Source organism: Parambassis ranga, chromosome 22, assembly GCF_900634625.1.
Source record: "Parambassis ranga chromosome 22, fParRan2.1, whole genome shotgun sequence".
Lineage (NCBI taxonomy): Eukaryota > Metazoa > Chordata > Actinopteri > Ambassidae > Parambassis > Parambassis ranga.
This window is the reverse complement of record NC_041042.1, coordinates 19093292-19237470: the sequence shown is the minus strand read 5'-3', so window position 1 is coordinate 19237470 and position 144179 is coordinate 19093292. Positions and strand designations below refer to the sequence as shown.

At 41.1% G+C, this 144179-nt stretch overlaps 4 protein-coding genes across 5 annotated transcripts; 3 read left to right on the top strand and 1 right to left on the bottom strand.

The window, feature by feature from the left end:
- Nucleotides 1-895: 895 nt before the first annotated feature.
- galcb (galactosylceramidase b) lies at nt 896-10516 on the top strand. 2 transcript variants are annotated; one of them, XM_028394713.1, is made up of 17 exons: nt 896-1081; nt 1221-1289; nt 1368-1431; nt 2888-3001; nt 3664-3803; nt 4521-4559; nt 5901-6031; nt 6301-6456; nt 6574-6698; nt 7728-7855; nt 7952-8041; nt 8117-8206; nt 8289-8433; nt 8522-8702; nt 8771-8934; nt 9014-9090; nt 10136-10516. In XM_028394713.1, exons 1-17 carry the CDS (start codon nt 941-943, stop codon nt 10277-10279), a joined length of 1998 nt encoding a protein of 665 aa, XP_028250514.1. In that variant the 5' UTR covers nt 896-940; the 3' UTR covers nt 10280-10516. The 2 variants fall into 2 exon arrangements, with proteins under 2 accessions (XP_028250514.1, XP_028250515.1); XM_028394714.1 differs by lacking the exon at nt 5901-6031 and adding an exon at nt 4716-4843.
- Nucleotides 10517-11124: 608 nt separating this feature from the next.
- On the top strand, nt 11125-19468 carry ak7b (adenylate kinase 7b). The gene is made up of 18 exons (XM_028394710.1): nt 11125-11233; nt 11350-11514; nt 11591-11699; nt 12980-13074; nt 13442-13552; nt 13640-13723; nt 14347-14435; nt 14582-14672; nt 14753-14830; nt 15136-15285; nt 15383-15511; nt 15590-15698; nt 15945-16067; nt 16144-16200; nt 16286-16465; nt 16546-16766; nt 18109-18267; nt 18351-19468. The coding sequence occupies exons 1-18, from the start codon at nt 11144-11146 to the stop codon at nt 18393-18395; spliced, it is 2085 nt and encodes a 694-aa protein (XP_028250511.1). The 5' UTR covers nt 11125-11143; the 3' UTR covers nt 18396-19468.
- A 9425-nt stretch (nt 19469-28893) lies between these two features.
- On the bottom strand, nt 28894-94045 carry LOC114427863 (protein phosphatase 1 regulatory subunit 37). The gene is made up of 11 exons (XM_028396072.1): nt 93886-94045; nt 92750-92850; nt 78964-79009; nt 74697-74797; nt 74369-74488; nt 72984-73131; nt 69822-69977; nt 68856-68968; nt 64922-65063; nt 64536-64702; nt 28894-29046 (listed from the first exon to the last, which is right to left on the bottom strand). Exons 1-11 carry the CDS (start codon nt 94043-94045, stop codon nt 28894-28896), a joined length of 1407 nt encoding a protein of 468 aa, XP_028251873.1.
- Nucleotides 94046-95801: 1756 nt separating this feature from the next.
- Nucleotides 95802-107341, top strand: vrk1 (VRK serine/threonine kinase 1). Its single transcript, XM_028396482.1, has 13 exons — nt 95802-95887; nt 96413-96572; nt 96686-96741; nt 98550-98619; nt 99141-99228; nt 100253-100361; nt 100686-100778; nt 101419-101551; nt 102463-102583; nt 102699-102757; nt 103481-103650; nt 106823-106916; nt 106995-107341. The coding sequence occupies exons 2-13, from the start codon at nt 96413-96415 to the stop codon at nt 107153-107155; spliced, it is 1314 nt and encodes a 437-aa protein (XP_028252283.1). The 5' UTR covers nt 95802-95887; the 3' UTR covers nt 107156-107341.
- The last annotated feature ends 36838 nt before the right edge of the window (nt 107342-144179 follow it).

The following is a 144179-nucleotide window of genomic DNA, read 5'->3' as shown; positions in this document are numbered from 1 at the left end:
GGTTTACTGAGGTTGTTGAACACACTGTACCACATCGCTGTAGGTTAAAGATCTCCAGAAGATGGCAGTAGTGTAACGTTATTGAAGATATACGTATAAAATATACGTATTTTTGGTTGAATTTGAATAATTGTGCGATAAGAGCGATGGCGGGCAGGCTTAACTATGCCGTGAATGGGCCTGAGTGGGGAGATTCTGATTTATATGAAAGTGATGACCTTATGGAAATAAATCGAGGTAATGGTAATCTAAGGAGCTCCTCTGATCAAACTTTCAACAGTAGGTGGTAATTTGTTGATTGTAAGGATGAGGAGCAGAGGGAAAGAGCAGGTACGCTGAAAGAAATTGGTAAGTGTCTGTCCCTAATCAATCAATGTTCCCTGTTTCCAGACTAACAGTCCCAAACTTCCATTTATCAAATAATTGTTGCTGTTTTAATGTGTGCAATGATTTACACTATAACTTGTTGTGTTTGTCAGCTTCCTGTTTCAACATGGTGTAAATGGATAAAACCTTAAAGAATTGTATTATATGTTCTCTGCATGCTTTCAACACTAGTACACAGTCAGTCAGGAGGTACACGTTATGGGGCGCTATGGAGCCACTTTTGAATGTGCGTTTCAAAAGTCAGCAAAATACAGGTTTTTTTCGGGCAAACAGAAATGCATAAGTTTGGTGAGTTTTTGAGCATGATAGGCCTCCAAAAATGCGATCATTTCGGATGAAAAGGAAGTGAAAAAAAGGCTTTAATTTTTTAAACATTGAATTTCAAGGTTTTCAAACATTTTTTTCGGTTTCAGATTATGGCAGGATTATAATCCATATATAGGTTCCAATAGGTTTTTTTTCAGGACTGAGAACACGTGACTGCTCAGCAGCTGTCATGTGACTCTCGGGGCGTGAGCGCGCACACGGCGGTGGCAGTCACTGTGCGAGCAGGATGGACTGGAAGCTGTCCGTGGTTTTCCTAACCGCTTTCTTGTTTTCTCTGGACTGCTGCTTCTGCCAAACGTATGTCCTGGACGACACAAAGGGACTGGGAAGAGTTTTCGACGGAATTGGAGGTTTGAGCGGCGGAGGGGTGAGTTCTCCCATTCAAGTATTTACTTCCTGGTGCGATGCGACAGGACCACGGGGACGCAGGTCGCCTGTTTATTTTTGTTTCCTCCAAAGTTCTGCTTTTGTTCATATGACGTTTTTTTATCCCCTGCTTTGTCTAGGCGACGTCACGGTTGCTTGTAAATTATGCTGAACCGTACCGAAGCCAGATTTTAGACTATCTGTTTAAGGTAGGACACGAAGCAGCACATCCTTTGGTGTAGCTTGAAGTACCTGTAAACTCACTGTTGACCATTTGCTGTTCACAGCCGAACTTTGGAGCCTCTCTGCACATACTGAAGGTGGAAATCGGAGGAGACGCTCAGACTACTGGCAAGTCATATTATAAGACTACAACTTCCTTAGTTGAAATAGAAAGGGTCAGAAAATGCTTAGACTGTAGGAGATAATAAGAATTACAGGTCTAATCTTAAAAATAAGATAAAACTTTATCAATCCCAAAGGAAATTCCTGAAAATCTTAGACAAAAATACAGCAGCAGAAATGTTCAGGAGTAATTTCTCATTGCTTGATAAATCATAAATCTCTTTGGGTACTGTATATTCCCATCAACGTGCACATCTGGGTGTTCTGTACCTGCTTTGGATCACATCCAGGATATTGTGATTAGGCTACATGGAAATGATGATGAATAGGCTGCTTATTTATGTCACCATATACACGATGGTAACGGATCACTCACAAGTCGTGTGAGTCATCAGGAGGTGGTTGAATGCACCACTATCCTTGTTTATATTAGAGTACTCCAGGTGGTAGGTTACTAAAACTAAGATAAGTTGTTTACATGTGCAGAAGCATATCCAGTGTAGTTGGTGACTTAGGCTGCGGCGTAAGTTGATAAACAAAGTAATGCTAATAATAATGATGATGCTAATAATAATAAAATACCACAAAGATATAGAAAAGCACAGAATTAGCTCAGGAATGCAAGCAATAAATGACATTAGTCTAACGTTATGCGATATAACTGAATACCAATGTCAGTTAATGTAAATGTGTGTTTAACATGCTGCAGTTTGCAAGTTGAGTCCTCACTATTTCCATATTGAAGGTGTGCACAGACCAGGTTCTATGCCCAAACACTGCAGCCTCACTCGGATCGAGAGGCAAAACCACCGTCAACATTGTTCTATTTAGTATGGGAAACTGTGAAAATGGAGTAAAACCGACAGTTTAAGGTTTCAGGATACACATTACATCATTACTTAGAACATACCATGTCTCTGTGCATCATTAGTGCCTCTAACGATAATAACGGATAACATTAAGTCGAAACAAAAACTGATCTAAATTGTCTTTTTGTAGCTGATCCCTTTGTTTGATGGAACAAAAGGCTCATTATCATGGCTGTTTTTTAGAAAATCCTTCCAAAAAAATAAATGAAAGATGCCAAATATTTACTAGACAAGTCATCAAAACAGCATTTGACCAAACTTTTAACCAAAGTCATCTCAGGTATGTTGGACTAATGTGGGACTATTGTGGCAGGAATCCATTTTCTGATTAGATTTCAGCCGTAGGTAAAACAATACTTCAGATGTTTCTTTGAAATTTTTATGGACCATGGTTTTTAACAGCGCTGTCAGTTCAGTAGGTGTAACTGTAGTGACTTCATGTGATATCCTGTGCATACCGTCTATTTATTTGTTTACCCACTGCATCAAAATAGTTTTCTATCATTGTCCTTGATAGAAATGTTTAATCTAATGTCATTGCATTTTGTGTTTTGTCAGTTTTGTCATTGACACTGAACTGTTATCTTTGTCAGATGGAACTGAGCCGTCCCACATGCACTATGAGAATGATGAGAATTACTTCCGAGGCTATGAGTGGTGGTTAATGAAAGAAGCTAAGAAGAGGAACCCCAATATTACACTCATAGGTAGGAAGTGGCTTTGAATGGCACAGTATGTACACTCCTGCAACAGCAGACAAACAGGTATTGAAGTAGGCGTGATAGTGAAAGTATGTTGCATGTGATTGAAACTGAGATCAGGTAACACATGACTTCTGAATTGAGCCTTAGTTCGCTGCCATTACATGCACATACACTCTGAGTAATTAGTATGATAGTTTGTACTGTTTGGTCCTGTGATCAGCCGTAGTTGAGTAGTTATTCCTCTGATTACACATAAAGCACAATTCAACTGTGTTTATAAGTGCGTATAGTTCCTTAACTGGAGCACAGTGCCAGTGTTTTAGGCACTAAAGGTAGATACAGATGATGTTAGGTGACTAGTCTGAGATCCTATAAGCTCTGCTGCAAAATGTTTTGTTTGCAGGAGATAGCTTTATGACTCCCTTTATGACTGTTCTGCTGAATTTGAGTATCAGATGATGTAAAACGTAAGAAATCCTTTTTCATGTAAATGCCTTATGCAGTTATCAGTCTGAAGCCTGCACTTTACAAAAATGATCAAGGGGCCATTAGAAATATGCTACTAGCAGGCTATCAGACTAAAACTAGTCTATCACCTTTTTATCACATTAGGTCTATAACATACAAAGCAACCTCGTTGGTGCTGGTTTATGTGTCTCTTACAGGTTTGCCCTGGGCATTTCCTGGGTGGGTCGGCCATGGCAAGAACTGGCCCTATGACTTTCCAGACATCACTGCATCATATGTGGTTAACTGGATCCTTGGAGCCAAGCAGTACCATGATCTGGACATTCAATATGTTGGGGTGTGTTCTTCTCCGCTTAAGACATGCTACATACTAAGGGACAAATCAGAGTAACATGGGGCACAAGCACAGCGTACAGTATTGGCAGATCAGTTGTAATCAGAATGTAAATATATGAATGAACAGACTTTAACCTTTGAGTGCCTGGAAACCAGGTGTGTGTTGCTCTTCCTCCTCCAGATGGCTATGACGTAATTCCATATTTATGTAGCACTTTTCTACCCACTACTAGTGAGCAACTTGGTGGTTAAGAGTCTTAAGATAAGAGAACTAGCTCAAAGCCTAAGCTCACGATCAGAAATATTTGCTGTCATGAACTTACTGTTACTGCTGGCTCTTACTGGACATTAATGTGACCCAGGCCTCCCGCGTTGCAGGCATTTGCTCTACCGACATATTTTAACATCCATGTCACGGTACTCTAAAGTGAAGTACTGAAGTCCAGTACATGCGTAGCGGGAATGTGTCTATATGCTCATGTAGCACATGCTAAAACACACTTCATTCATAATGGACTTTTCTTAAACATTGCATGCAGAGTCTTGGCTGTTTGGGCCCTCCTCCATGTGGCTAACATTTGGTCAGTACATAGTGTATAGACACATCTGTGCAGAGTGTGGCCTGGTAGTCCCCAGTAGATCATACTGGATGGTTTTTAGTAGAAAAAGTATATAGGAAATTACAAATGAACAAATCTATTCCATTTTATCTACTTAGATTTGGAATGAGCGCAACTACGACGCCAAATACATCAAGGTAACCTCTAACTCTCACTGTATCTTTCGATGTCTTTCATACTGTAACATAGTGGGTAAAGCCTTAGCCTAAACTGTGAACTGAAGAAGAAGAACAGCCACCAACATGATCCTCAGCAGTTCAAAGGTCTTCTGAGAGCATGTCTTTGTTGTCAAGGTGCTCCGGGCCATGCTGGATAAAGTTGGTCTAACTGGTGTGGGCATCATTGCAGCAGACGGTGATTGGAGCATCGCTAACTCTATGCTCATTGACCCTAATCTTAATGAGTCTGTTGAGGTAATTGGGTAAGTACAGCTGACCTACTGTGAAGTAGCACTAAATTACTAGCCTAAACTCATTTGATCTACAGCAATCAATGTAAAATAATACACATCACCACATTCTGCACAGTCACAGAAGAACTGTTGACAACTGATTGACCAAACACGTGATGCACAAAGGGTGAAGTGTCTGCTGCGTTGGGGTGTGGCTTTGCTTGGTGACAAGTCTTTCTTCCTCTGTAAATCTGCTGAGCTAAATATTTGTGGCTGTTGTTCTGCTAGACTTGAAGAGTAGAATTAGACTGTTGAGGTGCATGGAAAGGAGTTGAGGACGACTACCACTATGCATTTCATGTAATAAACTAGCTGCTAGCGTGTAAACATAAACAAAAGACACTTTTTGCTAAACGCTGAAAGGCTGTGATTAATTTTTAATAATTAGTTGTATAAGTCAAAATATAGTGCATAAACTTGGAAATAAACTCTGGTATGAATAGATCCATTACAATGTTCTACATGTGAACACAATATATAAAAGGACTGTTGTCTGATACTGACATCTAGCAATTGCCTTTAATCTCCTCTAAAACCCATCACCAGGTTTGAAAAATTGCCAAATGTACACAGTTCAGCTCAGAAAGAAGCCGTAAATATAGTGTCATACAAGCATAAATCAACATAAATACACAAAAGCTTAAAACTGTTTTATTCTACATATTTTAATTTAAAAATATTGAAAAAAACAAGTGTATTCTAAGTCTTTTCAACATTTGAGTGCTCTCACGTGTGCCGTTTCAGTTCAGATTTCAGATGTGCAGAAATGTGACATTTTCTTCCTCTGATAAACGTACGTTAACTCTAAAAAAATGACAGTATATCAGCGTTTTTGTGAATGAACAGAATTGTGATCATGTGCTCCTTTAAATATCACTCAGCTTTTGCAGTTCCTTTCTTTTACACCCAGGTTTGGTTATGTTGAAAGATTAGTTTTTAAGTTTCAGATTTACATGGTGGCAGCAAATTGTCCGAGCTATGAATCCTTGTCTCCTTTGCTCTCTATCTTCCTGTGTGGCTGTACCAGCTGCTGCGGTACACTCTGGATAAGAGCGGCCTGGAGAGGGTCAGGATTATAGCCAGTGACAACCTGTGGGAGCCCATTGCCCTTTCTCTGCTGCTCGATTCGGAGCTCAGCAGAGCTGTAGACGTGATAGGGTAGGACCCTGCTTAACGCATGATGTTTGCACAGCCTCTGTCACCAGTCAGCCGTTTTCTTTGCTAAGCTGTTCTCTTATATCATCTCAGAAGGCTCTGAGAGAGCTGTCATAGCAGCATATGAACATGCTGCATGTATGTGCGAGCTTTGTTCTTGTATTCCATGTGATTTTATGTGTTAACCTACTATGGCAACAAGTAGCAAATTGACACAGAACGTACAGTTGTAGCTCTGATCTGTTAACTTGACCTCTGTGTGTGGTGATCAGGGCTCACTACCCAGGCACCATCACGGTGCAAAATGCACTGAAGACACAGAAGCAGCTGTGGTCATCAGAGGACTACAGCACCTTCAACGATGAGGTGGGAGGAGGCTGCTGGGCTCGCATCCTCAACCAGAACTACGTCAATGGAAAGATGACTGCGTAAGTAAATACAGAGGGAATGCTGTCATTCATAGTTGTATGTAAAGCATTTTCTACTAACCACACAGTGTTCAGAAGAATGAAACTCAGGGTTGATGACTGTGGCTCTTCCTCCAGCACCATCTCCTGGAACCTGGTGGCCAGTTATTATCAGGAGCTGCCATTCGGCAGAGATGGGCTGATGACTGCTCAGGAACCCTGGAGCGGCAACTATGTGGTGGACTCTCCTATCTGGATCACAGGTCTGTTAAAGCAATTTAGAATAGGAAAATTGCTCTCTTACTCCCCCTACAGTTGAATACACAACCCCACTATTGTAAATACGTGATATGGTAGGAGCCTCCCCCACGAATGTGCACCATTCATGGAAAAGAAACTGGCATATCTTGGAAATAAGAACATCCACAGATAAACCACTCTCTAACTTGAATACCTTGACTTACGAACAGAACTTTACGAACACATCTTTTGACTGGACTTATGAGAACAAGCGTACCACTTACACACATTTGGCGCGCTGCTCTACAGTTGCTTCCACACACATTCATATCTAACACTCCCTCACTTGTTTCATCTATGAGCATTACTGCCCAACGCTCATTCCCTCACTTACTCGTTCACGCTGTGCACACACACATCTATCATACATCCACCCGCTATCATGCCTGTGTCCTATACTGAAAGTCCAACTACTGTCCACATCAGTTGTTTGTGTAGAGTGCTAAAGGTGTTTCTTAATTGTGTGGTGCTCGCCCTCAGATTCAGATAGAGGTTACAGCCAATGAACTGCAGCTGAACAGGATGTCTTAAGCAACGACACGGAAGCCAATTTATCATGTACTGATCTTACTAAATGGCAACAAGGACACATCAGTTATTCTTGCATCATTTTCCATGTTTCACTTCTTGCCAATAAGTGTTAGCGGCTCCAACACTCACTCTTATTCTAACTTTTGTTCGGGCACTTCTTGTTTTCTTCTCTGTTTCTTCAGAAAAGGTCTTCTGTGTTTTCTTCACTAGCTCTGGCATACTGTCTGCTCAGAGAATAACAACCTACAGTTATAGCTGAGAGCACAGCTATAGATCAGCTACAGTGACATAGGCCTGACCTACACCTCTGTGTTCTTACCTAAAACACATGTTTAGAGCTTCTTATTTGATTCATGTAATAATTTTTATGCAAACTGTCTTAGTCCTTGATTTGATAAGTAATTGCATTACTTATATGCCTTATAACCTTTGTAATTTTGCACTGTTTTCTTTCTTTGTAGCCCACACTACGCAGTTTACACAGCCAGGATGGACCTACCTACAGACTGTTGGACATCTGGCACAAGGAGGGAGTTATGTGGCCCTGACCAATGGGAAAGGAAGCCTCACTGTTGTCATAGAAACCATGGCAAGTTAGGCTTTACTACTTTCACCATATTTTTATCATCATTTTGCACAATAACACAGGCATTATGATAACACATGTACAAAACCTTTCCTTTAGACTCACGATCATTCTGTCTGCATAAGACCTCCACTGCCTCACTTCAACGTGACATCCCAGAATGCAACTTTCCAGCTGAAGGGATCCTTTGTAAGTTTATATGACATTGTGATCAATCTGCTTAAAGTTGTCGGGTGAAACTTTTAACTTGCCCCCCCCACTCAGGCCTCCATCAAGGAGCTCAAAGTGTGGCGGTCACAGTTTAATTTCAAGACAAAGAAGCCCTCCTTTTTCGAGAAGTTGACACCATTGACGGTAAATGGACATTTTAGAGATTAATACCCTGACACCTTTCAACAACTTTAACAATGCTGTCATCTGTTCCCAATGACTCCAGATTAAAGATGGATCATTCACACTAAATCTGGCTGAAGATGAGGTTTACACACTCACCACAGTTACTACAGGAAGCAAAGGCAGCTACCCTGACCCACCTCCCTCTGCTCGCTTCCCCAAAGTCTACAAGGATGACTTTGATGTTCGTAAGTACTGCAGTTCGTAAGACTCACTCCCAACAGTTAGACTTTAGACAAGTATGTGTTTCATTAAATCTCTTTTCACACCCCACAGGAAACCCTCCCTTCTCTGAGGCTCCAAACTTCGCTGACCAGACAGGCGTGTTCGAGTACCACGTCAACCTCACCGACTCTGGACCTCACGTCTTCACCTTACGGCAGGCCCTGACTGAGAGGCCCGTCACATGGGCCGCAGACGCCGACCAGACCATTAGCGTCATCGGAGACTATCAGTGGTAAGATGACGTTTCAGTGATGGTAGCAGAACTGTACCAGTTTTATCTGATTGCCTGTTGCTTTGCAGGCAGAACCTAGAGGTTACCTGTGATGTCTTCATGGAGAATGTTAAGAGCAGCGGTGTCTTTATAGCAGCCAGGGTGGACAAAGGAGGCCAGTCAATCCGCAGTGCTAAAGGAGTCTTCTTCTGGGTGTTTGCTGATGGTACATACAAAGTGACTAATGATCTCGGTCAGTATGATCACTCAAAATCAAACAAAAAACTATATTTTTGTTTCTGTACTTCTGATTACTCTTCTTGGGTCAACAGCTGGACAGACCGTGCTTGCAGAGGGACAGTCTGGTACCCGAGCATATGGTTGGTACAACTTATCACTCACTGTAAAGGTAGGTGGGGGCCTATTCACTGCTTGCTATTTAGTAAGTAATCTATCAGTTAATTGAATAAATAATAAGTACAGTTAGTTTGTAGATTTGTTTGATGTCACTATTACAAATGTACTACTGTCAGAGATGGCAAGGAAGCTCACTCTATGGCTGCTTCCATTATCACTTCCAGAAACATGTTTAGCTCAGCTTTACACTTACACTACTGTGTACACAGCAAAAAAGTCTGACAGTGTAATGTTTTGCAAAATATCTGCCTTGGATCCAACTAGTAATAATGGACAGCTCTTTTATAATTGTGTATGAAGCATTTGAATGCATCACATGAAAGAGCAAAGCGAGTTCAAGGAGAGGAATAATGACCAACTGGAGCTGCAATGTATACATCGCACTTCAAAGATGCAGAAAAGTCCTCAGTTTTAGTTCTGAATTACTGTGACAACAATACAACGTTGTCTTTTATTTCAATAACAATGGTGAGGCAGACATCACCATACTCCAGGTGCCTTCAAAATAAAAAGCATTTAGCAATAATGCGACGATAAAAAGTCACATAAAGACATACAGCGACATACCTTCATATCTGAATCTTAACACTGAAAAACTAGATCATTAAAGAGAACTATGAGTATTTAACTGATTAATCCAGATTTCAGTCATTACACTTTATTGCAATATATGTCATTTTAAGATATAGTCAGTAGTTATAAATATGGGCCTTGAGTGCCCTCTTTAGGCTGAGACCCAGTTACTGCACCTGAATGTTCCTATGCTGGTTCTCAGATCTAAAGATCTGGGTACTTTTATGCAACACCAGCTACTGCCACCATAACCCCCCCCCCCCCCCCCCCCCCTCTTCAGCCAACATGAGCACTGATGATCACAGGTCGACAGAGGCTCACTACTTAGCTGTGTGCAAACTGCATCTCTACTTTGGGTGGATCTGAACTCTTACACCTGCTACAGCTCACTCGCTGGGTGCCAGCACACAGCCTGTGAAGACTCATAATGTAAGGCTTTTCACAGTGACCCCTCTCTCCTGCAGGGCCAGTATGCAGCCGGGATGCTGAATGGATACCCACTTTGGAAGCAGGCTGTGGTGCTGACACCAAAGAACGGCTGGGCTGCTATCGGAACACGCTCATTCGAACTGGCCCAGTTCGATAACTTTGCTGTGGTGGCAGAGTGATGATTAAAATGTGAAACACTGCAAAATAATTTGATAAACTTTACACATGCTATGGGAACAAGGGAGCACATGAAACATGTAACATAATGACTGCACTCCTGATCTGTGCTGTTTAGAATTGAACATTTTGCACTACAAAGTTTTTTTTACGATTAATTTTAATGATTTGAATGTATGTGCTGTGAGTGACCAAATGTGAGCTTCTCAAAGAAATGAATAAATGATTATAAAATAAAATGTAATTTATTTTACCTCCTTAGACCACTAACATGTCAACATTTTTGAGATGACATCACAGTGTCGGGGTCAAAATTGACCAAATCCTTCTTTTGTTCCTTTGTTTTTTCCCCCTCTGCATTAGCATCAACATTGAGGACAAAAGATGCGTAATATATTCGACCTTCTGACAGGTGCCACTGTAAGCAAAACAATCAGTGTCATTCACTTCCACTGTCAATGGCAGTTAAATTACAGCTGATTGGTGTACAGACCCTGGTATGAGCTGGTGGACCGGGACCATGACAGGTGAAGTGAATTATTAACACATCGTTTGTTGAGCATGGGGCTGCACTGCAGTGGTGGCCTTGCCAGTTCATAATATTATGACTGATTGTGCATTCTGTTTGCTTGGTAGATACAGTACCAGGGTAAATATTGAGCCCTGCTTACTTTGGGCACATACGTGGAATTTGTGTCGATTTCATTATCTACTCTTTTCTGTCAAACATGCTTTTTAAGTGTCAGGTACAGGGTGATCGAGGATGTGTGTGTCGTCACCCCCTCCTCCCTTTTTATGTCCCGAGACAGGGTGTCTCCATGGCAACGGAGCACCAACACTACGCTGACGTCTGTTAGCAGGTAAACATGGCGGAAGCACGCAGAAAGGTCAACCAGTCGCCTAAAAGAGTTTTTATAAACGACGTGAACTTATACGCCTCCAAATACATCGCCAAGGTAATGTAGAAAGTAGTATAGTGTTAGTCTGCTAGTTTGTTTACATGCACTAGTAAAGTTCATACTGCTCTCCTGTTAGTGGTTATGCTCAGCGGCAGTTCATGTGTTGTTTGCAGCTGCTGTCTGAATGTGTGCTTGGAGCACTTGGTGATGATGAAGAGGAGGAGGAGGAGGAGGAGGAGGTGATGTCCGAGCAAAGCAGAGCAGCAGCTTTTCAGGTAGTTGGAACCGTTTCTGAGCAGCTAAATGAAGACCGGAAGTACGTGCTGGAAGACTACTTTGTAAGTATGCTAAGTAAACAAATGTGAAATGAATAGCTTTGCTGTACGTGTATGACACATTATGTTGTGTCTGCAGCACCCAGACAGGGAGCAGCTTCTCGGTAAACTGATGGAATGTGACGTCGTTATCTACAACATCAGCCAGCACGCTGAGCAGGTGGAGGAAGCCTTCTGGGCTGTTACAGGTAAGCTGTCTCTGATCCTCTTTTCCTGATAGGGTTAAACCAGACATACATATATCATATATATCATAGCAGATTTCCTTTTTTTGTGCTTAAAAGCTTTTTACTGTGGGGCATGAAGGTAATAATAATTACTTCCAGTGTCCATATGATCATTTCTACAGTTGCAATATGCATTTACAGTCCGAGCACTGTATTTACTTATCAGTTATAAGTAATGACCCAAATCCTAACCCTATCACCACTGACCTCATTAACCATCAATTACCTACACAATTAAGGGGGTTTCTTGATTGTAACTTGATACCTCTGGCACAAGAATTTCCTTCGGGATTAATAAAGTTTTATCTTATCTTATCTTATCTTATCTTATCTTATCTTATCTTATCTTATCTTATCTTATCTTATCTTCTTTTCGTTTACTGAAGACATCAAAAATAACAATTTGTAGTAACCATAACTGCATTCTTTCTGGTCACAACCTCTTCTCAGTCTCTCAAGTTTAAAAGGTAAAAAGTAAAGACATTAAATAATAATGAAAAGTATGGGGAAAATCTGAAAAAATGTCTAAATCAATCAACTGTACATTAATTAGACCAGATAGTAAAGAGTGACATTAATTTAGTGTTGCCATTTCATCAGCATTTTTAGTTTGGTTATAATTGAATTTTATTTTTCATCTGCTTCAGGTGCTGTGTGTTTGTGTGTATGTGTAGTTTGTTACTATGTATCAGTTATTTTCATATTTTTAAAGCACACTTTTGATCATGATCAGATTAAAGAGGTATTGCTCCAGGTCAAATGTAGAAATGTTTGGAATGACTGCCATCTGCAGGTGGAAATCTGATACTGCAACTAAATTTTCCCATTTGCTGTTTTCTGTTCTGAAAAACAGAGGGGGTTTAGTAGCACATTAAATGTTAAATGGATGTGAAAATTATATATATTCTAGACCATAAACATTCATAGAAAAGTCAAACTGTGTATCCTCTTTTGTGGACTGACTGATCTTATAATAATAGTGATGTTCTGGTGGGGCTCTCTGGTCCAGTTATTTCTTTCTTTGTCAGTTGAGTGGTTCTTGTAATATTTAACATGATAACATGATAATGCCTACATGTACTAGTACCTACCAAGGTAAGGGGCCAAGCTAAAATATGAATGCTACTTGTTTGCACTTTTATCCCCACTATACTGTAAAAAAACATGCCCAGTCACTAAAATGTATGAAACTAGTTAGACAGTACTCAGCACTGATTGCTTTTGTTCTGCTTTATTCACAGCTCTACACAAAGAAATAGACAATTTTTCTGGACCAAAGATGTTCATCCTTGTCTCCACGGTGATGACCTGGGCCTGCAGCAAACCTGTTGATCCTGTAAGTGGATACCGCTGGAGTCCTCTTTAGATATTGTAATATTCATATGTTAATGCCTCTAGTTTTATTTTGAAAGTCTCCTTTCATATCGTGCTACATAGTCAATAATATAACTAAACAAGATAATAACACAACATTTTGAGCAGACAGGTGAAGTTAATAACACTGATTATCTGGTTACCATGGCACCTGTCAATGGGTGGGATTTATTTTATTTAAGTGAGCATCTTGTCCTTTTAGTTGGTATTAGAAGCAACTAGAAGCAAGAAACTATGATGTTTAAACTGGAACAAAGCACTTCTGAAGCCTTCAACACCTCTGTCCAACCAGCAGCATACTCTATATATTTTTGTTACTGTTGTAACAGGACAATCTGGAGTTTCCTTTCACTGATGAGATGTTCTGGAGTAGAAGAGCACATCCCAACTTTAGGAAGCACATAGACCTAGAGAAGAAGGTAGTCAAAATGGGAAAAACCGTAAGTGTGACTTCAGATTGTTACAGTTTATGTAGGAAATGCCGACAACTGAGAGGTATGATGCTGTTACACGGTCCTTACTTTCAGGACAGAGCAAAGTTCTGCACGTATGTGGTGGCATCAGGACTGCAGTATGGAATGGGAGAACAGGTCTTCCACTACTTTTACAAGGTAAGTGTTAAAGACCGCTATAGAGGAACCAAAGTGTACTCAGGGTGTGCTCACTGCTAACCCCTGGTTTGGTTTCATTAAAACAAACTCATGATGCAAAATGCTGCCACAGGACCCTTTGAGTGGACTCAAATAAGATACAAACCAAACAAACCAAAGACATGACGTGATTTTACAAAAATGTCTATAGAAATCACACAATAGGCTGTATGCTAACAAAACAGAATGGGCAGAACACAGACCCATGTGAAGGTAAAATATGATTTTTTTTCTATAAGCCTGGCAAACCAATGAGCACACATAAGAGCTGTTTAATCAAGGTGTGGACTTCACTTTTAGGTCCCCTGGTCTGGACCAAAACTGATAAAGGATGTTTGTTTTTTGGGTTCAAAATATTAGAAGGTGCCAGCTTGCCAGTCAAGCTTCGTGGAATGTGTGAGAGTTAAACACAGAGGGAATGTACCATACTAAAGGACAATATAATGTGGGGTTATGGAGAATGTTTGTCGTCTTGTTTGTGTCTTATGACAGAACAAAAGAGATTAATTCAGTTTTTATCATTTTATTCAGTGTGACAGTGGTAATTATCTTCATATTTGGAAAGAATTAATGTGTCTTTGTAGAAATCCTGGCTGGGACAAGATGATGAAATTCCTGTCTTTGGAGAGGGCAAGAACATCATTCCCACAATCCACATCAATGACTTGGCAAGGTAGGACACACTGGATTGAGTTTAAGCAGCCGCGTTGATACGAGAACAAATCAGATCCCTGCAATCCTACTGATCTGCAGACGAGGGTCTGGCCACATTAGTGAAGGTTTAAGCCATTTACTAGTGGATGGCACTCTATGTTCCAGAGTGGTTCAGAATGTGATCCGACATCAGCCCAGGCCATACTACCTCCTGGCCGTGGACTCTTCTAATAACACCATGGAGGAAATTGTGAAGGTGTGTAATAGGCATACAGATGATAATAACTCTGCTTTTATAAGAATACTTGAAAAAAGGCATGTTTTTCTGTCTACCAGAGTGTCTCCTCTACACTTGGTCCAGGGCAGATCCAGAACAAACCATTTGAGGAAGCCTTCCTCATAAAGGACTCAAGTGTATGTGAGCTTTGTTTAATTACACTAATGTTTATTTTTACACCTCAGCACTGAATGATGTATTTTTCCCCAAGCTCATAAGATAAGGTCTTTGTGAGAGCTAATTGTAATTAAATGATCTAATTGTCTCTGTGAAGCATGGTAGCGGTAGTATCATGGTTTAGGCCTGTTTGGCTTCATTTGGTCTAGCTCGGCTTGCCATCGTTATGGTAACAAGTAATGAAACAATTGTGAAATAAAACAGTAATGACTGGACTCTCAAAGTGGATGTGGGTCTTTGACTTGTTCTTTGTACTTTGTGACAGGTCATGGAAATTGATTCTTGGGGGGTCAACCTTTGTATGGAGGCTGTGTTCATCAGGAATCTGTTCTCTATCAATTGGTTGTGTGAGTCTGGACTTGTGACCAACATAGAACTGGTAGTGGAAGAGTACAGGCAGACCCGTGGACTCCTGGTAGGCACTAAAGCAGACAGAAGCCTGTCCCTTTGTAATGAATACACTAAGGCTGGAAGCTGTAGATGATATAGTCTGTGCGGGGTGTTCTTTGCAGCCCATCCGTCTGTGTGTGCTGGGGCCTCCTGCTGTGGGAAAAAGCACTATCTCCAAACAACTCTGTGAGCACTACAAGCTTCATCACATCACTCTGAAGGACACCATCTCTGAGACTATTGGCCTGTTGGTGGGTTCTCCCAGTACATGCATGGTTTATTAAATGCAGCTCTACATTTTTTTCATCCTCTTTTTGTACTACATTTAGGAAAACGTAGTGAAGATTGCAGATATCTCTGCTGATGCTGATGCTGACTCTATAGCAGAGGCCCAGGAGCTGCTCAACAGCCTGAAGAGCAGCACGGCAGAGAATGAAGGTACAGATCACCTTCATAACAAAGGGAACAACATTCCTTCCCAATGATCTAGTTGACCTTTACATGTAAACAGCAGTTTCTCAGTTTCTCAGTGCAGTTATATAGGTAGCTGAGGATCTTTTTCAAGTCTTGTTTTGAGGAGTTGTGAAGTCTTACATCTGTCTTTATTATATCATTAGGTGCATTATAGAAAATGGTGGACTGACTTCATTGCTCTCTTAAACTTTCTCACCTTTGTTTTGACAGATCTTTCAGAAAACCACCTAAAAGTGATGAAGAACAAGCTAAAGTCCAACCCATGCAGAAACCAGGGATTTGTTCTGGATGACTTTCCTGAGTCGTATGAACAAGCTAAAGAGCTTTTTGGTGGTAAGACACTGGCCTATGGCATATAATGCATACATACAGTACATTCATACATGTGTGCGTTTCTTGTCTTCCTCAGATGAAGAGCATGATGGAGCATCCCACAATTCTTCATACAACATGAGCCTTAACCCAGGTATCTGCTGTGTATTGTCATTGTAATTTATTAAAGCAACCACAGCCCATGTCCTCCATAGTGTTTTTTCCTGTATGGGCCACAGAGTTTGTGCTGTGCCTGGATGCATCGGACTCCTTCCTGACAGAGCGAGCGATCAACCTGCCCGAGGGACAGGCACCTGAGAACTTCTCAGAGAGGCTGGCCAGATACAGAAAGAGCAAAAGGGAGGAGGAAGTGGTGGTCCACTACTTTGTGGAGCAGGACATCATGCCTCTGTGCTTAGGTAACAGGTGGATCATAGCTACAGCCTGAATGAGGGAGAAGTAGAGATGAATACTTATACTGTCAGTGTTGCCTGTTCAGAGATCACCAGCAGCGATGAACCTGACAGCTCGCTGCTGATGCGGAAGGTTTTAAACATTGTGGGCCAGCCCAGGAACTATGGTCCCAGCATCCAGGAGGTGGAGGAGGAGGAGAGGAGGAAGACTGAGGAACGGATGAGGAGAGAGGCCCAGGAGAGGGCAGAGGAGGAGCAGAGGGAGGCAGAGGAGGCCAGGTTCAGAGCTGCTCGTTGGGAGGAGTGGGTAGGTGGAGAATTTGTTGCAACCCACAAATCTGTTAGGACTTCAGCAATTCTGGTTCCCTCATCTGGGGTGTTTTACTGTGGTAAATACAAGTTTACATTATTTTATTTTATTTTTTTACCATGATGCAAAGATGCCAGTTAAGTTTTTGTGTTTTAAAAACAGCTGTAGTAGATAGAGTGGCTAAATAATAACAAAGACACTATTTGGTTTTGTCACTATTACTCATGCACATTTTTGGTATCATAGTTTGGTAATATTACTCTTTAAGGACAGAAACAGACATTTCCACTGATGACTCCCACCCTTTGTCTTGTGAATTTCAGCCCCTTCTATTATTAAAGTCTCAATGCAAAGCTGATCCCGTAGCGCAGTTGTTGTTCCTTAATAAGACCTAGCCCATGGAAATCCTTTTCCCCTCTTTGCTGAGTCCTGCTCTTAGCGTCCTGTGCTCTCGTCTGACATGTCTCTAATGTGCCTGTTTTGGTGTAAATATCTCTCTGTGTAATTGATTATTATTGAGGAAGCTGATGGAGAGATGGTTCACACCTTAGCTACTTCCATCATCCTGTGCAAAACAAACATTAAGTTCAGCTCCATGGGTTAAATAAACATGAGTCCTTAAAACCTGAAATTCACATTGGTGAAGAAGGCTTGAAATAAGGGCTGTGGTTAACACAGGTTTACTAGATGTATGTTTTACTCTACAACACAAAACGCAGCAGTAAAATCTCCACTGATGGGTTAGAGTTGCTTGCTAACAAATGTTTTGTATAATAATATAATTATCTATATTCTGCTGAGCAAAAATATAGAAAAGCTTTATACATTTTGGTCATCATAGCTGTGAAATATATAGCTGATAAAACTGTGGCCTTAGTCATAAATTAGAAAGACTGCCGCAGGAGTTCAGTTAACAATCAAATCAAATCAAAAATAATACGAAGAGATTTAAAAAACATAGATTTGAGATCAGAACTATCATGACAGGAATACTGACTGAATAAACTGTACAGATGGACAAAATAACAGTTTGATAATCCCAGCTAAATGGCACACCTGTGCTTGGTAGCAGGACTATTTGCACAATGGAGCTTTATAATCCACAAAGAAAATCCCTTTGGCATTTTGTTAAGGGAACCCATGATGGAGCATCTGTGTGATGTTCAGTGGTGGATTTTCTATTGTGTTGAATAAAATATGAAAATGTATTAGCCACCGTCAGACATCTAATGTAAAACACAGAAAAAAGTCCAAATGTGATTCAGTCAGCTACATTTACAGTAGACCTAACCTCCAGATATAATAAATGGCTTTTTAACGTCATTGTTTGTGTTTGCAGACTGAGAGATTGGAGAAGGAGAGAAAGCGTGAGGAAGAGGAGCTGGAGGCACAGTCAGCACCTATGAGGGCTTACCTCATGGAACACTTCATGCCCACACTGGTCCAGGGTCTGACTGAGTGCTGCAGAGCTAAACCCCAGGACCCTGTTGACTTCCTGGTACTGCACCACAGTTCACAGGTTATCTTCTAATCTGGATTTGCTAGATTTTAACCATGATGGTGTCCCTTTTTATTTTTCAGGCGGAGTACCTAATTAAGAACAGCCCCCTTGACTACTCAGATTAGGAATTATTTCTGGTGGACACACTCACAGACACGATGTACAGTTGTGGTTAAAATAATAGCAGCAAATGTTTTTTAAAACCTGAGTAAAGCTCGAAATCCTTATAATACTTTGATTTCCATTCATTGGGAACACTGCACATTATATTTTACATCAAAACATAAAGAAAAAAGTTTCAATATTTTAATTACTAAAATGAAAGAAAAAATGACATGGGCTGTTCAAAAAATTGATGTCACCTCTGTTAAGGCCCGGGGATTGAGTTGGCCACTCCATAACCTTAATTTTGCTGGTCTGGAACCAAGATGCTGCTCTGGTGTGTTTGGGGTCATCGTCTTGTTGAAACACCCACCAAGGGCATTTCTTCAGCATAAGGCAGCATGACCTCTTCAAGTATGCGATAAATAGGCCCAACACCATAGTAAGAGAAACATCCCCATACCATGATGCTTGCACCGCCATGCTTCACGGTCTTCAGAGTGCACTGTGGCCTGACTTCAGTGTTTGGGGGTCGTCTGACTAATTGTCTGCTGCCCTTGGACCCAAAAAGAACAATCTTACTGTCATCAGTCCAGAAATGTTTCTCCATTTGTCTTTAGGCCAGTCGATATGTTCTTTGACAAATTGCATCCTCTTCAGCACATGTCTTTTTTTAACAGTGGGACTTTGCAGAGGCTTCTTGCCAATAGATTAACCTCACACAAGCGTCTTCTAACTGTCACAGTACTCACAGGTAACTTCAGATCTCCGATCTCCCTGGAGCTGATCATTGGCTGAGTCTTTGCCATTCTGGCTATTGCTCGATCTATTCGAATGGTAGTCCTCCATTTTCTTACACGTCTCTCTTGTTTGGCTTTCCATTTTCAAGCATTGGAGGTAATTTTAGCGGAGCAGCCTAGCATTTTCTGCACTTCTTTATACGTTTTCCTCTCTCCAATCAATGTTTTGATTGAAGCACGCTGTTCTTCTGAACAATGTCTGGCACAACCCACCTTTCTCAGGTTTTAAGAGAGAATTCCATGTACAGCATGTGCTGGCTTCATCCTTAAAGGTAGGGTAGGAGATTTCATTCTGATGCACTTTTTGTTAAATTAGTGTAACTTCTCTTTACAATCCGATAGCAACCGATTAGTTCGGCAGTTTCGCTTTAAAACGAAGAATATGAATCATCTGAAGCTATAAAACACTAAAAACATCAGCCAATCCTCTGGGTGGACCCTGCAGTATTGGCTGGTTGTCACTCTCTTCCTGCTCTGTGCACCAGAGAGGTACGTGCATGATGGCCGAAGTCACAGACTGGTTGGGAGGCGTGGCTTCGGGGTGAGCTCCGAGAGAACGGGCCGTGTGTTTACTTTCTAAATCTCCTACCCTACCTTTAAATAAGGGCCATCTGAATGAGTGACTTCACTAATTATTTGCCATCTAATAATATGATTTATACAACAGTGTTTAATCTGGTTAGTTATGTTGGACTGCTATTATTTTGAACACAACTGTACATGTGGTGTCTTTTTTTTTAGGATATTAAACTGAAGTCAATTACCAGCAGCTTTTCTGGAATCAGAGACTTCAGTGTCCCTAAGTTCATGCTGGGATTTTGATTAGGTCTGATTTGTAAGTGGCCCATTTTGCTGCCCCTGTTGTATTTACACACAGCTTTGTTTGGGCTCTTGTGTGCTGGTCATTACTTAAAAGCACCCCAAAAAGCGCGTATGTAGCCAAAAGCTAATTAGGAAGTTAATTTGCTTAATGAACTTGGTACACTCCAAAGTAGACACGCTCGGGTCATAATTGCTTTGATTTGGCTTCATATCCAGGAAGGATAAATGTTACCGATGGCAGCTAATTTGTGGCTCTCTCATGTTGCCACTCGCAACTCCAAAGTGTGCATAATTGGTTGTGACAGAACACCAAATTATTTCATTGTACATACTTAATCACCACATGGGGAAATTAGTTGAGTTTATTTGGGAAACATTGTGACGCAAACGGCTGCAAGACAATTTAACTGCGACCATCTGCGAGTCCCAGGTACACGCAGTGTTTCCTGAAACACAGATTCTGACAATAAATATGCTAATACAATGTCTGCACACTCTCATGTGGTTTTCTCTTTTAGTGGATTTTTGCAAGAGATCGTGTAAAAGTGACCAGACTACAGGTTTTTATGTACATGCAGGAGTAGGTATAGTAAAGAGCAGCTATTTGTTTGCTTGTGTTCTGCCTGTATGTTAATCTTAGTCTTGATCTTGACAGCCTAGTTACAGTTCCTTTGAGAGTAACTCCACACTTCCTGTTTTTATAGTGTTGTGGAGCTGTACTGCAAAAAATGTAAAATTCATGGGAGGGGAGAAGGGGTGATGGAGATATGAAAAGCCTGAATGAACCAGGAGTTGGTTAGACGAGGGCATGACCAAAACACATGTATGTGGTCAACAGAATCCTGCCGGCCACACCCAGACACACAAACACAGAGGTGTACTGCAGAGTCAGATCAGTGCAGCCCTGTCAGGTCTAAAGTCAGAGTCTGCAGGGCTCTGATGGTTAAACTGGCTGGTTAAATATGCTGTTCTTTGTGACCGCCCACTTTAAAATGTCATCACTTTTTACAGCCACCCCACAGAAGTGACCTGAACTCCAACAGGCTCTCATCAAATTACTTTCAATGGCTATATGTTTTAAATTTGCTAAAATCAAAAATGTGCCACCATGATTTTAACCACAAAAACCACATTTCTGTTCCACCTTATTCCCAAAGAGACCATCAGACTGTCAGATTTTAGAGACAGACTCAAAAAACAGATCAGATTAAACAGATTAGAAACAGATTACTCAAAGGCTCCAAAAAAGCTGCAAAAAACTGCACAACAGGTAACTTAGTTCACATGAATCTGTGCTGATGTGTCTGCTTGTGTTGCACGGTGTGCTTGCAGCTGAATCTCAGACCTCACCTGGCAACAAGAAACTCTATTTTCTGATTGGTTGATAGGTCGCTAATTGCTACAGCTGAGTGCGCAGTGCTGTCTGTTGTCTGGTTAATAGCGGCTGTAACTTGTTAGAGGTGTGTGCAGTCAGACGTCACACTGGACGCTCATGGCTCACTTCACTTCGTCGTCCTGGAAAACTACACCGTGCACAAACATACCGGCGCTACAGAACCTGCTCACCGGACCAGCAGTTTACTCCCTCGGTGTCGCCACCAGCAGTGGCCGACCGTCTCCCAGTTTAGCAGCGCTCAGCTACAGGGCACCACAGGGCAGAGAGGTCACGTCATGGATCATGTGACCGGCCAACGTAGATCTAAGTTATTATTATATACATTATAACAACACTGACTGAGTTCAGCTAGATGCAGCATTTCTGCAGTGAGTTGTAGCAGAGGAACACAGCAGCGAGCACAGCTGTGGAGACAGGGAACTGAGTTCACTTTACCTCCTGTTGCAAATTATAAAGGACGCTAAAGTTACTCAAGTTTTCCTGAATGGGCTTGTGTTCTTCTTTGTGTCCAGCAGGGGGAGCTAAAATTTAAATAAAATTAAAAAATAAAAATTTAATAAAAATAAAAAGCTAAAATAAAAAATTTAGTTGTAAAATAATATGTGTGTATTTTGACTGCATCTAAAACAGTTCCTCTTTCAACACAGTTTTAGACTTTATTATTTCAGAAAAACATTTGATATATATGGAATGTCAACACAAATTTGTACTACAAATCTACTTCCTCCAATATTTATTACATGACAACCCCCGATGCTAACTAGCACTACTGTTAGCAGGTATATGACAAAATGCATTAACAATCCAAAATATGATGATTCCCCATTTACAGCTACTTTAATTAGCATTTTTATAAAAGTATTATCATTTTGTTAATTTGTTTCAATATATTTTTAAGGGGTGGGATTTATTTATTTATTTATTTATTGTACACTATGTGACCAAAAGTCACTGGACACTTTAATTTTATTTATATAGAGCATTTTACAATCAGAAATTGTCTCAAAGCGCTTCACAGAGACCCAGAGCCTGAACCCTCTTAAGAGCAACAGTGGCAAGAAAAAAACTCCCTTTTAACAGGAAGAAACCTTGAGCAGGACCCGACTCAGAAGGAGAACCTTCCTGCTGACAGTCGGCCGGGTAGAGGAGGAGAAGAGGGAGACAGGACAGAGAGGATGAAGGAGAGAGAGGAGAAGAAGAAGAGGGAGACAGGACAGAGAGGATGAAGGAGAGAGAGGAGAAGAAGAGGGAGACAGGACAGAGAGGATGAAGGAGAGAGAGGAGGAGAAGAAGAGGGAGACGGGACAGAGAGGATGAAGGAGAGAGAGAGGAACAAACATGCAGCAAACATCATACATTACAGAGAACAAACATGACAGGTTGTTGATGTTGTCAAGAAGAAACAGTGATTATATTATAGTGGATATCTATAATATAATATATGGAATATTCAGGGGCCAGAGTGCAGGTCTGGAGGCAGAGAGACCTGCAAAGAGAGAGAGAGAGGCACCAAACTACATATTTATCTGACAGACTTCTCTTTGGGGTCAGAGATGAACTTCACACTAGACATTACATTACATTTAATTTCCTACACAGAAACATGCCTTAGTATCCTGGCTGTTTTGCCAGCAGTGTAGCACCACTAGATGTCAGTCTCGGATCATCTATTAGCTGTCAGGACCAAGCCACTCTCCCTGGAAAGGTGATGATGTTGTGATTTCTTTGTGTTAGATATAATAACAAACTACTATTCACAATGAAAGCTTACTTGCTGTAACTAAACAAAGGATAGATGAAGCCAAGTGCGTGTGAATGTTCTGCTCTTTGTCTCCTTTGGCATATCAGACATGGATATTTAACAAAATGGGTTGTGTTCAAGTTCAAGACGAGAGACACAGCACAAGGCAAAGAAAGGGCAGCTGGCACCAGCACATATGCACACACGTTTGTTATTTTCATCAAAATAACAGCCTAAAATGTGAACAAAAACTTTGAGTGACAGCATTACATAATGGATATGAGCAAATCCATATCTCACCCAGCCCTTGTTGAAAATGTGGGAATCAAGAAGCACTTTATGATCCTTAGCTAAAGTGTTTTTATGCCTAAACCAACCATTAGACCTAAAACGACAGAAAACAGTGAAAGTATTTCATGAGTGAGAAAGAAACTTTAGTGCCAAAGGTGGCATGGAGGAGGGGGTGGCATTTATAAATCCAGTCCACCACCCTTCCCAACCTTCCATTGCTGGCTTTGTAGCAGCCTTTATTCAACCTTTCAGAGGTTGGAACATGTGCTACCTCGACCTTTGGCCTCATGTATATAAGAGTGTATATAGTCTGGGTAAAGTAGATCTAGAATACTAGATGTCTGGTACTGTTAGTTATCAATTAGGTGACTTGTTGTCATGACGATAGATCACACGGTAACCTTTAACATGTGCCTCTGGTCGATGGGCGCCATCCCCCGTCTCCATCAGCCGCAGTAAGCCGAGTGTGTGGCAGCATCTGGACTGAATCCACTCTCACTGATGCTGGTCACTGTTCTCTAACACCCCCTTAATCCACAGAGGAATCCCACACAGACAATGAAGCAGACACATGCATGCTCACACAGACAAACATCGACAACCTGGCTGTCAGACACACACACACATGTAAACCGCGCTTTACTGCTAACTCCCTGATAGACAAAGACTTTTGTTAGAGACAGGGAGGGTGACACACACATACACACATGGGTTAAGTTGTCAGGGGAACCCTGCCTGCCACACAAATATACAAACACTGACCAACACACACACACACACACACACCTCCTCAAAAAAACCCTGCCACCAGCTTCGTTGTGAGCATTCGGGAGAGGAAAAATGTGTTTTGTTGCTTAGGAACAGTTTGCCTTGCGTCTCAGCAGGGGGTCTCCTTCTGAATATCATTATGTCCCCTCAATTGGGGAGGACGACACATTTTTCTTTTCTGCCAATATTTATCTTCGGCTCCGCTGGCTCTCTGGAGGCCCACAAAAAAAAGGAAGAAAAAAAAGTTTTCATTGATTAAAGGCAGTGAAAAGCAGACTCTCCCGGCAGATTCCTCACCTTTTTGTTTAGGAAAAAATGTAGCAAAACAATGCTGCGGCAGGTGTCAGGGTTTAGACCTGCAGCATTTTGCAGGGCGGTCATTAGGGTAAGCTGAATGTATGGTTGTTGGAGACTATTCCTGAAAATATACTGCACATGTACAATGATCAGGGCTGGATTAACCAACTCTAAAGGCTCAGGGCAGCTTCCACCAACAATACCACTTCTCTGAGGATTAGATGAAAGTATGTGTCAAATGTTTATTTGCTAAACCATTTGTGGGCTCAGGTGCCACCAGCTGGACGGATCACATCTTGCAGTCAGCTACTACCTCACATTCAAGGGCTCATCAAAGGAGGTCCACTAAAACATAGTGGCAACGTTAAGGGAAGGGTGAGGACAGACAGACGGACAGGCTCTCAAAGGCACCCCCCATTCCGGAAGACTCATCACTTGTACTGCATATGAACAGAAGACCACAAGATCCATGATTTTGACAGACTAAATAATTACCCACTGGTACGATCCCACAGAGCTGGCACATTATAAGCAACTGCAAATGATCAAGGGATCAGCATGTTGCCTTCTGAAACTCTTTGGACCTTGATGAGAAGTCGATCTGGCACAATGTCAAGAGACAGTCTTGCAATTTTTGAGGATGGATCCTAAGAGATTCCAGATATTTTTGACTAACACTTCCAAATCCAAACAGTGGAAAACACACATGGCCATGCAGGGCAAGTGCTTGAATTTAAGAAAAACGGGGCAGGCTATTAGAGGGGCCACTTAACTTTTGACAGCTGCAGGAGGAAATCAAGAAGATCAAGAAGTGGACAAGATACTCTCTACTCTCTCTACGCACTAGGACAATGCCCCCGCTCAGTGATCTCCTGAGAGCTGTTTCTGTGGCATCAAATCATTACATGCTGCTAAGTTAACTCAAAGGAACCAGTGGGTTCTAACTAATGAGACAAGTTTGGTTCCTAGTTAAACATAAACAGACCTGTTACAGTGCACCAGAACAGTCAGCTGATGATATCGATGGTCTACCATATTTGTTTTTCCTCATGCCTCTCTGTAATTGTCACTACCAACTGCAGGTGTGTGGTCCAGGTTCGGAGGATTATGATGTTAACATTGTCTCCCACAAGATCTAAAGATCCTCTGTTGCATAGCAAGGGTTATTCTTGATGGTGATTTTAAGGTCAAGATCACAGCATCCCTGTACCCTGTGGAGATACCCGGGGTATTGTTGTCACCTTGACAAAGTAAAGAGTGAAGGCTGGGGTTAACGTTAAATTGACGTTTTAAGTTTCAGGTTATGATGAGTCAAGTTTGTGTTGAAGTACTGAGCTGTGAGTTTTCAGAGGTCCTCGCTAGTGCCCAAAAACTAATGTGTGTGTGTGTATGCAGTGGCAGGAGGACCATAGGAAAAGCAGAGAGCACCCAGAGGACGCTGCGAGGGGCGGATTGGCCCCTGCCGGGCCTGGGCCTCAGGACGGATGGATGGAGGGATTGTGTTGACAAGGGGGAAAGACAAAGAGGAGGAGGAGGAGGAGAGGCAGCCACACGTTCAGCAGGGAGGCTGAGAGCACCGGCCAGAAACTCATCAAACCGGTGGAAACACCTCCAACATCCCGGCAACAGCAGGACGCACACATGTGTGTGTCTGTGTGTGAGGTGGATGCTTGTGTTTTAGGGAGCCAGCAGTGTTTGTGTGTATGTGTGTGTAGACTTGGAAAAGTCTGGGATGTTTCTGGGTGATGGATGGGAGCATTGAAGGAGGCTTCGTTCAACCATTGTTCATTAGTAAAGTACACAACTGTCCTGCCTAATTGCTCAGCCATAATGTCAGACAGCGATGACTGATTACAAGCAGCACTGACCCATTCTTTACATCAACTCAGGAAAACTTCACCTCCTCATCTCCCAGAGGGACGAAGAAGGAGGTACACTGCATGCATATCAGTAGTATGTAACAGAAGTATGTCTTTTGACTGTACAAGCTGTAAAAACCTTTTTTCTTTTTTTTTGTTTGGACTCTATCACACTGTTCAAACTCCATTTTAGGTCCAATTTGTGATTGGGTCACTTATATGTTAGTGGACTAAGATAAAAGGATACATATATAATAACAATCGATTTAGTATATTAGTAGCCTGAAATGTGTTTTAATCAAAACTTGTCATGAATACAAAAAGAGCTGACATGGAAACATCCTGCTCAGTGATCACCATGTAGTACCATGTGACAGAGCACAGTTCTTACTTAGTCTGGAACCCACCAGTGTGTGGAGTTATTTTCCTAGTTCTGCATTGTGCTCTCTTTGTGTTTTATTTTGGTACTCACCTCTCCTCTGGTTTCACGTGCCTTGACTTCCTCTGCCCGCCTCTCACCTGATGTGTCGCAGCCGTGTCTCGTTGTCCTCCCTCCTCTCTGTGTGAAGAGTGTATCTTCCTCTCACTTTACTTTGCCAGATCTTACTTGTCTTTGTAGGAAATATTCTAGCTTTTATTTAGAAATACTTTATATAATATTCCAATTTGTTTCTTGAGGACTTTTTTCTGCTGGTTTAGTGTTGACCTTGCCTGGTCTTGCAGTGCCGTAGACCTTCACTCATGTGTCCTGGGTTTGAGTCCTCCTAACGTCACAAGCCGTTTTGTTTTCACTCACTACTGGTTCAGGATGAGTGTTTAGGTAAACATCATGGTTTGTCTCTAAACACAGACATTTTACAAGGAAAACCTTTTCTTTTTTTCACAGTTGCCATTTTCGAGTGGCCTGCCCTCATAACAGTGAGTGAAACTCAGTAATGTGATTTCTTATTTTTTCTATTTCTCTCTTTTTGACACAATAAAAGCAACATTTGAGTAAAAACATGATAAAAACACACTTTACACAAACTCACAGTATATTTTTACCTTTTATATTCAATGTCTTCAGCCATCGTCTTCATACACAGACTCTGTATATTATAGCTGTCAAAAGAAGTACTTTGTAATAGTTTGTGCTCAAGTTCAGGTGCAGTTTCCTTTATTCTGTGTGTGTGTATGTGTGTGCACATGCTGATTTTCATGCCTTGCCCTCACTCCTTCCTAACTATGATAAACTAGGTCTGGTCCTATCATGGACGCTGCCCTACTCCCACTGCCCAGGCATCTGCCTCCTCTTCCTCTGCCATCAGGACTGGATCGCGTTCAGATCGCCCAGGCTTCAGGGAAGTGTTGGTGGGAGGGGGAAACACCAGTGAGTGTGGGTTTGGGCTCAAAACCAGTCCTGGGGCCACTTTGGCTAGAGGAATGGGAGGTTTGGGAGGGCGCCATGCTCACATGGGTTGTGATAGAGGTCGAGGAGAGATGGCGGATGAAGACTAGGAGTTGAAACGTCAGACGAAATTGCTGGTGGAAGGGTTGAGACGCTCATCAGTCACACGGGAAAATCACCTCCCACTCTGGTTTGGAGTGTTGTCCGAGAGGGGGTGTATGAAGATGTGCGTACAGGTGTGTGAATCTCAGATCCCACAGAGGGAAGCGCAGATCTCCCCTGCTAAATCCACTCGTCTGAACTCATCTGTCACTCATTGGATCTTGTGATGTGTTGCTGGATACAAGGTGGTGCAGAGTGCACTCAGGCTGTCACATTGAGGACAGCAGATCAGAGCATGTGGGCCTTACTTAACCCTTCACACCCTGGGATATTTTTTAAACCCTAATAATGAAAGTCCAAATCAGATCTGCAGCGGTAAGGCCTAAAGTCAGATCACACTTCCGGTGTGTGTGGGCCTGTGACTTGCAGACACCCCGGCCTGTTTGTTTCGCCTTGTGCTGCAGCCGAACGTCTGCCTCTGCTGATTAATGCAGATGGATCTTGGCTGACTTCATGGCTGCTCCCCCTGTCAGAGTAATGACACTACATCCCTACACACACACACACACACTGAGGAGTGTCCCGCAATGCATCACTGTGAACATTAAGTGATGATGGAACACAAGCAAACTGGGATTTGAGGCACACATGGAGCTCTGGTGTGAGCGTTGCAGGAAGGGGAAGTGGTGGTGGTGGTGGGGGAGTTTGGAAGGGTGGGGTGCGGGGGTGCAGTTCGCTTCATTTCTAGGTGATTCACGTTTGAAGTGGGCTTGCAAAATTGCTTTATGGAAAGTGGCGAGCGGCTCGGCGGGAACATTAGGCTGGGAGCAGCAGGGAGGCCGGCGTTTCATTAGGGAGCTCTACTCTGCTTTTATTACCCGGATTTGGAGTTTTATGGTTATCATTATTTGCGATGGAATTATTATTCGCATATATCTGCTAGTCAGCTGTTTAGATTGGGGACACTGGGACAAGGCATCTGTGACTGAATCCATGCGAGGTGATTTGTACAAGGTTAGCCATTTTTCCCTCTGCGTGCTGTGCGTGTGTGTGTGAGCTCAGACTGTTGTCACGCTGTAAGCTCGTCTGTCAGCCTCTGCGGTTGACGTTTCAGAGGTTTCTGTGGTGGGACTGAAGCGGCTGGCGTTAGCGAGGCAGTGCTGGGTGATCTCTGATTGAAGCCTCGTCTGGGTCTCCATCAGAAACTCATCCTGTAGATCACACACACAAGAACACAAACATAAAGGCCTTTGACAAGGTTCAAGCATCAGCACAATCCATGCTTTCAACAATGGGCCAATTTTACCCCCAGCTTCAGTTTGGGGATTTTATTTGTTTGTTTTTACACTTTTGGTCATTAGTCAAAAATTCCACTCCTAGACAGAACCTGTTGTATAGGTCCTGTAACATCTTATTTTAAAAAGCAAGTTAATAAAAAGCAATACAGCTAATCCAATATAGACTAAGGCCCCGTTCACACTGGAGAAAGTCAATGCAGCTAGAGTAGGATTGAATCCGGATAGCCTTTAAGCTGGATACATTCAGACCTATTTTCAAATCTGACTATCACACACGCATGTCTGCACTCAATCCAGCTTAACCCGGCTTCTATGTTGTCCTCCAAACCACTAGGTGGCACCTCGTAATATACTGAGTAGGACTGCATGTACTTTTTTTGTGTCCTACGTCGCTCATTCTTTTGTTTTTTTAATCCTGATATGCCCAGATTCACGTTGTTCAGACTCAGAAAAAAATCTGTATATATATATATATATATATATATATATATATATATATATATATATGGCCTGAATATATGGCCTGAATCCTGCTCTAGCCTGACATTTCCCCAGTGTGAACAGGGTACAACAGGGCAAACAAATGATGCCTATGTATGCGAAGGAATCCTCTGGATAGCATAAATATGTCCAGTCAAATTTGCTGAACTCTATCATGCAAGTCAAAAGTTAAAGTCAATATATTAATTATCCAGTTCTTCAATTTGAAACCCATCTGAATCCCTAGTTTTTTTATTTATTTATTTTTTTTACAGACAAATCTGATGAGAATTTTCTGATAACGATCTTAATACATAGAAGAAAGGGTGTGAGATGAAAGGACAGAGCAGCAGTCCTGGCTGGATGCTGGTCGTCAGAATCACTTATGCACTTTCCCGCCTCATAAATTATCGCTGTGACGATGGGTGTGATGCTGTCAGGAAAGCCCAGCGTCCCAAAACATAACAGCAGCAGCAGCATGCATAAACATAGAAGCGGATCATGACACCGAGGCTGGATATATTTAAGTGCTGGTTGAGCAGAAAGGGAAAAGCCTGAGTGAACCTAAAGGGTGTTAAACAAGTGTTAACATCACCTGTCAGTCAAAAAAAAAAAACAAATGGCAGCACTGTCCGTAAAGCCTGACAGTAATGTGAGGAAATCTTTAAATTTCCATATATTTAATATAGCAACCTTATCATTGATCACAGTATTTTATTCCCCAAACTTGACATTGTTAGGATTAAAGCTAGGCTGCTTTAAAGCCTGGATTGTCCATGTTAGTGATGATTTCTTCCTTGTAATCCAAGGTTAGTAATGGAGTTTCACAGGGTTCTGTGCTTGGTGTAATTCTATTCATTCTATACATGCTTCCTAGGGATGGGAATCTCAGCTCTTTTAAGAGAGCAGGTTCTTTTGGATCGACTTACTAAAAAGAGACGGCTCTTTCAGCTCCTATGTTGCACCTTCAATTTTGTGTTGCCTAAATTCATTTATTATCAAAAATAATGTACAATTATTTGTGAAAGGAATTAGTAGTGCACTACAAAAACACCTTTTAAAGTACAAAACAATACACAAGTCAATTTGACAAAAGATCCCATGTCTGAGTGTACGTAACCAATAAAAATGTAACCATTTATCAGCCATTAATCACACATGGATGTACAGCTCTAATGTGCCTGTGCAGGTTAATTACCCTGCTTGATGTGAGATGTTTAATATTGCAAACTGCACACTTGCCTTTGCATTAACAATTATTGAACCTGAGCTGAAATGAGACCTTTTTTCTGTGCTTCCTGCAGTCACTCATTTTCACACCTGTCCACAGTGTTGTCTCTGTAGCGGCTCTCTTTCTCGTTCATTTACGTATCCCTCCTTTCAGTTTCTTTCTGTGTATGTGAGTGTGTGTTGTTTCTGCACCCCCGTGCCTCCCCCTCCTGCTCAATTTGGACACACAGACACAACCACATGCAGCTGACCAATCACATTCAGGTTGAAGATTAAAAGCAGAGGGAAAAAAACGGCTCTGGCTCCCAGGTAGGAGTCTGTTTACTGAAACCTACAGTAGCAACAGCACCAAATAGTTAAAAGAATAACACGGGATATCTCTAAATGGGTTAATTTTATGCAGGCCGAGCACATCAAATCTGCTTCTACTTATTTTCCGGGTGTAACTGACTGACGGGTATCATGTTCCACCCTCGCCACTTACTGACTACTTGGGCTAAATTCATTAAGCCCACAGGCCAATCAGTTCTGACCAGAGCAGTGGGTTGGTGCCGTAAATGATTGACAGGTGTTGTTTCACGCCCCTGTGATTTGCTTAACATTTGGGCTGAGTTCATCAGAACACCAGACTTTAATGACATGGTCATCTTTGCTAATAATCAGATACGGTAGGTCCTCAGCTTATAAACTGTTTAAAGGACATAAGCCATCCTGTCTGGCCTCTACACTGTGCGATAAGACCATTGCATGACACAGTATGCGACGTGAATCTGATAAACTTTGGTATGACGTCAAGTTAGATGCGTGCAGATTGTACGATGACCATTTACTAAATTGCAGGTGATCGCAATGTACGTCAACATGTGAGGAGCAGGAGGATGTGGCTGCGGAGTGACAGGTCATAGCAGCTGTCACACTGCGAGAGCGTCATCCTACATTTCTGACACTGCTAGAATTTTATCTCAGCTTGTCTTTGGTCGCAAGACACTGACAGCGGCCATCGTTGAACCTGTGTCACAGTGCTACGTAAGACCACAATTTTAGAGCCACGACCAAAGATATCGCCACGATTCTCCTACGATGCTCGTCTTTCGTCTGGGACAGCCCAACATCACACAGTGATGATATGCTGGATAAGCCACATGATTTCTGCAGGGAACAGGCTATTACTCTGTGGTGCCTGATGTCAGGAGGTGGAGATAGGCTTGCAAGACGGTAGCAGTTTGTGTCGGGAAGTTAAGTTGCTTTCCTAGAGAGGTAGATGTGTGAGTTCAGGATGGTTCTATTTGCTAGACCAGCTGGCCTTGTTCTGAGCAGCTCTGTGCTGATTTTGCAGTTTTTGCATTAACTTTCCAGTTTTCCAGTGGAGTGGTGGATTGACTCTATTGTAATGTTTCTTTGTATAATGACATCAGTACCTCAGAGCTAGTAAACATGAACAATAGTGCCACCTTTATACAGAAAATAACTTGACTACAAAAAACAAAGGTTTCCTGCTGAAAACAAGAACACCTAATCCCTTATTTCTGCTATTTGTCAGTATCAAAGTTACAAATTTTAATTACAAAATCATATCTCAACTTTCTAGCCTGCAGCCTGACTCCTGTGCTTCTCTTTTCTCTTCCCTCCCTCCATACCCCCCCCCCTCCAGTGGCGGCGGTCTGCAGCAGAGCAGTTAATAAAGAGATTGATTATCGGCCTGTCAGGAAGTGACAGTTGGACAGGGCTGCTCTGCGTGAATGACAGAGGGCACGCTCACCGCGCAGCAGTCCGCCTGACACACACACACGCACACAGACACACACAGAGATGCCTTTGCCAACACAGAGGGTAGGTGAGGTGGTGGAGGAGGGGTAGGATGTGGGGGGGCTGGATGGATGAGAGGCGGGCATGTGGAGAACAGAAATGCAACCTTCTGCTGATAGACGAAGCCTATGAGTGTGTGTGTGTGTGTGTGTTTCTACATGTTAGTGGTAAAAGAGGTGGGGGGGTCAGAGTTCATAGCCACTGCCTTCTGGTGAGAGAGAAACAGGGATGCCAATGACGCCAGACCCCGGAGCCAAACGGGTCAGAGGAGGCTCAGGAACACACTTTCACCCTTACACACGGCCATGCGGCTGAGCATCTGTGAGCATACTACACAAAGACACACACACGGCGCCAGGATACAGCTGGGTTGGTACACTCACATGGTACCAGCACACACACACACCAGTAAATACCAGTGGGTGACCACAGCACCTCTAACACACACTAAGCTGAATGGAATGTTGGATTTGTGTGTGTCCACATAAAACACTACAAACACACCAAGGAGTGCTCCAAGCAGGCCTTTCAAGTGTTCAAAGTGATACTTTGCTGCTGAATAGATGGACATAGCACTATGTTTTTCTGTAAAATGTTTGTCATCTGAAACTGGCTGCTGCAGTCAGGGACACCACCAACTGTCCCTGCCCAGTACCAGGAAGTCCTGCACTGCTCCCCAAACAGGGGTAAATGTGAAGTAGTGTGAAGCACTTGAGTAGGTAGAAAAGCGCTATAAGTACAGAAACAATGGTACATTTACCATTTACGTGACTCTATGAAATGTTCATTTCAATGGTAAAGAGAAATAATAAGTTATGTGTCAAAACTGCAGTTCCACTTATGGCCTCTAGTGGCTGGCTCTTTAACATTTTCCCAAAAACTGTTTTAGTCTTTATATAACTCTTTCTTTAATTATGTTAAGTTAATTTTTTATAATTAGGCTGGTGTTGATTCAGTGCTGCTTCCATGATACAATATACAGTATATAGAATATCCAGTCAATATATGGTCAATAGTTTTGTAAACAAAAAAAAAGAATGCTCAGATTTTCTGATATTAAAGTTTTTATTATTATATAAATTTTTATTCTCATTCTCAATATTGACAGCTGAGTGAGCGAAGGAGCTAGGATACTTGAGCACAGAAGACACAGGTGGTCTGAGTTCAGTGAAGATGAACCGTGGAACCTTGAAAACCTGTGTGTAGATGAACCCATATGTTGATTTGCTTGCTTGCTTGCTTGTTGTCATTACAAAGACAATTGAGTCACTCTAACAGTGTCGCACTTCCCATGATGCCACAGGAGTGAGTCTGACACAGGTTAGTCCTCATTTTGAAGACAAAAGAAAGACATTTTGGACATTTTGGAGCACAGTGTTAAATGTCACTGTGTCCCTTATCTGTTTCCACAGTCACAAGGGGATTATTTTTTGCTGTGCCCCAGCACAAAGCCACCACACAGTCAACATATAGCGAGCGGCTGTTGTAGCGCTGAGGAGCATATGTTGTGTAATGAGACCGACAAGGTGAACACAAAGGAACAAGCTGCCCTCCTCCCCAGAGGAAGCAGCGGCAGGGTGCTTCAGCTGAAGGAAAACACGTCTGACCTGAGCAGAGGCTCGCGGGGGACAGAGGGATGTATGCTCAGAGAAAGTTTTCAGATCTGATATCAGATGTTTTTAATCACAGTTTTAGGATATGACTGTTGGGTTTTCTATTTTGAAAATGTATATCTGTTGCCTTTCATCTTATTTTGGTTGATTCGATTTGATTTGATGTGTTTTATTTTGAAATATCCGTCCTTTTGTGTTAGTACTGTGTGTTAGTATTTTTCTGTTTACTTTTCTTGTGGTTGTTCTTGATTGGCTGTCACGGCCTCATTGTTTTCACCTGTGTCTCATTAACCTTACCAGGTGTATTCAGTCCATGTGCTGCTGGTTTCAGTTTAGCCATTGACAGTAAAAACTATGGACAGAGCTTCCGTGACGTCACCCGTTTGTTTCTGAAGAGCCGTTTTGAGTCTCAGTGGGAGGTTCCGGGACGTGATGACCGCCGCCATGTTGGCAGCGTCACGTCAACTAAAACTCCGAATATGGACAAAGAGGGGAAGCACGAGCGGGGATTAGGGGGGCAGGCGATCGTGGGAGCAGGAAACTCACGTTGTGATACGTAAACTGTCTGTCACTCAAGCGGCAACGCCCATAATTAGGCGTAATTTTAAGTCCGAATACAATTGAAACGAGTGAGTTGTAAAAAAATTCACCCCCCGTACAACTGACACTAGAAGAGAACCTATCATCTGAGACCAGAGTGGTTTTTTGTACCAGGCTGTAAACATGTTCTTTTCTACTGTGAAATCGGCCATTTTAACATGGGAGTCTATGGGAAATTACTCGCTTTTGGAGCCAACCCCCAGCTGTTGCAGCGTGAATTACAAGTTTTGACACTTCCGCATGGGCTTCCACTTTGAGCCCCGAAGGTTGCCGCTTGAGTTTAGCCCATTTTTGCTTCTCTTATTCTTTTGTTTTGCCTTTTTTAAGTTTTCTATCTGTTTATTAATATTTATTAGTTCCCTGGTCTGTGAATTTAGGTCATCATCATAACAATGTGTAAAGTATTTACTCTTACCACACATCAGCATGTATAAGCATGCCCCCATAAATGTACCACAATGGCAGTTTATTTGATTTACCACAAATGTAGTATTACTTTTAGAGGAATGTTTGATTAACAGCTACAATAACCAGCTGTCTTTCACAATCATATCATATCATGAAAATATAAATATAAACATTTCAAAACGTAGCAAGGTGTCCTATGCTGTACGTTAACAAGGCTGTAGTTGAAAGTTTGTCGGCCATCAAGGGGCCCCTGGCTGACCTGGGGCCCCAAGCAGTTGCTGTCTGACTTCTTTTTGACGTTGCTCTGAGAGCGTTAGACTTGCCCATAAATATAATATTTTGCTATCTGATCACTTCTTGAATATTGTCATGTGTACATTTCCTTTGTTTGGCCTTCATGTCTTTCTTTTTCCAACTACATTGAGAGAAGGTGCCAGACTTTCAGCAAAGCAAATCTAATTTACTGACAAACACACTCGCTTACACACACACACACACACACACACACACACACGCACACCTTCCCCCAGTTCACTACTTTGTTTTTCACTTGATCGGAAAGTGGAACAATCAATACCTCTAGATTGACTAAGCGGACCGCTGAGCCTGGAATCATTTTTTTTTTTTGATGAGGAGAGTGTTTCACACCCACAAAGAAGGAATGAGAGTGAGGGGGAGGAAGAGGAGGAGGAGGAGGAGGAGACGCAGATGGACAAGTGCTTTTACGGCTGAGTCTTCCTCTGGCTCGGTGCCACAGCCACAGACTCTCTTTGTTTGCCCGGCTACTAAACTAATAGAGATAAAGGCAGGTTCCTGCTGGCCCTGAATTAGAAAGTCATTAAGGAATATAAACACACACACACACACACTTGCGTGTGCATAAGTGTACAAATGCAGAGGCACTCGAGCTATGTGTGTGTGACAATTTCATTCTCACAAACACACAGCAAGTCTTTTACATAAAACATCAGTTTAGGTGGATGAGGACATACTGTATGTGTTGCAATAGGTGACAATAAGAAAGGGTACTTCCTTTGGTATTTATGGATCATTAGCAAAGAAAGGGTTAATTATATATTGTCAATATCAATATTTTGTGTCAGATGACACATTTATAAAGGGCTATTTCCATCTAATCCACATTCAGTGGCCTAGTGAATGTTTGTGGGTACACAATAACATCTGTGGGCTCGAGTCAGGTGACTGGTGTGTGTGTGTCTTCATGATGATGATATGACCAAGTGACTCATTGATACGGTGTTACTTTTTGGATGACAATGGACAAGGGGCACGGGTGTATATGCTTTTGACATTGGTGGGGACCTGATTCCAATGGAATTTAACCCTTCCGGCACCCAATGACAATCTGTGTGTTTAGGAGGGGATCAAATTATTCATGGGGACAAGTCTCCTCCGTCCATGCTAAAACTATGCCCCCGCAAGGTTCACCGTGGTCAACAAGCAGAGATCACATGGTGGGATTTGCTTTGCTTCCACCAAATGTTACCGCCCATCCACACCAGGAAAAGAGGTTAATATTTCAGTGGGGCTATAGCACTGGTTCAAACCTCCTGGTCCTTCTGTCTGAAGTAGCAGATTCATTCACTAAGGTTATTTGGGGCTCTAAACTGAGATTGAAGGTAGTTTTTTGTGTCTCTATGTTGGGCAAGACACCTAAACCTAAGTTGCTCCCAATGGTTGCACCATTGGTGAATGAGAGTGTGCTTGTGTGTGCAAAAGTTTAAATGTGAAGTGGTGTGTGAGCTATATAAATAAAGACCATTTATCATATAGGCTTTTAAACCTAACCTCAAGCAAAATGACAACCAGCCCATCATCACAAGGGTTATAATCAAGTTTTTCCTAAACCAGTTTTGTCCCATACCTAAACCAGTTTTTTAATGTCTAACTTTGAGCAGGTGATTTCAAGGCCAAAACATTTTGGAAACGAAAACATCTTCGTCTCCGTGTGGGCGGGGCCTGAAGAACATCAGATCAAACTTGCACAACACAAACCATCCAGCACTTCCATCCAACTTCCAAACATACCCTTTCATAGGTGTACCAGTCTTGTGATCAAAGATCATAGGTCTAAAGAAAAGCTTTGGCAACCATCAATCCTTCTACTTTCTTCTGTGGCACAAGACCAGATCTGTGGTTCTTGCTATCTGGAAGGAAGGGTTGACCAAGGATGGGTTTAAGAAATGATCACTTTCTGGCCACTGGACTGATATACTCAGTTCTCGCCTTAAAGGTCGGGTAGGAGATTTCATTCTGATGCACTTTTTGTTAAATTAGTGTAACTTCTCTTTACAATCCGATAGCAACCGATTAGTTCGGCAGTTTCGCTTTAAAACGAAGAATATGAATCATCTGTGGAAGCTATAAAACATAAAAACATCAGCCAATCCTACGAGGTGCACCTGCACAGAGTATTGGTTGGTTGTCACTCTCTTCCTGCTCTGCACGCAGCAGAGAGGTACGTGCATGATGGCCGAAGTCACAGACTGGTTGGGAGGCGTGGCTTCGGGGTGAGCTCCGAGCGTGTGTTTACTTTAGAAATCTGGCTGACTCTCACTGAGTTTTCAAAATCTCCTACCCTACCTTTAAGACATGTTAGATAGGATAAAGGGTGGCTATAACCCAGAGGTAGACTTTCACATAGTCTGAGGATCAGTGACTAATGCATAGTTTCATTTATGGTTCTGTTTCTTTGATACTTTGACATTACACATGTATGTATGTATACACCTTAGATGTATTCCTAATGTTTCACAAGATTAAGATTAACCAGATTTTACAAGGCAAAGTTTTCCTATCTGCTGCTGCCATTTTTGGCTTTCGAGTGCCCCCTCCAAAAACACATAATAACACGCAGTATTAAGCTACGACCACAAGCGGGCAACAGATATGGAGGTCATTTCCAAAGCCTGGAAATATATGACGCTGTTGACAGACTAACTCATGCTACATAAAGTCCACTAAACTGTATAACGTAGCACCACCCAAAATAATAAATATTATTAAGTAAACAATCACAATGTCTCGGCTGCCAGTAAATATACCACAACATATAGATAGATTCCAGAGGAAAACAAAAGAGGAGAAGGAAGCAAAAAGCTGAGGACTGAGCAAGACAGACAACAGGGTGGCAGCAGAAGACAAGTGCCTCATGTTTGATCACTAATAATGAGGCAGTGCAGAGAGGAGGAAGAGTGCACTGCTTGTGAATTTGATACCTTTGTTTTTTTAGCATTTCAATCTCAGCTTGTGCCTTTAAAGTGACACACAAATGAGATTTTAACAAAACACACCAGTGTGGTCAATATTTTCACAACAGCACATCCCCTCCCTCTCTCTCTGCCTCATCATTAGTTAAGATGGCTGCACAGTGGCTGCCGGGAGCGAGCGTTTTAAAGCTCTCAGAGGTGGCAGGCAGCTTAAACTCGCTCATTTGTTAGCGTTCAAGAAGACAACCTTACAAATGGAGTCAACGTACAGCTATTATCAGCAGACAGTAAAGAGACCAGGCTCAGGATGGACTCCACACACACACACAGTGTGAAGGGGTCAACAGGGTCAGCTGATACACAAGATGGTCAAACGTTCAGATTGATTTTAACATTTACACACACACACATGCAGAGCATAACAATACCTGACTAAACCAGAGCATTAAAATGTGTTCGCAGCACAGACGAAAAAAAGAAAAAAAACAGAAGAAAAGACCATATGGAAGCCCCAGCAGAGAGACATTCTTATTTGGATCTGTGAAAATTCATTACGGATTCTCACAATGAGCGTGTGTGAGAATTCAGCGTTTGTTCCCGTCTGCAGCTAAACAAAGGCACATGTGCTCGTTTTCAGAGCGGGATGCAGCGCGGCCTTATTTCAAAGGCACAACTTGAAAGACGACAGACAGCTATTTACAATATTTATACATTTAGGATGCTGATACTATGCATATTTTTTCTGCCTGCCTTTCAGCGTGTGTGTGTGAGAGAGAGTGAGGGAGGGAGGGAGGAGGTGGGGAAGGGACTTGCTGAAAAAAAAGGTTACTTTGGAAATTCTCTGATAATTGGTGCCTTAAAAGGAGCTCATTTTTAACTATGTCACCACGACTGCTCGATGACAATTAATCTGTTTGCGGCTGCTTCCTTGGCATCTGTGCCAATTACTTTATATGCTAATATATGTAAATGGCATCTCAGATGCCAGTTTCAAGTATTATGCGAGTGGCGTATTGTGTTTTTTTTTCTTTCTTTTATTCTTTCTTTTTTTTTTAAATCATATTGTTAAGGCCGATCAACAATGCATGTGCTTTAAATTTGGAGGTGTGTTAAGTTATGAATTTCCTCTCCGAATCACAAACTGCTGCAGCCAGCATATTAACACACTTACACTCATTGATGTATTGAAAAAAACAGGATTTATATATATATATATATATATATTTCTACTGAAATTTGACTTCTGTCACTACTAGTATTTGCATAAAAGACTTACAGTATCATTAAAAAGAACACATTTTTTAAGCAAAACTTTACAAACTTATTTATAAATATAATCAAATTTGCTTGCCAGTTTTGGAAATTCCAAATAATCATAAACATAAATAATAAAATTATATCTATACGTAGTGATGAAAATGTATTGAATTTCTAATGACGAAATGGTACTAATAATTTCCCATAAATAAAACACACAGATAGCCTCAAGTCAACTTTATCTAATCTATATATATATATATATATATATATATATATATATATATATATATATTGGATTTATGCTTCAGTGGGAACTCTACATGTAATATGATTGTTGATAATTATACACTGTTGTCTCTTAATGGTATCTGTGTGTACGTGTATCTAGCATGTTTTGGTCCACCACAGTCAGACGTATATTTTATCCTTATTGGATTATATAACTGTTGGATCATTGGTTGTTAAATATTACATAGAATATGTAAAATAAAAGTAAATAAATACCAAAAATACTATAAAATAATTAACTGTCTATTGGTCCGAAAGAGTGAACCTGTGACCTTTAAATTAATTTTTAAAATATGAATCCTTATGCTGTTTTTTAGGAAGGAGTGTGTGTGTATTGATGTCTGTATGTTAATGGGTATGAGTCTGGGATGGGAAGTAGGGATGTAACCGAATTTGAATACATTATTTGGATCTGAACAGCTAATACTCTGTCACTATTTCGTCACATGGAAACACCCAGAAAGCATACACAGGGTGGATATTTAACCATATATATATAAAAGATGGAAGATTTGATGTGTGTGATTGATGCGTGTTACCTAGCTGTATAAGCAGCAGATTTTAGATTGTGACCTGGTAAAGTGTTGAGTCCTCCACTCCTCTCAGCCTGTATTAAGTCAATCGTCAAACTTCCACAGCGGTGCAGGCTGAAGCCTCGCTCTGTTATTTAGTGGAGAAATAATGCTGAGTAAATGTTAATGAATGCACTTTGAGCCCTTTTCTGCGTCTATAAATGGCAGTAATTACCACACGGAGCTTTTCCATTGTTCCGTCTCTTCTGTCCCCCCTGCTCTGTCTGCAGCCTTCTATCATTCTGACTGAAGATGTCACTGTTGTATACCAAATAGCCGCTTTCTCCCTCTCTCTCTCTCTTGCTCCCTCTCTGTCTGCGAGTGTGTGTGTGTGCGTGAGATGAGAGAATATGTTTTCATGTTCATCAAGTGAGAAACAAATCTATGTTGTTGTGTTGACGGTGTTTGACTGTGAGGTTTGGACAATGCAGGGGGTACGAAAGACAAAAAAACAAAAAAAAGATATATCTATTATTATTATATATTGTTGAGCTTATTGAAGTGCGATGAATGAATACTTTTACTTTCTTATTTATCCCTTATTATTTACACCCTCTATGAAAAATAATGAGTATTATTATACTAGTGCAGAGTATTCATTACCAGCACTATGAAAACTGTGGTGTTTAAATGGTGTTAAAGGGGCAGGAGGTGGGGCCACGCTCGCCATGTGTTGTGTTGTTGTCCGGCTTCACTGTGTGCGTTCGGTAATTACAACATCAATGTTATGATTTGATGATTGCACTAAGGAGAATGAATACTAGAAAAACACAATGGAAGAGGAAACACAGAAATCGCCCAGCATGCATAAACACAGAGGGTGTGAACTTCATATCATATCACAGATTCATAAACTTTTTAATACATAACAGGTTTTTTTTTAGTTTTTGTGAAAATGTATGTATTACAGCAGGTAAATATTCAAATGACAGTCAGTGTCCCCCGCAGTGACAACAGCTGCTGTATGAAAACACTGTTTCCTGTAGTTTCTGTCTACTCTTGAATGACTGCTAAATATGACATTTCCACGCTATTATTATGATATGGAGGAATGTAAAACAGAAGGGGCGTAATGTTTGATGTAATTAAATAAAAATCTTTTAAGTGGGAAGAAATGTATTTTGTAATGATGAATGCTCACACAAAAATATTTAAAAATGACATAATCTTAATATAGAATTCACAGGAATTTATAAAATATTCCTGTGTAGTAGTAAGTACAGTAGAGGATCAGGGGCATTGTACAAAAAAAGGGCATAGAAAAAGGCAGGAATTCTGAGATTAAAGTCAAAATTACTTTTGTAAAAGTGAAATTCTAAGCAAAATGTCATAACTCACCCCTTTTTCCTATAATTCTTTTGCAGAATTCTGACATAGAACTCAGATTTGTTACTTTTTACAAGCAAAATTTTAAGCAAAAGGTCATAATTCACCTCTTTTTTTCCAGAATTCTGCCTTTTGTCCCATATACCTGCGGATTTTCCTCAGAATTCCAATTTATTCCTCAGATTAAAAAGTAAAAAAAAAAAAAAAAGAGAAAAAAAACAATACAGAATTCTGAGAAACATTTCAAAATTCAGAAAAAAACTTCTAAATTCTGAGTCAAAATTCAGATTTTTTTTTTTTTTTTTTTTTTTACATAGCTTCAACCGTGCCCTGTATGCAAGCACCAGCTGCTAAAATAACTGAGTTATGCAGAATTTCCTCTCATCTGCTGCAGTTAGTTTGATCAAACCTCCCCTCTATATATTTTTTCTATATATATTATATATAACTGGTTCATTTTTAACTCACAAGCAGACAGACAATGACTCCAACAGCATCCAGCACTCTCTACCCCTTTACACTGCCCCACCTACTGGTACACCCACCTGCCTCCACCCCCTCTGCTCCCTCCATCCTACCCTGCATTTATCAGGCTGTGTGACTTTCTAATCCCTCTCTTTAGCAGCGGTGTGTGAAAGCTAACACTCCTCCGTGTGATTATGGAGGGGCCCTGGGCTGCTGATTATCTGAAGAGACCACCGCAGAGACCTCCGGCCATGCTCTCTCCCAAGCCAGCACTGTTTCAACACTGTTTAATTGATCTTCACACTTTTACAACTCCTCACCACCCCAAAGCAGCGCAGGTAAAACTGTCTGCAAGAGATTACAAAGTATCATTTATTTGGATGTTGTTGACAGTGTCACAGTTTCTACCCATAGTGCTGCCTTCATCAACACTGCTCGTCACATACCCTTAGATTATGTCTGATGGTGTGATACAAGAAAGTACACAATCTGTAATTGGTCAGATATGCAGAGGTGAGGAAGTATATAATCAATTACTCAGTTTTTGCTAGTTTCTAAGATAATCTCACTTTTTTTATGGACATAGGAATATATCATTTGAGGGGAAAGTGACCCCTTCCATCTTCTACCCTTCGTTGTCCTGTTATACAGGATCGGGGCATTAATGGTGCGGGGGAAACACCCAGGATAGGTTTCCAGTCTTGTCTATCCTAGGGCTAACATAAAGACAAACATCCAGTTACACTCACACTGAACGGCCAACTTAGAGTCCCAAATTAACCTAACATGCAGGTCTGTGTGAGGTAGGTGGAGAACCTGGAGAAAACCCACACAGGTCCAGGGAGAACATGCAAACTCCGCACAGAGAGGCCCCAGCCAGATTCAAACCAAGGAAACTTCCAGCTGTGAGGCAAAAGTGCTAAACACTGCAGCCTGTGCTTCTCATCCATCTACATTGTTCTAGTGTGAGTGTAAATCTCAGGACAAACAGGACTTGGTTACTCAAAAACATCCACAGGCTGGGTTGTGTGGCATTTCATGTAAGAACTACTTTGTATTAGCATATCTATTAGCCATATTCATTCACTTCAAAACATTTTTCCGTGAAATGGGTTTGGAATCCTTCCCCAGCACAACCAGTTCTACATGGTGCAAACCATGTGGTACCAACTGTTCTTCTGTGTTGACTCGTTCAGAAATTTTAGCTGAGTTACTAATAACACCTTGGAATTTTAGTCCACAGTGTCAGTTAGAGGTTAACCTGTCTCAATTAACTCAAAAGTGAAGGGGAGTGGGGTATAATGACTGTCTAAGTTCACAAGGCGGTGGCAAACACCCCGAATGCCTGTCCACATTAAGTCCACTGATCCAACATCGATCACCTTGCCACCAGGCATAAGGCATAAGCGAACTATGCGGCGGCTTAGGGCCCCCGGTCGCTTATTGGGCCCCAAAGAGCGCCTGTAACCTGGGTAAAAAAATCAGTAATGTCTCTCCTCCACTGTATTTCTCATGAAAAATCGCTCTCGCCATATTAGGTACTCTCGCGAGTATAGTATTGTATGTCATGTGGCTGCGCTGGGCCAATTATAATGTAGTCACGTGACCGCGTCGAGCCAACTGACAAGCAATATTAGTCAAACCTCAAACCACCACCGGTAGGTACGTATGGAAAAGTTTGCTGCAGGTAAAATCAAAAGATTTTGGTTCGCTTAATATTGGGTGACAGCGCTTTTTAATAAATGTACTAAATGTTGACTTGTAGGAGCCTTCACCACGATCGTACTATTGAGAGAAAGGAGCTTTGTGTTCAACCACGGAGCGGAATCGTGAGTGTTTGTTTGTTCGAAGCTAACGTTAGCATTAGTTTGTTTTGCATTGACTTGTTAGCCGCGAGCTATTGTAATGCTACCGCTAGCCTAGCCGTACCTATTGATTTGAATGGGCCGGTTAGCATTGGCTTTTAAGCTTTGTTTCTCAAATAATGCAAACTTAAATGAAGTGTCCATAACTCCAATAATGTCCTGTTACTCTTTGAATGTTTACATACAACTTAACCAAAACTTTGAATTTGTTGTTGTCCTATATTAGCACTGTGCACTAGAGTATTGTTTTAATGCCTTTTGTAAAATAATATAGTTCAATATTACAGAATGTACATATTACATCAATATACATTGATGCATGCTAACAGTTTTGTTAATGTTTAATGATTCATATTGTATGTGATCTATTTTGACATTATATATCATATTTATTGATATTGAATTGGAAAATGTATTTAATGCAGCTAGTAATAATTACAGTTATTTGTGTGCACACTAACTGAAACTAACCTGGCCCTGTGTCTCATCCAGGCCAGGTTTTGATGGCGAGCTACTGATAAGGCCTAGAGGCTGAACTCAATTAATTCATCTCAACTTAAGATGGGAAAAGGCTTTTCCACCTCAACCTGAGGAGTCCCCTTTCCAAGCTAGGCTGGTAGGAGGCTCCTTCAGCCTACAAACTTTTGCCCCCCTGCATTACTTCTGCCACGTCCCTCTCCACACAGACAATTTCCACTCTCCTTTCGTGCCGCTGTGTGGCATATGGACATTGGGAGAGTTTGGGAAGTTGAATGAATAACTTTTAATGCACAATCACATCGATTACAACCATGTAATGTTGAAAGTGATAACTACTTGAAATGGCCATTCGGATTCTTTGTTTCATGTGAAGGATTGCTCTGAATTGCTGGAGAATCAGAGCAATTTAGAGTTTTGTATGCCTCTGTGTGTCAGCCTGTCACCATGGTAACAGCAGAGGAGGCCTCAAAAAGCACTCCAACTTTGAGAGCCTGGCGTGCGGAAATGATTCGGAGTTAGAAAATTCTGAATAGAAGTTTGATAGAGCAGCATCTAATGAGCGTTTTAAGACTAAAATGGAGTCTGTAGCGTGAAATTTGTAGGAGATACATTTGGCAGATGACCCTCGTTGAAGGGGTCTCATAGACTTCAATGTTAAAAATGAAGCAGAAATTGCTTAATATTTGAAAAATTATAATTTTTTTGAAAAAAAAATGAAGTTGACCCAGAATGTCCTCTGTGAGATGATAGTTGAATGGCTGAAATGTCAATGTATGCTGAACATATGCTGCGCCAAAAAACGTACAGAAAGAAAGAGGGTGAAGAACAATAGTTTGATTGCTTGCAGCAATCTAACTAACTAGCATATTTGCTACACACCAAAAGTCCATGATAAAATATATTTTTCTATTTTTAAAAAAATAACATTGATTAATACAAATGAGATGACACATTCACATATTACACACACTGCAGCCTATGGATGATGAAGCATCTGATGCTGAGGTGGCAGTATGAAACTTTGCTTAGGGCCCCATAAAGGCTTGGGCAGGCCCTGTGCCTTACCCTTTAAAAAAGTGCACTGCTTTATGTGTTGTGTAGGCCTACAACAGGAGCCTTGAGAGGTGGAGTTAACATGATGAATACAAGAGACAAAGAATTAAAAGTTAAAAAAATACAAAAGGACACTAAAACTACATAAAAGTAATAGTTAAAGAGAATGTTGTCATAGCCATCTATGGTCAGTTATTATTGGCTGTCAGATTTTGGGTGTATGCGTCCTGGCTAATCCATTTTGGTTGAATTTCTCTTAATAATTGTGTGTGTAATGTTGTGTTACAGTGTCACAGTTTGGTTGGTGGTCTACAAAGTTGGTCAAGATGGTAACCAAAGAACCCAGCTGTGATCCTCATGTCCTGTAAGACAAAACTGTCACAATGTCACAATGGAATTCATCCATTCCACTGACTGTATTGTCAAACTATAACAAACTATATATTTGCCAAAAACATTGTTTGGGCTACCATGGTTACAAACAAACAGTACATCTAAAGTTTGTTTCAATAGATGACAATGAAAGGGACTTCTATTTGAAGTCTACCCTACCCTGCCTTTTATAAACTGGCACGGAATTGATCCCTTTAGCTTATTTTTTTAAATGGGTATGTAAAAAAAGCGGCCCAAACTTTTCCTAAGAAGGAGTTAGTATACAAGTATGTTCTGCTGTGACTTAGTTAGTGCCTGGGGAGGTGACAAGTGAGGAATCTGCACAGCAGCGGTTCATCAGCACACAGCAATTATCTGATGAAGTCATTAGTAAATATATGCAAACACGTTCTTAGCTTATGTGAGCACACCTATTTACTAATAAGAACCCTTATATTACAAATGTATTCAGTATGTGTAGCAGCCTATGTGAAGGAATCACTGCCTTCTGTTTGTGTGTGGATGGAATATAGGTCACCTGCACCTTAGCCGTGTTAGGAAGAATCTTAATCAGTGTTAGTAATCAACATGCCACCTGTCTGATGTTCTCACTGATTGCTTAAAAAAACCTTAGAATAGGAATGTGTAGAATTTTAAGTTATGGAAAATTAAAGGTGGGTCGATCGACTAAGTCGCCTTCACTTCCAGAGACATTGGTGCTGTTTGGCCATATGAATGGAAGCAACTCTAATGCAAACCATCAGTGTTATGTGCTCTCAGGTCAGACTCAGTGGCTTATTTATCAGCTGCAACAATTAGCACGATAGAACTAATGGCTAAACCAGCAAGTCCAAGAGCTGACAAGTCAGGCTAAAGGTCAACAAGTCTAGACACTTACAGTCAACAGATCCAAGCTAAGGAGCTAAGTCAACAGATTCAAGAGGTCATTGGAAAGAATAAAGAAGTGAGAATAAAGAGGTAGACCTGCAGCGCCAAAGACTCAAAAATAAGCTCCAAACGCCGAACAACAGAGTTCAGAAAAAGGTCAAAACAAGACTCTCTTGAACCAGATAAAGAACTTGACCACCACCAGACAAAACCTTCCTTTACCCCTCTTTCCACAACCAACAAGCCTCTCCTACCAACTTCAACATTCCCCCATCTTCAAATGCAAACTTCATCCCTTCTAATCCCCCTCTTATTCCCAAACTCCATTGCCTGTTTCCCCGACCCCCCACCATAATCCCGTCAGCCCCTCTAGACCCTGTTTTCCCCCCCATTGCCAAAACCTTCACCAAGAACTCTCTTTCCACTTTGTCCAACAATAGATGAGTTGCCATCCTTGAAACACAACTTTGAGATGTGGTTTTCAACAACACATTTTTACAAATACATTTCACATCTTTCCTTACAGAGAACTCTGGAGTCCTTGATATATCTTTTGATATATTATGATATAAAATTTCTTTTATTTGTTTAAACATGTCAACACAATGAGCATATAGGCATAGAGATAAGACTTTTTCTTAGCATATTTTACATTACATTACTCCAACATGGATTTAAAGCTCCTCAAAAGCTGCATGATTCTGACTACTACCACAGGTTCATGATACATCACACAAACTAAGCTCAGGCTAGACAAGTCAAGTCTATGTCAGTAGTGGGTATTATGTTATGATTTTGGTACCTGAGCACCCACAGGACCACCTAACAAACAATATAGATTTTATTTTAACACCTACACATTGCTAGGCTAGGCTAAACTTTTCCTTCCAGGACTGTAACACCACCATCAGAATGAATATTTTCAACATTTCAAATATTGTATAATTGCTTATGATATAGAGTTCATGATGGATACAAAAGAAATTAGTGTCATCATCATTATGCTTTCATCCCTCCACTTTCACTGTCACCCGGACACAACCTCCCTACTGACACACTGCCACTGGTGACACTCCATCATTACGACCACATTATCACTGCTGCCACTGTCACTGTCTGAACTTCAGTCATCACTGCCGTCACGTAATTAGTGCACACCCCGTGCTGCACAGGTGCCAGGTCAGCCTCACATCAAGTCAGCCGTGCTCACTCATGCTACCATATGACATGTTCTGTGGTGATAGTACTTATTAGCAAGCAATACTACAGAATATACTGTACATGTTTTTGTTATCTTTGCAAAAAACAAAACAAAACATCTTATTAGGTGTTTTTAAACTGCAGGGACTTTGTGCAATGTGGTGGGATCTTTTACAAGAACTGACCCCTAATCAGCCTGTTCATATTCTTATAATATTCTCATAACAATCAGCATAAGGAAAACATTCCCAGAGGCGAAATCTAAGCCTCAAAACTGTACAAGAATGTGTAAGGAGATTAAGTCAACCGTCTTTTTGCATTAATTACTCTTTTTGCAGGACATAACTTACTGGCCCCTGATAAGGTGAATCAGGGGACAGCTGCATTGAAGCCTAAACTACAGACCTTGACTTTGGCTAGCCTCCTGTCAGTGCTTTAATAAGATGCCTAGCAACATAGTGCATCACAGGGAATGCCAGGACATTGGTGTCTGGTGCCAGCATTGCCCGGAACCACACAGTAGCGTTGTGGGGAAAGGCTTTCTCTGACCTCTCCAACAGAGTGTGGCATCTGCTTTAATAAGGCTGCCCACTCCCACTCTCCCCAGAGCTGTGGACTGGGCACTGGCAGTGGCGGAGAGGTGGCAGAGGTAACAGCTGGCTGCGGCCATGGCGTCACGGCCATGGCATGACCACAGCTTTATTAGTGGTGTCCAGGACACCAGCTGATCCTCTCCCAGGGTCCCTGTCACACTGATGTCTTCATCACTAAGCTGAGTAGACAGGCCAGACCTGCCAGCTAGTGGAGGTGACAACAAATCCAATTACCTCCTCTCCATGGTGCCTGGTCCAGACTTGGAGGGTGGAGGGTGGCTGTGGGTATAGGGGGGAGTGTATGAGAGAGGATGTGGATGACATACAAGAGGAAGCAGTAGGACAAGAGGTGATATACTGACACTAGACTGACATTCGGGCTCACAGTTTGGCCTCCATAATGCACTGAGGATTACTGTATTTTTCATAACATTTCAGGACAAACAATCAGTATCTGTATCATAGTTTTTTCAGCTCTGTATGCCCCCAAACTGCATTTTGGCCACACAATTAAACTTTACATGATTAAGGACATAGCCAGGCAGGTGGCATTACACATTAATGATGGTCCCTCAGGTGGCCTAGTTTCATACTCTGGACTTCAAGTGTTAGTTCTGCATAAATAAAAACAAAGAAAAAGAAAAATATATAGATGCCAGAAGACCAGACCAACAGAAGAATGCGGTAACTGTGGTATTCCAACATTGCCAGAGCAAACTTCATCTCCCAGAATGCACTTCATGTGTTACTTTCTCATCTTGTCTTAGCCAATCACAGACATTAAGTGAGAATAAACTTTGCAGTGGAAGATAACAGACTATAAAATGTATGTTTTGTTGCTACATGCATATCAGGATTTGTTTTTTTTTCCTCTGAGGATTATGAAGTTTGCATCCAACACTGTGTGGCCCAAAGCTTTTCTGTCATCCAAAAAATACCAGTGATTCATCTGCTCTGCTTGTACGAGCAGCCCTGAGAGCCCAGCTTTAGGCCACGAGGTCCACAATGGGTATGCGATGTAGGATTCGCAGTGCACCCTAAGACATGTCATATGTCACCCTGTGGACTTATGCTGGTAATTAAAGAGAAGCTCTGGAAACAATCTGCACAGAGGGAGGGGAGACATTTACATATAGTACCCTCTGTCAATAATAATAAAACACTTCTAAATCAACAGATTTTCCTTAAAAGTAAACCTAACCAAGTACAAAATCCCTATCCACCACACACATTGTAGTATATACCCAGTGGTGGAGGAAGTACAACTACCCAGTATTAAAAGAGCTGGAGCTGATAGTGCCACCCGAATGGTTTACACTTTGGAGATAGCAACACAATCCATGTTTTTGTGTAGATCGAGGCAACTAACAAAAAGTAAGTTTACCTCTGAAACTCGATGAAGATACGTTGTGTGTTGCAGCAGTTTGGTTCAATGGATATCTGAAAAATGTATTAACGTTTAAATATCCTGAAGGTCAGAGATACCGTTGAGTAAAAGCCCTTCCTTCGTCAGGTAAGGAGCACAGACAGCCTTGGTTGACTGTGATCTTGAACGTGCCAAAACTTATTTCAGCCCATTTAGGGCCTTCTTTTATTTCCATACTGAGCAGAGGGGGTGCAGAAGGTTGACAAAATACAAACCCAATGAGCTGATGAAGCCTAGTTTTCAAACCCTGCTTTTAGACATTAACTTAATTAATTCCCCATAAACAAATTGGTTCTTGGGACAGAACATGTTAAGTGCTGATCAACGAAGGGCAGTATTGATCTGGGTTTGGCACTTTTGTCCTCTGTGTGGATTAAGGTGAAGGAGAAGGGAGGATGGAGGGAGAAGGGAAAAGCGGAATGAGGCAAACAGCCAAAGCAGGACTCCTCAGCCGTTCTGTTTTTCCCTCCTCACTCTGTCAGTCTCCTCTTTCCACCATGAGTCTAACTTTATCATCCACAGAGCCTCAGTGTCTGGAGTTTCGCCTTCAGTCGCTGACTTTGGTGCCCAACCGGAGAAGATCATTCACCACTTCCTCTCCTGACATCCCTCCATACAGGGATGGGATGATCGATTCATGAGCGCAGGAAAAAAAGGAGGGGATACTCAGAGGGTGTGTGTACACTGAGAGAGAGAGTTGGAGGGGGCTCTCACTTTTGAAGGTGGTTGAAGTCTTGCCAAGATATTTCATATTCATAGTTAAATATTCAGCGTGCATGGTGGACAGGGGCAATTTCTGCAGTCAGCCCGCCATTCAAAAGTGAAAGGGATGTGGCTGGTGGATGAAGGGAGCGAGAGGGAGATAGACACGCATGGGGCTTCATGGTAGTCAGATGAGAGGCTGCCAGCTGCTGATGGGTGACTGTTTGAGCGTGGCGCCTCAGGACATGCCCGCTGAAAGGCGATGCGATCCGATACCCCCCACTTATGCAGGCCTTATATACATATGCCCCCTCTTATGCAGAAGAGGGCCCCCTATCAATTGGAGAACTTTCAATGTTTTGGTCATTATGCTGAGATGTTTGAGCGAGCGTCGTGCATGTCTGAATGGGGAATGTGGACTTACTGGGCTATAACCACTGACAAAAAAGCTCCTCTGCATAAAAACAATCCTAAAATGTTGAATGAGACTGACTGTGCAAACTAACTTTTTGTTAGATACAGTGAAAGTGCGCACTATTGTCTGTGATCATTACATATTATACACGTTTGGATGAAAATGCCTGTATCTTAAAAGGAGTCAGATAACCTGAACACTGAACTTCAACCCACAAGGCTGGGGTTGAGGCTGGGTATAAATTAGATTTAATTTAGTCATTAAAGCTACTTGGACAAGGTTACACAGGCTACATGCTAGAGGACCTTCCTTCCGATTTAAGACTTCCCTGAATTTGGGCCTGATTTAAACCTTGCTGCCACTGATTAGTTCTGTGAGTACTCTAAACGTGTGTGGTGCCAACAGAATGATTTTCACTCCTGCTTCCTGCTAGTAGTTACACTGCAGCTGTTGAATTAACCAATGAGAGCAAGAAGCCTGCGAATTATTACCATTGGGATGTTGAAGTTGACAAACAACCAAAACATGCAGTAACTGGGGCTAAAAATATAGAAGATAAAGAAGTCTGTGCTGTTAGATGAGTTCCAGACAGACAGACAGACAGACAGATGGCTTAGTTTATTTTCCTGTTTATCATTTGCTCAGTTCAAATTGCAAAGTGTATTCAGCCAGTCTAATATACATGCAAATACTTTTAGCTTCTACAGCTACAATGATGGTCACTCACTTTGGTATAAAGTCCACTTCCGGCACTGTTGGAGGTCCGGCTGCTGCTCGCAACAACTTCTGTCTACTCTCTCTTAATTTCCCATTTTTCGCTATAAATACTTTTTATAGTATAGCACTGTGCCTCTGTATGTTTTTATCAGGATTCTCACTGTTTTTCTTGCTTGTGCAATTTCCTCACTGTGGGACAAATAAAGGTTCTTCTTAATATTAATCTTAAGTACTTTCAATAAAGCTGTTCAACATGAGAACACTGGGAGTCTCAAACCTTTGTTCTGTGACACTGCACAGCAGTGTTCTGTTCACATCCATTGTGTTAGTGTGAAGGCAGAACTCTACAAGACAGACATCTCGAAGCTATTTTTTCCCTCTTACTATCTATTAATTTATTTTTTATAATGTAGGTGAGACAAACCTTTAATTAAGTGTTGAGTGTCAGTGTAAACCAGTGCTTCAGTCTGCACCCTTCACAGCTCATTAACACTCAGTATATGCTGCTCTAAATAGACATCCTGGAGGCATAAAGACACATATAACTGCAAAGTCTAATAGAAATATACGTGATTACTACAGTAGTATACGAAGCTTATGTTTTTAAAAAGTTGACACAAATATTGGTCCTGCATGTGTCAGATGATGGATTTGAGTACACTACATTGTTTTTTTAATCATATTTAACACATTTTATAAGGCAAAATGTAACTTTTGTTGTTTATTGGCTCAATACCAGTTTGGTATACTTGTTCCTGTTATGAGTTTTGACTCCAGCCACACCTGTGTATATATAGTCTGCCTTATGGTTTCTTCCTTTGGCTGTATGCTCAGCTCATGTACTCTTCGGTTTCTGACCCAGTTTGTACTTCTTTTTTTTTTTTCTTTCTTTTTTTTTTTTTACAAATCCTTGCTTTGTTTTGCAGGTTTAAGTCCATTATTTTGTGAGCTGGCGAAACCTTTCCATCCTATCACCTTTGTAGCCACTTGGCTGTAGACGTGAAGACGTGGCTGTACCTGTGTTCACCAGATAGAGTGGTGGCCATTTTCATGACTTGGAAATACTTTCCTGGTGATGATGATGATAGTGGTAAAATTAAGGGATTCAATCTATACACGATATGTTTGTAGGTTCCTTTTACTGTGGAGCCGTAAGACCCACTAACATTTGCCTTTTAACAGGAACGGTACAATTTACTCCCAGGTCAAAAGATATAGATAAGATCATAATAGATAACATGAGCGTGTCTTTGTAGTCTGTTTAGCCTTAAAAAACCCTACATATACGCGTTAGTGTCTGTGTTAACAGCATACTATCCACTTCCTCTATAAAAATCTGAATCTTGGAAAATTAATCTTGGAAATTAGCTTAGCTTAGCATGAAAACTGGAAAGCAAAGACAGAGAGCAAAAGACTAAGGCTACATCCAAAATAGTTTTCTTTTCAAAACGGTGTTTTGAAATCTATCCCCTCTCTGGGACCCGGTTTATAGAAAAAGGGGATTCAGGCTCCCAAAATGTCGGATCCATGTGGATGAAACGCCCATACAAAAAATTACAATCCGGATATCCACCTCTCGGGGTGGATCTAGCCGGATTGGCTCAATGTGGCTCAGGTCTGAATGCAAATGCGGCTAGGGAATCCTGCTAGCGGTGTGATACTTCCGGGTGACGGGGACAATGTCCGGGTCACGTACTAAAGCTGTGGAAACAACTGTCGAACTACGACAGCTTCACCCTGAGTTTATTTTCGACAGGGCTACGGAATAAACTGCGAGAACGAGCGACACGGGACAACAAACAAGCCTGGTTAAACTGGATTGAGTGCGGACACATGTGTGTGAAACATGACATTCACTCATTTCAATTGTTAACACAACTTGGCCTGTGTATGCCACTGTACTGTTGCCTTGTTCCTACATCCTTTCCTGACTGGCAGCGTTCCATCACCTCCACTCTGTGAGATGATAAAAAAAAAATACATCCCTTCTTCCTGTGATATCGCAGGTCACACCTCTTGGTTTGGAAGAGTGGGAGTGATAAAAATAACAAGGAGATGTGATGAGAGATAGTCATCAAAGAGCTCCTCGTGATGTATCCAAACAAGCCGGAACTGTGGACTCTGCTCCCCTCCAGCCTCCATCAAGCCACCATACCCTGGCCTGGCCCCCCACCCTTCCCTCTCTTTTCCTGACTTACATATCTAAATGATTATACTACACCCCCAACCCCCAACTCACACACACACAGACACACACACACACACAGACACACACACGCTCAGAGGGGCTAATTAAGGCTTTAATATGCAAATGAGAGCCGCAGTAAATTACACAGCTGGCAAATATGCCTGTTTTTGCCTGAAAATACATCAGGAGTGCAGCGAGGAATGTGTTGCTGCAGTTGTTGTTGTGTTTGCAGGCAGACAGGGGATTGAACCCCCCACCACCACAACCACCCCTGTCTGCTGGAAAGGCTCATCCTCAGCTTTGTCCCCTTTCAGGCGTATCTGGAAAAATCAGCTCTTTAGTTAGAAACACAGTATCCAGGCAGTCAGAAAGTAATATTAATGCAAGTGACTCTGCAAGCTCCATGCTAAAGTATACGACTATGGTTGAGGACTGGTTTTTCTTCTTGTTTTTCAGACCAACAGACCTGTAGAATGAAAAATAATCCTGGAAAATATACTGCAATGTGTGAGCATTTGTTTTTACAATATTGATGTTTTTCTCACCAAAATGAAACATTTACACCCCTCTTTAATGTTGCTTAAATGCATCATTTAAGTAAATACACACACACAAATGTGGCATTTCATCCAGACCTCTACAGTCTCCTTTTAGCTTCTCTTCATTAACTCCCAGTGGGGTCAAGAATACACTTCAAAATCCTTCTCCTAACCTACAAGACTCTACATGGAAAACCTTTTTGTTTAGTAAAACATACAGTTAGCCTTAAACATAGTGTGTAGGGCTGATAGGTATAGATACAGTCACTTGTTGATATGGCCTCTGCCACAGGTGTAACAGGTATCATACATATATAGATATCCATTATAACTTGTCATGTTTGTTCTCTGTTCCATCCTCTCTGTCTCCTCCTTCACCCGGCCGACTGTCAGCAGGAATGTTCTCCTTATGAGTCGGCTCCTGTTCAAGGTTTCTTCCTGTTCCTGGGAGTGTTTCTTGTCACTGTTGCTCTTAAGGGGGTTCAGGCTCTGGGTCTAAGCACCTTGAGACAATTTCTGATCATAAAACGCGCTATATGAATAAAATCGAATTGAAATAAATCCTTTACACCTATGAAATAAAAAATGAGCAGTCACGTGACAAAAATTCTGTGAGTTTTTGGCTGATGTACAGTTGTGCAGTGGAAAAACGTGTTGCTTGTAGAGGTTATAAAAGTCTAAATACGGTAGTTACATATATTTAGCACGCAGAGGTCACATTACTTTTGGATTGGTAGCCCAGTTTGACGTTTTGTAAAATCAATAATCAAAAAATGATTTAAACATCACATTCTTTTTTTACATCATGCTAAACAGAACTTCCTATTAGCCAGGTCATCAGTTTCTATGGCACCGGTTTAGGTTTTAACAGCAGCTTTTGGGATGCATTGGTTTTTTTGATTGATTGATGAATAATCTCAACACATATTGCTGCATGTAAAGACCTTAACATTCTGTAAAGAGAAATATAGTATTTAATGCAATTAACTACATGTGTATGTATGATTGGGGAGACTGGGAGAAGCTGGTCTTATTCAGATCCGGTACTGGTTTCTTACTGGACCTGTAACACGCACATACCTGCACTGCCTGCCCCTTTGTATTCCCTAGTTTTGGCAGTGGATTGGTCTGTATTTAAAAGGCCTCATCTCATGGTTAAAAGAGCATTTTTTTTGTTGGATGCAGTTTAAGTCAAACTGAGATGTTCCCTGGTGATTCACTTGTTAAAAGCAGCCCTTCCTTCCTGCTCTCTGAGCTCAGAGAGCTGTATTGTGTGGTGTGTTTCCAGCAGGTGACTGACTGATCTGGTAGCAGCGTGAACCCTGGTCCCTCCAGCTGCTCAGAGCCGTTTTCCCCGCTGCCCTCCAAGGCGTTGCTGGGAGGTTTGTTCTGCCTGGCTGCTGTTGTCTTGCCTACATACTCTATTCCCCTGAGCAGCGGTGCCATCATGATGTGAGCTGAAACCTGAGTGCCGACTACATGCATGGTCAAGCCGTCCTGTCACCTAGCCACCCTACTGGGACTGACCGTGACAGGAAGGGTGCCCAAAAAAATATACCCAGAGACCTCTTTGTCTCACGCTGTTCCTAAAATAAGAATCCACACTCCTTCAAATTGTGCAGTACATCTCTCACAGCGATCTCTCAACAGACCCTCGTGTATCTGTTCTCAGATGTCACTCCCACGCCTCTCACACTCACAGCAATGCGATCAAAAGAAAGTCAAAACAACACGTTAACAGTGAACATTGCTGCATAAACTGGACGCATCTGATCTTTTCACTGACATTTATCAGCAGCCGATGTGATTGCTGTGTTTCTTTATGGCCATTCAGAGTCGCCACAATGGGAAACATCACAACTACAATGCCTCTGGGAGAAGAAGCACCTCGATTGTGGGACATGATTGTAGCCCAAAGTTATTGTTATATTGAATATAGCTATTGACAGTTTTGGTCTGGTTCTATTGAAAGAAAATGTTGTTTTGTTACAGTTATTAAGTGTATAGATCTGTACAGTAGTTTTGGTCTGGATAGTGGTCCAGTAAAAGAGGACTATGGATATATATATCCACAAGGTAGCTGATACCTAAAGAGTCTAGAATTTGTCAAACATCTTGAGAGTCTATAAAGCAGAATGGTGAAACAAATTCCAAAAATAAGGACCACAGAAAACAGACAGAAACATCCCATAATTGTATATAGGCACTTTTTTCATGGACAGGACACTGCGTCATACTATTGATGTTAAATAGTGATGAAATTTAAAGGTAGGGTAGGAGATTGCTAGATTGCTATCGGATTGTAAAGAGAAGTTACACTAGTTTAACTAAAAGTGCATCAGAATGAAATCTCCTACCCTACCTTTAATGTGTATAGTCGCACTATTTTTGTGACTGGAAGTGCAGGGGTGGGGTCCACTGTGGGTTTGTGGATAACATTACATGACATAACACTGTGACAATGTATGTCTTACATAAATAGCCCCAAACCTATGAGTGTGTATATCTGAAAAATGTGTTTAGGTAGTATGTCGGGGTGCTGTCTGTACTTTACCTGGCGCTCTGAGAGCAGGCTGCATGGAGGAAGAGGAGATTGTTCTGATTTCTGTATACTCGCCATTTATGAAATCTACAGCGCTTATGCTGGTGCCTGATGAACACGTGAGCATTTAAATGTGCACTGAGACAGAGACAGAAGGAGGAGAGACATTTTTTGTGCTTGTTCAGACACAGAGACAGACTGACAGAGGATATGTTCCCTTTTTATAATAACTGTACCATGTGGGATTGTACTGACATGTTTGGTCAAAACCAATGCATTTTGGGAAACAACTTGTTGATGTGCAGCAACAACTGCTTTTCTATGATCACTGGTAATGTCCTTAATCCTTGTAAATGTGTTAACACACTTGATTACTCCAGACCAGAAAACTACCCAAACCTTTTTTTATAGACTTGCTCATACTTATTGATGATCATTTAATCAAAAAGAAATCAAATTCTTTTTGATTAAATGATCGTCACCTGGCTGCTGCTTTTCGTGATTAGTGGTGTGTCCTTAACAAATGAGCCGGCTCTAAGAGCCAATTCTTTGTAGCGAACGCGAAGAGCCAACTCCCGTCTGGGAGAGCCAAATGTTCAGCTGCTGCTCAGCTCTTTTAAAAACCCATGCAGGTTGTGGTGGGACCTTGTTTTGATGGACACACCATGGGGCCAATCACGTGCAACGATGGACTAGGATCATACCTTTACATGAAAAGAGGAAGGGGGGCGGAAGCTCCGAAGACAGCGAGTGTAGTGGTACAGGCCAGGTAGCTGCCTGTCCATCCACTAAACAATATCTGTGCAAAAAGAAATAGAAGGCTCTGATATGAGGAGCCATTTAGGAGCTGTAAGAGCTGGCTCTTGTGGGACTCAAGCCAGAAGAGCCGAATCTTCAAAAAGAGCCGGACTCCCATCACTAATGAAACTAGTAAGTGTGTACTTAGTGTTTACACATGGCTTCTATATCTTGGCCTCATTTTTGTTAAATAAATAATGTGTTGTGTAAGAGTCAGATCATCATTTTTGTGATGTCCTCATATGTGAAACCATAAAATTCTTTTTTTCCCCACTATGACTATAAGTTGTTGGGCTAAACTGCCTGACTTTGCTGTCCTTTCCACTTTCTCCCAAAGAATCTGCCCCCTCCCAGGACCAATAAAACAACCTGCCGAACCTCCTTCCTGTTGTCTTCCCTTCCTGCACACACACACGCCATGCTGCTGTAATTATCACTCAGCGAGACAACAACGCTCTAACAGCTACACGTTGCTGACACACGACATTCAGGAGAGGACAGCGTTATCACCAAACACCTCACTCTGTCTTTCTCTCTCTCTATATATATATATATATATATATATATATATATATATGTGTGTGTGTGTGTGTGTGTCTCACACGAACAGGGACGCTCACGTCGGCCAAATCCGAAGTCAAATATTTAGGCATCAAACAGGTAAACAGCTCCCGACCCATGATTAAGAGAGTGGGGTGTTGGGTGTTCACGGGGCAGAGGAAGTTTAGTTCATTAGCTGGGTTAACAGAGTCCCCTGATAAGGATGTATAAACAGCTCCACCTTGCAGTGGCTATACATGGAGAACTTGCCCCTTGGAAAAAAAAGCTGTTTTCCACCAGGGCCAGGGTGCATGAATATTTTAAATGGGTAAATAATTAATAATTAACGGCAAACAGGCCACTGATCAAATAGAGCAGTGTGTGGCAACAGACATGAAAAATCGCACTCTTGTAAACAAAGACAAAGGACCCAGATTTTCCTCCACCTTCTTTTCTCGCCTCCTTAAATATGCGCATCTTCAATCCCCCCCCCCCCCCCCCCCCCCCCCAAAAAAAAAAAAAAAAAGCCACACACACACATATACAAAAAGGCACATGTATGAACACACACAAAAGTGGCACACCGTAACCCCCTCCGTCACTCACTAGCATTCATACCCACACTTATTTTCCTTCAGAAGAATGAAATTTTCACATATTCCTCAGCGACCCGGGGAATGTGACTGAGCGAGAAACACTTGATCTGGCCACCCGCTGTTTTCTGATGGAAAGATTTGCTTTTTAATACAATCGTCACTCCTCCCACCTGGATACGCCACGCCAAAGACAAATCCCGGCTGTGTGACTCTAAAACCTGACAGAGCTTAAAAAACTCCCTTATTACAAGTCCCTAAAAAAAACAATGCCCAGCCTCACTAACTCCTAACAATGGTGGAAATGCTAATCACATCACTCAGACTCTTAGAACAAAACAGAAAAATATGAAGGCTTTTTTCCTGCTAAATAAAAAAAAGAGAAAAAAGTGAGGAAGAGGAAGATGAAGAAATCACAGCTTTAATGACACACATTCTCAGAAGCATGGTGGCTCTTCAAAGCTTCCTTTTCAAAAATCTGGCTGCATCTTGCTGCTTGACTTTAGCCAGAGGAGACATTTCATAAAATCAGACTTAATCGTGTAAACAACAACGTGCAGACAAAAAAAAAAAACAACACTGCAAACAAAAATAAAACAACTTAGGAAGCTGGGCGAGGATCGCCTTCAGAGTTAATTTTAAAGTAAGCATTCCCTTCCTTAGAGATTTTAATTAATGCTTTAATATGCAAATAAGTTAGCAGAGATAAAATCATGACAAACAGATGGCAAGTGTGGGTAATTATTTTGTAAAATCCAGCAGGGGCATGTATTAAAGTTATGGCATCGTTTTCCTCGGGTCTGCATGCACAGCCACTGAAGGTAGAGGAACAGAGAGAGACGCTGATGAACTCAGCACATAAATGGCTAACGTGTGACAAATGTGCAACCCACAGTGAGTCTGAATAGACCACGAAAGACATCATGTTAAGTAATCCTGCAGTCAAAGATGCCCCTTTAATTCTAAATGAAAAGAAAAATTGAGCTAAAAGAACACCCAATTCACAGCACTGTGTGCAAGGTGGAGGTTAAAGAGGGCTCTCAAGTCTCACGCATTGAGTGTGAGACCGACGCATTTTAACAAGTTCACACACGCACATTTCCCACGTGGAGAAATTAATTAATTTCGACGCACAGAAGTTCCTATAAACTATCCTAAAATTATTTGGTATTTTTGGTTATTTTCCTGTTTTGTAATTTAGTTCTTGGTTTCTTTGTTGTTTTGTAGTTCTGGTGTTCCCTTCCTGTTTCTGGCTGTCTGTGTGATGTTTCCTTTGGTTCTGTCTTGTTTCCTGTTTTATTTTGAAAGTCCTGTCTCCCTTGTGCTTGTCCATGGCTGTGTTCGAAATCACTCCCTAATCACTATATAGGGCACTAAATAGTGCCTTCGCCATTTTGTAGTGCTGTCCAAAATCTTTGAGAAATTATAGACCCCATATAGGGCCCTCAATGTATCCCACAATGCATCATGAAAAGTAGTGTCCATCCGATGGTCACTACTTTTAGCAATATGTACCATCATGCATTGTGCAGACCGGGAATGGGAACGGACATTACGTCACCTGTCTTATGAATATAATGATGGTTTAAAGAATGTAGCATGAACGGCTGTGTTTGCTATATTTATGTTTTGCCATAAAACGTTTGTTGGGCTATAAAGGCACAAATTATGACTGCTAACAACAGAGTTTGTTTAGCTGGCAGAGATCGGCTTGTTTAGTTTGCGACAGCAATGACGTCATTAACAGCGACATACAATGAGAGAGGTAGTGTCCGAAATGTCTGAAAATGCTTTCACAATGAGTTCACTATATGGTGCCCTACATTGAACTCCCCATATGGGGAGTAGGGAGTAAGGAGTGAGTGAGTGATTTCGAACACAGCCCATATGTTTTACCTCGCTTTGTGTTTCCGCCTTTGTGATTGTTTGCCCCGTCCTAATGTGTTTCAACCAAGGGCGGAGTGGGTAATCGGGAGAGTCGGGAGGATTCCCGGTGGGTAGCTTGATTTAATGGGCCGTTCGGTGACGAGGAATAGTAGTAATCACGGTAGAATATGAATGAATGTTTGCAGCGCTGTTTGCGCTGAATTGACCTGTCTCTGAGACAGAGGGGAGTTTGGGAGCTACGATTTCACACAAACACCCCTTTGCATTGCTCACCGTTGGAGAAGCCAGAAGCCGTTGTGTTGCTGGCGTGTCCCAGGTGGGGCCATAAAACTGGTCCCTGTTACATGCGCTGCCCATGGGCCATTGCGCTCTTTGAGCCGGTGGACGTGAGTCTCTCCAGTGGGTTGCTTGCATCCACCGCGTTGGTCCAAGTCAGGGGGGGCACCACATATGTCCCCATCATGAATGCCAGTTCCTCGGATGTGCTGCTACACCCTCGGACGGTGGTGGGTGTTTTGGAGGAGGCTGGCATTGTGAGTTTGCCAGCGGGCACTACAGAGGTCCCTTCAGGTCTGGCTACAGTGGCCACCCAAGTTGTGGCTCCTACACAGAGTGGTCAAATGGAGGAGGTCGATCTGTCCATCTTACCCTTCGAGCAGCAGGAGCAAATGCAGACACTTCTCCAAAAGTAAGTTTCTGTCTTTTCTGCTCATGAGGGTGATTTAGGGTGTACTGATGACACGCCTATCCGTCAGCGGTACAAGCGGATTCCTCCATCCGAGTATGAGCTTGTTAAAGAGCACATCAATCAGCTACTTGGGACCAACATCATTAGGGAGAGCAGTAGCCCGTATGCCCCACCAATTGTGTTGGCACGGAAGAAGGACGGAAGTCGGCGCATGTGCGTGGACTACCATCAACTGAAAAGTAAGACCAGGAAGGACGCCTTCCCTCTCCTCCTCTCTCGAGGAGTCCCTAGATGCGCTGACAGGGGCCCACTGGTTTTCCACTCTGGGCCAGCGGGTACAACCAAGTCCCAGCAGAGCTTCGATGCCTTAAAGGCTAAGCTCACCACAGCGCCTGTGTTGGTGGCTGACTACAGCTCCATGGCCAACTACAGCTCAGTCGGTGGAATAGATCACTCGGCTCCTGGTCCTCCCGGGTGCTGGCATTCTAGTGGACACTTCCTGCAGTCCTTCTTACTGAATTGTGTGCATGCGTGTCGGAGTGCGGGCGCATTTGTGTGTATGTGTGTGGGGAAACAGGGACTAAAGTACAGTGGGTCGTTTAACCTGTATTGTTTGTAGGTTTATTGATTCTGATGTTTATATTAGTTTAAATTTATTTTTTTTTATTTTTATTATTTTTGTTTTGGTTATTTGAGTATACCTCCCTGAAAGCAGTCATTGGTTTTGTTTGTTATTGCTGGTTCCTTTAGTTGTCTTATTATTTTTGTTGCCATTTCAGTTTTGTACAGGTTCTCTAATCCCCACCAGGTCAATACGCTGCTTTCCAAACAATAAACCATGGGTGACAAAGGACATCAAGGCATCACTCAACAGAAAGAAGACAGCCTTCAGGAGTGGAGACAGAGAGGAGATGAAGAGGGCCCAGGCAGAGGTGAAGGAGAAGATCGGAGAGGGCAAGGAGAGCTACAGGAGGAAGCTGGAGAGCCAACTTGCCCGGAACAACTTGAGGTCTCACCTCCCCATCACTAACATCACCCTGCCCCCTTACCCCACCTTCCATTAACTTTGGAGTGAGTGGCACGTATGTGTGGGGTGTGTTTGTGTTTGCTTTAATTGGACTCTTTCTGTCCTCTTTGCACCACTCCAGCCCATGGCCGGAAAGCCCCAAACTGCTCTTACTCTTTCAAGTGGAGAAACCTTTAGCCTTTTTAGACCACCGATTTTACTGTGTCCAATCTTTATAATAAAATTGTATTTCTTGCCTTGGAACCTTGTGTCTTGCCTCCCTGGGTACTGAACCTTTCTCCTTGAGACTGTGATTGCCTTACCGGAGTAATGGTGTGTCCTCGGGCACTCTCCCGAGGTGGCGCTTTGGCGTTGGTGCTTTTTACGTGTAATTAAGCTGGTCATCTCGCCAGCGTGTCGCCACAGTAAGTAAAAAAGATGTAACAAAAGTTGTTTTTTCAGGACTGCTTAAAGTTCATTGTATTGAAACATTAACATAACAAAGATGCTGATTGTGTCCTGGCATTAGTATTTCCATTTATATATTATTTCATAGCAGACGCTGAGAGAAGGGAAAGATTGACAGTGCCCAGTGAGTTTGCAGTAGCCCAGGCACAGGGACAAGAAGAGGCCAGGATTTATTTGGCCATTTGTTAATATTTTCCTTACTGTAATAAAACATTTATATTACCTGCTAAATTGTTGCCTAATTTTTCATGTGGTAAATAATGGGCCAGTCTTGGCCATTAAACTCCCGGGCTGAAAAGTTGTCTCCAGCCCTGGTTTCACCAGTGTCCTTTTTTTCTTTTTCTTTTTACATCCTGTGCTCCCCTTTGTCTGTGCTGGATCATCTTGTTATGCTTTGATCATGTTACCTTGTGTTTCTTGGGTTCTTTAAGATTGGTTTGGAATATTTTATGGTTGGTACTGCTTGGTTTATTTATGTTTTTTTTGAGTTTAGGTTTTGTTACAATAAAGTCCTCTCTACCAATCCTGACATAAACAAGTCCAAGGCAGACTACGGTGTGCTGGTACAGCTGTCTGAAATTAGCGACCTATCAGCGCCCATCAGAAAATAGAATTTCTCAGTCAATCATAAAATAGATTGCCTTGTTGCTGGGTGAGGTCTGAGTTTCACCTGTAAGCACGAGATCCATGAACTGGCAGTGGATGTAACCTGTGCTCTGAGTGCAAGTTGTAGAGGAGCTGGAGGTGGAGAATCATCAGGAAAGGGATGGAACAGGTGCTACCATTATATCAGAGGGTTACAGGTGGACTTGGGTTTGTGTATAGCAGATGACAGTTATCTACAGTAACAATAAAGCCATTGGTCTTCATCCTCTAGGTACAATGAATGTCTGCTTAAAGGCAATGCAGCCCACTGTTAATGGGAAACCGGCGGAATTACCACATTTCATCAAGCTTTCAGTGCTAAGCTAAAATGATCCATTTGTATTTGAGTTAGTTTGTATTCTCCTTTTTTGCAAACTGCAAAGACCCTTGCAGAATATATCCCATGAGGCACCAGCTACAACAAACACAAACTGTGTTCAGTGTAAATAACTAAACTCCAGTGAAATAGCTAACACATGTTGTTTCAGCAGATGAGCCACAGTGTAAAGTTCCACCTACCTGCTCCTCTGAAGGAATGTCATCCACATCCAGACCGACGAGCGAGCGGTTGATCCTCAGAGCCAGGCTCAGGGCCATGAGCCCTCCGACTTTCACCTCATTCTGACGGAGGTCCAGTCTCTGAATCTGATGACTCTCTGCGAGGAACTCTGCCAACGCCACAGCACCTTCACCACAGAAAAAATAAACAGATGTCAAAGGGTTAACATTTAGATGAATAGAGGTAGCATTCAGAGCAGCTTTGCTTTGACAAATTTTTGACCCTCGTGACAAAAGTCATCATAAATAATTGCAGATGTGTGTCAACTCTATCATACACCAAAATGCAATTACTGGTAAAAGAAAAATTATATATATTTTAATTGGCCCCATGTTCATTGTTGTACCTTCACAGGTGATGTTGGCCTGAGCCAGGCCGAGCTGCAGCAGTGAGCGGTTCACCATCAGCGGCTCCCTGATGATCTGGATCCCCTCATTCCCCAGGAGGTTCACAGCCAGATCCAGAACCTGCAGCACCTTCAGCATTGGCTGCAAGACGCAGGAGTCACAGGAGTCCCATTGTTACAATGTAGCTCCTACCTGAAGTTGTGAAGTCTGACTCTGTGTGCGAGTGAGTGTGAAGAGACTGAGAAGTTTTAATTATCATTATTATTATGCAGTGTTTATTATTCCTTTTCATAATGTTTCCTCTCATGTTAAATGCTCAGAACTTCTGTTTTCACTCTCCAGAGCCACATTAGCATTGAAGGTTGATTAGCTTGGTGCACAAAAGCTGGGGGAGTCTGGGGCACGAGGGGCCCCGTGTCGCCCCAACAGCTTGAGGAGAAACGCGCCACCCACTCCTTGGTTGCCCCCCACCCCCCCCTCGCCTCGCCACCCTTGTTAAACTCCTCTGGTCACTGCTCCGAAGAGGGAAAGAAGGAGCACGGGGGCGGAAAGCAAGCCAGGAAGGCAACTGACAGACCCGGAGAGCGTCTTCTTCTGAGTTAATTTGCACCACGGTGACAACAAACACACTTGAGAGGACCCCCCTCACCCTCACCCCCCCTCCCCCTCCCACCTTCTTCCTCCCCTCTTCTCCTCGCTGAGTCGCAACACACAGAGGCACCACCACATCCAATGCGTGGCGGTGGTGGTGGCGGCGGTGGTGCAGGAGGAGGAGAGGGGAGAGGAAGAGCATCCCGAATGGATATGCACGAGGGATAATAGCAGACAATTAAAGAGGCGACTGCGTGGTTGAAAGTGTGTGAGAGTCAAGCATGGTTGAAACCTGTCAAACGTAAACCACGGGAGGGTTGGAGTGAGAAGTTTGAGGGGGGTAGGAGTGTGAAAGCACCAAAAACACAGTATGCTTTCACACATGACATGCTGGCTTTAAACAAAAAAACAAAAAAAAGGCATGCAAAGTATCCATGACATTCACCTCGGAGTATATTTAGTCATAATCGGCTAAATTCTGCAACTTGAAGTGAAGTAGATTTTAGGCCGCAGCTTTCAAAAGATAACACGCCAGGAGGACAGAGAGGGGAAGAGCACATACACCACCCAGAAAGGTTAATAACAGCTCTCCTCCTCATCATATTCGACACGGCCAGCCACGGGTCTAATTATCATTATTATGGCCTGCAAGGACATCTACTTATCCCCATGACTGGCAGGCCGCATGAGCAGCCCTCCTTAACACATATCTATTATTTAATCAAACTGTTCCTTCTTTTGGTAGCGCTGGGGGTGAAGATGAAAGTGTGTGTGTGTGTGAGGCAGGCCTTTAATTTCTAGCCTTTTGACTTCCACAATCGCCACTCACATGACAGGAAAGTGCAGTTTATGCTGCCAATCAGGCAGAAGGAATGCATGTTATTAGGACTGTACTATGAAGCACGTGGAGGCGGGACTCTTTCGGGCGGGTAGGGGTGATGGTTGTAGGGGGTCTTCGGATAGCTTGACTGCTCAGAGGAGAGCAGGTAGTAGTTGGACAGTAAATGCACGGAGTGTATACAAGTTCTTACAATAAGCCAAAATCTTTGGACTTATTTTAATCATTGACATGTCTGACTTGTCAATGACTTGGATTTTGTCACACAAATCATATCCTGTATCTTACAGCAAATAAGGAAAAGACACCTCCAAGTTAGATTTATGTATTTAAGAAGCAACCCTGTTTATGTCATTATCCCTTGTTTAGTTGGCTTTGTTTTCATTTCTGTCCTTGGTTTCCAGTTGTATTTCTAGTTGGGTGTATTTGTGTTTTCCTGGGCTTTTGTTATGGTTCCTGTTTTATTTTGAAAGTCCCGTTCTCCTTGTGTACGCTTGTCAGTTTTACTTCCTGCCCCGCCCTAATGTGTTTCACCTGTGTCTTGTTATTTCCTCATGTATTTAAGTCCTGTGCTCCCATTTGTCTTTGTCTGGATGTACTGCTGTGTTTCCACACTAGTGTTTCCTTTGTAGCCATGCTGCCCTTTTGTGGTTAGTTTTGGCTTTTTTTAAAAACTTTCTTTGGATTGTTAGAGTTTTGGGATTTTGTGGTGGTTTGCTCCAACTTTAGGTTTTAATAAAGCTCTACTTTTGTGGGATATTGATGCATACAAACAGCTCTATTTTGAGGTTGTAATACTCTTCCTGTAACTATAGTACTATAGTACTCTTTTATGCTGTCTGAGAACGTCCAGCTTAAGCTCCAATTTTTGATGGTAATGGGGAAGCTGCCTACCTGAGGGGCAGAGTGAGGGCTTCACACATGAAAAGCTGTCTCGGGCCACTCTCGGACAGTATCCTGGCATCATGTGTTGAGCCTGGCCATTTTGGTACTATGTAAATAAATGTTTCATGTGGTACCTCTTCCTATTAACAAAAACATATTCGTTTTCAGATGGTGCAGTAATGCGTACGTGTGTCCCATCAATCACGTCAACAACGCCGGGGAAGCCTGCAATGTGCCTAAATGCCCTTTTGTGAGCCTGCACAGTGTTCTCATCCAAAGGAAATGAGATGAACTGTCGCACAATATGAGGTTGTGACAGCTCTGCCGAGGTTTGGTTAAACATGCTTATGGATGGTTGCGACAGACCTAAGTCATCACTGCTGCATTTGTTGCATTTTAGTATCTAAAGTGAAGTTGTTATCACTTTGATTTCTTTAAGAAACACTTATAAGTGTCTTAAAAGTCCTCCTCTACTCTTAACAGTTTTTTTTTTACCTTAAGACCTTTTAAGGGCTTGTGAATCACTTTAGTAGGATTTCATCTTCATTATAAGGGGAAATTCTAAGAATTTTCTTAGAATTTTACCACTAAGGGAAACGCTAAGAATCTCTGTGAATACGGCGCCAGGTGTCTTGTCTTCTGCTCTTCTTGTGTCCTCCCTCTGATCACCTGCCCCCGCCCTAATGTGTGACACCTGTGTCTTGTTATTCGCTGCCTCCTTTTGTATTTAATGTCTGCCTCTGCCTGCATTCCCTGTGCGATCGTCTTGTGTGGTTACCAAGGGTTCAAGCCATTTGTTTTGTGATTTAGTATACTTGTGAATGATCTTGTTACGTCTTTGGATTCCCTTTTTTGCCTAAACCCTATTGGACACTTTTGCCTGTGATAGACCGCCTACCTGTGTACCAAACCCAGACTGTAATTCATGAAACCTTTTTGATTCACCTGCTTCACATTTTTGAACCCTCACCATAGACAGTCCTGACAGTGGTAATATAAGACAGAGGTTCAATTACATCCACACTATTTGTGTTTATTATCACATCATCATTTTAGACTACAAGACTTGATGTCACTGTCCATTCGATACTGTCGGTATGCTGTGTCAACCAATCACATCTCCTAAAACAATGCGTCACACTTAACAATGGGGTCAAACATGACTCCTCACTAATGTCAGACTTTCAGTCTGCTCCTTCCTCACTCTGAGAATGTTCTTAAATCACTTTTAACCCTTTAAACTCTAACCATTTTAAGGGAAAGAACCGCCTAAAATAACATTCCCAAAGAAGATGAAGAAATGCACCGCAACAATAATGTGCATATGCATGTTCTTGGTGTCTAGGGACATCTAGAGACCTAAATGAGAATGTATTTCAAGTGTTGAAAATGTTGTGTCTATTAGTATGCCTGAATAAATTAGAATAAACTAAGAGAGAAATGTGACATTTCTTACTTCACCTGTTTTTTTCCGGCTCGACAGAGCTAACAATGACTACATGACTACATCAACATTACGCTAACATGTTAGAGGAAGGCCACATGTAAACCAAACAGAAAGATATAGAAAAAATGACTGCATGATGATGATGATGATGATGATAGAAGCTGCCACTCACCAGAGCCTTGGCCAGATGCTCCATGCCTTTCACAGTGATCTGGTTGTTCCTCAGCACTAGGACCTTCAGACCTGCTGTCTGCCACCTCAGACCATTACACAGCTCCTCCAAACCTGTTTTTATGATTACACACACAAGAAAATACTTCACCAAGCCACTGACACTTCCATATGTTTAGTGGGAGTGTTTTAATGCTAGTGTGAGATGAACTCCAGTAATTTGAATGAAATTTCAATAAGCTCTAACCTTTTAACATTATCTATATTAATTAGTTCATCACAAACAGACCATAACGATCCACCATACTTTATTTTGCTTTGCTGTTTTTTTTTTTCTTGCAGGTTGCTGGCAGGCTGGGGTCATTGTTTAATTAGCAAAAAAGTTAACAAATCTATTGCTAATAAAAAATAAAAGTACACCTTTTAACATTATTATAGCAATATTGTGTGTGCTTCACAGACACAGGTCTTACTGATGAGAGCTACAGAACATGTGTCCACAGACAGTCAGACAATAAAATAAAATCTTTGTTTTTACATTTATGCTCAAAGCATTATTCAGGAGCTTAACAGAACCTACCACATCATAAAGCTTCACTAGCATTTCCAAAATGGTCCCTAAAGATACAGTCATGCAGGAATTTGGTGTGAATTATTTATTTTATCAGCACAGAACAAGGATGGGGATGATGTCTGAGAAGTATGTCTGTATGACACCTGAAAACAGAGGCTGAATGTAAAAATGTGTGAACTCTCAGCTGAAAGGAACCGATAGACATTTTGACAAAAATGCTTATCCAAAAAATCTGAAAGTCTGCCGTCTGGACGAGACAAAGGCACCTCTGAGAGCCTGTTGTCCCACTTTTAAGCCTGGCGCTTTTTTTACCTTTATCTTAGACATGGCTTTTATATATGACATTTTTTAAATAAGTGCATTTTGCTTCGTCTATAATAAGTGGTATCTTACCTGCATCTTCTATAGCATTGTGGCTAAGCTCTAGCATCTGCAAAGAAATGTTGTATCTGAGCAGGTCTCCCAGCTGCAAGGCATCCTGGTAGCTGTTGAGCTGGTTGTTGGTGAGGTAGAGCTCTTGCAAAGCTCTGTTTGTCTTCAGTGCACCTACTATAAGAAAAAGAAGCAGAAAAATACAAATGAGGAGCATTATTCGATACTCTAAATGACAATACCTACTAGATAAATAACTTATCGAAGCAAGCATTGTGCCTATCGAATAAACAACCCTAACCACTGAACTGTACAATTGAACCATTTTTGTAGTAAATTTAATTACATTAAATTAATTGTTTTGAAAGTTGAAGAGGAAAAAACATTTTTTGTTTATTTCTTAGACCAATTAAATTTAGTACAGAAAAATTAAGCTGGGTTTTTTAGTCTTTATGCACATAGGATTGCTAATTTTTTCATTAGTTTGATTGTAAAGCATTTTTCACATGAATTCTTAATAAAAAAAAAACAGGTTACCATGGTCAAAAGCCTTTATACACTTTTGTTCTAGGTGTATCGCAAATAAATATTCATCACTACAAAACAACATTTTCCAATCCAATGACATGAAGAAATTAAAATTAAAGCCTCCACCATTCCTGTTGAATGTCCAGTTAACCATCATCCGCCCTTCCATCTCGTAATAAAGGATGCCGTTGCCAGATGGGACACATCCAATTTATAAATATATCTCCCTATGTCCTGAATGACATTGTCATATAATGACTTACATAATAATGTATTGGTATGGCAACCACAGCTCTTAGTGTCCAACTTTAAGTTTTTTGTGAAAACTTTGGTTTTTACTCAGGGTTGGATTTGGCATTGAGAAAACTATTGGTTAAGAAACAGGGTCATTGGTTTGTAAAGATCATTTTAAAACACACTAATTCATAACATTTTAGAAGGAAAACTGCCAATTTCAGCTGTCATTGTAGTGATTCCTTGCCCTCATCAACATGTAGAGATGTGGCAGACAAATACACTTACGTGTTCTGTTTTCCAGGTCTGAAATATTGACCTCATGTTACATTTTCCTGGTGAGGACAGGCTGAGCTCTGTGTGTTTGTTTTAGGAAAAAAAAAGGGAATGATCCCCTACACCCAGACTACATGCCACGTTTATTTAGTTTCAAGGCTTTTGAATACCCTTAGGCTTTGCTTTGTGTATTTTCTAAATGTCAGGAAACCCAATTCCCGGCCAAATGTCAGTGTTCATTGTCCAGCTGCCTTTAATTTAAGCAGATAATCGTCACTTTTTACTCCACAGTTTGTTGTGTTCTGGTGGGGCGGTGACATCTGCACATACCCTCAATGGCAGAGTTTTCAACTCAAGTGTTTACCCTTGCTTGAGGTGGTTTTAAAATGAGCTGATTGAAGATGGAAAACACAACTGCAAGCATGACAAGTATATCTGACCTCACATGATGACCGCTTTTACATACTGCCAAAATGACTTGTCGTGTTTCTTGTAGAGCCATGTTATGCTATATTGCCTATAAAGTTACTGTTTGATGAAACATCACTTTATCTGGTTCAATCTCAATGAACTCGATAAAATTGTACCCAACACTGAGGAACTCACACTCAGCCTGTCCTTTGAGTGCCAAACATGGCGTCCCCAGGTCAGAACCTCTGTATAAAAATGAGAACACAGCAGGAATCTCCACCACCTGCAATTATTACAGTGACAAAGGGGTAGTCCTGCGTAGAGAGCATTGTTGGAACCAGTTGCACATTCGACCCAACAAAGCACCTCTCAAGACCATGTCTTAAAAGTGTCAGCCATCGTTGCAATCTTTTTATTGCTTTATAACAGAGTTATTTTGTATGTATATGTGTGTGTGTGTGTGTTGTGGGCTCTTCCTGTGTATTTGTGTACTGTATGAGGTACGCTTGTGTGTCCGTGCTGTCTGGGCCTCCGCTGCCCTTGCATCCAGATCGATGCGGCAGATTTGATCAAGCCTGTCGGGCTGCATGTGGAATGCCAACATTGTCATCAGTCACAGTGGGAACCAAATGGTGGAATCGGTGGGATTGATCCGGCCGACTCCACCGCGAGCACCCAATCCCGCAATCAGGAGCCCCTCCGATCGAAGGCAATGATCCTCAGCTGGGACCCCCTGCTGAGAGGGGAGGAGGAGGAAGAGGAGAAGAGGGGCCGGTGAAGGCAGCAATGATGGGGGAAGAGGAGGGACTGGGGTGGGGTGGGGTGAGGTGGGGGTTGTTCTAGGAGACCCTAAAATATTGATCCAGGAAGCGGCTGAAAATGTTAGAGGAACAAGTTGCTGTCGGTGAGAGTGGGCAGCATACTGTGTCCATTTGGGTTTGTCTCTGCTCCCAGCTGAGAGGAGAGGAGACACAGCGGTCGTCGGTTTGATTTTCTCAGCCCGGCAAAAAGTCAGAAACAGAGATTTATTACGACATCGGTTCATTTTCCTGGAATTTTATTGTGAATTTATTTAGATTATCTAGTTATTAAAATGAGTAGATTACAATGCTGACACATTGGCTTTGCACCTTAGGGCTCTTATTATCTGTTGCACATGACTCCGTGTGCATCCGTCCATCCATGTACAGCACTCAACCCCCCACTGAGTGTTGTGTTCTCCTGTGGAGTATTTATATGTGTGTATACACACCCAGTAATTGTGTGTCTGTGCCTGTGTCTACAGCACCGTTCATTTGTGATCACATGACCTTCGGGCTTCCTCACATATTCAGCTGCAGATCAATGAAGGTCGGAGAAGACGGAACTGAACTGATGTCGCTATGATTGGTTTATTTAATGATAAACACTTGTGTGTGTGTGTCTTAGGTCATATTTTGGTTCAAGATACAATGTGTGTGTGTTTGTGTGTATGTGTGTGTGTCCTGGCTGCCAGAGCCTTTACAGACATGTGCAGCAGTGTGTAAAGTGACAGGTAAGAGATTAGGCCTCTAATCCGAGTCCAGACCTGCAGAGAGGGTCACAGGTCAAAATCTGGTCCTGCTGGCCACAGAAGACACAACACACAAACACACACATAAACACAAACCTGTATACAGACCCGCATTATTTTAATTGTATGATATCATAATACACCTGACTGTGTGTGTGTGTGTGTGCATGTGTGTGTCATACCCAGTGTGTACAGTGGCATCCCGCTTAGCTTCGTGTTGTGAAGGTGCAGCACTGTGAGCCGGCTGGTCAGCAGAGCTTTAAACAGAGACTGGGCTGGATAGTCAACCACGGGCACATTACACACATCCAACCTGGACAGACGCACACTCTGAAATACACACATACACACAATGAATGCAGACAAATGCACAGGAACACTAGTCGGAATCCGAGTGGAAGGAAAGGATGAATATTGGAAGAAAGGGCTTCAGCTGCTGCTGTCAGACACTGTTGGCGTGGAGATGGCGGTTCTAACAGTGGACTGACCTGCCTGTCCTCTCTGACATCAAACACTGAGAAAAGGAAGCAGGAGGAGGAAGAAGAAGTCTGAGTGACGGGGCAGTCAAGTTGATAAGGGTTGGTTGGGGTGGATACAGGTATATTTTTATATAGTATTACAGGTCTAGGATGGTGCTACTGATAGGACAGGACCACTACATACACCAGAGTATTCAGATTACTTTCTTGTCTTAATGGGTCAATTATTGTGGTGTTTATTGTTTTATGTTTCCTACTTCTTGACAGGCAGTACACAGCCACCTATATGTGTGTGTCAGTGCTGTTCAGTATAATAATAGTAATAAAGAGTTGTTGCACTTTAAAGGAAGCTGTGCATCCTGGTGACTGATCAAGGGGGGTGTGATGGGCCTGACTTTACTTTCTGTATTTTGTCCTGGTAATGGTGTTGTGATATTACTGACTCAACATCTATTTACAAGAGACCTGTCTGTCATAATCCCAGGTTTTGTGTGAGAAGTTAATCTGTTGTATTACCTGTTGTTTTAGTATTTTTATTTTGAAATATCTGTTAGCTTGTGTTTGCTTAATTTTATTTCCTGTTTCAATGTCAGGTTTCTTGGTTTCTTGCACTTCCTGTTTTATTGTGACAGTTGACTTTCCTAGTGTGTCTCACTTTGGTTTATTTCCTGTCCTTGCACCCTTCCCTCCTCTGTGATTGGCTGCCCTGCCCTCATCGTTTTCACCTGTGTCTCATCACCCTCACCTGGTAAATTCAGTCCACGAGCGCTTATTATTATTAGTTTTAGTTGGATTTCTTTTAGCTTGCTTTTTATTACTTTGCCTCTACATTTTCTGTTTGTGTCAAAAATCACAAGCTTAAAAGCGATCGCATTTCACCTCAGAGCTCATCAGTTATGCCCGCTAATGCATAATCTGTGATCTGTGTTGTTCTATGTTCTGTTTGCAGTCGGATGACTTCTCGCCCTGTTTGCTCTGCCCTGCATCTTCAATCCATGTAATGTGCCGCAAACTCACTTTCTAGGATGTACATTATCCCTGGGAGAAAGTCTACATGAAAAGATTACTATTCCACAGCGTCAGCCAACCTGCTTTATCAAATGAGCGAGGGCCCTCCAACCCGATGTTCCCATACTGCTGTTGTCAGAAATGTCAAGATGTGTTGTAGATTCATAGTACAAAATCATATCCAGCAAGGACGAGGCTCCCTGGAACAGAAAGAAATAGTGAAAGAGGGGGGAGGGAGAAAAAAATGAAGAAAGTAAGGCCCCAAATTTGACAGGAATGTTATGAAGTTTCTTTGCTAAGAAAAAAAAAACAGCTTCTAATCTGATACAAGGCAAGGCCTGAATATGAAACTGTATTGGAACTGGAAGACGAAGATGAGGAAAATAAGTTTTTGCTCATAAAACTCACATTTTCTTCCAGTTGGGCTGCCTGCAGATTGATGAAATCAAAGTGCAGCGATTTCAGGACGACTTCCAGAGCTTCACAGGAGCGGTGGTCTAATCGCTCACCTTGATGGAGGCAAGCAATCAAACGGAAGATAATTGGGAGGCTGTTTGCTAACAGGCAAAATTGCGCTACTCTAAATGTGCTTTATTCTTCTTTTTTTTTCCTGAGATGAACATTTCAGCAAAAAAAAATCACGACAAAACAACTTCCTTTACAGACCAAGTTTATCTGTGTGTGTGTGTGTGTTTGTGTGTTTTCTTTTAATAAAGTTTGGAGAATTAATCAAAAACCCAGACGGAGAAATAATGATGACAGCTCTAGTTTTTCATGATTGGACTTGTAAAATACTGCACTGTCCATTGATTATTGTCTGCCTGCAGACTGTGTAATCAATAAACCTACCTGTATAAACCAGCTCAACTCCTAAACTGCCACCTCCAAATCCTCAGAGTGTGCAAGGAACAATCTCACACTACGCTGTGTAACAATATATGGCAATGTAATTATTCTCATTAACTCTTACAGTTTATAGTTTACATTTTTATATTTCTAATGCTGCCTCTTTTACTTGAGCAATACATACAAAAAAATAGTACACACAATACACAGTCTGTGGCCTTAATGACCAACTACTGTTTTTCCTGCTAATTAGAATTACACATGTATGATGAAAAGGTGTTTAATGGGTGAATGGCATTGTGAAAGTCTCTGGCACTTCCTGTTTCAGTGAACAAGATCCACCCAGAATGTTGGACTATCCTTATCGTCCATAATCACGCAGGTAGTCAACAGCAAGTTTTAAAAAATGGCAACTATAGTCCAAAATAGTGGAAAGTCTTTGCTACTGCTACCAAGCCAACCAATCACTGCAATCACAGAGCTTGTGGTCTGCGTTGCCTCAACGCGTGGTTTCAGAATTTTAGAGGTGTACATCAAGCCACTGCGTGGCCACAGAGGGGGTACGATTCTCAGCAGAATTATCAATCATCAAGGTTAAAACTAACTACTAAAAGTAGTTTTTATGAAAGTAAACCAAGTGCATATAGAAAATATGTTTGATGTTTAATTACAAACAGTGTGTCAAATAGCTAACACTAACCACGTGGGTTTAATGGCTAAAGTTTACCAAGTTGTTTTAATGTTTAAAGCTAACTAGGTGTGTTCAATGGCTAAAGCTAAGCCGTTTAAATGCTTAAGCCTAAATAAAGAAAAATAGGACACCCCTAAGACCCCGTTCAGATTTGTGATAGATTTTTTTTCATAATCTGAACTGAGCAAAACTGGATTTGCTGAAATAGAAACCGCAGGTGTGCACCCGGTCCTACAGCAGTCTGAACAGTCTGAATTCGACGGGTCCTGCTCAAGGTTTTTCCTCTTAAAGGGAGTTTTTCCTTGCCACAGTGCTCTCTCTTACGGGGGTTCAGGCTCTGGGTCTCACGCTCTGAGTTTCTGTGAAGTGCTTTGAGATAATTTCTGATTGTAAAATGCGCTATATAAATAAAACTGAATTGAATTGAATTGAATTTTACAATCCAAAGCAGTTGCATTGCAAGCAGGAAGACAAAAGATGGTGAAGATGGTGGATAGAGCCCGATTGAGTGCTGACGTGTGTGTGTGTGCATTAGCCGGATTTGAAAATAGGTCTGAACGAACGTATCTGGTTTAAAAGCAATCCGGATTTAAATCCACTCTAGCTGGATTAACTTTCCCCAGTCTGAACCCATGTCTAATACATGCTAAATGAAATAGTATCATTAACAGTTTATCTAAAATGTCACATTCCTCACATATCTCACATTGCATTTTTCAGATGGAGCACGTGCATTCTGCTGATTTTGTCAAAACAGAGGAACGCACTGCTGACCCATTGTGTTTCTTGAAACACAGCAGTCACATATGATGACCCATTTGTGACAATAATGCCAGAATCCACAGCCACAGTGTAATTTTCCATCCCAGGTGCATTTTAGTCAGTGCACTGCCCTACATCTGCCCTGTCATCCAGGAATTATCTAGTACCAGTGTTGGTTGGCTCTTAGAATCATGCCATTGCTCTCCTGTACTGTGCTCATATCTCAGCAACCTGGGATTATTACAGTAAGTTTGTAGTGTATTTCTTAATACACTTAAGAAGTTTTGTAATCTGATTACTGCTGCTCCCCAGCCCTGATCAGAAGTCACACTTCCATATCAAACTGTGACTGATCAGACAAATGCATGTGGCTTTGAGGACTCTGAGAGTCTCTCTCTCTCTCTCCCCCCTCACTCTCTCCTGGGTTAATTCTTATCTCCTTGGCCAAGAAGGGGAAATGATAATTACTATCATAATTATTTCCAAAATGATTTTTTCCCCTTCTGTTTTAACAATAATCACTTAACTGAGCAATTGCAGAGGGCGTGTGGGGTGGAAGGAAGAGCCATCTGAAATCCCATTTTTTCTAATCCACCCTGCGTCGGGAAGATAATAAGGCAGCGACACCCGCAGTCAGATGTCATCAGTGCGTGACGACAGTGACGCCCATCACGGCATCGCACAGAACTTTACACTGCCGCTGTATGCAGATGCATCTGCTTCTCTACCTCTACTGAGGACCGGTAGAGTTTTAAGACCTTTGAAGTAAGGACACTCAGCCCAGATTTAGGACTTGGTTTAGCTTCGGTTTAATGCAAGAGCTAGCAACTGAGTTGAGGTTTCGAATTTGGGTTTAGATTTAGAAGGATTAGGATTTTGAATGTCTGTTTGAAGATCTGGTTAGGATTATTCACAGGATTAGGTTTACTGTAATACAGCCACATAATGGTCACAATCATATGTAGTGTTTGGGTTAATATTTGAACTGGGATAGTTAGATACTATTAAACACTTGAGATTAGAGATTGGTACTGCTTAATGCAGACTGAGATTATGTTTAGTTTAATGCTCCATCCTCACTAAAGCATAGTATAGTATTGAAATTAATAATAATAATAATAATGCATTGGTCTTATATTGCGCTTTTCTGCTCTGTTGGGCAGGCACTCAAAGCGCTTACATTGAGATGCATTATTCTTTCACACCACATTCACACAGTGGCAGTGGTAAGCTACCAGTGGTAGCCACAGCTCCCCAGGGGGAGACTGACGGAGACGTGGCTGCCAAGGTGCGCCTACGGCCTCTCCGACCACCGCCGATTCATTCATACGCATTCATACACCAGTGAGTGCACTGAGCCACTGCTGGCCTTGTGAAATTCACAATTAAGATTTAAAACTGGGATTAGGATAAATTCTAAATTTAGATTAGAATCTATTTTTAATTTAAGGTTTATTAGTATTATTTGTATTTATAATAGTAGACCTTTGTTAGGATCTTGATCTTGAAGAAGTGCAAAAATAAAAATTAATTTAAGAATTCAAGTTATCTTCATATAGGTTTTACAAGCAAATTTAATTTAGGATTAGGATTAACATTTAGTGTTAGGATGTGCTATATTCAATATTAGGATTATATTGAGATAATTTGTCAACAGTTACAGAACAAAAAGTGTAGTTTCATTTCTGTGTTGTTATGTGCATTTAAATTAAGGATTAGGATTAAGATTTTTCAGTTGGATTAAGTCTTGTTTAGGTTGTATGAGCAATTTCAATTAGGATTAAGATTAAGATGTAAATACATTCAGATTTGTATAACGATGGTATAAAAGTTTACTACCAGGAAGTGGTTGAGTTTGTAAGTAAGAAGTATTAATGTGTTCTCTTTTTGGGATTTAGGTTATGTTCAGGTTTAGTTTATCTGAAAACTGATATTAACACAGGAATAAATCACGTTTACAGACAGTCATGAATAATCTGGGACTGGTAGAATACTGAAAAAATTAGAAATTGAGGAGAAAGTGGAGCAATCAGGGTTTGGATCATTTTATAAGGCAGCCCAGCACTTAGCTCCACTTAGGACTTTCATGGCGGGGTTCCATTAGAAATTCAGCACTGCACTTTGGAGAACACACATGAAAGTGAAGTGAAGCAAATAAAGAATATATATCCACATATTTTGATAAATCAGCACATCTGGACCGGTGCCAGAATTTCAGATGAAATCTGAGAATGTTTGTGTGTGGGGGGTGTATTTCAGATTATATTTTTCCTTCATTGAATATGTAAAATGTTGCAAAACCGTTGAGTGTATCGTGAATGTCACATAAAGTCCTCAATCATATTTAATAATGATGGAGTGAGGCGTTCAGCTTACCTTTGAGATCCAGACATTCCACGCTGCCACCTACACACACACCCTGCTGAGAGAGAGAGAGAGAGAGAGAGGCAGAAGCAGGAGGTGTGAGGGAAAGGCGCGAACACGCACACACAGATATCTGGCACCATCCTCCCTCCCCAGCCTCTTTCCGCACGGCCTCTCCATCCATGCCACACACTGTACTGGTTTGATCAGGGAGGCTTATTGGACGCCAGAGGATGAATTATGAATTTCACACAGTTTACCGCCGCCGTTGATGGTGACACGGCATCCTAATTAACCAGTGTATAATAATTAGAAACAGCTGGTCATCAGTTGATGTGTTCATTTGCCAGAGCCAGTGTTCCACATACATCTAATTTGACTGCATCAATCACCAGAGGTGGCAGATTTGTGCAGAGAGTGGAAAACACTTTTTTTTTGTTTTGTTTTGTTTTGTTACTGACAAGCAAAAGATGGAGGGACAGACATATGTTAAAAGATGAGGGCTTATTTTATCTAACACATGTAAGAAAGTCGTCTTTTGGCAATGACAAAAAAGTTTGTTATATCAACAATTAAGAGAGATGTTCCTTATCATCAGTCATATTGTAATATTAGGACTTAGGATTATTTTAATGATTTGTGATCTATAAAAAAGTCATCTTTGGTTTAGCATCCAAAATTTGTCAAAGAGACATCTGCACAAGATATAATTAGAAGGCCTCTGCTTCCACCAGGGGGCCCCAAAAGTGAGCAAATTAACACTACCTTCAGATTCCTCTGCTCATTTGTACTGTTTACATGATTGCTTTTCTTTTATCTCTCATCACCATACAACAAAATGGGGTGCCCGATTCTGTTCTGGGCCCTGCGAAAACCCACCTACCGGCCCTGTCAACCCCCCCCTCTCTCTTTTATATAAGAACATGTCAGGTGCCCCCCACCACCAACACCACCAGCAACAGCAGCACCCTCCACTAACATCGACTCATCTTGGCTGGCACGCTGAATTGCCGCCTTCTTGTTTGCAAGCAGCGCCTTGTTTCATTTCTCTCGTCGCTAAATATGATTCATTGTTCAAAGGGGACACGGTGGGGAGTACAAAAGGGACTTGGAAGGCTTTCCTTGCTCGGCTCTCGTGCCGCAGAGAGAGGCAAAGAGAGAGACAAAAAAAGGACGGCGGCCATAATGTGCTCCTGTTGAAAGAATTAGACGGATCAATGGGACATAAATTGCACTGTTTATGTGTACAAGAGGCTGGGTGTAATTGGTAGAGGTGGTTGAATTTACCCCTGGAATTAGGAAGGGAAACACACACACACAAGTGTGTTTACACACAGTCACTGTGAGCTCTCACAGTGACTGTGAGCAGAGAAGAAATGATTTTTTTATGAATATAATCCCAAAAATACACCCAAAACTGCAAACTGATGGGATTTGTAAGTAATGTAGTTTTAGGAAGATCCTTTTTGTAATATATGAATAAAAATGATCACCCATCCCCCCGTCACTCAATGAGCTGTAAAGGTAAAGGGGAAATCTGATAACAGTTACAGGGTGAAGATGTATTCAAAGATACATACTAAATTATGACACCAGTCTGTATCTAGCAGCTGTCTGTTTTTTTTTTACATATGAAAAGGCTCATGGAATATCTAAAGAATAAAGAAAAGAAGCTCTTCTAAAGCAGTGCAACCTACATCTCGAATCTGATTGGTAGATATGTTCTCTCTCATATTTGTCATTCCCACTAATGGTATAAAAGGGTTTTAAAAACAGTCCATAAAATGTCACAAGAATATCTGTTATTAAGAAAAAAATGCAGTTAATTATACGTAGAGAAGATTGAAGAAAGGCGTCTGGACTTGTGGAGGCCCAGACGCCTTGCTTCAATCTTCTCTACGTATGATGACCTGGATGACTGAGAGTCTTCATCAACAGTTAATTATAGAAATTAACTGTAAAAAAAACACACCTTGAACACACCATCACATAACAAAAATTCAGACATGCAGAAAAAAATGACGTCACGATTGCCTCAATGTGACCAGCAATCATATGACAAAACGTATTTTTAGCTCATCTGAAGGCTTTCTGCATGAATAGTGCAGTAAACTGGTTTGTGAAGTGTTTACAGCGCACAACCCTGAAAGTGCTGTTTACACAGAGGTGCACAGTCAAACATGCCTAAAAATGACTCAGCAAAATGAATTCACAACATGAATAGTAACAAATCATCCTGATTTATAGTTAAACACATGTGAGGTGGCACCTCTTTCAATTAACTGACTTCAGCTTATTCATTATAAACATACAATAATTATATATGGGAGACTGTGAGGGTCAAAAAGCCGCTCTGTTTCCTGAAGGCAATAACATGCATGAAAGCAGTTAACACTGCGTTCACCTGGTTTTTATCATCTATCTGAAGGAATCCTGTTGTTATAAAGGTCCGGGAGTTCGGGCACACTTACATCACAGACTATTACAGCAACAACAACAACAACAAAAAACAAGCGTGCGCCCAGGTTGTGTTGTGAAACCTGATTCGTTTGCAGCACAGAACCAACAATCAGTAAGAAAGTGCAAGCAACTGGCTGGCACTCCCCAACACACACAGAGAGAGAGAAACACACATGCTGCACTCCTCCTCCTCACAAGGAATACAGTGGCGGCTGTTTTTCATCTTAATGAATTTCTGAACTTGTTCGTTCCCTCTCCTCTCGCCGCTGCCTCGTGGTGAAAGATGGAAACCGAAGGCGCCGGCTGCCAAATCAATTGATGTGTCAGGAGGGAGAAGAGGACAAAATGGAGTGATAAAAAGAAAAAGCGTTCCCTCCCTCACACTCTCTCACACACATTCACACAGGCAGCAGGAAAAGACAGAGAGAGTGTGTGTGCGCATGTGTGTGTGTGTGTGTGTGGAAGTGTGTGATTTCCAAACTTGACTTCAACAGAAGTCATCTCTGGTGCATTGACTATTCTTCACTCAACCGTCCAGAGCTGCTGCTCTGCCTCTCTTGGTGGCTTTGTATTAAAAACTGTTTGAGTGCACCATTTTCCTTCCATTTAATTAAAAATAAATTTAAATGAAAAAAATTAAATAGATATTTTAAAAACAGAGCTCTTTGGGGTTAAAAAAATCACCCCGACGCATTTTTCCTTTCAGCATCTTTCCTGCAATAAAGGATAAATTATTTAAAATAACACGACCTTTTATCTCACACCCTTTGAAGGCAGCAAATTAAAAATGTAAATTGGGAGCTAATTAATATGCAAATGTATTCATTCGCTGTTAACAATTAGCAATTAAAGCTGCAGTGTCTAGAAAGAGCACAGACAAAATTAGTAACTTCATTTATCATTAAAAAAAATCCAGAGATCTAAAAATGTCCATAATATTCTAATTGACTTTCACAGTATTTCCCTCTGTCACTGCCTTTGTTTCCTGTTTGAAACACATGATAGCGTGTGCGTTTAGTGACTTAATTAATGCCACTTTGTGTAAAATATACTGTCCCTTTAAATGCTTGATGTCAAAAATAATGTACACATTCAAGACTGAGTGGCTTTGGTTAGAAGTGTGTGTGTGTGTGTGAACATCGTGTTGTAACGCCTCGGTGCCTTCAGCAGTCTGATCCGTGTGTTTCGTTCATTTAACTCTCAGCTGAATTTCAGATGCAAGTTTCACACTATGTGATGATATCAGCTGTAGCGCGGAGTTGTGATGAGAAATATGGTTTTAGATATAGACATATATTTGTATAAAAAAATAAAAAGCCAACATATTTTAGTGCATTTATTCTAACATATGGAAATGCATTGGGAGAGAGGGAGCCGCTGCAGAGGGATTCTGGGAGTTTGACATCATTGAGGGTTTGTTGCTTCAATATATTTTATTCATCTTAAAGTAAAAAAGTAACGGAATTACAGTATGTTAATATAGTGTGGGGCTTCTTGGTGTATTTTGTCAGTGCGTATAGTAATATAAAAAACTGTATTTTTATGACCAATACTGACCACAGAATGTTCATTTTAGAACAAAAACTAAACTTAATATTGACTTCCACAGTAGACATGTGAGAAGTGATTGTCTGCTTGTGTCTCTCTCAAAATTGGACTCATTAGAAAAACATATTTTAAGACACGTCAATATATAGTTAAATAATTAAAGCCTTGCATATTAGTCTGTGGCACGGCAGATTACATTACATTATGACGATATAAGTTGCCCTATATGCCTGTTGTACCATATTAGAAACATGATTTTGCATTCAAATCGTGCAGAGAATATGAATTAGTTGCTTTGCAATATCAGTAACCACATATATGTCAGCCTTACTATGACTTCTTCTCAAAATAAGGATCAGCCAATGAGAGCAGCCATCTTTAAATGGCTGCCCTGCCTATGGCCTGCTACTGCCTGCAGCTCCACCAGAGGGCAAAAGACAAATCTCAAATAGGATGCAAAGTTTTTAGCTTGGGATTATTGCTGTGTTGTGAGTCAACATGCATGATGTAGCAGATGCTGTATACATTTTGGATTGACCCTATAGGACAGCACCGATTAAGCTATTTAGTCAATAGCAGGGTCAACATGATGTATTCATTTTAACAGTGGACGTACTGTATTTGTGGGTCACCGTGCTCACGTCACCTGTCCATTGTGCACAAATTCAAGTTACAGTTCAGTGGATGGATTAAGCTCAACAAACAACAGTTCACACTTGTGTAAATTTCACATTTTGTAAAAATTAAGTGTGGGGTGAAGAGTTTGCACAGACCCTTTCTTGGTTGTGATTGAAAGTTTTTTTGTTTCCAGATTTTAGATCTTTTCTGACCACATTTCAATCTGAATATAATATCTGGATGTTTATGAGATAAATAATTTAACATTTAATACATACATTTGAGTACTCGTGTCTACTGTCATAAACAAATACAAGTGAAGGCATCACTATATCATCTATACACACACATAAAGTTAACATGCATGGAAGGACAGGTCATGAGCAGCTGAGTCACCCTTCTGTGCATACTTGTGTTATTTTTATGCATTTGGGCTATAGCAACAGTCAACAACAAGTCATCTCTGTGTGTGCATCTGATTTAAAGTTGTATTATTACACAATACATAATATGAAAGCCATTTATTATCATGATTAGGGAAGCTTGAAGTAGGTGGCTAAGGGGACTGTAGCACTTCTGCTGGTAGAGGCTGGAAATGCAAGGAAAGAAGTGTAAAAAATAAATATTATTTTTATTATTATCAAATACAGTTAAACAATAAAATGTATGTGTTAATTTTAGATTTCTTTCATAGGGACCTTAAAGCCAAACAACTCTATCCTAACATATGTAAAGCATGTGCTAGCATCCTGGATCATGATGCTAGCACCCAAGTCCTCTGTCTAAATATAATGGAAAGAAGAGATGGCTTTTTATTCAAAAAATCCAATAGTGATGACATATCTTTTGTCGAGACCACAAAGTGATCAGCAGACATTTTGATGATAGCAAGAACATATGGAAAAAACAATAAAAGGACTCTAAACAACACATTCTAGTCCTCGAATTTCCACCGTCTTCCACATACACGGTTGTCAAAAAGCATCAAAGAAACCCGTGTGATTCAAATCTGGCCCTTTAAGTCGACACAAGCGCACCTTTTCAAATGTGTCTAAATTCCGATGGCACGCTGCATAATGACAGAAGTAAATGAGGGAACAACATCCAAATGATGTGACAGATGTGAGGATTAAATAAAACATGGTCATTCCGGTGACAGCCCTCCTCTCCTCTCCTCAGTGAGTCCAGGCCTGTAATATTATCCTACTTACAAAAAGCACTCATATTACATGTGCATCCACCCAAGCATGCAAATTCAATTCACCCTAATAGGGCCTCCACCACACACACATGCCATTCACTTTAACTGCAACTGCTCCCAATTCAATTAAAGGCAGAGAATGTAAAATAGACTCTTTTACACATAGACGAGGTTTTATGCTCTTTTTTCCCCTTCACTTATGCATGCTGTTTCCCCAATTGGCATTAAAAGAAAATGGCACAAAAACACTACTGTTTTAAAATAAAGCACCATCTGAATGACAGGACTGGAGCGTGTTAGCATCGAGCAGCAGGTCCCGTGGAGATCCTCATCCCAACCTGTACTCTATGTTTCTTCCTCTTTCTTTTTTTCTTTCTTTCTTCTCCTCGCCATTTCAAATGCACCGCTAAGTGCCCTGTTATCGCCGTCTCGGCCTGTAATGAGAGGAGCGACATATGTCCGGTTTCCTCCCTGCTGTTTCCTGATAAGCCCGCGCATTCATAGATGCCTCTCCACCTCCCCTCCACCTCCCCTCCCCTCCTTTTGCTTTTATTTTGCAATGCAGAACCTGCTAACAACCAACCACGGAAAATAGCGCAGCACTTACTTAGTGACATTTACCTCCGCCGCCCGACTATTCCACGCGCGATGGTAGGGGTAGGGGGTGCCGCAATAACAATCAGCATGCATTTAATTTAAAAGAAGGGGGAAAAAAATCTCCCCTTTAGAATTACACAGGCAGGGAGGGATATAGCTTTCCCTGTGTGTGTGTGTGTGTGTGTGTGTGTGTTCCACCAGACTTCCGCAGTGCAACATTAATGCTAATCAAAAGAGCTGAGAAAGCAGCGGTGGTCTGTAAAAACAGATTTTCTCTTGTCTTTTCACTTCTGGTGGGATTCCTCCTCCCTCCCTCCCTCCTTCCTCGGAGGGATTTATCCTGGGAAAAAAACATTTCTGGGAATTGAATCTGACCCTGAATTTAAGAGAGGCATACTGTCATGTCTTTTTTTTGCCTTCCTTAGCTGTGGGATAAATAATGAAAGTTAAGTTGTGGTAATTGATTTCTCTTCAGTCCACTCAACTGAATAATCTGCAAGGGAAACATCCACTAAGCTATTCATTAGATGATTTGCCAACATGCAACTAATTCCGAGCTTATACTCTCCAAAACATCATGGAAAGAATACAAACTCATAGTTAAAGCTTCTTTAATCTAGGATCCGTTTTGTGTTTGAAGGGTTTGGAAAAATACTTCACTTTAAGCTGAGAAATAATTTAAAGGGTTTTGTAAGAAAACAAATCAATAATATTTGCATCAATTAGTGTTACAGTGATTAAAGTCCTGCCAGGATCATTATTTATTTAAAATAAGTGAGTCCACTAAGAGGTCAGATTGTTGCACAGTCTTTGTTTGTTGAATATTTAAATAATTTAATTTAAATAAAATTATCTAAAAAATAATAAAGCTTTGCAAAATAAAATGGCAAATGGTTTAAAAAAAAATCCAAAAATAAGTAATGGATATGTCATTTTTTTACACAGTATGATGTGATGCTATTGAGGTGTATTTATGCTGTTGATAAAATAGCCTTAAAATAATCTTAATGTTGGGGTCATTTTTTTTTGGCCCACATCAGTGGACACATAGTGTTAGATTGACTTATAACTGAAAAGATCATTGTTATATACTGTTGTCCTCTTTTTGAAAAGCCTTCTTGGGGGAAAAAGTCCACCCAGGCCCTGTGCAACTGAAGTGCTGTCACATGATGCATGATGCCAAACCAGTAGGAGGCAATATGTTCGTGAGTGAATGGAGGTAAATGGCTGTAATAATTATTTACACCTGCAGCTAAAATACATTTAAAAAAAAATCCACTTTTTTTAAAAAAAAATTGGCTATTTCAGTATTGATTATGTATCAGAACTGAACTACCAGAACCCTAATACCCTTTCAGTGCAGTCTGATTGGTCAGTTCAGATTTGGACTGATGGCAGTCTTGAGTGTACTAAAATGTACGTATATGAGTGTGGGGGCTCTACTGCTGTTAGATCTGTGAAGTGACAGATGCTATAAAGTGGTTATGCTGTGTTTTTAAACAATAAGTTAGAAAACATGAAGAAAACTGCACTACTGGACTTTCTCTATGAACTTGACATTTTACAGTCCTCCACTATGGTGGGCTATCATTGGAGCGCCCCCTGTGGACAGTAAAGTCACACAGAGGAACTTTTTTGTATAATGCTGCTGTATAATTTTAGTGGCTTGACACCATATAACACTCTATAAGCCCCTATGGAGAAATATGATTCAGAGGAATTAAAGGGATGGCTCTTCCTTTTATCCGTCTGAACTGACCAATCAGCGATCATTATCAGAATGCTAGCATATGGTTTGGGCAAGGTCTACTTCACTTAATTATTTAAATGTGAGCATTCTTTTCTAGAAGACTTTTTTTTATTTCGCTATTTAGCATGATTCACTTTCATTCATTATCCTATGAGCGCCCCCTACATGAACTGCAGCTGATTTTGGATTAAATACATAAACACAAAGTTGATAAGCTGTGTATAGAATGGCTCTGGTAGTATTATTTTACACTGTGTAAATGTGTGATGAAAATAGTTTCTTCCTGGATGGACACATATATTTTGGGATTGAGGAACTTTTAAATAAATGCCCTATTGGGTGATTGACAGTTTGTGGGCCTTACTCTTGTATGTGACACTTTTGCTTTTGTACAGGTGTGTGTATGTGTATGTGTGATTTATGAATAATTTATATTTAAACATTTATATTTTTCATATTTATTCAAATGGATAGACAATTTTAGAATGAACATTATAATGTTTATGCCGCTCACAATTGCCTGTGTAGTTAAATGGATGTAGTATTTTGTATCTAAGTGAGCACTTTCAAGTTTAATTTAAACCTAAATACCAAAGTATTTACTACTAATAAAACAATCAGTCTCTGCAGGGAAACATAACCCTTATACTGAGCCACCTGTATTAGCTCCTAATGTGTTTCGGAGTTATCTCTTTGTCATAAATCACTGCAGTTACTCTCAGTCCTTGTGCAGAAAAAATGGAGCTTTATCATCTCAATTACCTTTCTAATCACAGAGCGGGCCGCGCTTCGCCGTTTGTACAGTGAAATCAGAGAGTTTAAGCACGGCGGGCCTTAGCTCCCGCTGGCTGCTAACCTATTATTGTTTACCACTCCTATGAAGATGTCACCAACAGCAATACTGTTTTTATCCACTTAGAACATTTCAAAGGAGTGCAAAGGGCCCCAAGGGTGCATTAAAAAAAACAGCTTTAAATAGTCTTCAACGCTGGTCCTCGAGGGACTCGCCCCTCTCCTTAAAAGACCTAATTTAATAAATTTGCTCTTTAGGCGTTCGTCTTTTCGATTTGCATCGTCTTATTATGGATTCATTCGCATGCAGCCCTTTTTGGTCTAAATATTGCCCCTCTTAGCTAATGCTTAACCATACATATTTTACTCTTTCAGCAGGACCACCTACATTCCAATGCAATTGGGTTCATTAGCACCTCAGAGATAATACGGTGGCTGTATGCTTAATGTAAGCACTGCTAAGTCTCTAATTTTCCACAAATAATTCCCCTTGATCTCCAGTGAAATTTATGCAGAGGGAGGGTGGGGTGGGGGGGTAATGCTTTAACATGGCTGGTCCAAGTAAAGTAAAGTATGTACATAAAATGAATTATAAATGGCAGACTGCGCGTTTCAAGTGTGGCTAAGAGAGAGAGAGTTTATTTTACTGGAGAGCGAGAGAGAGAGCGCGTTTGTGTGTTGCAGAAGAAAGTACAAATCTTGCATGAGAGGATGTCTGCAGTGTGACTCGAGTAGAGAAAATAATAATATAGAGAAAATACAAGACATACAACAAGAAAATCATGATAAAATAACTCCAAAAATAAATAAAGAGAAAATGTGTTTCCTTGGCTGCATATCTATGTGTTTCATGGGGGGCAGGGACTTGACACAATGGTAGCCACGAATGGCAGCAAGGAACGGTTTTCCTTGTAATATGAGTGTAATGTGATTAATTTGCATGTTTTAAGATAAACCATGATGTTTACATAATACCTTACCCTGTCTTTAACGCCTAATTTTAAGCAGTTGCAAGTGAAAACAAAAAAAGCTTGTGGTGTCAGGGGAATTCGAACCCCAGACTCATAAGTAAACGTTAACTGGTCTGTACACTACTTTTACTTTCACACACACACCAGTGCAACCACTGGGAGCAACTTGTAGTTTTTTGCCCAGGGCTACATTGGCCTGCAGCCAGGGTGGGGATTGAACCACCAACCTCATGGTCAGTAGACAACTACCAGACAACCACAGGTGTTAGGAGGAGCCACAGCCATAGAAGGTTGTGCTGCTGTAACCCCAACACAGACTTTCACAGCTGAACTGGTATAATCAGAGACGTTGTGCAACACCATCACATGTTCAGTTAGCATAATGGTAACATTGTGCTGCAGTTAGGGCAATATGTCCATATGGTGTGTGTGTGTGTGTGTGTGTGTGTGTGTGTGTGTGTGTGAGGAAATGTTATTTAGTTAGTATGCCACAACACAAGGGGGCAGTACTGGTGATAGGTTATACACACTATCAAGCATTACATGGGCACAGGTGTGCATTCTGTTGTGTTTAGTCAGCAAGTGATGTCCTGCAAACAAAAGCTGAAAAATGGCTGAGTGCTTGTGTAACTGTGATGATGCTATGCAAAGTTGGCTTGAACTGTAAGAGATTGATCCCAGATTTGTTAGCGTTTTAGCACTTCCTCTGCCTTTGAGCGGAAGTCAAAGGGCAGTTGCTAACTAGTGGCTAAAGGGGACAACAAACTGAAGAGCCTTTTTTATTTATGTATGATGACATGCAATGGTAGCTGAAAGGGTTAGCTTTCACTATTAATCTGCACTAAAGCCAATCCCATATTCTTAAAAATAGATAGATAGATTTTATAAACCTAAACATACAGTTAACATTACTAGCATCAGATGCATTAAAACATCTGCTTGTACATTTAAATGGAATGGTGGAACTATGCTTTCATATTTTACCTAGTCATCAGATCTTGATGGCACCATTTTCACAAACGGATTGAAATTGAAATCAGCAATAAAAAAAATATTGGAAAAAAAAACATTAAAATATTTCATGGATCTTTTTGTTCTGATGTTAAATCTGACCACAGCACCCAGCAGCCCTGTAGTGCAGTTTTGTCAAAGTGTAATTTTTTCAGTAATCACAGAATGTTTTTCCTTGTTAACTAAATTATTCAGTTGATACCACATCTTTCCCATCAAAACAAACATTTGTACTCATCAGCACGCCCACTAAATGTGTTTGTGAAAAGGGAAAGGTGTGTGACGGAATAATAAGAAGAAGACATAGTCATCAGGTAAATCATTTGTTGTGTATATTGATAACTGTCTTCTCCCTGATTATTAACTCAACAAAAAAAAGTCACAAGACACATTTTATTCCTTGCTTCACCTGCTTTTAGCTTCTCGTTCATGCATGTTAGCGCTCCGCCACAATATGCCTGATTAAGTCTGATGGAGCCAAATCAGGACTTTGTGTGTATACAAATGGAATCAAAGTGTATATGTGCCGGTGCTCATCAATCAGTACCTGTACATGCGTGAGCTTGTATACTGCTTCACATAGGGCCGAATGTTGTAATAAAAACATTAAGCTCTGGCAGGAGTGGCACCAGGTTATAGTGTTGATATTGATCCTTCCTGGAGTGCTGTAATATCATTGCATGGTACAGTTATTTTATGAGCAGAGTTGCTGATGTGGCACAGACGAACTGAACAATTCTTTAAAGGCAATATTTCACCTTCCAGGTTTTCTTCTCTCCTGTAGTTTCAGACATTTATACACATTATTTGAATTAAAACTCTTTGTTGGAAGTGAAAAATATTGTTCTGTATAGATTCACACTGACATCAATGGGTTCTGGTGTAATATTACTGCTGCAGATCCTGTCAGTCAAATTGATTCTGACATAACATTTTTGTGTACTACACTTTTTGCTTGTTAGACCATAATCTCAGTCTCCATAATAAAGGTTACATTCGAGTTGAATGTCTTTTTATCAAGTTAGGAGAGATTATTTGTTGAGGAAGAGTGTGATTGATTCATCAGTTGCTGCTGATATATGTCTGGATTCTGGTGTGAGGAGCTTAAGTCAGTGCTTTTGTAGTTGCAACGTTATGTAGATAAGTGGTGCAAATGAATGGCATGATCGCTGGTTGTTTATGTTCATCTGTTTTTCTTATGTTTCTTATGTTAAACCTTCTTTGTCCTTTTTTGTAGCTGCTGTCAATGTCCAGGTCAGTGACCATTTTTCTTTTTTTGGTTTGTTCCCTTTATTTGTTTTACTTCCCATCATTTGTCCTCCTCTGTGATTGGCTGCCCTGTCCTCATTGTTTCCACCTGTGCCTCATTACCCTTACCTGGTCCATGTGCTGCATTGTCTGTGCTCACTGATACTCAAAGCCTCCAATACACTGTGATTTTGGGGAAGTGTTAAACTGTGTTTATCACCGACTCACACAGTATAATTAAAACACTTGTGATGTCAGGTCAAAGCTCACGATTTATGTGCTCACACTGTGTGGTGCAATGGTCGGCTACGACATCACTGCTCACACTACTGGTGACGTCAGGTGCTCAGGTGATCACATTGAACCGGAAATTAAACATTCATCTAACCCGGAACTGTTGCTGTTTCAAAGAAAAAGTCAGTCAGAGATTGTGCTGCGTGTTGCTGCCTCAGCTTATCAAATATAGCCTCCATCAATTCTGTCCAACGTTGTGTGGGTGCCGCCATGTTTGTTATCATCTGAAACAATTCATGTAGGTGCAGTGACGTTGAGCGTGTTCTGCAAACGCATGCGCAGTGGGGGAAAACACAGACTTTGGGCTGTATCTCTGCTTGGACTGTGCAAAATTCAAGCGATCATCCAAACGTGCGGCGTTAATCAGCTCTCGTGAGCCCCAGTACACTGCGCAATTAAAGGAGCACGATAAAGCTGAAATTAGAAATTAGGCCTGTCGCATGACTCAAAACCGGGCCAAAAAACGCACAGTGTATGCCCGGCTTTAGTCCAACTAATCCTGTTCAGTAGGGCTGTACATCACTGTGTCAGCCTGGTAGGTTATAAACCACATTTAAAACACCAACTGTTTTGACTAAGGGGGCCAATCGTGCTGCCCTGCATCAGCTCAGCGTTCATTGTTTAAAAATTATGGAATGTGCATCTATTAGCTCTGACATTCTGGATGTAGTTGTGTCTAAAGCTTCAGTCCCACTGGGCGTGTGGGTGCCACAATCTGGCTGTGCCACGGTCTTTGTCTTCAGTACCAACTCAAATCCCACTGAGAGTGTTTCAGTGTTTCTGAGTTATGCCTGTTTGTCTGGATTTGTCAAATAATAAATTAACCAAAAGTTTCAAAAAACTTAAATGTAAGTACTAAAATTGAAAATTTAAAAAAAAATGTTTACACTTGTTTAAGGTGGATTTTGACTGCAAAATGGGAACACATGTCTTATTAAAGATAAAAAACAAAGCAGTGATTTTGGATAATGAACAACAGTGAAATGCTGTCTGCCAAAATTATTTTGTTTAGTTTCCAACTAAACATCTTCCAACAAGCTAACAAATCAACCTCCTAAAGGGAAACACGCCTATTTGTTTTTGCAAACTTTTTTTTCATGGCTTCTGTTCCTGCCACTAAATCTTTGAGACCCCATCTTATATGTGACGAAGTTGGAGGGAGCAGCCTGAGTGAGAGATAACATTTAGTTTCTAACAGCACCACCCACAGAAAATCAAACTTCAACAGCAGATCCAACAAAGAGACGTGCCTCATGCAGCTTGAGTGACACGTCAAAAGGCTTACGCCGGTGATGTGAAGACACATACCTGGAGCTGCTGCAGGATGTGCTCTCTGGGTTGGACCTGGTGTCTGCTGCAGCTCTGCTGGTAGGCCACCATTACCTCTGTCAAGGTGAGGCAGCTGTCAGCTGAAATAGAAGGATACACTCATTCACTGCTTTAATGTCTCTGCATCCCAGTGAGCCACCAGCAACCATTCCAAAGTGCTTAAGGGGCTCAGAAATGCCATACGGTAAACTGTGCTGTGCTTTGTGTGTGTGTCTGTGTGTGACAGAGAAGACAGCAGTCAGAGGGAAGGACGTGGATGTCTGTTTGAATGATCAATCAACCAATCAGGCAGCTCAATTTATCAACCGCAGCCTTATGGAATGGGATTTCCAGATGTGAGAGACTACAGAGAATTTTTATGACTCAAACGTAAATGATTTGATCCTTCAAAACCTGGATCACATCTGATACATTTTTGGTACAGATGAAATAGAGATTTATATATCTCTGTTTATCTATCTTTCTATATATAGAGTAAAAAAATAGATCAGAGAATATTGGACTGGTCAGTGTCTGCAACCAATAACATGGACATCTGCGATGCTACTTTCAAAATTACTAACACTGGCTTTAAATGCATCAAGCGATCAAGCCTCTAACTTGGGCCCATGCAGGAATATATAACTAGCCTTAAAAACGTTCAGCTTTAGCTGTATTTGATGTTTAGGCAGACTATGAAGCTGCCAATGTGGCAAAGAACATATCTTTAGAAACCTATGGGTGACATCATGGTAGCTTTGACCACACTCTTTTATAGGCTAGCTGAACCACCCCATATTAACCTAATCTACTATATCCAACATAAAGCTCTCCTGTCGATCTGTGTTTGTGGACTTTGATCGTCTTGTTTTTCCTATAATATGATCAGCATTATATATAATCCCTCAGTCACCAGTTTTCAACATGAATGGTAGTCCTATAGACCATGGTAGTCACTGTTTATCGGGGCAGGGGTTGTTACCATTGAAATTAAGTTTCAAACTATGATGTTTATCCAAACCTAACCAAATAGTTTCTATTCTAAATAAAAAAAAATCTGGTAGAGTGAACATTAAACAATGAGTCAAAACAAAGCCGTGAAATGCAGCTAATACAAAGCTAAGCAGGCAGCTTACCCTTTCTGTCAGTGATCCTGTGCTCTGCAAAGCCAGACACTATTTGCTCATCAGGAGGGAAGGACACATGTTTTCCTCCTTTACTTCTCTTCTTCTGGTTCTTGTTGGGTTTCTCTGCACCGTCATCGCTCTGCTCCTCGTTGTCACTACAGCTGGTCATTTTTCTGAAGGTCAGTTGGGCTCAAGCAGCAGCTGCATTCTATCTCCTCCACTAAGCCATAGCAATGTTACTGAAGAACTTCTAATGTGAAGGCAGGGAGCAGAAATGTGAAGAGTTGATGTACAAACAGGTGTACCGACGACGTGCTGCTCTCTCCACTCTCTGCCACTTGGAAAGACAAGACACTAAAGAACCAATATCTTATTCATGAGTTGCTCACCAGGTCGCAAGTGAAACCTAATATGTTTGTATCAAATGACAGATTCCAAATAGGGACGGATCTGTGCATTTACATACCTATTCAAATTCAGTAATGTCCAGGAGTACGCATGCTAGGAGATGAGCAGGAGAGAAGAACCTTACATTTCAGACTGAAGCTGGGGTCACAGGTTAGTTTGGGCCACCTTAAACAGACACAATGTCTAAATCTTAGCTTCAAGAGGGCAGCAAATAAATTATTGTAGCTTTAACATAATGTTTATTCATGTCAGAATTATATATATATATATGTGTAAAATATGTGAAGCTATAAACCCTATTTGTAATTGTAAATTTAATTTGTTATAGAATATATAATATGAAAATATCCCTTATGTAATGGAGACAAGTATCATTGTATTATTTATATTTGTGGTGATATTGTATATAAAATGTGAAAATGAATTTAAAACTATATATTTATTTATTTTTAAAAACTTTTTGTGTTTGTGTCTTAGGTTGCAGGGGTGTTACACAGGGATGAAGTTATGATTGGGGGTGAGGGGGAAAAAAAGCCATGGAGTTTAGGAGGGGGCTGGGGAATGAGGTAACAGAGTTTCGAGGGAGGTGAAGAATGAAGTTTGTGTTTGAGGATCGGGGAATGTGGAAGTTACCATTTTAACCATGTTCAGCATAGGAATGAATGAAACCTAAATGCCAGATGAGTGCTGCATAAGTGATGCATGTGCCCTTAAGGAAACCAGCGCTGAGAAGTCATTATTTCTTTATGGACTGCATGTATTACTTTTGTCTCAACCATATATATTTAAATATTATTAATAAGTAGGAGGCATTTTAATGTGTTTCATAAGACTGGAGTACTGCTGATGTCTGTTTAATGTCACAACTGCTTTAATGTATACAGCTGAGTCTAAACAAGCAAACAACAACAAACAATAATAATTACATTTATCATGAAGTTTTGCAAAAACAGGTTGATGAAGATTCTCAGTCATCCAGGTCATCATATGTAGAGAAGATTGAAGCAAGGCGTCTGGACTTGTAGAGTTTTCTAGAAGACGTTTCGCTGCTCATCCAAGCAGCTTCATCAGTTCTAACTGTTTGGTGGGGAAACAACAAAAACAGTTGCAAAAACAGAAAAGTAAAAAAAAAATGGTGCCAAAAAACAAACAATGATAACTTAGGGATAAGGATGGTGTTATTTTTGCATGGAGGCACAGTTAAGCGTGGTGGTAATTTATAATTTTATAATTTTAATTATATTCTAAGGGCTTTCACTGAAGATGTATGTCAGTAGTGTACAGATACAGTAGAGATGCATGCAATATCTTGACATATTATTTTCCAGTAACTTCTCCTTGTCTCATTTATCAAAAAAACAAAAAGATACTACCAAAGCATTTTAAATCAACACTAAGCAAGCATATACATAGATATTATAAATACTATGTAACCCAATGGAGTTGAAGTGAGGCTTGCGAGGCAACGTCACAAGTCCCGTACCACAATCGTCCAATAGAATAACAAAATGTCATGACGTCACTTCCTGACCGGTAGTTTTGCGGGAAGTTTGGTCCTCTGACACAGCTTAGCCTACAGTCAACTATCAACAGCGAAGTGACGGTATGTATAGAACTTATGTCTTCTTCTGCTGTGATTTGTTAAGTTTATTGAAAACGTCACACACGCCCAGCAGCATTCTGTTGCCAAATGGTTTCGTTCAGCAGCTATATTGTGCGACACCGATGCTAAGGAAGCAGCGCGGTTAGCATGATAGCTAACCAGCTTTTATAAATCCGTAACGTAACGGTACTGCTTAAACGCCTTGGTAAAGTTCACCATCAGTGTTTCTTCACTTTCCCTGCCCGTAGCCGGTTTCCTTTTTTAACGAAAACAAGTTGGGAGACTCTAAAACTCAATAACGCAGGATGTTGTAAGTAGAAGAGTTAGCATGACGTATGAGTAGCACAGAACGTAATTAGTAGTAAAAGCAGCAAGTGCTATATCAGACGAGCATCCACAGACATGTAATAGAAGACGTTTACACTGCTCAGTTTAAGTCCACGTATTTTATCGGTGGAAGTCTGCATCCATCGAATTTGAGGGTATTAATAAAGCACTCGGCTACAACATGGTGCATCTTTTCAGATGCCACCCAAAGCCAAGGCGGCAGGGAAAGGCAGAGCTCCAGCTAAAAGGAAGCTGGCGGAGGAGTTTCCACCGGGAGAAGTATTGACAGACACTGTGAAGAAGGCTTGGAAGCTAGGAGCTCCCATCGGCCAGGGAGGGTTTGGTCTTATATACCTGGGTAAGATTACACATCCCAAATTACACATAAAGCACCTAAAGCTAAAAACACAACATCTCAAAATGTATTAAACTTTCACAAATATTCAGAAGTCTTTTGTTTTCATTCTCCAGCTGATGAGAACTCTCCCAAACCTGTGGGTTCAGATGCTCGCTATGTCATCAAAGTGGTAAGTCTCTCAACATCCTCAATTATGAATGCATCACTTATTATGTTTTCATTGTTTACATGCTTTTATTGTCTCATGAACAATTCCTAGTAAACTACACACAAAGCCAGTTTTTTGTTACCTGTTGTTTGCGGTGCTTTCTGTTTCATTTTAACCTTCGAGATTACTTTTGGCACATTTCCTTGACATGACTGCAAAAATATCTTGTTTATCTGCATTTCTGCCTAATATTTTTCTATTTAAGGCATGCCAAATCTTCAGCTTGTACTTTGGAAATCACAAGTGCATCATTCAATTGGAGCACGTCCAGAAAATCTGTTGTTTGACTTAGTTAAACTAGTCTGGCAGGCTTAACTGCTGTGAAGATGTTGATCCTGTAAACACCTAGTGAGTCTATCTATCTATTTGTCTTTATTAACAGTGTCCACACTGTTGACTCCTTGTCAGTGCCCACTCAGCCGATAGAGAATGTGGAGAATTTATTGAAAGAAAGCTGTCTGGCTGTTCAGCCTATTGAATCTGCAGTTTACCCATTAGTGTACTACTATTAGTGTATTACTATTACTACTAAACAGTCTACAAGTCTACAACCTCAAAACACAAGAAAAACTGTTACCATTTCCAGTGTGGAATGTAAACCTACAAATAGCAATGCTGTTGGATTGGTTGTTTTTGTCTCGCTTTTTGTGTGTTTGGAGCACAGTTAACCAAGTGTCCATCACTTTATTGTCCAGTTGAAGCACATATGTTTTAGTACTCCATGAGTACAATTGATGCATAGTGGTTGTCACTCTCTGTCCCTTTAGTGGTTGTCCTTATATCGGTCATTATAGATTGTTGTTATATAGCGATAATATGAGCAAACAGCTCAATGGCAACATTTTATTCCAGGCTTATATGTACAATACAAAAGCATCAATTGTCTGTACAAACAAACACAAAAGTACTAGAGATAAGAGGCAACATAAACATGGCATAAAGGAACATTTCTGCTGCATGTGTGAAAATCAAAGGCACCAAAATGTGTTATGTATGGAGAGGCTTTGCACAGAAGTAGACAATATGACAGAGCAACAGGAAAGACACTTAAGTTACATTTGTATTGACAATCAAATGGACAAACAAAACAATACCAGCACCATGCTGCTATTCTTTTGTTTGTCCGTACACTCTGTTATAGCAATGCTGCAACACAACAAATGCTTACTTTGTTTAGGCTAAGATAGCAACATATGCTAATGGTAGTAGGCTACTGTCATGGCATTGCATACATTTAATTGCCTTGTGTATACTGCACTTTAGAAATTTGTTTTTATTTTGGTACTGGTCTTGAACATTGTGGCATTTCAGTTGTATTTCTAGCCATTCACAAATTTCAAGTTGCAATATGTACCAGCTATAGACTGTGATTAGACTCACAGTACAGTTGTCACTGATGGGGGAATTATGTAGATAGACAAAAACAGTTTGTGTACCAGGTTGGTAATATTTTCTCTGTGAAGTTTTAACATGGATGCCTAAGAGGAGTGACTCACTTCTGGAGCCAGCCCCAGAGGCTGTGCAAGGAACTACAGTTTTTCCCATCATACCCAAGCAGTGTAATTCAGCTGCTACCTCCTAACTGGTGAACAAAGTGTGAGAGGTATTTGGTAGTGTCACTGTGTTGAAAATGTACACATCGGCCTGTTTAACCTGACTTTAAATTGTATTTAATTCTTTTCAGCTCCACTTGTCTTAGTTTGTAGTGGTATTTTTTGGCTATACTGTCCAAAGTAAAACCTGAGTATGCCTGGTATTTTTGTCCACAGGAGCCCAGTGAAAACGGACCACTGTTCTGTGAGCTCGTGTTTTACATGAGAGCTGCAAAGCCTGATCTCAGTAAGCCATATTATCATTGCTTATCAACTCACACCCACCTAGTCAAAGTATCTCACCATAAGGGCAAACAAATAAAGGCAAGCTAACTTTCTTAATTAAAAAAGACAGTGTTGTAGCAGAAGCAGGGAGGGACTCTGTAGAAGAAGGGAGTCTTTGGTGGCATCGCTGTTGGCCCCCAGGCCACAGCTTTGCATTTTATATAATAACAATCCAAATGTCAATCTCCCATGACAATTAACTGTTATATTACTAAGGAACCAAAGGCTCATATTTTATTCATGCTGGAATCTCACGTTGTTGGTAAATATTTGTCCCAGCAGCAGATTAGCTTGCGGCCACACTAGCCACCTCTCCCCCACGGAATTATACTATTATTACTTTGAGCTGCACAGCCATCACCCACTTATGCCAGCACCAGTTAGCTTGTTTTCACAGGAAGTTTCAGTAATCAAACTCTTTGATTTACATAGACTCATGAACATACTGCTAACATATTTGAACCATTTTCTCTTGTCCTGCAGTTCAAAGCTGGATGAAGTCTCACAACTTGAAAGATCTGGGAGTTCCCAGGTACTGGGGCTCAGGTCTGCACGAGAAAGGAGGGAAAAAGTAAGACTGCTTAATAAGTGCACACACGATACCTGCACCCACTATCATTTTTTTCTGTAGTGGTTTCATTCCCTGATTTTCGGTCATGTTTGTTATGTCGTGGATGATTTGTAAAACTCTGAACCTAAAATAATTATAGTATTCTACAGAGATAAAATACAGGCACACATATAGTGTTTACATATGTAATTAATTAATTAGGAAACTTTATATATATGTGTGGTGTGTGTGTGTGTAGGTATGTATTTACTACATATCATAATCAAAAATTTCTATGAGCTATAGTGACCAAAGAAAGAAAAGGTGCAACATATGGTACCTCGACATCAGAGCCTTTAAATAAAGTCGACTCGTCTGGTTTCTAATAGTTGGTCACATCTCTACACAGAGCTGTCTTTTATTTACTACTAGCAAAATGTGTGGTCTTTCGAAAGAATATTGTTCAACTTGATATATACTTATATGTTCCTTTATGTTCCTGTTATACTGCAAAAAGACACAAGTCCTCTTGTGCTTATGCTGTTTCCATAGAGGTGCGCATATTTATATTGCTCTGATAAACAAATAGAGTGACTGGAAAATGCCCGTAAGCTAATTGCAGTTCAAAGGGTTAAAATTGTGCTAATGTGCAGCTGTGTTAAATACTCGGAAGTAGGACTGTTTTCTCAGGAAAACAAACAACTGTCGCTTCATTATAATGTCCCTTTATTATTCAATATAACAAGTACAGGTCAAAAGGTTCATTCAAAGCTAGCAGCTAGAAAAACAAAGATTCTCAGTCAAAATGTAAATTATCCCTAAGTAACAGGCTAGATTAGAAAGAAGGATTAAACCATTATTGCATTTATTTTTTCATCATGCATTTACAGTGCAAGGAGTAAATGATTAAGTAGGTGAGTAAAACATGTGAAAGAAGTATAAAACCTGTTATGGTTCATGCCTGTTCAACATGCCATGTGTTTGTTTTTTGTGGTTGACGGCAGTTTGTACAAGATGCTGAAGGAATCCTCTTTGTGCCTCCCAGGTATCGATTCATGGTAATTGACAGACTTGGCACAGACCTGCAGAAAAAGTTTGAAGAATGTGGAAGAAGATTCCCCAGAAAACTGGTCCTGCAGCTCGGCCTCAGACTGGTTGGTTTTACATTTCACTCAGTGTTTTGTAGCCACTGGATTGTACCCTCCCTCATCTTCCCACTTTGGCTCTCCCACAGCTGCATGTTGGCTGCTGTCCTCTTCTCCTACATCTCTCTTCATTAGCTTAAACTACAATGTGTAGTCTGGCCAAGTCCAATTATGTTTTCATTGTAATGTACTCTGCAAATATTTATAGCTGCATTAACAGGATTCTTTTTGTTAGGCAGGTACAGATCACATATTCATCAGTTTGAAGTATGTATTTTGACAGTACTGCCATTATATCAAATATAGGTTTTTATTATTATTTTTTTTTCTTAGCTGAATATTTTGGAGTACATCCATGACCACGAGTACGTACACGCTGACATCAAGGCATCCAACCTAATGCTGAGCCACAGCAATCCCAACCAGGTAAGTAGCAGTTTTTTTATTTTTTTTTTTATTTATTTATTTTTTTTATTTTTTTTGTGGGTTGTTCAAAGGTGCTGCTGTGACCCAAGTACTGCTTTTGGAAAGCAACTGAGATTATTATGTTTTTTGTTTAGATGCACCACTTCATTACATTCAATTAAGGCCCGGAGAGATGGCTGTGTGTGTGTGTGTGTGTGTGAGTGTCCCAACCAGTGGGAGATTAGATGGCAGCAACAAAAAGCTTTTCTAGCAAACAAGGTGGGGGGCAGGGGCAAATTTTTAATTTGAAGATTAATAATGTATCGTTGGTGGTGTTGTAAAAGAGCTATTATAAATGACAATTTAAAAATCAGCCCCTGAGGATTTTAATATTAGGTAAGGTTGTTTTTTGTTTTTATGCTTCCTCCTGCAGTTACTAGAATGCAGTTTTGGCTTTATTACTGTGTTTTAATTAGATAAAGCTGATAACAATAAACACCTTGCCGACCTAGTAATAATTAAAAGCTTGTGTAGGAGGGATTGCAATCCTATCTGCTTCTTACCTGTGTCTGTGTGTGTAATGTGTGATGCAGTTTGATTCCTCGAATCGCTTGAAAAACTGTACATTGCATGCCTGAAACGCTTTGTTTGTGAACTGTAGGTGTACTTAGTAGATTATGGGCTGGCATATAGGTACGCCCCTGATGGAGTCCACAAAGAGTACAAGGAAGATCCCAAAAAATGCCACAACGGGACCATTGAGTTCACAAGCATCGATGCCCACAAAGGAGTATGTAAGTACAGGAGAACTGTCATAATAATAGTCATAATCTCAAAAACAGTTGCATGTTTAATTGTTTTGGATCACTGTAAAGTATTAGTAAGTAATTCCACCTGTAAGCCTTCATGTAAATGGTCTGTGGATGTCTCTTTCATCCAGGTCCAGGAGTTTAAATCTAGGCAACTGGTTCCCTGAAATGTTCAAAAAACAATCTTTGAATCCAATATCATGTAAAATATCATGTAACTAAAAAACTGGTATCATGCCATCCCTAATGTGTATACAAGTTGCACCAGTGTGATGTGACGAGGCTGCGCTATTTCACAGCTCCTTCAAATGGGGCAGAAAAATGTCCTTTTTGCTATAAATGTTTTATTGTGTGCTGGCAAAAGCTGGGTCCCTTTAACAGTGGGCTTCAAAAGTGTAACGTTAATGGCAGAAGAATAACCTTTTTAATGTAAATATTAACTGCTGGTTGCTAGGCAACAGGAGCAGTGCATCACTACAAAACAGGAAGTATTTCACAGGCTGGGCCGTTCCATTTAGAAGCCATTTGTGCAACGTTTGTGATACCAACCTTACTTTAACATATGCACAGTCACTTGCAACCAGAATGTTGTCTGCAAACATCAGACCATTTCTTATGTTGTTCAACAACTTAGAAGTGGAGCACTGTCTATGACATGGCTGCCAATTGGTGCAGTGTGTCTTTAAGGCACTTATCACATGTACATTTTTTGCCATCTAAAACCACATTTTCCATGTCATTATTCAAGATGTCTGTGTGGATATTAGCTGAATATTGATTTGTATATAAATCCTTTAATGTCAATCTGTTAGCATTTGTCATTTAATAGAGTATGAAGTGTATGTTATCGAAAACGAGTAACTCTTGTACTGTGCATTGTGGTGTGTTAATTTCAGTACCATCTAGGCGCAGCGACCTAGAGATCCTGTGCTACTGCATGGTTCAGTGGCTGTGCGGCCAACTGCCCTGGGAGGACAAGCTGCAGGATCCCCTATATGTCAAAGACTCCAAAATCAGGTGAGAGAAACACAGTTTGCAGCCTCTTCTCCCATCATCTCATCATCATCATGTTATTTGAGCATGCAAGCAAATGTTTGTGATTGGACATTTATCACCTGTTTCTCTTTTACAGGAGTCAAGAAAACATATCGGAGTTTATGAGCAAGTGTTTCTCCTCTCAGGAAAAGCCAGGTAAGTAAGACACACCTAGAATATCTAGACTATTAGTGGCTATTAGTACCAAAACAAAGCCAGTAAAACACACAAATTCTCTTTCATTCTAAATTTATCCATCCATCCATCTTCAACCGCTTATCCGGGGCCGGGTCGCGGGGGCAGCAGTCTAAGCAGGGACACCCAGACTTCCCTCTCACCAGACACTTCCTCCAGCAAATCCTCTTTCATTCTAAATTTATCTACTTGGTAAAAGACACAGTATTGCAGTGGTGCTCAAAAAGAAGTCAATTAACACACACTGCTGCAAACATTCAGTTGTGACTGTAAATGGCGACTGTGATATTTGTTGTCACTACTGTAAGAGTTGCCCAGATAATGACACTTTGACCTGAAGGCAGAATGTCGGTTCAGACAGAGAAGACGTCACACCTCCTTCCTTCTGCTGTGCTGAGCACAACCAAACTGTTGTTTACAAACTCCATCTGTGTGTGTTTGTGACTGCGTGTCAAGTCTAAAAAAGAATCACACAAAAAAGGATTAAGAAGGACCAGAGTCGCATTATGGTGACAAATGAAGAGTCTAGTTGGAGATTTTTTTAATCATCATAAAGTGAAAATGTCACATGTGGTGTACATACTTAATAAAGAAAAAGGAGACACATTGCATAAGATAGAATGTACTGCAGCATAAACACAGAGGACTGTAGCCCTTGTTTTATGATGAATGATTATGTTTCAGATGAGATCCAGAGGTTCATGCAGGAAGTTCAGTCTGTAGAATACCAGGACAAACCACCATATGAGAAGCTGCGCTCCATCCTGCAGGCCGGACTGAAGGCCATCCAAGCTAAAGATGACGGCAAACTGGAGTTCACCTCTGTCAATGGAGCAACCTCACCTCCAGCTAAGGTCAGCATGCGCACACACACACACACAGACACACACACACACACAAACTCTCCAATGCGCAGATGTTGGGCTTTTATCGTGGTGGGGCTTTGTCAGGATTATCATTAGTAATAAAGGGAGGGGATGTGGTGCATTTTTACACATTCTTTTTAAAAATAAACTGTTAAAAACACACCTAAAATTTCTGCTTGGATATTTTTAAGATGAGGCTTCCCTCCCAAGGTCTTAAAATAACTGCAAACATCAGACACATGATATCATCTTTCCTTCCCTTTTGCTGTCCCTGCCTGGCTGGATGCCTTTTTCTTATATGTTGACAGGTATTGTTACAGCATGCACTAGGTAAATGTTCTCATGCCTACACCAGACATTTTGCAAGAGAAGATATGATGAGGAGGCACATGACCTCACTCCTGTCTCTGCCTGGCCTCTTTTTGGCACTCTTGTGCCCTGGAAGGATGTTGCATTTTAGGTGCTTCCACTGTCTTCAGATCAAGTTTATGTTTTACTTCATTACAATTATCGGCACAGCCCCGTTCACACTGGAGAAAGTCAGTCCAGCTAGAGTAGGATTGTATCTGGATAGCCTTTAAGCTGGATACGATCGGACCTATTTTCAAATCTGGCTATCACACACGCGAGTCTGCGCTCATGCCGGCTTAATCCGGCTTGTTGTTGTCCCCCTAACCACTAGGTGGCGCCTCATAATATACAGAGTCCGTTCAGACCACGGTAGGACTGCGTGTGTGCATGCGCCATGTGTTTTTTTTGTCCTGTGTCGCTCGTTCCTTGCGGGATTTTTTTTTTTTGGTTTATTCCTTTGTAGCCTAAAAGCTACACGCCTAAAATAAACTCTGGGCAAAGCTGTTGTAGTTCGACAGTCGTGTGTGTGTGTATATATATATGTATATATATATATATATATGTGTGTGTATATATATATGTATATATATATATATATATGTGTGTGTATATATATATATATATATGTGTGTGTATATATATATATATGTATATATATGTATATATATATATATATATATATGTGTGTGTATATATATATATATATGTATATATATATATATATATATGTATATATGTATATGTATATATATGTATATGTATATATATATATATGTATGTGTATATATATATATATATATATATATATATATATATATATATGTATGTGTATATATATATATATATATATATATATATATATATATATATATATATATATATATATATATATATATACATGTATATATAGTACACGTTCCTATATTGCATCATTGCATATATATGCAATGATGCAATATAGGAACGTGTACTTCATAGGTAAATACATGCAGTGTATCAGTTTAAGTAATGGACACAGATTTAGTTTGACCTCTCTTTGTGTTAGATAGGAGTGGATATTTCAAGAACAGATTCTCCATCTGTTGACTTTAAAAATTGGAGATCTAAATATGCACTAATGATTACATGTGATATAATGTCAAAACAATGTGCTTTACAATTGCCTTGTGTAATTTCTGCCTTCCTTCTCGGTCTCTCATTCCCTCTCACTTGCTCTCACTCGCACACGTACACACACACACCACACACTCACGCTCTTTGTACATATGGAAGATGCCACCGGGGACATGGTGTTGCCAGCCGAAGGGTTACCGGGCCCCGGCGCTGGTTATTGTATGTAATTATCCCGCCAATCTGTTCACCTCAGCGGGTGCCGCATGGTGATCATGAGGTAGCAATTGTCAAAAAGGAGGCAAAAATGGAAAGGGGAGGCGGAGGGGCGAGTGATAGTTCAGACTGAGTGTAGCTTCATTATAGAGGCCCAGGAAGGAGGAGGAGGGATGGAGGAGTTGATTGCTTTGGATAAGTGCATGACTCTCTCACCGGCCACCTTTTTTTTTTCTCAGCAAACCAAAAGTCACTTTGATTTTTATAGAAAGGACAGAGACATTAAAGTCACAGTTTATGGGTATTTTTTGCTGCAAAAAACATGATGGTTTATGTGTATGTGGTGCAGCAGAAAAAGTGTTTTAATGGTTTAAAATATGCAAGGCCTTGGCTAAATGGCAGACTGATAATTGCTGACATGTTTGGACGCCCTTCAATCCATTGGACAATGGCTGGCCCAAAAAAAGAGCCTCCAAAATTAGACACATGCTTATCAAAAGAAGCTGTCTGAGTGTCATTGAATGCATCATCTAAGATGTGCGGTTCATACGATTATATTATATCATAATCATTTCACTCAATATGTTTCAGCTTCAGTTTTATTGGACTGAGATCTGCTGACTGTGGAGACCCTTTGAGTGCAGTGAACTCATTGTCATGTTTGAGATGATCTGAGCTTTGTAGCATGGTGAGTTATAGATACGATATAGATTGAAACGTAGACATGTGAATAGATCTGATGGATCATCTGAGTGTGGCAGCAGAAATGGAGACTCATCAGACCAGGCAGTGTTTTTCGAACCTTCTCTCTCCAATGTTGGTGAGTTTGTGTGAATTGTAGCCTCAGTTTGCTGTTCTTCGCTCAGTGACACTCCATGTATTCTTCTGCTGCTGTACATCTGCTTTGAGGTTGTGTTCAGAGATGGCCTTCTTCAGGCCAACTCCCATGCCGATCTGATGCCATGAGAGCACTTTTCTCCACATTCTGATGCCCTCTGAACTTAAGAATGTCCTCTTTACCACATGGAAATGCACTGCAGTGTGATTGCCTGATTACATTGTGCTTTAACAAGCAGGTGAACTCGATAAAGGGGTCAGTGAATGTGTAGCACGTGGAGCTCCTGTTTTTCTCCGCCATTTTGATTCAAGTTAAGAAACACTGATCAAACATTATTCACATTCTTGTTTTATGGTTATCTGTTTCTGATACTGATACTGCGCAAACATGTTTCATTTGTCTCTACTTGGAGCCTTGATTTTGCACAGAGATGCAGGAAAAATGAGCCCTGAATGAGTACTTGTTCAACGGTTAAAAACAAAAACAGAACTTGGAGGATTTGGAGGACTTTTAAGCCTCTTGTTGTTATTTGTACAACTTTAAAGCAACCTTTACATACTGCATATCCACAGTCACTCAAAATCCAGATGAAAGCAACAAGTTGACACCTCTGTTTTTCATTTCCCTCATTTCATCTTTCTTCAGAAGACAACCAAGAGAAAGAAAGCAGCAGCTGAAGCAGAGGACGGCGAGCCTGACGAAAGTCCCATCAAGAGAAAGAAAGTCACCACGAAAAAAGGTTGATCTCCTCTTCTTTAATCAGACAGGTAGTGATATTTGACAGCCCAGCCTAACCATGCTGAACTTTCTCCTGCAGAAGTTAACGGAGAGAAAAAAAGCCCCCAAAAGAATCCAAAACCCAAGAAGGCACCCAGCACTGCAAAAAAAGGCAGGCCCAAAACTACACTGGTGGAGATGGGCACCCAGACATCACCGGGACTTGCTCTGAAATCCAGAAGCAGGGCCAAGAAAACCTAAGCACCCATTCCTTTTTACACTCCTGCTGTCTTTCGTCTGCTTCTTAAATCACATGTTTTATACACATTGATTTGTTACTCTGTACTAATGTTTTTGTTTGTTATTATTGAAGCCACATTCTATGTAATAAAGAAGAAATTACATTAGTCTGCTTGTGTTTCAATAAAAAAATTTAGAGCGGAGGGACACCGAGAGTCCACAAGTCAGGGGACTCCAAAGATGGAGGACGTTTGTCTATCGTATTGTTAATATAGACATTAAGCTGTGAAAAGGAAACGAATGTGTGCACACACCATCGCAGTAAGTCCCCCTTTGAATCTTCTGCTGCTGCATTTGCATTAAAACTGTGATTAATCATTTTGAATCACGCTGTTATCTGCTCAGTATTTATCGTGGCTCAGTGCTCATTACTGTTGTTTTTATTATTAGCATTATTATTTTGATCACTGTAACAACTGCTTTAACTGAGCGAGTATACACAGCTGTTTCAAGGAGTTCTTTCTTCCTCTTGCCACCCAGTGCTCACTAAAAGGGTAGGCCTTTGTTTCAAGGCTCACATACTATATAAACTGCTTCAAAGTATTTGATCCTATAAAAAGTAAATAAAGTGGTAAATTGGCTAATAAAGATGTAGCAGTTGTATAGGGTTAAATAACAATTATACAACTATACATACATTAGATAGAAAAATCTTCAATTTTGCCAGGTATAAGTTGGCAAGAGACAAACCATTGCCTAGTTCTTCATACATTTAATTAAGCTTATGACACCATTTATCATGGCAAAGACAGGAAAAAAAACTGATTTGAACCTTCTGATTGTCTTTGAATGCATCATATGTGACCTACAAACAAAAATAACCGAATGTAAGTGAACAATTATGTCTAAAGTTAAAATCAAATAAAGTATTTGCACCAATGGGATATCTATACAAGGAAATTTGCACTCTTCACTCTTCAGCAAGTATTTAACTGATCTGCAGGCTTTCTATAATTATTTTGAGTGTTTTATAGAGGCGCAAATAACTATAGCATGTTGAGCTTTTTCCTCTGGAGTTCTTGCTAGTTCTAGCCTTGATTTATTTTTAATGGCTTATTAGGAGAATGAAGTGCATGAATTGTTCAGCTATTAAACATTAAACTAAACTACCTATTTTGGGGGAAACTGAGCACAGTTGCCATTAAGTGCCTGTAAAAAATATGCACTTTAGAAGATCCCATTTAAACAGTAGATAAATGTAATTGTGACATTTGACTTTGTGAAACCTTTGAAGGAATAAGTGCACCACTGCTGAGATCAGTGCTGCTAATGCACATGTTCAGGTGAAGACACGGGGATAATGATGCTCTCTGAATATACATGGTCTGAATTGCTGGCCTGGATATGTAAAGCCCTTTGTCTCCCTGTCCGTCTCTGAAATGTCACTCTTGATGGATATTTTTCAAACAGTTGTGAAAGTTGTGTCCAATCATTTCCATCACAGCGAGTGTGCAGGAGAACATTTTACACTTGAGAAGTTGCTGACAAGCTGTCCATTTTTCTTTCACATTCAGCCCTGTCCTCAAGCCTGTGGACCCCCCACTTCCCTCATTAACTCCCAACAGCCTCTCCTCCCCACTCCCTCTCTCTTCTCCTTTCCCTCCCCATGGAGGAAGACATCTCTGCTAATGTTAGTGTTGTGTGGACCCTTGGGGGACCCTGCGGCGGCTGGTGGTTTGCCATCGATTGTTACAGCCTCTTCAGAAGTAAAAAGCCCCCCTGCCCTGGTTTCCCCTCCCTCCCAGACACTGACCTCAGGGGCGCCACAGCCGTGGGCCCTCAGTAGGGGGCAGCAGTACATAATGATAGCAAATGGCTTTAGGTGGGTGGGTATGGGTGCAAGGGGACATCACTTAAACCACAAGAGTAGCATCTTTTCTGCTTGAGAGGGCCTCAATTTCAGCCCAGCCAGGTATTCTCCTTTAGCATAGCGATGTCATCCAGTGGCCCTGGCCTGGCAGGCAGTTGTGTGTTTGCTGTGGTCTGCCACTGATTGGGTGTGAAAGCCTCGCAGCAGTGGCCTAACCACTGCTCTCATGATATAGATGCCACCCTCCCCGGGCCCGCGCAGCCGATAACTCGATAACCGTTTCCCCGGCCGGTGGGTTTCCTCTGTTTGTGACAATTGTCGGTGTTTAGGTTGGGCAGGGCAGGAGGGGATCCGATGTGAAGTGTTAGGCTTCATACAGGGTCCAAAAGTTCAGAGAAAAGTAGACTTGAAATGTTTTCAGATAGTAACAATTTAAAGATGGCTGAACAGGACAGAGATAAACAAACAAATGAGAAATGAATCTCAGAGCTCCTCATTTGCTGGGTGACTTGAAATGCATCACCTGGTGGATTCTGGAGCTGGTAACTAGAAATCTTGTATTTTATTTGTTTGAGCATGTATGTTTTTATTTATTTAGCATTGCTTAATAGTTCAATGCTGCACTTTAAAGGCAGAAAAGAGTGCATAGGACTTCCTGGACTACCAGGCAGGGACAGCTGGTAAAGTTATCGTCTGCAGCAGCCCGTTAACTAGTCATGTTAGCACATGCACTGTCCCCAGTTTGTTATCCACTGCTGTTATTAGAATGCCAACTCACTGTGATGGCTGTAACTAGCTGTTTAACAGCAGGGAGCTAAGAAGGTAACAAGCGCAGTACTGGTTTCTCAGTTTCTCTGGTTCTGTAAAAGGAATTTACTCTGTACTTGTAGTTTTTGAGATCTTTTTTTATTTGTCTTTGGGGACCTGGTCTTCTGTACTGGCACATTAATCCTCCGCCTGGTTTGCAGTCATTAACAGAATAACATTGTTGACAGCAGCTCAATTATTGGATGGTCTCCGCTGGCCATATACTCCAGCACGCCTAATTCAACTGCAGCATGTTGTTTCTTCCTTAGTTAAATTCAGACTACTGCTAATCAGCAGTAAAACATATCCTTGTCTGTAACCTCCTGTGATGATGACATGTTATTCATAGTTTGTTAATAAAGTAAGCTGAAGTTTTTGAGCATCGTTTCAAGGATATGAGTGGGTCAGGATCACGTTTGGCTGACGGGAGGTTTTTTTTTTGTCATCTGCAGTACACTTTTTTGGCCTCATGAGGGGGGGTTGTTAGTTTTGTATCGCAATGATGGAGGAAAAAAAATCTGATGAACGAAATTTATTAAATGTCTGACCTGTGGACGGTTTCCTAGCAACCTGCAGTTACTACTTTAAAAGTTGTCACAAACCATCACTGAATCTTGGAATATTCTGGTCCTTGAGACATCCACCTGGTGGTCCCTTCACAATCTGTTTGCAGCACATCTTGGGGCACAGCTATAGATAAACTGAAAATTTGTAACAGGAACTGGTGATGCCACTCGTTCCCGGAACTGGAAGAGCAGATTTTGAGGCTGCTTTTGTTTAATTCTATAAATGTAGCAATGAAAATCGGTGTTTCTTTAATCCCACCCCTCCTAAAGTAAGTGCACGCAGATTGAAAGTTGTCTGATTTGTGTTTAAGGAAAAAATATTCACTAAATCGCACCATTATTTTGGGTGTTAAACGTTTTAAAGAAAGAATATATTTTCTGGTGCCTGTTAGAAACCGGAATTAGATGTAAAAAAAAAAAAAAAAGTTAAAGAGAAGTCATTTCTCTTTTCATTGTGTTTTAATGTAAATCCTGTGGACTTCTTTGTCTTGCCGTTGTGAATAATCTGCTGTGTCAGTGGCCTCCTGTGTCTCCTCTCTACATTCCCAGTCTCTTCAATTGTCACAGTAAAATCTGCATTTCACCCTCCGCACACACACTCACAGATTCTATTTCTTCCACCTTTCAGCCCCTCCAAAAAAGTACAATAAAAACTTTCCAACAGTTGCAATCATCCACACCTACCCCTACCTCCCCCCACCCCCTTAAACTCCTGGATGAAAAGATGCAATGAAATTTCAGTTTGTGCTGTAATTTAGCCCTCCCTCCTCCTACTACTCCTCCTGTTTGTCAAAACAACACACACACACACACACCTTTCCCAAAAGACAAAAAAATATTCACACAGGTTCCAGGTGTAGGGAGGGTGTGCGGGTGAAGTTACGGTACATTTGCTATTCTAGTTGTGTGTAAATATTAGAAAGCAGCGGGTTCCTGGCGTGAGGAGAAGCCAGCCAAAGCGGCGGCACTAAGACGGGCGTCCTTATCGGTATTGTGTTCAGACTCCGGCGTGCTCCTGCTGTTTGTAATCTGCAGCCGCCGCTGTGAGCAAAACTGGACAAGCATTTATTGTCCCAGCAGGAGGACGCTTGACAAGAGAATGTTAAACACTCCGCTACCTGCAATTTTCAAAAAAAGGCGATAGCAGACATGATAAAATGTACACACACATTTAATTTCATCTGTTCTTTTTTTTCTAAGGGGAGGGGAAAGGCAGCAGAGAAAGAAGGGGGACTTAGGGTTTCTTTTAAGGCTGTTGTGTGTTTGTGTGTGATGATGGAGGATCTTTCTTCAGGTCCTCGGGGCGACGGAGGAGAGAGTGCCAGAGCCAGCAGACTGGGAGCCAAGTGGGGGCCTTTATAATTTGATTTCTCGCTGGCGACGGTGTTCACTTAGCTCAGCGGCCATCAGGAAGACATGCTCATCAGCTAGATGCCGCACAGGACGCAATTACTGTACCTGTGGAGCTGTTGGAGCTTTAATGTCGTTGCTGGCAACATTTGCAACAGGTCTATTTAACAGGGGATGTAAAGTCATGTATTTGCTTTGACAGTCGATGATATGAAACAAAAGCAGTGAAAACAAAATATGGCTTTGGGTTTTGGATAATTACTACACAACAAACTAAATCTCTATGGATTCCCATCCCTGGAGATCTGCACTGAAAAGAATTTTCACCATCTCCCATAATTCCCTGGGCTTTATAACGGTCCAGTCACACAGAAAAGTGCGTGATATCTGTGTTTTCAAAATAATGGCAGAGAAAATGTCAGATGCTGGATTTTTTTTATTATTGTTGGGTTTTTGGCTTTGTCACACACTAAGCCTTCAATGAAAGCTGAATTGCAGTATTTACCAAGCTTACCAAACTTAACCAAGTGTTTTTGTTGTCTAAACCTAGACAATAAACAACTGAAAAACGCTGGCACAAAACTTTACAAAGGAACAAAAAGTCAATATCCAAAGCAAAACGTTAACCTATAACAAGAACCTGAAACAAAAAAGTGTCACGTGAGGAAATGAACTCAGTTTCTTAGATGGAAGCTATGTGGCTGTATGTTGCCACAAGGTGGCACATACTGTCAAAAAAAGTGAGGCCGATGACACAATCTGTCGGCTGCTATGTGTTTAGTATGTTTTGTCTCCGACACCACACACTCTGGTCAGGGTTGCCAGATCTGAGTGACAGTTTCCAGCCCAAACTAAATGTAAATCCCACACACACACACACACACACAGGGAGATGAGTGTAGGTCTAGGTCATCAGTTGAATGAATAAGTCATTATTACTTTGTCACACCCGCCCAATCTGGCAACACTGACTGGTTTCTTTGGTCTGCTTTTCTGTAAAGTGCAAGGCAACATTTAAACCCAACTGCTCAGTGTCATCACCACACACCTGATGCATTCTAGATCCTGCATCGTACATTTCAACTCCTATGTGCAGAGCATGGCCTTAAAAGAGGGCTCAACATGCAGCAACCATTAAATCAAAAATAACGGTGATCCACATGCGCAACTTTGTGCACATTTATGCACATATAGGACAATAAAAGTAACTTTAATTTACTCACAGCATGTTGTATGCTACTTTTCTTTAAACAGATGAGCTGTTACAAAGAGTTACAGTCTGTTGCAGTTGAATGATTTGCTAGCATATTAGTTGAGCTGATGGGATATTACAACATGTTGCTGTAATAACATGAATTAACCTTTGGTGAATTTTCCTCCTACTACTGATATGTTGATAGTTGCTGATGGGCTTTTATTGTGAAATATTTTTTGCTGGGGACCAACATATAGCTATTGGGTGCGCATGGCTGCAGTGGTTTTGTTACGTTGCTTACACAACTTGAGCCATGAAGGGCCTCACAATACAAAACACAAAATTGTTGTCACAACGGAATTTAGCTCCTCTATAGATGTCAACTGAAGTGGTGGTTAGCTTCATAATAGCCATTTGTGACGAACACAGTGTCATCTGTAATTTTAATCTCGTCAGCAATGTTTCACTTACAACACAGCTCATTTGGTCACACCCAATACTGACAAAACTGAACATGAAGGTTGTTTTTAGTAAACAAACAAAAAACATAAATGCAGCTTCATGCTGGTAAACAATCACTGTTGTTCATAAATGTCCCCTTAAACTTAAGAAATGGTCCCGTGTCAACCTTAGCATGGCTTTAAAGGTGTCCTCCTCGCCCCACCATGCTTTGCAACACCTGGCCTCATCCTCTGCAGTCCAGCTGTGGGCCGCTTTGTGACAACATAATCGGCAGGTTTGTAAAATCATACTGGCAGGAGGGACATTCCTTTGCTCTGGTTTGTGTGTGCTGTGTGTGTGTGGTTGAGCAAAGGCTTTTAAATTGGGTCACAGCGACTAATGGATGCCATGCTGGGAGCGCCATTAAGAGGAAATAAAACTATGTGGACATATTTATTAAGCAATTTGCACCTCAGGCCGTGAAACATCTATTAGAAGGCTAATCAGGAGAGCTGAGCTGGCTGTTCTATCATGCTGTATGATTACAATTAAATCAAAGATTTATCAAGATTTTTGTGAAATGTCCCTTTAATCTTAGCACTTTAGACTGACAGACACTGTGCGTGTCATGAATGTGTGGAGGTGGGGTTGCGGTCAGTCCTAAAGGGAGCAGCTCTGTTCCCTCTGGATGTCTGGAAGTAGTGACAGGGTCCGGCTGGTAGACTGGCCCCAGGCAGCGCTCCCTCTCTCTCTGACAGGGGGCCTGGCTGTGGTAGCTGGGAGGGGGATTGCTTTGGATAGGGTGAAGTAGCTTGTCAGTGGTCCATGGGGAAGTCGTGCTCATTCGATGAACACCGAGGGCCGGTGGGGAGCCCCAGGCACTGTCCCACACTGGGGCCACAGAACAATGTTGTGGTGGAACTCTCTGGGTTTAGAAACATCAAAGCTGCGGTCAGCTGGAGAACAGATCCTGACTCCTCCTTTGTCCTCAGATCAAGGATTTTAATGTGAGTTTAAGTAGGATAAGGATGAGATCCAACACTTTGTTCAATGTTCAACTGAGTTCAATGTTAAAGGCTGGAACAATAATGTGTTTGATAAAATAACCTAAATGAGGCGGTAGCAGACAATTTTGTCCTTCCAGAATATGTCAACCCTCTCAGTGACTTCTAAGGCAACATTCAGGGTTGTTTGACTGCAATGGTTGTTTATTTTTGATCCAAACAGCAGGTGAAAAGTGCAAAAAATGTGTGTGTCAGATTAGGTCTCCAGAATGAAAGTCCAAGAGGAGTTTTAAACATGCTGTTTCTATGGTGAGGGCAGGCAATGACTTTAAGGTTTAGAATGCTTTATTACTTTAGATTTAGAATTGTTGCCCTCCTACAGCCCCCTCCGTCTCCTGCTGTACTGGCCTGTCTCCTGGTATCTCCTCCATGCTCTGGACACTGTGCTGACAGACACAGCAAACCTTCTTGCCACAGCTCTCATTGATGTTCCCTCCGGGATGAGCTGCACTCCCTGAGCAACTTGTGATCAAACATCAGGCAGAAAGGATGAGAGCAGTGGTCTGTGGTCAGCACCTGCAGAACCTCTCCTTTATAGGGCTGTCTTGATAACTGCCTCTCATTTCCACCTGTTGTCTGTTCCATTTAACAACAGCAGCTGAAATTGATTCACAGTCAGTGTTGATCCTAACTGGACAGGCTGATTTCACAGAAGTGTGACTGACTTGGAGTTTTATTTTTTGAGCAGCATATTTCATCTAGTTATTTTGATACTTCTTTCTGTTTTACTTTTGATTTTGATACTTAAATCCTATACTATTGTTTTTTTTACGCATTATTATGAGTTTTTTGTTTTATTTTGAAATTCCTTTGTCTCACAGTCCTTAGTTTCAGATAGTCTTGTTTTATTTTGCAAACGTACCTTATTTGAGTGTTAAGCTTCCTGTTTATTTTGGAAGTTGTATTTCCTGGTTTGTGTCAGTTTGTTTTACTTCCTGTTTTGCTTTCCCTCCTTTGTGATCGCCTGCCCCGCCCTCATTAGTTTCACCTGAGTCCACTGTATTCATAGCCTGTTTTTTTCTTCCCATGTTCTTATTGTCTGCTTGCTTTATTTACCCCAGCTTAATTTTATTTTATTTTATTTTATTTTATTATTTTAATGTGTCTTGATTGCAAAGAAGCTCATAACCCATGGGCAATTGTGTTTATATGAGGAAAACAAAATATGAGGGTGTAAGACCAACAGTGGTGCAACACTTTGCTTCACCATGAGCTACATGTTCCTAGTATGAGAGAGAGAAATGGACGTTTCAATTATGAAAACAAGAATTAATTTATATTTTCAACACAGTGAGTGAAAGGGCTACATTGAACATCATATTATCATCCTTTCTTTCTTTGAGAAACATCTAATAACTGATCTCATCTATATTAGAGTCATATTGCTTTTAAACTTCCCAATATTACACTTATAAGAGCATAACAAAGCATTAGAAAGTGTTATCATAAGAAGACATCAGAGTGAATTTCATCTTATTTCTTAAATCACTGCATATTTCACATTTGCATGGAGGGTTATGAGATAAACAACAGCTAGCAGAGAGGAAAGTTTCAAATCTCTGCATGAAACTATTACAGCAGCTCGCTGAGCGCGCTCTGTGCCCTTGATGCCTGCGCCCGCTTCATCCCACTTTCCATTTAAACTGGTAGCTACACACTCTGATGCCACTGATAGGCAGTAATTAAATGAGCGAGCCTGGTTCTTTGCCCTGTAAACCAGCTCTCCTGGGCCCGATACTACATGGAAATTCAGCTCTGAGGATCCACTTTCAGATGTCTGCCTGGAAAACACGCCTGCTCGCAGCCCTTGCTGTGTGTGTGTGTGTGTATGAGTGCTTGTACATGGAAGCAATGGATATGGGGAATACACTTAATGAATCTTTTAACCTCAATATTTTCTCCTGCGAATGTATGCATATCATGATCTGTGTTAGAGATGCAGGCCTGATATTCATGATTTATTTATTTGGAAATAAAAAAAAAAGTCAGGGCATTTATGAAGTTTATATGCCATTCAAAAGTGTTTATGGCTTCACGCTCATTTCAAAAATGATTTCTGTAGATATGCTGGACTACAACTGTGAGCCATAAACAACTTTAATTTGTGTTTATAGGTGGAGTTAATAATAATTGAGCATTTTTCTTGTGAAAAGTGTGAAGTGCACATTAATTTCTATCAATTTAACTTGATTGTTTTTTTCTTCCAGACTCCACGCTAAGCTAAAGAAAAATATTAAAGCAGAAATCCTGGCTATCAGCAAGTGGACTAAAGTTTGGTTTTAATCAAGCTAAATGTTATAAATTTGATATAGAAATAAAATAAAATAATTTAAAATGGCTCTATAGTTATATTATTGCGTTGTAGATGTGAGTTGATGATGGAATATTGGTGTAATAAAGCAAAGCTACATCTGTTTAAATCAGTCAAAATTTAGAATAATCCACTAATATTACACAATTTATGCTTTATTTTATGGTTTTAAAATTTTGTGTATTATATATTCACTGCCTCACTATCTTTATTCGCATCGAATGACTCATTTTTGTTTAAAAACTACCTCACCAGCACACATATTAATATGTGAATGATTAGTCAGAGTAAAAAGTCAAACAGGCTGCAAATAACAGACATACGATGATGGATGTACCTTCTTTTAGGCTCTGGTCAACACCACCTTGGTAGTGCATCAATCTACCTAATAGGCATAAACATGGGCATAGAGGTGGAGGTATGGTGTATGAGAAATTAAGTATCCAAAAATGCAGTTCCTTAAGTGGCCACTTGAGGGTGGCTCCAGACTGACTGACTGGTACAAAACACTGTTTGCTCAGTTGGTACAACAGTTGTCACTAAGACTGTTTTATTTATATCAAGACTTAACTTTTTGGATATTTAGTGATTTCACCCTAAATCCAATTTTCTCATCAAAGATCGTAAATGTGAGTAGTGACTGCCCTCTACAAGTTTATACCTAGCAACTGCAGCTGAATATTTACGTTATTATGTGCTCCTTTATAGTGCTCCTGAGGCTTTTGTTCATAATAGAACAAGCGGTGGAGTTACACAGCAATCCAACCAGGTTAGTAAACAGACAGCAACACTGAGTCCATTAAATAGTAGTTATGACCCTTAAGTGACTGCACTCTTTTCCACTGACAACAGATGTTAGTGGGTCCGTGTCCAGTGTGAAAGGTGTTACACATAAGATCAGGTACAAAAAAGTGCCTCCACCAGCTGTCCTCCACTCATGCATCTCCTCCTCCCTTTCCTGGGTACTACATGTTTTTATCCATCGCCTTCAAACGTTCCTTCGTCCTATTGTGATGGACGGACAGATGAAGGAGTTAGGGGGGAGGTCCGTCCAGGCTCAGGTTTCCCCTCTTCCTCCTTTTTCTGTCACAACCCTGCAACCTTGCCTCACTCTGTTGCCCTCTCTCACCCTTCCCTTGGCCCCTTTCTCGCCCTCTCTAACAATTATGTCCTAGTATTCTCTAGCCCTGCCCTCCAGATTGGCTTTTGCATGGGAATGGCAGCTCAGAGAGAGAGAGAGAGGGAAAGAGGATGTGACTGGCCCCTTTCCATCTGTCGCGACTCCAGGATCAAATAATAGGATTCTGTCTGAGAATAGAAGATAATTGCAGTCTGTATTCTGCTCCCTAAGTGTATGATATTAACCCCACGCTCCCCGCTAGCCCTGCAGTAAGAGGCAGATGGTTCTGTGTTTTGATATCCGAGACAGGGAAAGGAAGGTCAGAGGTCAAGTTGAAGTTCACATCTAAAGGAGCGCTGTTGCTCTCCCTCTTCCCTTCCTCCTTCATCTCCTACACTGGAGGAAAAATATGGATGTCATTCAAAAAAAAGGACATTCCCTAAGACCCCTGCTGCCCAGCTGACCCCCTTTCGCAGCCTCATGGAAAGTTGAGAAGCAGGTAGCCCAAACTATAACCCACTTACGTGGCATGCAAAGGTGCAGGGGCAAAGGTGGGAGGGTTGAGACCGGATTAGGCAATAGATTCAATTGTCAGCCTGTGCAGCGTGGCAGAGGTCACAGGCAGATGGAGGGGTTAGGGAAAAGGCCATTCAAATAGATATCCATGTTTAGTGTGACTGTCTGAGAGCACAGGATGAGGGCATGCTGATGTGCTGAAATAACACAGGTGAAAGTCACAGGCAGGGTACAGGTTATTGGGTCAGTGTTTCATTTTTAAGCATTCTAATTTAGTTTAGGAAGCTTATGGTATTTTACCTTGCACACAAGCAAAACATTTTACAAAAACAAAAATAAACAAAACCTTAAAATAACAAGGACAAAAAGATGAGCCACCCCGATGCTAATAATCAGTGGTGTATCATTTTTGTTTGGAGTCACTTAGTGTAGTTTTCAGCAAGTTTAAGGCATGCCTGCTTAGTGTCTTAAATCCAAGAGTCCTAAGTCAAGGCTTTTGTCAAGGGCAGTGATTTCCTTCAAGATTCTCAGTTCCAGACTCACTGAAGCATCCCCACAGCATTTTACTGCGACCACCAAGTTTGACTGTCGGAACCGTGTTCTTTAGGTTGTAAGTTCTCCTTTCTTTCTCCAAATGAAGTCAACATATCTGTGACCAAAGAGCTCTACTATAGTTTCATCTGAAATGACACACTTCCAGTTTGTTTGATCTGTCTCCGGTCCATTCCTGTGCAGGACTCTGGTCTTCTCTGACCCTTTTGTTCCAGACTTGGTTAAATCTAGTCTCTCTATATGTTGATTGACACATTAAAATTACTCGGTACAAAGATCGTGGTTTGGGTTAAACAAATGTTTTCATTTCATTTTACAGGGCAAAACTGTCCAGCTCTCTCCATTGTTGTTGTTGACTATGGTGACAAGGTTTCCCTTAAGCACTATTTTGATATGTACTGTATAGACATGACCATCAGTGGGCGCCAGATATGTGCAAACTGGTTGTTTTAATGGCCTGGAATTATTGATGTTCTCTTCACGTTCTTGTGGCCTGTTCTTAATAATTTAATTTTAGTCGGCATGACATAAAGAAGGAAGGAAGAGCAGCTTTATGACAAGACATGATTTTTTTAGAAAAAATAATTTCACTTAAAAATGTAAATTGTGTTTAATATGCAGGTTACACATGGTGATTACACAGTGTGTAATTGTCATGATTGAGCGTGATATATGAGTAGGATTTACAGTAAAAATGAGCTACAAGTACGTCTCTGTGGATCATCGCTCATCAGTCCATTTAACAAGTCCTCGATTCTCCCCTCCCTCTCTCTGTCTGCGGCTCTCAGAGGACAGGAAGCAGCAGGCCTCTCTCCAGCTAACCTGTGCTCCTCTGCTGCTCCAGACAGCAGATAAGGAGGAAGATGGATTGGAATAATAGCTCATATAAAAATCCAGCCGCCTCATCAGCCAAAATCACAGCATGGGGCCGCAACAGAGGAAAGCAAGCCATCCTCACTAATTAGACTCAAACTACATGTCCAAATTTAGTTTTAGAGCTGGGGTATGGTCAATAGCAGGCACTGTGTTCACATTGAACGTGAACTTAGTGAACTACTGTGTACTTTAAGAGCTAGCATTTGCTTTCAGACCTGAGCCAGATTTAAGCCAACCTGGCTAGATCTACCTCTCGGAGGTGGATCGAGATCTATCAGGATATATCCGGATACGGCCCGAATCCTGCTCCAGCCGGATTGATTTCCCCAGTGTGAACGGGGTATTCGTTTCAAGACTTTTGTAGCCTTCAGGATTTGCTTTTTGTGTTTTCAGGTACATATAAATATCAGTAAACCTGATTCCTGGTCACATGTCAGTGTTCATGGACCACTGCTTCTTTGATAAGTCTTGAGGATCACTGTCGAGTCCAACTGCCTTGGACTGCCAACTTGAAGCAGACAATTGTTGGTTCAGGTCCCATTTTCACAGGTTTGTCTACTGAAGGCAGCCATGTTACTGCTTGTCTTGCCGCTCAGGCCGAGTGAGGCAGGAGTCTGTGCATACCTTCTATAAAGACCAAAGGATGTTTGGTACCAGGCTGTTAACATGCTTTTGTGTAAAATGTGTCATTGTCTGTGTGTATGTGTTTTAACAATATATCTATACTGTTGATGTGGGAAAGACTATTGATTCTTTACAAAAGATACCGGTGCAGATTACTTAAGGAATTTACTTAATACTTAAGAACTTTAGGAATTAAGGCTTTTATTTTGAAGAAGCAGCATCAGGACTATCATAAAAAACGTACATTAAAACTGTGCTACACTTAGTACAAACTTTAACTTAGCTGCTCTATTGTAGGAGGAATGCAACAATGGTTGGTTGTGTTCAATTTCAGCGTTTTTCGAGTTTGGACACTTCCACCGGACTCAGCGCCAACACACTGCCAACGCAGTGCCACAGTAGAACACTTTTCCTGGATATGAGCGGCAGTATTCCCCAGTGGCTGATGGGTGCATTGGAGTTTGGTGGCACAAATGCCATAAAAAGAATCTTTGTTTCTTTCCTGTGAGCTTGTCCTCCTCTTCACTTCCTCCTCTCTGTCCTGTTCTGGAGGTAATCTAGTTTCAAAATTTTCAACTGTCACTTCCCTCCTGGTTCTATAGCTGGAAAGGACAAGGAGTTGAGGGATTGAGGGGTTTGCAATGAGTACCACTCATGTACTTATTTATAAGTTTAGGGGGGGATCAAATAGTAGTTTGCCAAGTAGGCTGAGGTTTATGCCTCTGACAGTGCATGAATTCCCATAGATTTCCAAGCAAAAGCATCCACATCCAAGTTGTTTTAAAGCTTAAACTGAGAATATAGTGAGTGAAAACTATCAAAGAACAGCAGGATGAAGTGACCTAACCACACCTGATGATCCAAGTGGATAAAAAACACTTTGGTTAGGTTTACACAAAGCGCTTGGTTAGCATAAATTCCCTGGTAAGGTTTTTACATTAAATTATAAGGTTAGGTTCATGCCTTAAAACATCTGGGTAGCATAAAATCACTTTGTTGTGTGTTAAAAACACTTGGATAAACTAACTGTTATATCTAAAAATAAAAATAGTCGGGTAGCATAGCTACCATGAAGAAAACATTGTTAGGTTAATGCAGTGGTGGAGGAAGTACTGAAGCTTGGTACTTAAGTAAAACTACAATTACCCAGCAAAATATATACTTACCGTATGTAAAAGTAGAAGTGCTACATCAACAATCTGATTTAAGTAAAAGTCTCAAGTACTTACTTTTAAATATACTTAAAGTATTAAAAGTAAAAGTACTCATGCACTGAATACATATATTATTGATTTCCATTGCAGAGATTGCAAGAATATCTGACCAGGTTGAAATAATCAAAGAAATCATCTTAAAATTAAATGGACAATGTGTAGTTAATTTACATTTTCAGTACAGGTCTGTGGGCATCAAGTAAACAGAGGCTGGTAATAAAAAACAGGCATTCAGCATTTTTACTGTGTCAGTGTTCCTGCTGTAGATTCATGTTATGATTAATGTTAATCAGACAATAATGGATGGACTTGTGTTAGCAGACAGCAGCTAACTAGTCCAGAGCACCGGCATCATGACTGAGGCTCATTATAGAAACACAGCTAGCAGCGTGACACCACCTCCATGCAGAGTCTGACCTCACATCAGTCCAGCACTGTGTTCATCAAATGTAACAAGTAACTACAAACACTGTAGAAATGTAGTAGAGTAGAAAGTACAGGTAACAGCTGCAAAATGTAATGGAGTAAAAGTATATACTATTATTTTTACTTAAGTAAAGTATAAATACATAAAAAATTACTTAAGTACAGTAACAAAGTACAAATACTTAGTTACTTTCCACCACTGGGTTTATGTATAAACACATCTAGGTTTACAGATAAAACTGCTGCATTAAAACACTCGTTTCATTTTACACATTAAAACCACTTGGTTAGGTTCCATTACGTCACATACGTTGCTGAAGAGCGAGTTTGTGTCTTTGTGGGAAGTTCTGGTCATCCAAGCAAAGAGCAATGCTATGAGCTCCACTCACTGAGCTGGGTTGGCAGTCACATAATTAGTTAGTTAGTTTATTGTCCCTTACAGGAAATGTATCTTCACAGGTTCTGCGCACAAATATGGGAACACTTTATATTTTGGGGTAAGTGGTGCAAAGGCCCTATTGTAATTGTCAGTATTATTATTTGGACCTATAAACCGCCCATTTTCACCCCTTTGCCATGCACGAAAACTCATGAAATGGCTCTACAGCGCCCCCTTGAAATTTTTCAAAACCCCCCTCACATTCGGCCACTCTCAAGTGGCCACAGTAGGAACTACAGTTTTTGAGACTCGTGCGTAAGCTTCATATCTAGGGCCTACAGCTTGGCATAAAAAACACTGGTTTAGGAAAAAATACATTGTAGATCAGGGGTCACCAAATGGCGGACCGCGGTCCGGACCCAGAAGCCGTCCCATATGGACCCGAACTTATAGTCCAAACAGCAGGTTATTCTTAAGTAACAAATTAACAAACATACACCCCCTCCTTTCCCCTTATTTTAAAATGCAACCCTACTTTTATGTAATTATTGAAAGAACATTCTACAGCTCTATATTATGTGACAAAAGTATTGTCAAAGTTTTTAAATTGTACTGTATTGTACTGCCATTTTGGTTCCATGCATCCATCCAACCATATATATTGGTATGTATATATTTATATACATCTCCTAGCAAAGGCCCGAATATATATACATTCGGACCTTTGCTTAGAGAAATTTTCTCTGAAAACACCCATTCCCATCTACAATATCATTCACCACCTTAAAAACAGTCATAATCTCATAGCCACTACAATGTAAGCCTGCTGTTTACGTTAAAAAAACTGATGACAAAGTGCTACCCCTGACTTCATTTTTGTCTGTATACTACACACAATCGGACTGAGTCCACCTGGAATATGTAATACTGGTGTCGCTGTGTCCTAATGCATCCAAATACACCGTGATCTGCAGCATTATAATCAAATATATCACACCTTAATACGTCCTAACACTGAATGCAGAATGAAAAGCAGCAGTTCTCATTATTCAGACCGGGAGCAGTGATTTCATGTCGTCCCCAACAAGGAAATAAGAAAGGAAGGTGCAGGTTAATCTGCTTCACATACACACACACAAACACAAAGCAGCAAACATACATGCACACCAGCTCCACACCCCTCCAGTCATATCAGCAATCTAAAATTTCACTTACATTCCAATTGAATACAAGCTATCATCACAGGCTGGCTTTATCTGCTGTGATATATACCCACAGGCTGAGAGAGTCAGGACGGGAGGACCGCGCTGAACCTATTTGTGTTTATGGCTTTGCAGGAAAGAGATAAATGACCCCCCCATTTTTATTTGGTTTTAATGAAGTAGGGACCAAGGGACTCCCCTGCTCTCACTCCTCGCCTGTCCTCTTCCTCCACCATCACCCACTACCCCCCTACTCACCCACTGCCTTTCCCTTGTTTGTGACCTAGATGCAGGGATGTCTGACAAAGGACACAGGTTGTATAAAAGAAACTTCTCTCTCTCAAGATGTGAGGTGTAAGGTGTGAAGTGGAGTGGACGAGGTGCCATGCAGAAACTTGTTAACCCCTGCGGTATCGCGAGCTAAGAGGGAGCTCCCCCCGGGTGGAGCGGGTGGGGACGGAATGAAAACATTATGTTTGGCCACCGCATGTTCGCCGTACCAACCGGCCATGCTGGCTCGCAGTTAATTGGACGCTAGGGCCCCCAATTAAGGCCATGGCTCAAAAAGGCGACTGGGGGAGAAAAACAAGGGCGGCACACATACACACATGCACAAACACACACACATGCTTCTTTCCAAGGGACTTCATTAGGAGTATGGAGAAGGGCGTCCTGTGGGAGAAGGGACATGGACTCACACACAAACATGCATATGTGTCCGTAGTGAGGGCGCCAACAGCACATGCACTAACCCGTGTTTTCATGTTGACACATATTGGGAGCAGCAGCTGCTTTCCCAAGGCTCCGACATACAAAGACTCAGCTGATGCTGATGTTTGACAGGACAGCATCCTGAAACCTTTTTCGCCCTATGACCTTTGACCTTTTCTTTGTCTTCACAGACGGGCAGTTTCAGGTAAAACTAATGGCCGGGTAGAGGTTAGGCTCTGATCACAGCAGTGATCTAGGATAACATATATGATTATCCTTATTGTTCTCCTGACGGAAGTGAATAACACTGATTTTAAGGTTGACAAACAATTGAAGAGTTTGTCTATAAAGTTGAATGTTGGGAGGGAAAGGGACAGCAGAAGGATTTGACTGATTTTTGACCAAATTGTGATGGCTGGATGATTTGGTCAGAGTATCTCTAATCCTAGTCTGCAGTGATCACGATCTATCAAACGTGGTATGGGAAAAAAAAGTGGTGAACCAGTGGAGGCTGGCCAGTGTGGTCCAATCTAACAAACAAGCTACTTTAGCTCAGCGTGCCAAAGAGGTTCCTGTAGGTTCTGATATCAGAACACACAGTGCATCACACTTGTGTATGAGGCCATGTAGCAGACCAGTCCAAAGCTAAAGGTCCCATGATAGAGATTATCATGGAGAAAGGTGACCTGGCCTACTGAACCACTCTTTCTGACATCATGTGGATGGCTGTATGTTTCCGCGTCGCTCACCCGGAAAAAAAACATGATACCAGATGCACTATGGTACTGTGATGATTTGGGCAATGTTCTGCTGCCAACCTTGGATCCTACCATTTACGTGGATGTTATTTGGACATATGGCACCTAGCTTAGCATTGTGAAAACCCTTTCATGGAAACAGTTTTCCCTGATGGCCTCTTTCAGCAGGATAATGCTTCCAGGAAGCATTATCCTGCTGAAAGAGGCCATCAGGGAAACAACAATCAACAATGGTCCAGCAACCATGACTTGGCCACCAAAGTCCCAAGATCTTATCCTAGTTGAGCAAGCAATGCACCTTAAATACTGGTAACACTTTACCCTCTGTACATAGAACTGCACATTTTGCTTATTTTTTTCTTGTTGCTTATTCTTATTTTTATTTATTCTTATGGCTAAAATAAGTCTACTGTCTTTTATCTTAGTTTAGTTGAGTACAAAGTCATGTGAAGGGAACTCGCAAAGAAATAATTTTTATTGCGCAGTGTAACTGTAAAGTGCTGTGCATTTGACAATAAACTTCTTGAATCTTGAATCTTGAATCTGTAGGATGTGCTGGAAAAACAAATCCGATCAATAGAGACCCCACCTCACAACCTACACAATTAGGCAGATGTTCATATGTAATTGCGACACATCCATTATCATTTGTTTTGTTTTTTGTTTTTTTTTCCATTTTTTTGGGGGGGTCAGGGTGAAGGTCATAATGTTTGTATATAGCACTAATATATTTGTCATCAACCATCAAACTGTCAACCTCCCAAAGACTGGGAGTTGGCTGATGAAAGGGGATAATGGCATTAAAGAATATTTCTGAATAATATAATATAGAATCTTCCTGCAGAGTTGAAAAAATAAGCTGCAAAAAATGTATTGCCTCGATTTTTCAGACTCCATGTTAGTGGTCTAACTCCGCTAATTATGATGCAATTAACAATGCAATGGGCAGATGGTTATACAGACAAAAATAAGACTATATTTAAGACAGAATGACATGTTCAAGATGAAACTGATTTACAGTGTTTGGAACGCTCTTACCCTTTATACAGGTAATAGGAGAGCATGTTGTGAAATTACCTCTAAACCTGTTGTTTGCACTCTGCGCAGCACTCCCAGGCTGCAGAGAAGTGTTTTATGTTAGCTACATGCCTGTTAACACCTCGCATATTTTTTATTTATTTATTTTTTCACAATGTGACAAGAGCCTGGTGGATGTAATGAAAAAAAGGAAGGAAATGTTAATATTTAAAAAGGTCTCCAGGAGCGTCTGAAGGATGATCCTCAGGGATAGCACAGCCACCATACTGCGTGCTTTTTCAGAACAAAGAGAAATGCTGGGTAGGGTTTTGTCACCTGTTTCATATTTATTCCATCATTAATGATTGCTAAGAAATATTATATGACCATAATTATGATGTTATGAGGCTCATCTGTAATGTATATACACATCAAACTACAGTATACGGATTATTTGAAAACATTGCAAAATCATTACATGAGGAGTTCCACAGGGGTCCACTCTTGGTCCCCATGTGGAACCAATCCTTCCATTAGGTCAAATAATACAAAACAACAAAGTGGCTGTGCAGATGGCACACAAATATGCATATTGATTTACTGTGTCACTATATTGAGCACATCAGTGACTGGATGCAAGACCATTTTCATTCATCCATCTAAACACGCAAATCTGAATTAATAAACTATGAGTCACTGAAACAAGCCAAAGTGTGAGTTCTCACCTTGACTCCCTCCCTCTAATAACCCAGGGTCTAAGTGAAAGCTTAGTGTTATCATAGACTTAAATGTCCACAACCACATCAGATACATAGTCGGCTTTTCACAATTAAAACATTGCCAGAATCAGTGGAACACGACACCACCCTTCCATTCAGTATTCACACTTCCTGATTTTCCTGATTTGTAGGGCCAATACTGAGACAGTCCAGAATGAATGGAGTCCAAGCATTTAAACTTAAAGTTCATGGAGTTAAAACAACATATAAGATATTTGTTATGGTCTAAGTTGTTGTTTTTTTTGTTGGTCCCCATGCATGTTATTATGGTCCCCATATTATGGTAAATAGCATTGATAAGATTCCTATTTGGTTCTCACTTCCAGCCTGTCTGACACCAGCTATTGACCTAATGACCTTCACCCTTAATCAAACTGTTTTTTTTTAATTATTATTTATTTGTTTTGATTGTAGTTTTTAACAGTTTTAGACTTTTTCCCAGCATTTCTAAAATACAGGTCTATAAGTATTAGTATAACTATAAGTAATGATCGTTTTAGTCAGTAAGAGTATTCACACCAGACACGCAGCAGCGTATTTCACCAGCATCCCAGAAGCGTAACTACGCACTGCTCCGCATTCTATGTTGGAGATGCGCAAGGTGTGTCAATTTGCACCAACCAGATCAAGCAGACAGGAAGTCAGGCACCAGAACACCAGAGAGAATCTGGTAGATTTAAAAAAAAAACTGCCATGAGCAAACTCTCCCTCATTTAACACCGCAACTAGAGGAGAAAAACAGCCATGGACAAGGTGAGATTCATTTTGGAAGTAGAGAGTATTTTATATGATATAACATGCTTTTTATAAATACAACATAATAAAGTTAAAGGCAGGGAGAGAAGTTCTCAGAGTGGAAGGTGAGAAGCTGCTTTGTATGTGTGTTGATGGAGTACATAAAGGTTTTAATAACGAGCTCTGTAACCCAGCCTGATACATGTAGAGAGAACATTAACCATCAGGTAAACAGGCACATTACCACACCACCACTTGTGAATCTCGCGGGAGCTTGTAACATACGCATGCACACCCTATGCTTGAGAAACACGTCTGGTGGGAATTGATGTCATGCTGAAAATGCAACAAAAACGCACCACGTACATTTTGCGTAACGTTACGCGGCCGGGGTTAGTTTGTAGTCTTAGCTAGCTGTGTGTGGTTTGACAGGTAACATGAGTATTGTTTTATCTATTATTAGTATAACTACTGCAGCTGGATACATTTTACATACTTTACATACTTTTTTACATTTTAAAAAATAATTAAAACTAAAGAGAAAGTAACTATTTTTGTAGTGTTCTTTACAGAAAAAAATATAGTTTGACATATATATATGAATGATCTGCCATTAATCAAATAACATTATCTTTCTTACAAAGAACTGTGATGCTCTTACAATAACAATGCAGAGCATTTGTGTGTCTGTGAAGTCTTCAGCCAATCCAGACAAAATTGTGTCACAGAAATTCTTTCTTGATTGTGTAGCTGTACAAATGCAGCCGTAGCACCTGACTCAGACTATATTACCTAGCTGTGTTCGGCTATAGAACCAATACTGTATGAGGTGTAAATAATTCTGTCAGCCATTTGGCTCATTCACTTGTAGAACTCCCTCCTCTGTGCTTGCAGACTGGTGTGTGCGCTCAGGCCATCAGCTGCTCTTCATCATCAACAATCATCTGCTCAGCTACAAATACTCAACTCCAAGTACCAGATCTCTGGAACTTTACACTGTATCCTGCTTGGAGATTTTAATCTATCGCCTTATTTTTGCCTTACTTCTAAGATTATAGTTCTTTATTTCTTGCAAAAAAATATATGCTCTTCTAATCCAGTTTGTCCCAGCGATTGCATATTGGTTATAACACTAGCTTCGGAGTATCAAGGTGACAACTTTGGGTGTGCAGGAGCTTCATACATATACATGGAGTGTTTAATTCTTGATAAAATGCTTTAAACTCAACAACACTCAATGGGGGAAAAGTGCTTCATTTGAATGTGTGACGGAGATGACAAAAAGTTGCCTACTGATGCCTTGTCCACTTCCTTTTCCTTTTGCCCTGCTTTAAAAAAAATGTGCACAACACAGAGCAGTAAATGTTCCCTTGCTCTACTTTGGATCTCACAACTGAACAAGACATCCCTCCATCTGTGTGTCGCCCTATATCACTCCCTCTGCCACTACCAGTGGGAAGTGTTGGAGCAACGTGCCATAAATCCCATTTATTACACATTAAGCAGTAACCCAGGAACATGTGTTGTGAAACCTGGCCTCCCACCATGCTTACCCGGTCCCCAATTAAAAGCACATTATGAAGCCGGTCCCTGGGTCCTGGTCAGACAGTCAGAGTGCAGCGGAGTCGCTGCTTCCTTCAGGTGAAGCCTCAGGCCTGTCTTTATGGGGGCATGTTTGCCAACGGGAAACATGGGACATAAAGTGTCATGGCTGTCTGTGTGGATCTAGGTCTGTCTGTCTGTCTGTCTGTCTGTCTGTCTATCGGGAGGGGACACACTGAAAGACTGTCTTATACCAGAGCCAAAGAAAATGTAGCACATGAGATTTTTAGAGCTTTATTATTATTATTGTTTATATGATCATTGTATGAAAAAAAACAACCAATATCATCATCATGCACATTGATTTATATAATTAGATGCTGACCTGCACTGTTGTAAGTTCTAGGCACATAACTTGTTAAATCACTAGCTAAGCTAAGCTCATCAAGCTTTCTTGCTCTTTTTCAGAGCATAGGATACGTCGGCTGTGCATTTATGTAACGTGTGCTTGCAGCTGAAACTAAGACCTCCCCCGGCAACAAGAAATTCTATTTTTTAATTGGCTGATGGGTCACTAATTCCAGACAGAGGTACATTTGCTTACACAATATTTTACTAAAATTTTTAAAAAGACATACATTTAGCCAGCTGTAACCACATAGTTTGCCCTTACTTGTCGCAAAAGGCAAATTAGCTCCAGGGGATGAAAAGCTATTATCCACTGCCATTTTGCTAACAAAGAGCTAGCTGTAAAACACTTTTGGTGACTTTGTATCATTATCAAATAAAATATTTGCAAACCTAGCAGATTTAGTCCTGTGAATTTGGATAAATGACATGCTGTTACCCTGTCTGGTATGTGGTGAGCAGTTGGTTAGTTATATTATCTACTGTATGGTTGACTGTAAAGCTAGCATCACGATTTACACATTAGGAATAAGCATAGAATGTAGATCAATTATTACATGCTTAATGATTTTAATTCGATTGATTATTATACCTCCAAAAAGCTGCCACAAAATGTCTGTAAGTGGAAAAACCTTCAGACTCCTGCCAGGATACTGCAGGCATCATTCTCATTAGTACCACTGCTCTACTTTCCAGCTGATTGTGTGCGGTTGCGTCATGCCCACGAATGCTTACAGTGCATATTCATGTTGGTGCTTGCAGGTAAGACACCCCCCCCCCCCCAACGCCAGCCATCGTCACTGCTGTTGTGATGCAACCCTTTCAACACCTCTCTTGCTGATGCAATGACATTGGCCGCAGAACATGGCACAGTTATTACTGCTCTGCTTAATTACATCCTGTGTGTGTGTCCGTGTGGGGGGAGCACTGTACACTTGTTTGACTGCGCACTTGGAATTGTTGCTCATAATGGAATAGGGTATGCACACTCCGACCTCGCTTCGCACGCATTGTTCATTTTGCGTGTTTGTGTGTCCGAGGTGTCCTTGGAGATCAATCCACTGCATCTCGTCTTTAATGAACGGCCCAATGAGAGAGAGAGAGAGAGAGAGAGAGAGAGAGAGAGAGAGAGAGAGGTGGCATGAGGGAGAGGGAGGAGGAGGGATGGGGTGGGGGGAGTGCTAACACCGCTGTCCTGGCCCCTGAGGTCAAGGCAAGCATTTTAATTGGCTCTTAGTAGCCGGTTAATGCTGTTGGCTGGCATAGAGCTGGCTGGGCCGCGTCACCTCCTGTGGCCACTTTACAATCACTAAACTGACAAGGGTGCGCTGGGCCGCAGCCAGGCAGCGGGGAGATCACTCTGCAGCAGCCACAACACACACACGCATACACTCACACTGCCCTGATGACTTGCAGGCCATTAGTTAGCATGGCAACAGGCTCCTCATCAAGGAGAGGGATGCGCACATAGACACACACACGTACACACAAAAGCGGTTCTCAAGGGAAATTTGGTCTTATTTAAATGAAAGTAAAAGCTTCCTTTTTTGTCACTCTCTTTGCAACCAGGGTGCAATTTTACATTTACGTTAAAGAGACCTTGACCCACACTTGAATAGAGATGGAAAACATTCAAGTCAGGTTCTCTATTTATTCATCAACAACAATAAAAAGCAATACAGCAATTTAGTTAATTATGTAAGCTCCATTTGAAAAATCCAATAGGTGAATATTTTAACAACGTGGCTGTTGGACAGTTTCAACCAAGAGTTCATCCTTCTTATATCGACACATATAACCTACTTTCTACTAAACCTAACCAAGAAGTTGTAATGCCTAAGCTTCCTTAGAGTATCTAATATTTATTTTTGGTCTCAGTTTTTTTATAGTTCTCTCTGTTTGCATTGAATGTGGATGTTAATATTTCAAATCATAATCACATCAGAGTCCACAAAGTTGGTCTCCCTGCTGCCTGTACTCACACCATCCCCACCCTACCTCTAAGCGGATGTATTGCGCCATTATGGAAAAAGTCACTGCTCAATACGATCATATATTTACTCTTCAAGTTCAGATGCCTTGCTTCACTCTTCTCTAGGAATTATGACCTAGACCTATGACTGAGAATCTATCTTCTGAATGAGAACCATATCACAACGCAAGCCTTCTGCTCTCGCTCCCTTTGTCCGTATTTGGAGTTTAGGCAGACTGTGATGCTGCCAACATGGCGACGGTCGGAGCGTCCCACAGAGACTCAAAACAGATGAGAAACCAACGTGTGATGCCACAGAAGCTTTGTTAATTACTTTTTCAGTCAGTGACCTTTACTTACTCCCTTAACCTGCTTTTAGCAACTATCCTTAACCAGTAATACCTAACTCCAACTGGGAATGGAAACAATACAGCACGCAGCATTTAGTGCAGAGGTTTTAGGTCCAGCATGCTACCTGTACCCACACCATCCCCACCCTACCTCCAAGCGGATGTATCAGCCCCATGATTGAAAGACACTGGGCAATACAATCATGTATATAATCATATACATAGCCAACTGCTGTATCAGGGGGATATATTATTGACCAAATGTAGCATTTTTTCATGAGGACTACTGTATAATCAAAATACTTTGTCACTGTGAGTGACTGAGTCACTTTGCCTATTGTAAAGCAGAAATATTGATGAAAACAGTTTTAAGGATACTTGCACACACATAAAGTGTATACAGACCTGGTACACATCGCTGCTGAAGCACCCACTTTACCCTCACACACCGGTTTACTGAGGCAGCTCGTCTTACAGGAGATATTTTACAGGCCTTAAAAAAAAACAATAAAAATAAAACACAAAGCCCTTCTTTTTGACATGTGTGGAGAGGAGGGGGTCTCTCTTTTAGATGTCTTCAGTCACAATATGTGGCATGACTCCGCTCACTTAACGCCTCTATTTCATGTTGACAAAGGCCTTCCTCTCTCTCTCTCTCTCTCCAGACATATCAGCAAAAGTGGAACAAGACAGAGAGAGGGGGATGGCGGCATCAAAGCGGGCCTGTCAGCTCGTAGGTACGGGCCTCATCAGGAGACAGATAGTCTTCTTCCCTTTCTTCCATCCTTTCCTTTTGTTTTTCAAACAGACGTCTTGAGCCGATGGCAGGGTGTTGTCTAATTAATGACTGCGTGTGTACGCGTCTGTGTGTTGAGTTGACCTAAAAAAGTTATCGTCACTCATCGCTGAATGTCACTCCCATCACGTTTTAATATGAAGGTTGTCAGGCTCCCTCTCCCTCATATCCTCGCGGTGGTAATTCTTTACAAAGATAATGATATGTTGTAGTTGACCCCGCAGCGCTGTGGAAAAAATACTCTTTAACTGGCCCTGAGCGCCGAAACAAGTGCTGTGATATCTGTCACTCCTGTTGGTGCTGTCGTGTCAGCTGGCTGCCATTCACATGAGCATTTGGGATAAGTTGTCTGGTTCTTTTTGTTGAAGGCTTTTATTTTGAAGTACTTGCTAAATTAAAGAAACATAAGTTGCTCTAAAAAATGACAACAGTGAGGTCTGTGTGAGGTTATGTTATGTACTTCAATATTAAGCTAATATAAAAGCTAATATACTTAGTTTTTTCTTTTTCGCCACAGTGGCGACATGTTTAAAAAAAACAATCCTTGAGTCCAGTTAAACTCTTAAACTCTTGGAAATGACCTGGATGAATGAGAGCATCCACAGATATACTAATATACTAATATACTTATCCTTTTGAGCTACATTTACCTGCAGGGATTAATATAGTTAATTCCAATGCTGGAGGCCTTAGATCTCACAACTGTGGCCTTGGAGTATCTGGAGATCCCCCCCAGGAGGAGCTGGTGGAAGTTGAGGGAGACAGTGAGGCCTGTCTGGGTAGTACATGTTATTTCCCAAATTGTAGAAGCAAGTCTTGCTTCAATCGTCATTTATTGATGTAGCTTGATCAGGGAAAATGTAGTTGACCATACAAGTGAACACTTGGGATGCCACTCTAAGTCCTCCAGGTCTCTTGCATGTGCATGGCACATTTATATTGTTTGTCTACCCAAACCCACATTCTGTTTCCCAAACAGAGATTTCTGTCTTGAAAGCATCCAGTACAAAATAACGTCCCCATATCCAGATTGCCCAGAATGATACACATGCATACACATGCAGATCTCAAACTGGTGGCGTACAATAAATTAGATGACTTACATTCCCCATAGTCGCCCATAAGAAATGCAAAGAAACATTACATTGTAAGGAAGGAGTGTCAAAATGTCCTTTACAATCTCTTCATCTTTGTAGAAGACGGCATCTGGTAACCACTCTTTTGCTTCTTCTTGGTGGAAATGATGGAACCAAGTTCCACTCTGGATGAAACCAGCATCTCCAGCATCATGCACTCGCTTTGTGACAAAGCTTTGCGTTGGTCATTTGGAGTTTGTTTGGTTCATATTTTGAGATAATCATGTAATCTGTGGTGACACCCTAAGGGGTTCGGAACCAGAATTTGTAAGTAACAGCATGGCTACATTCCAGGAATATTCTGTGGTTATGTTATTCATTGTCAGAGGAGGACTACTGGGCTATGCTGACTGGCAATTTACAAATCACTGAAACAAAACACAACAAATGTACCATCACTACACACAGTTGTTTTAAACATTCTCACCTTAGGCTTGTAGACTACAGAAAAGCCAATGTAATGAAGTCAGGATTACGAAGCTGTGGGTGTGTATCAGACAGAGGATCATGGTAATTTGCATTATGGGAAATGTAGTTTGGTGGATTTCTCTGCCGATTCCACATTGGCCATTTTTATGTTTTGCTATAATCATATCCCTATAGTTACATTAACTGTGTGTGTGTGTGTCTGCTGACACATCTGGATCGTCTGAACAGCACCAGCAGGGGAGCTGGCAGCTCCAGCTCATAGTGGGAGCTTACAGAGCAAATATATTCCACATAAATATGTTTTGAAGAAAATCTGAGCCCAGGCTGATGATGACTGCACCGATTCACACAACACACACACAGACAATTTAATATATTAAATTGCTCTCAACATGAAATATTGACAACGTGCACTGAATTGGCTACACCTGTACTGCTCCTAACTCTATAAATGAGTTAAATATTGCAGGCCTTTGCTCTGCGGTGATGTAATAACAGTCTGGTTTACTTGCTGTGTGGAGTGTGGACACTTCATGGTTTACATTGCGCGGATCTTATCGAGCCAGAGTCAACAGCTCATAACGCCTGCGACACTCGGAAAATTGATTTCAGGGTCAGGGTTAGGAAAACAGCAAACGCTGGTGTTTCATACACGCACGGTGCACATGTCTTTGTTGGAGACGGTTTGGTAAGGTAATTAGAGGATAATGTCTGCTGTCACAACTTCTCAACTGCTAACAAAGCGAGGCAGAAAGAAGGCAAACAAAGAAGGCATGAATTTAGATCATGATATGACATGACCTATAAGTGTATTAAGGTTATGTTTGTGATTTGATAGAATTTGGGGTTATAATTTGAGAAAAATTAAACTAATGCACAAGAATATACAAGAAAAAACTAAGAAAACACATTCATGGGACAATACTCACAAACACAAATTAAAATAAATTACACATAGTTATTAGAAAAGATGCAAATGTACAACAAATTAAAACACAAAAAACATATATTTACAATAAAAAATAAATTCTAAAGGGGAAAAAAAACAAAAAACTTCACTAGAAACTTCACTAGAAAAACTTCACTAGAAAAAATGTCAATTTATCAAAAAAAAACCAAAACCAAAAAAAAGACACAAAGGGGAAAAAACTGAAAAAAATACCTAAATAATACCAGGTTGTTCATTAAGTGGTTCTTTTTTTCAGCATTAAGTCATAATATTGTGTTTTCATATTTGTGTTTCCGTGGCTGCAGACCGCTTCTGTATGTCTGTCCGTGCGTCTGCGTGTGTTGGAGGTCCATGGTTGAGAACGTTGGAGGGACGAATGATTTCCCTGAAGAAAAACTGCTTCTTCCAGGCCGAGTCACCGCCATCTGTACCCTCAGCTCCCTGAAGCCTTATCTCTCCTCTCGGTCTTCCCTTCCAGTGACACTAAATATAACCACCAACTGTGTGGTAGTTTAACATCGCACATACAGTGATTTGTATCTTTGACAGAGATGTTCTGATAAATGACAAAGCATCACAGTGCACAGTAAGTGGATTGATTCAAAAGGCATAAATTCACTTAAAGTATCCAGTGTAAAAACCCACATATATTTACCACGTTTTTAATAATTCATTCCCATTTTATGTAGTGATGATGAGGGAAGTATTAAAATAATACCACTAATATGTTTTTTTTCTGTTTGTGTTTAACTAATTAACATTACTTATTAGCATTAGACTTTGTAACTGCTGCTCCGTTACCATGCTAACACTGGAATCATTATACTCTTCCTCCGTGCATCGAGTATGTTGGTCTGTCACCACATGGCTAAAAAGACTAAAGATATTAATCCGTAAAATAGCCTAAAACGTATTGTCCTCCATGGACACTGAACTCACATCACTGTGTACATCTGAGGACTGGGTGCAGTCGAATGATGTGATGCTGCAAAAAGCTCCAAGGCGACTGAGTGTGTTTCCATTTTTCATCCAAGGTTTAAAATGCACAAGGATAGGGACAATATTATGATGTTAGAGTGTTCCTTTACTTTAAAGGATCTTCTTTCACAGCTGGATCCATCCACCAGTCTCTGACTGGCCCATTTATAAAAGTGAACTCCTGCCAACATGCTCTTATTTTGAAGGTGGAAGCCTCAAACTGCATTTAAAAGGCTTGGAGGACACCACATACACATTAAATACACAGCACTGGAGTGCCCCTGAGTGACCTCCTGCCCCCTGTAGAGGGCAGCACTCTGCCAAAACACCTTAGGCTGCATGTCAGTATCAGAGGAGAGCAAACAGTGAGAGAAAGATAGAAGCAGGGAGGGAGGGAGGGGTGAGGTTGCAGCGACAAAAGTGGCATTTCCAGAGCGCATGAACAGATACCCCCTCCTATCATCTACCTCCCTCACCCTCTGTGCATCACCCCCTCCCCTCCCCTCCCTCCCATCCCCAGCCCCAGGCCTCATAAAATTGGACTTATGGCTGGGTTGCCAGCATAAATAAGTCCCTTTGATAGTTAGCGGAAGAAGTTATGACCCTCCTGGGTATGGTGAGGGACAGTGGCAGGGCGGCGTCTGGTGGCGGCTCGCCCGGCGCCCTGTGGCTCTGATCCTCGTGCCGATTCAGGGCACGCTCTCTTCATTACCGGCGGCCACCGGGGACTTGTTTTTTCTGCAAGATTAATGAGTGCCGCGGAAATTCTCCAGCGCATCTCGATAATTAAGTCTTTGTTTATCAAAAAACAAGTTATATTAGGAGCAGGAAATTCGCAGTAATTATTCATAATCCTAACAATTCAAGTGTAGCTACCTCATTTGCCTGTGTAATTCTGCTTTTTAATTTCTTGCATATATTTGCATATTAATTTTGCCCATCGGCTGCTGCTGGGGCTCTGACAGTTTTTTTTTTTTTACTTCTTCTTTCTTTTTTTTCCTCCCCTCTCCCTCGCTCGGTGTGATGTTTTTTTGCAGGGGTGAGGCTCAGTTGGGTGGCATTTCGGGCTGGGTGTAATGATAAATTATGAATTTTTGCAATTTGATGCATAATGAAGTAACCCCTTCCCATCCGCTTCCTCTCCGTCTCACTGATCCTTCCTCTCTGGCCTCATCGCACACCACCACCACCACCTTCCAACCACCCCACCCCGCTCCTCCTCCACCAGGCCTCCACCATCATCACCTTCAGCCATGTGGTCATTAGGGACAGAGAAGCCACGTTTCATTGGTGTCAAAGGCTGTCTGGTGGGCGAGGAGAGGAGATCAGCAGCCATCGGCCAACATGGCATCCTGTCAAAGCCCTCTGCTCTGACTCTCTGTGCCCTGGCATGCCGCCTACATCCTCTCCTCTCCTCCTTTACTTCCTTTTCTCTTGTCCATTCTCTCTGTTTTCCTGCATCCTCTCAGTTTATGCCCAGAGGTTGTGTATATCTGTGAGTGTGTGTGTGTGCCCTTCCTCGTCATCACCCTGGTGTTTATGGCATGTTTGTATGTCTGAGGACAAGAGCAGATCCCCTTGTCCTTGATGAAAACATCTTCGCGGTACGCTGACATATGTTTAAGTGGTGGGAGTGCAGCGTTTGTTAAGTGCTAAGCGTTACACAACGCTGACTGCTGCTGTCATAAGGAAATGAATATTGATGATCTCTGGGCCTCCATGATGCATGCTGGGTGACATGCTTAAAAATACAGCCCTGCAGCCATTTAGACTACATGCACTCTCACACACACAAACACACAATCTGACACTCAGCCACCAATATTAAATATGGAGCAACCTTTAACCCGTTCTGCTGATAAATACACTGAATTAATGCCACTAATGCAGCTACTTGATTAAATAATTTAGCCCAGAACATCACAGGATTTGCTGAGTAGATCAAAATGGGTGAAGTTAACACGAAAGTGGCATGGTAAGCGTTGACGTAGCACATCATATTAGGTACATATACAGTAAGAATTACCGTAATACACTGAAGGGCAACTTAAAGCTAAAGCTGCTTTCTTCATTGATGCAAAATTAGCTTAGGTCTCTGCATAATCATGGCAATTAGTTGCTCATGCAAGCCACTTTTGCTAATTTGTTCTTCAAATATGTGATTAGAAAGCAATTTTGCATAATTTCTGAAATGTGTGTTTTTATATTACTGTACATCGCTTAAGACATTTTTCCTTTTATCACAGTTTAGTCACTATAATAGTATATATAGTTTACTTTGATATAAAGTCTTTTATGGAAGCAGCACAATCAGGGCTACCAGTTAGAAGAGAATTCATATGTCTGAAATAAATATATTTTTAATTTGATTAAATTGTAAATCATAAAGAGGGAAAATGGAATGGGAGATTGACAGGCGGATTGGGGCAGCTTCCGCAGTAATGCGGTCGCTGTACCGGTTTGTCGTGGTGAGGAAGGTCTTACCTTTTCTTGATTTACCGGTCAATCTACGTTCCTACCCTCACCTATGGTCATGAGCCATGGGTAGTGACGGAATGAGATCGCAAATACAAGCGGCCTAATTGAGTTTCAGACCAGGCTACCTTCTTCTATTGCTTTCAGCAGCTGACAGGGGTCAGCATGGATACATACTACTACTCCACATGCATCATTGAACCTTCTCCAAAGGTAACCGCTTTTCTTTCCTTGGGCAATTTTTGATATATAGTGATACTCTAACACAGTTTGGTCCTTGTCAAAGTCACTCAAATCCTTCTGCTGTGCATTTCTTCTAAGCATAAACAAGGTTACTCGTGCCTAATATATCCAAGCGTCTGACAGGTACCATGGTAACCAGATAATCTATATACTGTATTCACTTTACCTGTCAGTGCGCAGAATGTTATGACGCTTCATGCATGTCAAATGCTTCATGGATGTGTTGATATTTTCTATGTCTATCTCAAGTAAAGTCAGGGCAAAGGTTACAGAGCTGATGATGACTTTTTTCCCATTTTTAGTTATCATCATACATGTATTTGTTTTTTTTCTGAAGATGCCTGTTTCCTATTCAAAGCTGGTGTCCTGTCTTTCTCACCAGTGACAACATGGTATCAAAGTAAATGTCACTACTTAAAGAGAAGCATATTGTTGGATCAGATGCGTTGGGGTAGAACCACTGCCTTTCTGTTGTACACAGGCAGATGTACCGTCACCTCTATTAAGAAAACTAGTGTTGATACAGACAGTGACTTTGACCCCTAAACCTCTGCGCACACCGGGCCTTATTCTGGGATTAGACGTCATGGCTTGTGCATGTTTTCCATCTATTTGCAAAGAGTCAAAGTTCAACTATTGCAAACAATTTATGCATGCTGCTGTCCATCACAGCCAGCTTGACTAATGTGCAAAACCTCTGAATAATCATAGAGGAGAGGGGAGAACAGAGATGAAGTGAGAAAGAGTCATTAAAGGGAAAGGAAAGGGAAGTGGCGAGGAGTCACTGGGCACGTTGGCGACTAGTAATGTGTGATCAAATGGCAGGGACACGACCCTTGTAATTGCAAGGTGTCAAAGCATCCTGCTGCCAGAGCAGAGGGGCTGGCTCCATATTCGGGTGACACTGTGGGGGCGGGGAAGTGGGAGTTTAGGTCAAACCAGATGACACCTCATAGTCAAAGGAGGTGACATCTGAATCAGACGCAACACCAGCAGGGGAAAAATTGTGACTGTTGTGAGAACAAACACGGCAATTTACCTCATGCAGACAGAATAAACATAACTTTATGACCATGTGGATGGATGGAGTTTGTGAACTGACAGTTGCTGGACTGCCTGCACAATAAAAAGGTAACTTATCAACAGAGACCAGGCTAAAAATAAGTCTATTTCTGCTGTAAAGTTAGACATTTTACATGAAGGGCATAGGGGGCTGACTCACGTTTAGAGCCAACCAGAAATGCACAGACTATCTAATATCCTGGTAGCTGCATTATAAAATAACAGAGAAATAACACTGGCATAATGTGGCAGCTTCCCCTGTTTGTCCCTATGGTTCCTCCCTATATTTCCCTATGTTTCACACTACAACCAACCATAAATGAGGCAAAGAAACATGATGAAAGAATCTGGTCTTGATGACCTTGGATCCTGCTAACTCTGACTATAGGCTCAGCAGACATTGCTAAAACGAATACTTAGGACAATAGACAAATAGACTTACTGGTGGAATAATGACAACGGCACAAGTACCTTATGATCCAGGCCCAAACAGCCAGCTAACATCATTTATCTTCAATATTTGTTTTTATTCTGAAGGTAAGTTTTGTCACATGTGGCGACATCATTACTGTTATTACTGTTGAATCTACTACTGGTGGTATGACTGAAATTGTCCCTTCGTCTTTGCTCTCCTTCATTGGCTACTACATGTAGCCAGGCTAACCTATTTGTAGTATCACACTGGTCTGTGTGTGACAGGTTGTGCAGTGTTCTTGCAGTTTAATATGACAAACACAGGCATGCTTTATGCAGGTGATTTTGCACTCCAAGCACATTCACAGTTTCCATTTGATGTGAAAAGCTCAGTCGCTGCTATTTGTGGTTTAAAAAGATCATGTTTACCAAGAAACACTTGCTTTCTGAGGTCAAAACTCTTCAGCGTCAGTCTGCCGTCAAGAAGATGTGACACCGCACTCCTCTTCCTCAGTCCTCCCGCCAGTACAAACTGCGCACCTGGAGCTTTGGCTCTAGAGCAGGCCTGTCTGGCAGCCGGTGGCAGGGTGAAAGGCTGTCGAGTGGTGACGGGGAGCAAGCGGTAGAGAGACATGTGCATAGAAAGAGCGAGTGAGAGAGAGAGAGGTAGGATAGAGTGTGTGGGGTGTCGGGGGGCTGTTGAAGTTGAAGCCTGTTCTTTTGTGGCGCCCTGCCTTCTGATCATTTACATCAAGTTGACATTCGGAGAGTTTACTCTGGGGTCTGTAATTGTATTCTTTCGCCAGTTCTGCATTGCCAACCATGAAAATGGAATCTTATCAACCCTGACCAATTTTTAATGTACAAAATGAATTGGCAGGGGTTCAAAAAAAAGAAAAAAAGAAGGGAGCTACAATTCAAATCAGGTGAATGATACACAGCAATTTTTTTTCAGTGAATGATTGAGCTGCCCACCCCTCAGCCCCCCACCGTCTCCACAACCTCCCACCACCTTATCACCCCCTGCTTTCAACTATCATATTACACTGGATTTATTTTTCTTTCAAAGGAAGGGTGAACTCGGTAGAGAAGGGGGGGGGCAAAGCTAAAAATGCATGTGTGTATGGGTTTCTGTGTGTGTATTCATGCATGCTTGTACAATATATACATAGCGGTCCTGACACTGTTGTGCATGTTTTTTTTTTTTTCTGGGCTAAGAGACGATTCAGGGAAAAAAGGGTACAGAGGGGGTTAAGTTGCCACATATTCATGGGCAAGCTAAAGCTAATTGGATTGATGACCTAAAACAATAAAAGTGTAGCCATATGAAGTTTGACTGCTGCTATAGCTGTATGAAATGCTTTTGAAATCAGATTTTCAATGTTGCTTTTTTTATTGTCAGCAAATCCCATTCATACAATTATCTCACAATGGATGCAAATAGACCTACTGCCTCTGTATCCAATCATATAGTGCTTATTCATCTGTGCACTTAATTATTGTCCAGAAAATATTAATAATACATCAGTGAGATCCACAGTCCCAGGAGGCTATGGTTCATTGCATGTATAGATATTCAAACTACATGGTTAGGTTTAGGGTTCTTTCGAACCTTAGATCATTTGCTCTGGTCTGAATTACCTGAAAATGCATCACTTCAAAACCATGGTGCCAAGATCTCCCCTGCTTATTGGTCAGATGTGTCTGCTGCAGAAACAAAGAAGATTATTATTGATTCTTGATTATTATCATGTTTTGTGATTCCTCGTTGCATTGTTATTATCGTATTATTTGGGTTTTCTGGATTTCTTGTGGTCCCTGTGTTGTTTCTGGCTGTCTGGTGTGATGTTGCTTTCCTCTGTGTTCCTGCTTTATGTGATTGGTTGTCCCGCCCTAATGTGTTTCACCTGTGTCTTGTTACCTAGCTACATTACTTAATGTGTAAGGTCCCACCAGATGTTTAACAGTATATGTCTGAATCATCCTGGAAGAGTACACCAAAACATACATATACAAAAGACAGGATAGGATGAAGTTTGTGGGAGATACAGCAACAAAAACATCTATTTCCTGTGTGTTGGCGAAGGGTCAACTTCGTGGCGGCGCCACAGCCAGACCATGTGACGAAGTGCTGCATTTTTGATAACTTTTTAAGTTCGTAAAAGTACGGGGAGGGAAAAATGCAAAGTGACACCTTTTTTTTTCAAAATGGCGGGTTTCCTGTGCTTTTTAGAGGATTTAGAGGATATATTTCACTACTTAGCATACTCTTTGTAGACATGGCAACAAAAGGGCAACAGGCCTGGAAATATCAGGGCAAGTTATTATGGTAGTATATAGTCATTCATTGTTCAATATTAAAATAAACAAAAACAGGGTGAACTGTGATACTAAATAAGCTCTCAGCCCTGATCTCTTCATCATTGATTAAAGCGCGCCATTCACCAATCTTATCTCTATCTGTGTCCCTGATATCTCACTCTTCTCTCACTCACCCTCTCTCTCTCCCTCTCTTTAACCTTCTACTATGGCCAGGTGACTAATAAAGAGCACCTCCCTCACCTACCCAATTACGGCTTAGCAGAAAATTTTTAAGTCTTTTGTCTCTCCTCCAGCTGCCCTTCAGATCGACTCCAGCAACCCTCCTTCACCCCAGGTACTGCCAGACTCACGCCAGTTCAAGGCCTCCTCTCTCTCTGTCCAGCCTTCTCCACCACCACCAGGTCTAGACCCGGGGGGGCGTCTGATTCGAGTGGCCTCTCCTCCTGCTCCTTCCCCCTTCTGATGCTGTCATCACGTCGGGGTCTAAAACACCAAAGCACATTCCAATTCTTTGTATCACAATAAATGTACTCCCATTTAGGCACCCGAGTCTCTCCTGACTGAAATATAGGCTAATCATGCTATACTAAAGTTCTCAGTTTGAATTGTCACATTTGAATGCTCTCTGCTGCTGCAGGAATCAGCCAGTCAATCTTATCTCAGCAGCAGAAAGACTCTGTTACTGAAAAGAGAGACCATATCTCTACTGGCCTCTCCTCACTGGTTAACACTCAAGTACACAGCTGATTATAAGATTCTTTTATTTATTTTTAACAGATCCCTTTAGATCTGCTGACCAATCTGTGCTCTCAGATCCAGTTTGTATGTGCATATGCATGTTCACAGAGGGTAATTTAAGACACGTTTAGATAACCATGACCACATGATCAATCATTTTTTGCAATATTATCCAGTATATTTGAAAACTTCTGCAATCCATCCCCGAACAGGACAGCATGGACAAAAAAGAAAGAAAAAAAAGAAAGCAAAACCTAAGCCATACATATGTTCAATCACAGAAGTAATAAAGATTAAGTAGAAGTTAATAGCATCCTCAGTCATGCTCATGGAGGTAATCTCTCTTTTTTATATCAAAATTAGATTTGGAAGGGGGGCAACAAACAGGGGGTGAGACTTTGGCATAATATTTTAATCAAATTGTCATGAGTGAGTGGATACAATTAGGGAGGCTGTCAGTCACCAAGGCAGGGATCCTGTTGTTGTTCAGCTGTTGAGGAGGCAGAGGAGGGGTGGGATCAGTGAGAGTGGGTCCTTAATGGAAATGGGGAGGTATGAAAGACAGGAGTCCTGTCAGGTGCGCTGGCAGTCTGGGGGACTCCGCTGACCGTCACCAAACGTCTCACCAGAAGCAACGAAGCAACGCACAAGATCAATGTGTGTGTGGGAGATGACTTGGAGATGATAGTATTATGGTACTTTAAATACATTACTCTTT

What these genes read in the sequence shown, in the direction of transcription:
- LOC114427863 (XM_028396072.1), bottom strand. Translation starts at nt 94,045, where the DNA reads ATGACCAGCTGTAGTGACAACGAGGAGCAGAGCGATGACGGTGCAGAG. An exon ending in GATGCCACTGTACACACTGG is followed by an intron (nt 69,978 to 72,983) that starts GTATGACACACA and finishes TTTTTCTTATAG; the next exon opens with TAGGTGCACTGAAGACAAAC. An exon ending in CAATGCTATAGAAGATGCAG is followed by an intron (nt 68,969 to 69,821) that starts GTAAGATACCAC and finishes TCATAAAAACAG; the next exon opens with GTTTGGAGGAGCTGTGTAAT.
- ak7b (XM_028394710.1), top strand. Translation starts at nt 11,144, where the DNA reads ATGGCGGAAGCACGCAGAAAGGTCAACCAGTCGCCTAAAAGAGTTTTT. An exon ending in CCTCCAAATACATCGCCAAG is followed by an intron (nt 11,234 to 11,349) that starts GTAATGTAGAAA and finishes TGTTGTTTGCAG; the next exon opens with CTGCTGTCTGAATGTGTGCT. An exon ending in CCATGGAGGAAATTGTGAAG is followed by an intron (nt 14,673 to 14,752) that starts GTGTGTAATAGG and finishes TCTGTCTACCAG; the next exon opens with AGTGTCTCCTCTACACTTGG.
- vrk1 (XM_028396482.1), top strand. Translation starts at nt 96,413, where the DNA reads ATGCCACCCAAAGCCAAGGCGGCAGGGAAAGGCAGAGCTCCAGCTAAA. An exon ending in CTCGCTATGTCATCAAAGTG is followed by an intron (nt 96,742 to 98,549) that starts GTAAGTCTCTCA and finishes TTTTGTCCACAG; the next exon opens with GAGCCCAGTGAAAACGGACC. An exon ending in GTCAAAGACTCCAAAATCAG is followed by an intron (nt 102,584 to 102,698) that starts GTGAGAGAAACA and finishes TCTCTTTTACAG; the next exon opens with GAGTCAAGAAAACATATCGG.
- galcb (XM_028394713.1), top strand. Translation starts at nt 941, where the DNA reads ATGGACTGGAAGCTGTCCGTGGTTTTCCTAACCGCTTTCTTGTTTTCT. An exon ending in AGGAGACGCTCAGACTACTG is followed by an intron (nt 1,432 to 2,887) that starts GCAAGTCATATT and finishes TATCTTTGTCAG; the next exon opens with ATGGAACTGAGCCGTCCCAC. An exon ending in CAAGGATGACTTTGATGTTC is followed by an intron (nt 8,434 to 8,521) that starts GTAAGTACTGCA and finishes CACACCCCACAG; the next exon opens with GAAACCCTCCCTTCTCTGAG.